The sequence below is a fragment of the Ranitomeya imitator genome, chromosome 1 (genome assembly GCF_032444005.1).
Source record: "Ranitomeya imitator isolate aRanImi1 chromosome 1, aRanImi1.pri, whole genome shotgun sequence".
NCBI lineage: Eukaryota > Metazoa > Chordata > Amphibia > Anura > Dendrobatidae > Ranitomeya > Ranitomeya imitator.
In genome coordinates, this window is record NC_091282.1 from 299,831,299 (window position 1) to 299,975,477 (window position 144,179).

The 144,179-nt window shown below is 45.9% G+C and overlaps 1 protein-coding gene across 1 annotated transcript; it reads left to right on the plus strand.

Annotated features, from left to right (window-relative positions):
* Nucleotides 1-36,097: 36,097 nt before the first annotated feature.
* LOC138670122 (glutathione S-transferase theta-3-like) lies at nucleotides 36,098-79,112 on the plus strand. The gene is made up of 5 exons (XM_069757174.1): nucleotides 36,098-36,478; nucleotides 59,771-59,858; nucleotides 67,587-67,737; nucleotides 77,942-78,118; nucleotides 78,736-79,112. The coding sequence occupies exons 1-5, from the start codon at nucleotides 36,364-36,366 to the stop codon at nucleotides 78,958-78,960; spliced, it is 756 nt and encodes a 251-aa protein (XP_069613275.1). The 5' UTR covers nucleotides 36,098-36,363; the 3' UTR covers nucleotides 78,961-79,112.
* The last annotated feature ends 65,067 nt before the right edge of the window (nucleotides 79,113-144,179 follow it).

Below are 144,179 nucleotides of genomic sequence, written 5' to 3' on the forward strand. Positions count from 1 at the left end.
TGGGGCAGGTTGCTGGAAACACTGGGGGTAATATGCTGGACACACTAGGGGTAATATGCTGGACACACTGGGGCAGATTGCTGAACACACTGGGGGCAATGCTGGACACACTGGGGCAATGCTGGACACTGGGGCAGATTGCTGGACACACTGTGGGCAATGCTGGACAATTGGACATACTGGGGCAGATTGCTGGACATACTGGGGCAGATTGCTGGACACACTGGGGGTAATATGCTGGACACACGGGCAGATTGCTGGACACACTGTCTGGGGGCAATGCTGGACACACTGGGGCAGATTGCTGGACACTGGGGCAATATGCTGGACATACTGGGGCAGGTTGCTGGACATACTGGGGCAGGTTGCTGGACACACTGGGGGTAATATGCTGGACACACTGGGGGTAATATGCTGGACACACTGGGGGTAATATGCTGGACACACTAGGGGTAATATGCTGGACACACTGGGGCAGATTGCTGGACACACTGGGGGCAGGACTGGAGGCATAGGCAGAATGTAGATACGGGGCATGATTGGAGACACGGGGCAGAATTAAAGACATGGGGCAGGATTGGATCATGGGGCAGGATGGATACGATGGAGACAGATGGGGCAGGATGGGGAGATCATATGGTGTAGAATGGATACTCATGAGGGCAGGATGCGAGAACATATGGCTGGAGCCAGGAATGAGATAAACGGGGCCAGGGTGGGGAATATTATTACCATAGGGGCTAATTAAGGGATGTTATTACTGCAGTGATGTATTTATTTTATTTTTTGAGTATACTGTTTTAAATGGGGGGGCGGTCCTGTTACTGTGCAGAGTGACACTATATCACCTTTTTTTCTTCATGTGGTGTAATGTAGAAGTTGTGAAAAATTAAGTAATGTGTTCTGCAAGCGGAGCTGGAGATAACTGTGTTATTTCCTGCAGAAACGAGTGCTGGCTGGGAGAAGTGATGGCGGTCTGTGCTGGATGAAAGATGAATGAAGGACTTCATCTAGAGACGTCACTGGTGAGTCAGTGTTACCTATACACTGACACTATACACTATATACTATATACAGCGGTCCTGTGTACAATGTCACCAATAATCACTGTATTACCTATACATTATATACAGAGCTCCTGTGTATAATACCACCAGCGATCTCTGTATTACCTCTACACAGACACTGCATACAAAGTACAGATCTCCTGTGAATACTGGCACTTAGGGTATGTGTCCACGTGCAGTAAACGCTGCGTGTCTGACGCTGCATAGAACCGCAGCGTCAGACACGCAGCGTCCAGATGTTACAGCATAGTGGAGGGGATTTAATGAAATCCCGTTTCCACTATGCGTGGTAACACGCACGCGGCGGCCCTGCGACTCCGGACATGCTGCGCGTCTTTTCAGATCGCAGCATGTCCGTATATCTGCAAGATATAGCACAGGGCCCTATAGTGGGGAGCGATGATCCCGGATGTGTGCTATGAACACATCCGTCATCATCGCGTCCCAGAAAGGGGGCGGGGCTTACCGCAGAGCGGCTAAGCCGCTCCGGCGATACCGCCGGCCATCCTGAACGTGGACACATACCCTAATGGTGATAGTATTGTGTTTTTTTTTCTTTATTACTGTATTGTAGTATTCAGTCACTATGTGGTGGTAATATGTGGTCTGGAAATGGTGTTGTGGTATTTGTCCCTTGTATGTGCTATTTGGTCACCAAGTGGTGGTAATATGTGATCTGGTCATGGTGAGGCGGTGTTTGTCCCTTGTATATAGTATTATTCGGTCACTATGTGGTCTGGTCATGGTGTGGTGGTGTTTCTTCCTGTATGTGATATTATTGGTCTTGGTATAGTGGATTCTGTTGTGTATGGCGGTCATTTGTTCTCTCTGATATTAATTAATTAAAAGTCACAGGTTTGGCATGTGGGGGTGACACCACTAGGCCCAGTTTAAGTTCTACAAAACAGGAAAACTATTTTTGGTAAACTTTGTGTGTATTGAGCGGGGGGGGGGGGTTTGCCAAACTCGGGAGCAGCCCCAGGCGGCAAAAGCTCTAGTTACGTCTCTGTGGACATGTAAGCTGTTTCTGCTCTGCAAAGACCTGAGACTATTACCCAGGCCTCCCTGGTTGAGCTAAGATATTATTTGAACTGCCTTATAAGCATAGCTATCTGTGTTTTGGACTAACAAGGACTTATTCGTGTCAAGTGTCCTCAAGAAGAATTATGCTTCATAGACTTTCTGCGTGATTGCATTTTCCTCTGAAGTTCCCTTATAGACTGCTACGCTGTGTTTAAAATTTACTCCAAGTGTTGTGGACTTGAGTTTCTCTCTGCACCTGTTTGAATCACCGTGTTATAATATAGACTTTACCACTATATATAAACCCAGACTCATACTGCAGAGTGTCCAAAAACCATGTCCTGGATACTACCAAATCCTGCTCCGAATGGCAATGATATCATTCAGGAGAACAAAGGAGCTTACAGATTACAAAATTTAAAAGATACAAAATTTTATTAAGATACTGAAAAAAACACACATACAAACACACATATAAAATAAGGACACTAAAGACCATCCCTTTAACCCACCCTGTCCTAGGAATAGTATAACATAATAGTAGTACAGAGGAATTACCATGTCCCTATATGGACAATGGATCAATTAAGCTGTACCCAAATAGTATTATCCTGTTAGCGATCCAAAGTCCAGGACACACTATAGGAGACCTGCCAAACTGCCGGTACCGTAAGTGCCCATAACGTAAAGAGCGCAGTAAGGATAGTCTCCAAATGTTCCTCTTACCCAGGTAAAGAGATGGATAAAGTTGGGCGACACCCCCGACGCGCGTTTCGCTCCAGCGTTCTATTAGCTTTCTCAAGGGGAAGTGTCCATACTCCACCAAACGAGCCTTATATCCACTGCTTCCGGTCACATGAATGACATGTGACCCGGAAGTCTACGAGGACTGCCTGTGAACGGCGCATGCGTCCATGGCCCCCGACGCCGCAACCAACCCGCCCGGCCAGGCTCCAAAGCCTGGTGTTACCATGACACCCAGTCACCGGCCAGGGACGCCAAACGGCCGGACCAAGGAGGGGCGGAGCCGGGAGCAAACGGGCACACGCGCACTGCAGACCAGGACAATACCACAGCAAAAAGGTACCATATGATGTATATGCTAATACAATGACAGTACAATAGCAAAAATTGCTCACATGAAACAATAAATATACATAGGCACAACGACCAACAATACAGAGAGCGCGTGTTGAATCTGTCTGGTACTTCAGCATGCCGGTGTGAGGTCCAAATGTTCAGAGGATACCAAGGACACCATATAGAGAACTATGATGAACAACGAAAAACATATAATTAGACAGAATACATTAAAAAGAATAAAAAGGTGAAGCAGACACCTTACAACAGAGGGGAGAAAGAGATCTTACTAAAGTCTACAAGAACGGGGCAAAATTGAGAGCTTCGTTAAGACCCCCGGGTCTAGTGGTACCCAGGGTCACGATCCATTTAAGTTCACGTTGGGCGAGGAGTTGTTTGATGTTGCCCCCTCGTATGCCCGTGTGGATGAGGTCTATCCCCCTTACCATAAATTCACTAGGGTTACTCTTAATTCACGTGATGTTAAACCAACATAGATAAGACGACAGCTGCAAGTAGCATAATAAATAACACTTCTGCTACTGCAGGATATAAAGTGTCTTATTTCAAAATTTATTTTGCCGTCTGCCGAGGAGAATGAGGAGCTGCGCAGGACATTGGCGCAGGCAACACAGTGTCCACACGTGTAACATCCCACAGTACGACGTACCGAACCAAAAAGAGGAGTCACAGGTGCCACATAATGACTCTTGACCAAGAGATCTTTTAAGTTCCTCGCCCTCCTTGGGGTCATCAGGGGACGGTCGGACAGGAAGGGACTCAGGGAGGGCTCAGTGCTAAGAATCCGCCAGTGTTTGCTCAGAATGGTACGTATACTATCCCATTCATGATTGAATTCGGATATGAATCGTATTGATTCATCCGTCCTCTTTTCCTTTTTGGAGTATAACAACCGATTACGTGACGTATTTTTGGCCCTGTTATACCCATGTCTCACACACTGATGGCTATATCCCCGCTGTACAAAGCGTTCTTTCAAATCGCTTGCCTGTCGTTCGAAAGTATGATCATCAGAGCAGATCCGCCTGACCCGGAGGAACTGTCCGACCGGGACGGCCCTAATTGTGGCTTGACTGTGCCCAGAAGTCGCATGGACCAAAGCATTTACGGCCGTAGTTTTTCGAAAGACCTCTGTCTCTATAAGTTGATCATCCCCTACCCTCAGTAATATATCCAGGAAGTCAATTTCACGGGGGTCAGACTTATAGGTTAGTCTAATGTTAAAAGTATTAGTGTTGAGCACAGTCATGTGCCTGTAGTCATGTGTCCTGTAGTTCTCTTGTTCCACGCAAAGGCAAAGAGTCTCCTTAGTTAACCCCTTATTATTACACCCCCAAGGAACTTATCTAGATGTGTTGTGAGAACTTTGAACCCCCAAGTATTTCACTACAGTTTATAACGCAGAGCCGTGAAAATAAAAAATCATTTTTTTCCTACACAAATGGTATTTTAGCCCCCCAAATTTTTATTTTCCCAAGGGTAACAAGAGAAATTGGACCCCAAAAGTTGTTGTCCAATTTGTGGGGGAACCACCGTTTGGGCGCATAGCAGAGCTCGGAAGGGAAGGAGCACTGTTTTACTTTTTCAACGCAGAATTGGCTGGAATTGAGATCGGACGCCATGTCACGTTTGGAGAGCCCTGATGTGCCTAAACAGTGGAAACCCCCAATTCTAGCTGAAACCCTAACCCAAGCACACCCCAACTCCAACACACCCCTAACCCTAATCCCAACCATAACCCTAACCACACCCCTAACCCTGACACACCCCTAATCCCAACCGCAAATGTAATCCAAACCCTAGCCCTAACCCTAATGGGAAAATAGAAATAAATACATTTTTTTCCCTAACTAAGGGGGTGATGAAGGGGGGTTTGATTTACTTTTATAGCGGGTTTTTTAGCGGATTTTTATTATTGGCAGCCGTCACACTCTAAAAGACGCTTTTTATTGCAAAAAATATTCTTTGGCGTTGCCACATTTTGAGAGCTATAATTTTTCCCACATTTTGGTCCACAGAGTCATGTGAGGTTTTTTTTTTTGTGGGACGAGTTGACGTTTTTATTGGTAACATTTTCGGGCATGTGACATTTTTTGATCGCTTTTTATTCCAATTTATGTGAGGCAGTATGACCAAAAAACAGCTATTCATGAATTTCTTTTGGGGGGGACGTTTATACCATTCCGCGTTTGGTAAAATGGATAAAGCAGTTTTATTCTTCGGGTCAGTACGATTACAGCGATACCTCATTTATATAATTTTTTATGTTTTGGCACTTTTATACGATAAAAACTTTTATAAAAAAAATAGTTTTTGCATCGCTTTATTCTGAGGACTATAACTTTTTTATTTTTTCGCTAATGATGCTTTATGGTGACTCCTTTTTTGCGCGACAAGATGACGTTTTCATCGGTACCATGGCTATTTATATCCGTCTTTTTGATCGCGTGCTATTCCACTTTTTGTTCGGCAGTATGATAATAAAGCGTTGTTTTTTGCCTCTTTTTTTTTACGGTGTTGACTGAAGGGGTTAACTAGTGGGGCAGTTTTCATAGGTCGGGTCGTTATGGATGCGGCGATACTAAATATGTGTACTTTTATGTTTTTTTTGTTTTTTTTAGATAATGGAATGTATTTATTGGAACAATATATATTTTTTTTTATTTAGGAATTTTTTTTTATTTCTTTTTTTACACATGTAATTTTTTTTTTTTACTTTGCCCCAGGGGGGGGACATAACAGTAAAGTGACAGATCGCTGCTCTGACACTTTGCTGTGCACTGTGTCTGATCAGCGATCTGACATGCACAGCATGGAGGCTTTCCAGCGCCTGCTCTGAGCAGGGGTTGGTAAGCCACCTCTCTGCTCCGAGGGTCTCAAGGAAGCCCGCAGGGAGCCCCCTCCCTGCGCAATGCTTCCCTATACCGCCGGAACACTGCGATCATGTTTGATCGTAGTGTGCCTGGGGTTAATGTGCCGGGGGCGGTCCGTGACCGCTCCTGGCACATAGTACCAGATGTCAGCTGCGATAGTCAGCTGGCACCCGGCCGCGATCGGCCGCGCTCCCCCCGTGAGTGCAGCTGATCGTGCTGGACATACTATCCCATCACTGGGAATTAAGTCCCAGGTCACCTTAACGGGATAGTACGTCCAATGGGATTAAGGGGTTAATGTCCAAATGTGATCTAGCCTTTGGCCGGAAAGTTCTCCAGGCTATTGTTCCCCCCTAGTGCAGAATTAGTTGGTACTCCTCCTATGCTGTTGTGGAAGGTGACTAGAGAAAATAGAATTAGACTTACCAGTAATTTGGCTTCTAGGAACCTTCCACGACAGTACTATTTCCCTCCCTATGTTCCTCGGTTAAATCCCTGGATCCTAAAGGTAAACCGATGCTATGGTGTCTGTTATAAGGCCCTCCATCCACTTGCCAGTGACTTTTAACCCCTTTGTGCTTCCTGTCCCCCATTAGGGCATGGAGACAACCTCCTATGCTGTCGTGGAAGGTTCCTAGAAACCGAATTACTGGTAAGTCTAATTCTATTTTCTCCAGTCACCTTCCATGACAACAGTATTGAAGGAGGTCTCCTCGCCCTAATAGGGGACAGGAATCAAAGAGGTTAAATACCCCTCCCCTTCCTGCAACCACCAGTGTTTTTCTGTTCCCTATGGGGCATGAAGAGGTTCCAGATAGTGCTGCTGTGGCTGGCGATCGGGAGCACTGGTTACCTATGTATACGGGGCAGTCGAGTCTCCGCTCTCCTGTTCCAGTGACTGCTCCCATCTCCACGTTCTCTGTGTGACTGGTGACAGACTGACCATATCGACAGCGACAAACCCTTACACTCTGCTTCTGCAGAGCCCAGCGTTCACCCTCCTACTGGATTTAGGTCCCTTGCTGTCCAGATATTTGTGGGGTGACTTAGCTTACCATTCTCATTTTTTAGGGAGACAAGGTCCCTGCCCCTAAAAAGGATAAGGTGCCCAGCCACAAGTGTGGTGTATGTGCTTCCAATCTTCCCTCCGCATATAGGAAGAAGCTTTGCCAACCGTGCACGGATAACGTGCTACGAAAGTGCAGCCCTCCCTCCTGGACAGCATCAGAACCCTCATCAAACAGAAGGTTCAATCCTCTATGGTGGCCCTGTTCCAGGCCCCGACACCACAACCCCCTCCTCCTAAGAAAAGGAAGATGGTACCTGTGAAATCAGACTCTGACTCAGGCAAGATCCATACCCCGGGTTTGGGGGACATTTGGGAGAATTAGGGTTCCACTTCCACCTCCAAACCAGACAATAAAAGATATCTTTTCTTTTCTGAAGATATGGAAGAGCTAATAAATATGGTGAGGGACACCATGGGGGTGGAGGAGAAGGAAGTGAGTCACTCCGTACAGGATGATATGTTTGGGGGGTTAAAACCCAAGATCCAAAAAGGTTTTCCCATGCATGAAAATATTGAAAACCTTGTCCTTCGTGAATGGGGCCTACCTGAAAAAGGTCTGAGTGTCCCTTCAGAGTTAAAGAATCGCTTCCCTCTTGAAGGGGACTGTTCTTTATGGGAAAACCCCAAGGTGGATGTACAGGTGTCCTTTCCTCCAAATCCAAACTCTGTGGTATTCGCTTTCAGGGACTTTATGTTCGGCCCGGACTGGAGCGCCCCCATGGGGCCGTGGGGTACTCGGTACCGGGTCCTTCAGTTCACAGGGGGATGTCATGGCGGCTGACCCGGCCCGTGGCCCTGGGACGTCTGTGTAAAAGGGAAAGGTCTTTAAATGGGAAATGTTCATGACGCCACCTCTGGTATTCGGTCAGGGTGACCAACACTGCTTTAAGGGGTCCGCTGGGGTGATGTTATGGCAGCTATATGGTATACCTTCCCACAGGTGAAGTGTATCCCCAGGGATTCCCAGTGTGTGGATGGTGAGAGACGCAGTGAGGAACGTGGACACAAGGTTGCAGTCTCTTTACCTTTACTGAAGACTTCAGCATCCACAGTCCAGAGCACCCGATCAGAGGGCTGGCAGAGTCCAGCCGGTTTAGAGGCAAGTCCAGAGTTCCCTTGTGCAAGTGGAAATCAGTAGCCTTCCTCTAGCGCTGCAGTGTTGTAGTCCCTTGCTGCTAAGATTCTCATAAGGTCCTCACAGATGTTGTAGATGTTATGTCTCTCTCTCTCTGTCCCCCGGATAGGATAGGACAAACCCGTATGACCGGTGGCTTGAGGCGTTTTACAGGGACTCTATCATGCCCCAGCCTCTAAGGGGTGCCACCTTGCCTCCTGTGTTATGACCTGGTGGTTAGGACAATAATGGACCAGGTGGTAAAGAGCACACGGAAAGACCTGATAGTAAATAATAATACAGGTCAAGCTCTGGGAGGTGGGAACTCTGCTGACCGCAATCCCTAATCCTATCACACTCATTAGAAATAGCCATGGATTGCTCCTAACGCTCCCTATGCAACTCGTCACAGCCTAAGGAACTAGCTAGCCCTAAAGATAGAAAAATAAGCCTACCTTGCCTCAGAGAAATTTCCCAAAGGAAAAGGCAGCCCCCCACATATAATGACTGTGAGTTAAGATGAAAATCACAAGCACAGAGATTAAATAGATTTAGCAAAGTGAGGCCCGACTTACTGAACAGACAGAGGATAGGAAAGGTGACTTTGCGGTCAGCACAAAAACTACAAAAAAAACACGCAGAGGGCGCAAAAGACCCTCCGCACCGACTCACGGTGCGGAGGCGCTCCCTCTGCGTCCCAGAGCTTCCAGCAAGCAAGACAAAAATCAAAATAGCAAGCTGGACAGAAAAATAGCAAACAAGAGAAAAACAAGCAGGAACTTAGCTTCTGCTGGAGAAGACAGGTCACAAGAACGATCCAGGAGCGAACAGACCAATACTGGAACATTGACAGGTGGCCTGGAGCAATGATCTAAGTGGAGTTAAATAGAGCAGCCAGCTAACGAATTAACCTCGTCACCTGTGGAAGGAAACTCAGAAGCCGCAGCCCCACTCACAACCACCAGAGGAAGCCCATGGACAGAACCAGCCGAAGTACCATTCACGACCACAGGAGGGAGCCCGACAACAGAATTCACAACAGTACCCCCCCCTTGAGGAGGGGTCACCGAACCCTCACCAGAGCCCCCAGGCCGACCAGGACGAGCCAAATGAAAGGCACGAACCAGATCGGCAGCATGAACATCAGAGGCAAAGACCCAGGAATTATCTTCCTGACCATAAACCTTCAACTTGACCAGGTACTGGAGTTTCCGTCTCGAAATACGAGAATCCAAAATCTTCTCCACCACATACTCCAACTCCCCCTCAACCAACACCGGGGCAGGAGGATCAAGGGATGGAACCACAGGCGCCACATATCTCCGCAACAACGACCTATGGAATACATTATGGATGGCAAAAGAAGCTGGAAGGGTCAAACGAAATGACACAGGATTGAGAACCTCAGAAATCTTATACGGACCAATGAAACGAGGCTTAAACTTAGGAGAGGAAACCTTCATAGGAACATAACGAGACGACAACCAAACCAAATCCCCAACACGAAGTCGGGGACCCACACAACGCCGGCGGTTAGCGAAACATTGAGCCTTCTCCTGGGACAATGTCAAATTATCCACCACATGAGTCCAAATCTGCTGCAACCTATCCACCACAGTATCTACACCAGGACAGTCCGAAGACTCAACCTGCCCTGAAGAGAAACGAGGATGGAAACCAGAATTGCAGAAAAACGGCGAAACCAAAGTAGCCGAGCTGGCCCGATTATTAAGGGCGAACTCAGCCAAAGGCAAAAAGGACACCCAATCATCCTGATCAGCAGAAACAAAGCATCTCAGATATGTTTCCAAAGTCTGATTAGTTCGTTCGGTTTGGCCATTTGTCTGAGGATGGAAAGCCGAGGAAAAAGACAAATCAATGCCCATCCTAGCACAAAAGGATCGCCAAAACCTCGAAACAAACTGGGAACCTCTGTCCGAATCGATGTTCTCCGGAATGCCATGTAAACGAACCACATGCTGGAAAAACAACGGCACCAAATCAGAGGAGGAAGGCAATTTAGACAAGGGTACCAAATGGACCATCTTAGAGAAGCGATCACAAAGCACCCAAATGACCGACATCTTTTGAGAGACAGGGAGATCCGAAATAAAATCCATAGAAATATGCGTCCAGGGCCTCTTCGGGACCGGCAAGGGCAAAAGCAACCCACTGGCACGAGAACAGCAGGGCTTAGCCCGAGCACAAGTCCCACAGGACTGCACAAAAGAACGCACATCCCATGACAAAGACGGCCACCGAAAGGATCTAGCCACCAAATCTCTGGTACCAAAGATTCCAGGATGACCAGCCAACACCGAACAATGAACCTCAGAGATAACTCTACTAGTCCATTTATCAGGGACAAACAGTTTCTCCGCTGGGCAACGGTCAGGTCTATCAGCCTGAAATTTTTGCAGCACCCGCCGCAAATCAGGGGAGATGGCAGACAAAATTACCCCTTCTCTGAGAATACCCGCCGGCTCAGGAACACCCGGAGAGTCGGGCACAAAACTCCTTGACAGGGCATCAGCCTTCACATTCTTAGAGCCCGGAAGGTACGAAACCACAAAATCAAAACGGGAGAAAAATAGCGACCAACGAGCCTGTCTAGGATTCAACCGTTTGGCAGACTCGAGATAAGTCAAATTCTTGTGATCCGTCAAGACCACCACGCGATGCTTGGCTCCTTCAAGCCAATGACGCCACTCCTCGAATGCCCACTTCATGGCCAACAACTCTCGATTGCCAACATCATAATTGCGCTCAGCAGGCGAAAACTTTCTAGAAAAGAAGGCACACGGTTTCATCACCGAGCCATCAGAACTTCTTTGCGACAAAACAGCCCCTGCTCCAATCTCAGAAGCATCAACCTCGACCTGAAACGGGAGCGAAACATCTGGCTGGCACAACACAGGGGCAGAAGAAAAACGACGCTTCAACTCCTGAAAAGCTTCCACAGCCGCAGAAGACCAATTGACCACATCAGCACCCTTCTTGGTCAAATCAGTCAATGGTTTAGCAACACTAGAAAAATTACTGATGAAGCGACGATAAAAATTAGCAAAGCCCAGGAACTTTTGCAGACTCTTCACAGATGTCTGCTGAGTCCAATCATAAATGGCCTGGACTTTAACAGGGTCCATCTTGATAGTAGAAGTGGAAAAAATGAAACCCAAAAATGAAACCTTCTGAACTCCAAAGAGACACTTTGACCCCTTCACAAACAAAGAATTAGCACGAAGGACCTGGAACACCATTCTGACCTGCTTCACGTGAGACTCCCAATCATCCGAGAAGACCAAAATATCATCCAAATATACAATCAGGAATTTATCCAGGTACTCTCGGAAGATGTCATGCATAAAGGACTGAAACACTGATGGAGCATTGGCAAGTCCATCAAATTCAGGGCAGCGCCTGAATCCACAAATGCCATGACAGAATACGACGACAAAGAGCAGATCAAGGTAACGGACAGAAGAAATTTTGACTGTACCGTACCAATGGTGGCAGACCTAGCGAACCGCTTAGTGCGCTTAGGACAATCAGAGATTGCATGAGTGGAATCACCACAGTAAAAACACAGCCCATTCCGACGTCTGTGTTCTTGCCGTTCAGCTTTGGTCAAAGTCCTATCACATTGCATAGGCTCAGGTCTATGCTCAGATGATAACGCCAAATGGTGCACAGCTTTACGCTCACGCAAGCGTTGATCGATCTGAATGGCCAAAGACATAGACTCACTCAGACCAGCAGGCACGGGAAATCCCACCATGACATCCTTAAGGGCTTCAGAGAGACCCTTTCTGAAAATTGCTGCCAGGGCACATTCATTCCACTGAGTGAGTACAGACCACTTCCTAAACTTCTGACAATATATCTCTACCTCATCCTGACCCTGACACAGAGCCAGCAAGATTTTCTCTGCCTGATCCACTGAATTTGGTTCATCATAAAGCAATCCAAGCGCCAGAAAAAACGCATCAACATCACGCAATGCCGGATCTCCTGACGCAAGGGAAAATGCCCAGTCTTGAGGGTCGCCACGTAACAAAGAAATAATGATTTTCACTTGTTGAACAGGGTCACCTGAGGAGCGAGGTTTCAAAGCAAGAAACAATTTACAATTATTTTTGAAACTCAGAAACTTAGATCTATCCCCAAAAAAATAAATCAAGAATTGGAATCCTAGGCTCTGACATCGGATTCTGAACCACAAAATCTTGAATGTTTTGCACCCTTGCAGTGAGATTATCCATCCAAGAGGACAGACATTGAATGTCCATATCCACACCTGTATCCTGAACCACCCAGAGGTCTAGGGGAAAAGAAAGGCAAAACACAGTGCAAAGAAAAAAAAAATGGTCTCAGAACTTCTCTTATCCCTCTATTGAGATGCATTAATACTTTGGGCCACCTGTACTGTTATGACCTGGTGGTTAGGACAATAATGGACCAGGTGGTAAAGAGCACACGGAAAGACCTGATAGTAAATAATAATACAGGACAAGCTCTGGGAGGTGGGAACTCTGCTGACCGCAATCCCTAATCCTATCACACACACTAGAAATAGCTGTGGATTGCTCCTAACGCTCCCTATGCAACTCGTCACAGCCTAAGGAACTAGCTAGCCCTAAAGATAGAAAAATAAGCCTACCTTGCCTCAGAGAAATTTCCCAAAGGAAAAGGCAGCCCCCCACATATAATGACTGTGAGTTAAGATGAAAATCACAAACACAGAGATGAAATAGATTTAGCAAAGTGAGGCCCGACTTACTGAACAGACAGAGGATAGGAAAGGTGACTTTGCGGTCAGCACAAAAACTACAAAAAAACCACGCAGAGGGCGCAAAAGACCCTGCGCACCGACTCACGGTGCGGAGGCGCTCCCTCTGCATCCCAGAGCTTCCAGCAAGCAAGACAAAAATCAAAATAGCAAGCTGGACAGAAAAATAGCAAACAAGAGAAAAACAAGCAGGAACTTAGCTTCTGCTGGAGAAGACAGGTCACAAGAACGATCCAGGAGCAAACAGACCAATACTGGAACATTGACAGGTGGCCTGGAGCAATGATCTAAGTGGAGTTAAATAGAGCAGCCAGCTAACGAATTAACCTCGTCACCTGTGGAAGGAAACTCAGAAGCCGCAGCCCCACTCACAACCACCAGAGGAAGCCTATGGACAGAACTAGCCGAAGTACCATTCACGACCACAGGAGGGAGCCCGACAACAGAATTCACAACACTCCTGGGTGTAGGGCGGACAGGTAACGTGAAATTAGCTGTCCTGCCGGTCTCTAGAGCAAGGCATAAAGGATCATTGCTCCCTCGGTGTTCCGGCTACCTGGATCCTGCGCCTCAGAAGGAGGCAGCCTGTATAGGGCTGATCCCCTTCTGGTATCCACTCCTTTGCTACGACTTTTTTCACCCTCACTGCAATACAGTTCTCCTTCAGTGTCTCTTTCTAGAAGCTGCAGCTCTCAGGGCATGCACAGCTCCGTGTCCTTCTGCTTCGATCTCTGACAGGATCCCACCCCTGCCAGGGACCAACTACCTGAGTGAAGCTCAGCCAGCAACTAACTAACTTTCCCTACAGGTCACCAGTTTTGCCAAAGTGTGGGGAGTGACCTAATAAATAGGAGCAGAGCTCCCCCTGGTGGCTTGGAGTGTGAAATGTGTTGCATGTTTGTGATACCTGGATGCAGTTGTCCTTCTTTGCCTCCAAACTTAACACCACCCTCCCCTAGAGGAGAATGATATTACTGCAACGACCATGACCCTGGTGCGCTGCACAGACCATGATGAAATTTTAGATAAGGCTACAGATAAGAAGTTCTTCTAGAGCAGAAAAGCTCTAGGAAATGTTTTTTTTTGTCCCTCCTGTGAGCCAGCTTTCCAGAGGGATTACAGAGATCATCAGCTTAACCTCGTCCAGAGGACTTCCAGATTCAGAAACCAGAGGACTCCAACCTTAAGAGACTCGATGTCAATCCTAGGCTCATTGATGTCATGCATCCAGACAGTCTCCTGGGCTCAGTCCCACACAAGGGTCCTTCAATCTCACGTCTTGCTACATTCAAAAGGACATCAGAATGCACTGACCAAGAGGATTCCCATTCCTGGCCATGTGAATTCCTCCCTTTCATGGTGGCTGAACTATCAAAACCTCCAACAGGGAGTCAGCTGGGATCTACTTCCTCTGAAGGTACTTACATGGGACGCCAGTCAGAGAGGCCGGGGCTCTGTAATGGAAGGATCTCATATCCAGGGGTTGTGGCACCCAAACCTCAGGTCCAGCTCCTCAAATCTGAGGGAACTGAAGGCCGTAGAGGAAGCGCTGAAAGCCGCATCTGTCCTCATTCAGGGTCACCATGTACATGTCTTCTCCGACAATACGACCACAGTGGCCTATATCTGACACCAGGGAGGCACAAAATACACCAGCCTGAAACTAACCGCTGCAAGGATTTTTTCCTGGGTGGAAAAACATTTGTCCATCACAGCAGTGCATATAAAGGAATCAGACAATACCCAAGCAGACTTCCTCAGCAGGAGGGACATCCACCTGGGGGAGTGGTGCCTAAACTAGGAGGTCTTCTTGTCCCTGGTTTTGAGGTGGGGAAGTCCCGACATAGACCTGCTTGCCAACAGCCAGAACACAAAGTCGATGACATTCTTCTCCCTCAATCCCACAAGCGGAGCACAGGGGTTGGATGCCTTCTCCCATCCTTGGAAGTTCGGTCTGGCATACGCCTTCCCGCCAATTCTTATGTTAGTGAGAACTCTGCAAAAGATTGTCAGACCGAGTCACAACGATTCTGGTAGCACCTATGTGGCTAGGAAGAAGCTGGTACAGCGCGTTGACGGACATGACTCAGGAAGGTCTGATACTTCTGACCCAGATGGTTGACCTTCTTCAGCAGGGTCCCCTGCTACACCCGGACTTACACAGATTGAATTTTGCAGCCTGGTTATTGAGGCCGGGATTCTGAAAGAAAGAGATCTCTCAGATGATGTAATACAGACTCTCCAGAACAGTAGGAAACCGGTAACAAACGCCATCTATGGCAAGGTTTGGAAAAAATTCTCATCCTGGTGTTTCCCAAATAAGCCCGATCCCTTCCATTCCAATATTGCACAAATTTTAGATTTTCTCCAGAGGGGATTGGATTTAGGCCTCTTGCCTAGTACACTGAAGGTTCAGGTGTCAGCTCGTAGTTCCTCCTTTGATCAGGATTTAGCGGGCAATCGCTGGGTTAAACGCTTCATGACATCTGCAACTAGGAACCATAACCTAGGCTCCATAGCCAAACCCCTCCTTGCAATTTGACACTAGTCCTAAATGGTCTAACCGGGGATCCGTTTGAACCTATATCAGCCACGAGTTTAAAATCCTGGCCCTTAAAACCGTTTTTCTAGTGGCAATCACTACCACTAGGCGTATAGGAGAGCTGCAGGCCCTATCAATGCAGGAGCCATATTTAACCATGACTATGGATAGTATAATCCTTAGGTTGGACACCTCCTTTATGCCTAAAGTAGTCTCAGACTTCCATAGAGGTCAGGATATCATTTTACCCTCATTCTGCCCAAATCCCTCTAATCCAAAGGAAGAAACTTTTCAGACCCTGGACGTCCGCAGGGTGGTTCTTTTAGCTCCAGCAGACTGAAGATTGGAGAATAGACCAAAACCTATTCGTCCAGTTTGCAGGATGGAAAAAAAGGCAAGAAGGCTGCTAAGAATACAATCGCTAACTGGATCAAAAAAGCCATTTGTCTAGCGTATTCATCACAGAATCTTTCAATAGGGACCTATCGTTTGGCAGACGTGTTCTGCAGGCAGTTGTCCCTCCCTAAGAAATTAGTTGTTGGCATTACTCTGATACTCCTGAAGCGATGGCTGGGGGACCACCACGGTGCAGGAAGACTACCGTACACAAGATGAGGTGCAAACAACAAAGGGTAGATTTATTGGAAGGCAAGGAATGAAGTGGATGAGGAAGATACAAACAGGGATATGCCATTTCAAAAGATAATTTACAAGAGTTACCGTATTTTCTGGTGTATAAGACTACTGGGCGTATAAGACGACCCCCAACTTTTCCATATAAAATATGGAATTTGGGATATACCCGCCGTATAAGACGGGGGTCATCTTGTACGCCCAGTCATCTTATACGGCGTGTGGTTCCCAGGGTCTGGAGGAGAGGAGACTCTCCTTCAGGCCCTGGGATCCATATTCATGTTAAAATAAAGAATAAAAATTAAAAAATATGGATTTACTCACCCCTCCGAAGGACCCTGGCTCTCACCGCTGCAAGCATCTGCCTCTGTTCCTAAGAATGCAGTGAGTGAAGGACCTTCGATGACGTCGCGGTTAGGGTTGAGCGAAACGGGTCGTTCATTTTGAAAAGTCGCCGACTTTTGGCAAAGTCGGGTTTCATGAAACCCGATCCGACCCTTGTGCGGGGTCGGCCATGCGGTACGCGACTTTCGCGCCAAAGTCGCATTTCAATGACGCGAAAAGCGCCATTTCTCAGCCAATGAAGGTGAACGCAGAGTGTGGGCAGCGTGATGACATAGGTCCTGGTCCCCACCATCTTAGAGAAGGGCATTGCAGTGATTGGCTTGCTGTCTGCGGCGTCACAGGGGCTATAAAGGGGCGTTCCCGCCGACCGCCATCTTACTGCTGCTGATCTGAGCTTAGGGAGAGGTTGCTGCCGCTTCGTCAGAAGCAGGGATAGCGTTAGGCAGGGTCCATTAACCACCAAACCGCTTGTGCTGTAGCGATTTCCACTGTCCAACACCACCTTCGGTGTGCAGGGACAGTGGAAGCTAGTTTTTTTTTTTTTTCTCAGCGCTGTAGCTCATTGGGCTGCCCTAGAAGGGAAGATAGCTGCATTGCTGTGTGTACGCCGCTGTGCAAACCAACTGCTTTTTTCAAAGCACAAATCCTCTTGTTCCTTCCTTTCTGCACAGCTATCTTTTTTGTTTGTCCACACTTTTTATTTAATTTGTGCATCAGTCCACTCCTTATTGCTGCCTGCCATACCTGGCTGAGATTACTGCAGGGAGATAGTAATTGTAGGACAGTCCCTGTTTTTTTTTTTTTTTTTGTGGGAGATTAAGATTGGCATTTCTGCTAGAGTGCCATCCCTGTGTGTGCCATCTCTCACTCAGTGGGCCATAGAAAGCCAATTTATTTTTTTGGTTGATTTGTGTTCTAAATTCTACCTGAAAAAATCACTAAATCAATCAGTGGGAGATAAATATTGGCCTCTGGGCTTGTGTGCCACTCCTGACTCCTGTGTGTGCCATCTCTCACTCAGTGGGCCATAGAAAGCCTATTTATTTTTTTGCTTGATTTGGGTTCTAAAATCCACCTGAAAAAATCACTACATCAATCAGTGGGAGATAAATATTGGCCTCTGGGCTTGTGTGCCACTCCTGACTCCTGTGTGTGCCATCTCTCACTCAGTGGGCCATAGAAAGCCTATTTATTTTTTTTGCTTGATTTGGGTTCTAAAATCCACCTGAAAAAATCACTACATCAATCAGTGGGAGATAAATATTGGCCTCTGGGCTTGTGTGCCACTCCTGACTCCTGTGTGTGCCATCTCTCACTCAGTGGGCCATAGAAAGCCTATTTATTTTTTTGCTTGATTTGGGTTCTAAAATCTACCTGAAAAAATCACTACATCAATCAGTGGGAGATAAATATTGGCCTCTGGGCTTGTGTGCCACTCCTGACTCCTGTGTGTGCCATCTCTCACTCAGTGGGCCATAGAAAGCCTATTAATTTTTTTGGTTGATTTGGGTTCTAAATTCTACCTGAAAAAATCACTAAATCAAGCAGTGGGAGATAAATATTGGCCTCTGGGCTTGTGTGCCACTCCTGACTCCTGTGTGTGCCATCTCTCACTCAGTGGGCCATAGAAAGCCTAATTTTTTTTTATTTGGTTTCTAAATTCTCCCTGAAAAAAATCATTTTATTTGGTTTCTAAATTCTTCCTGAAAAAATCATTTTATTTTATTTTGTTTCTAAAGTCTCCCTGAAAAAAAAAAAAAAAAAAAAAAACAGTGGGAGATTAATATTGCCCTTTCTGCTTGTGTGCCAGTCTTGACTCCTGGGTGTGCCATCTCTCTCCCTCTCTCTCTCTCTCAAATAGTGGGCCATAGAAAGCCTATTTATTTTTTTGCTTGATTTGGGTTCTAAATTCTACTTGAAAAAATCAATAAATCAATCAGTGGGAGATAAATATTGGCCTCTGGGCTTGTATGCCACTCCTGACTCCTGTGTGTGCCATCTCTCACTCAGTGGGCCATAGAAAGCCTATTTTTTTTTTTTTTTTTTGGTTTCTAAATTCTCCCTGAAAAAATAATTTTATTTTATTTGGTTTCTAAATTCTTCCTGAAAAAATCATTTTATTTTATTTTGTTTCTAAAGTCTCCCTGAAAAAAAAAAAAAAAAAAAAAACTGTGGGAGATTAATATTGCCCTTTCTGCTTGTGTACCAGTCTTGACTCCTGGGTGTGCCATCTCTCTCTCTCTCAAATTGTGGGCCATAGAAAGCCTATTTATTTTTTTGCTTGATTTGGGTTCTAAATTCTACCTGAAAAAATCAATAAATCAATCAGTGGGAGAAAAATATTGGCCTCTGGGCTTGTGTGCCACTCCTGACTCCTGTGTGTGCCATCTCTCACTCAGTGGGCCATAGAAAGCCTATTTATTTTTTTATTTGGTTTCTAAATTCTTCCTGAAAAAATCATTTTATTTTATTTGGTTTCTAAATTCTTCCTGAAAAAATCATTTTATTTTATTTTGTTTCTAAAGTCTCCCTGAAAAAAAAAAAAAAAAAAAACAGTGGGAGATTAATATTGCCCTTTCTGCTTGTGTGCCAGTCTTGACTCCTGGGTGTGCCATCTCTCTCTCTCTCTCAAATAGTGGGCCATAGAAAGCCTATTTCTTTTTTTGCTTGATTTGGGTTCTAAATTCTACCTGAAAAAATCAATAAATCAATCAGTGGGAGATAAATATTGACCTCTGGGCTTGTATGCCACTCCTGACTCCTGTGTGTGCCATCTCTCACTCAGTGGGCCATAGAAAGCCTATTTTTTTTTATTTGGTTTCTAAATTCTCCCTGAAAAAAATCATTTTATTTTATTTGGTTTCTAAATTCTTCCTGAAAAAATCATTTTATTTTATTTTGTTTCTAAAGTCTCCCTGAAAAAAAACAAAAAAAAAAACAGTGGGAGATTAATATTGACATTTGTGCTTGAGTGACAGTCCTGCGTGTGTGGCATCTCTGTGATTTGGTGCCACAGAAAACAGAGTGTGTAACATTGTGCCTGATTTTCCTTGTGGTCTCACCAACCTGTAAAGGGATATTGAAATCATACTGAAGTTATAGCTCACCGTGTAAGTTGTTTGACAGCAACAAATAAAGTTACTTTGGTTAATTTTTTAAAACAATGAGGAAGTCTGGTGCAAGAGGTTGTGGCCGTGGGCGTTCATTGTCAGCTGGTAATGATGGTAGTGGTAGTGGAGCATCAGGTGGTCGTGGGAAAAAAAATATTCCACCTAAGTCTGGAGCTGTGGAGCCAGGTTCGTCGTCTGGCTACACAAGGCCTCGAACGCTCTCTTTTCTGGGAGTAGGAAAACCGCTTTTAAAGCCAGAGCAGCAACAGCAAGTTTTGGCTTACCTTGCAGACTCAGCCTCTAGCTCTTTTGCCTCCTCTTCTGAAACTGGTAAATGTAAAAGCAGCGCGTCGTTTGTGGATGTTCACGGTCAGGGACAAGTCGCTTCCTTGTCCTCTTCAGCAAAAACAACAACAAGAGAGGATGCAGCAGGCGACACAACGGGTTACTCCATGGAGCTCTTTACACATACCGTCCCTGGCTTAGAAAGTGAAACAGTTAACAGGCCATGCCCATTACAAGTAGATTCTGACATGGAGTGCACTGATGCACAGCCACAGCCAGACTACTATGCTGGTCCTTTGACTCAGACTACAACATTGCCCTCTCATGGTACTGATCCACAATCAGACCCTGATGAGACTATGTTGCCCCGTCACGAACGCTATACCACCGACCGACACGGTGACACAGACGAAGTTGCACATGAGCTAGAAGAGGTGGTAATAGATGACCCAGTTGTTGACCCCGATTGGCAGCCATTGGGGGAACAGGGTGCAGGCGGCAGTAGTTCTGAAGCGGAGGTGGAGGAGGGGCCGCAGCAGGCATCAACATCACAACAGGTTCCATCTGCCGGGCCCGTATCTGGCCCAAAACGCGTGGCAAAGCCAAAACCTGTTGGAGGACAGCGTGGCCATCCGGTTAAAGCTCAGTCTGCAATCCCTGAAAAGGGATCCGATGCTAGGAAGAGTGCAGTCTGGCATTTTTTTAAACAACATCCAATTGATCAGCGCAAAGTCATCTGTCAAAAATGTTCAACTAGCTTAAGCAGAGGTCAGAATCTGAAAAGTCTCAATACAAGTTGCATGCATAGACATTTAACCACCATGCATTTTCAAGCTTGGACTAACTACCAAACGTCCCTTAAGGTTGTAGCACCCTCGGCCAATGAAGCTAGTCAGCAACGCAACATCCCTTCCGTCACTGTAAGGCCACCATTTTCCGCACCACCGGCAGTATCTGTGCAGGTTTCTTTGCCAGCCAAAAGCAGTCAGGGTCATGGAATCACCAGTTTTGTAGGAGGAAATATTGCATCTAGGGCACCGGCGGAAACAATACCGTCTCCAACCGTCTCTCAGTCTGCCATGTCCACCGGCACACCCGCTAGTTCCACGATCTCCAGCTCTCCAGTCCAGCTCACCCTACATGAGACTATGGTTAGAAAAAGGAAGTACTTATCCTCGCATCCGCGTACACAGGGTTTTAACGCCCACATAGCTAGACTAATCTCGTTAGAGATGATGCCCTACCGGTTAGTTGAAAGTGAAGCTTTCAAAGCCCTGATGGAGTACGCTGAACCACGCTACGAGCTACCCAGTCGACACTTTTTTTTCAGAAAAGCCATCCCAGCCCTGCACCAGCATGTTAAACAGCGCATCGTCCATGCACTCAGGCAATCTGTGAGTACAAAGGTGCACCTGACTACAGATGCATGGACCAGTAGGCATGGCCAGGGACGTTACGTGTCCATCACGGCACACTGGGTGAATGTGGTGGATGCAGGGTCCACAGGGGACATCAATTTCGGGACAGTTGTGCCTAGCCCACGGTCTAGGAAACAGTTGACTGTAGGCATTCGCACCCCCTCCTCCTCCTCGTCCTCCTGCAGAAGCGAGAGCTCTTCCACAGACCGCAGTCGCCCAACCACTCCATCGGCAGCAGACACTGTTGCACACCACTTGTCCCATTATGGGCCAGCTACTGGCAAGCGTCAGCAGGCTGTATTGGCTATGAAGTGTTTGGGCGACAACAGACACACCGCGGAAGTTCTGTCCGAGTTCTTGCAAGAAACGCAGTCGTGGCTGGGCACAGTAGATCTTGAGGCAGGCAAGGTAGTGAGTGATAACGGAAGGAATTTCATGGCTGCCATCTCCCTTTCCCAACTGAAACACATTCCTTGCCTGGCTCACACCTTAAACCTGGTGGTGCAGTGCTTATTGAAAACTTATCCTGGGTTCTCCGACCTGCTCCTCAAAGTGCGTGGACTTTGCTCACATATCCGCCGTTCGCCTGTACACTCCAGCCGTATGCAGACCTATCAGCGGTCTTTGAACCTTCCCCAGCATCGCCTAATCATAGACGTTGCAACAAGGTGGAACTCAACACTGCACATGCTTCAGAGACTGTGCGAACAGAGGCGGGCTGTTATGTTTTTGTGGGAGGATACACATACACGGGCAGGCAGTAGGATGGCAGACATGGAGTTGTCAGGTGTGCAGTGGTCGAAGATACAAGACATGTGTCAAGTCCTTCAGTGTTTTGAGGAATGCACACGGCTGGTTAGTGCAGACAACGCCATAATAAGCATGAGCATCCCCCTAATGTGTCTGCTGATGCAAAGTTTGACGCACATAAAGGATCAGGCGTCTGCACCAGAGGAAGAGGAAAGCCTTGATGACAGTCAGCCATTGTCTGGTCAGGGCAGTGTACAGGACGAGGTAGCGGGCGAAGAGGAGGTGGAGGACGAGGAGGATGATGGGGATGAGTATATTTTTAATGAGGAAGCTTTCCCGGGGGCACTGGAAATTGGTTGCGTGGCAAGGCCGGGTTCTGGTTTTTTGAGGGACACAAGTGACGTAGATTTGCCTGAAACTGCCCCTCAACCAATCACAACCGCAGATTTGACAACTGGAACTTTGGCCCACATGGTGGATTATGCCTTACGTATCCTCAAAAGGGACACACGCATTACTAAAATGATGAACGATGACGATTACCGGTTGGCCTGCCTCCTTGATCCTCGCTATAAAGGCAAATTGCAAAATATAATGCCACATGAGAACTTGGAACTAATATTAGCAACCAAACAATCAACTCTTGTTGACCGTTTGCTTCAGGCATTCCCAGCACACAGCGCCCGTGATCGTTCTCACACGAGCTCCAGGGGGCAGCAGACCAGGAGTGTTAGGGGTGCACACATCAGAAGTGACGTTTGACAGAGGGGTTTTCTGACCAGGTTGTGGAGTGATTTTGCTATGACCGCAGACAGGACAGGTACTGCTGCATCAATTGAAAGTGACAGGAGACAACATTTGTCCAGTATGGTTACAAACTATTTTTCATCCCTTATCGATGTTCTCCCTTAACCGTCATTCCCATTTGATTACTGGGCATCAAAATTAGACACCTGGCCAGAATTGGCAGAATATGCATTGCAGGAGCTTGCTTGCCCGGCAGCTAGTGTCCTATCAGAAAGAGTATTCAGTGCTGCAGGTTCAATATTAACCGACAAAAAGGACTCGTCTGGCTACCCAAAATGTTGATGATCTAACATTCATTAAAATGAACCACAACTGGATTTCAAATTCTTTTGCCCCACCTTGCCCGGCCGACACCTAGCTTTCCTATGAAAAGCTCTTGCCTGTGGACTACTGTGAATTACTTTTCTAACGTCTAATTTGCTGCAGCTGATTGTCCAGCATACGACATGTTTACACCTCCCTAAATGGCCAAACTCCCCACACGGGGCCGTGGTATCGCGACTTGGCGCAAGCACCCGTGAGAGTGCTGTTTGTCTGAAGAGGTGGGTGTGCCCGCTTTTGGTCGACAGCACTGCCACTGGGTCCCTCATAGTACAATAAAGTGTCTCTGGCGGTGGTGGTGCGCACCCAACGTCAGACACACTGTTGTAACATGAGGGGCCCTGGGCCTGTACCGCCGGCCACAAGAGAGTTCACCCACCCACAGGTCAAACATTGCTCTACCACTTCCACAGTTATCTCTCACACTTACACCAATGTTTAGTCTATGCTCTGACATCCTTCCATTCCTGCCACGGACAATACCATTGTGTTGACATGTATGATGGTACTTAACATAGTCAGGGGCAGTGTCCTTTATTTACCACAGTAAATACTTTGCGCTAAATGAGTAGGTCTGAAACTACGCAGAGGATCCCACCCCTGTACCTAATGATTGCACCCTTTAGTGTTTTCATTTTGTTTTAATGTGAAACATTCACATGTATTTATTGTTTTGGACTACTAACTGGCAGACACTCATTACAATCGTCCTCCACTGACCAGACCACTGCGTCCCGTGTACCCCTGGAACCAATTATAAAGGGCCTACAGCCAGCCCAATTTTATTATGTTAGGTCTTCGAAGCCTCTCTGCGGTCCCTCCTTCCACTAGGCCTCCACTGACCAGACCACTGCTGCCCGTGTACCCCTGGAACCAATTTTAAATTGCCTACAGCCAGCCCAATTTTATTATGTTAGGCCTTCGAAGCCTGTCTGCGGTCCCTCCTTCCACTAGGCCTCCACTGACCAGACCACTGCTGCCCGTGTACCCCTGGAACCAATTTTAAAGTGCCTACAGCCAGCCCAATTTTATTATGTTAGGCCTTCGAAGCCTGTCTGCGGCCCGTTCTTTCTACTACTACTACACTGACCAGTCTACTGCTGCCCGTGTACCCCTGGAACCAATGTTAAAGTGCCTACAGTCCAATATTTTTTTATGTTAGGCCTTCGAAGCCTGTCTGCGGTCCCTCCTTCCACTAGGCCTCCACTGACCAGACCACTGCTGCCCGTGTACCCCTGGAACCAATTTTAAAGTGCCTACAGCCAGCCCAATTTTATTATGTTAGGCCTTCGAAGCCTGTCTGCGGCCCGTTCTTTCTACTACTACTGCACTGACCAGTCTACTGCTGCCCGTGTACCCCTGGAACCAATGTTAAAGTGCCTACAGTCCAATTTTTTTTATGTTAGGCCTTCGAAGCCTGTCTGCGGCCCGTTCTTTCTACTACTACTACACTGACCAGTCTACTGCTGCCCGTGTACCCCTGGAACCAATGTTAAAGTGCCTACAGCCCAATATTTTTTTATGTTAGGCCTTCGAAGCCTGTCTGCGGCCCATTCTTTCTACTACTACTACACTGACCAGTCTACTGCTGCCCGTGTACCCCTGGAACCAATGTTAAAGTGCCTACAGTCCAATTTTTTTTATGTTAGGCCTTCTAAGCCTGTCTGCGGCCCGTTCTTTCTACTACTCCTACACTGACCAGACCACTGCTGCCCGTGTACCCCTGGAACCAATCATAAAGTGCCTACAGCCTGTCCAATTTTATTATGTTAGGCCTTCGAAGCCTGTCTGCGGTCCCTCCTTCCACTAGGCCTCCACTGACCAGACCACTGCTGCCCTTGTACCCCTGGAACCAATTTTAAATTGCCTACAGCCAGCCCAATTTTATTATGTTAGGCCTCCGAAGCCTGTCTGCGGCCCGTTCTTTCTACTACTACTACTACACTGACCAGTCTACTGCTGCCCGTGTACCCCTGGAACCAATGTTAAAGTGCCTACAGTCCAATATTTTTTTATGTTAGGCCTTCTAAGCCTGTCTGCGGCCCGTTCTTTCTACTACTCCTACACTGACCAGACCACTGCTGCCCGTGTACCCCTGGAACCAATCATAAAGTGCCTACAGCCTGTCCAATTTTATTATGTTAGGCCTTCGAAGCCTGTCTGCGGTCCCTCCTTCCACTAGGCCTCCACTGACCAGACCACTGCTGCCCGTGTACCCCTGGAACCAATTTTAAATTGCCTACAGCCAGCCCAATTTTATTATGTTAGGCCTTCGAAGCCTGTCTGCGGTCCCTCCTTCTACTAGGCCTCCACTGACCAGACCACTGCTGCCCGTGTACCCCTGGAACCAATTTTAAAGTGCCTACAGCCAGCCCAATTTTATTATGTTAGGCCTTCGAAGCCTGTCTGCGGCCCGTTCTTTCTACTACTCCTACACTGACCAGACCACTGCTGCCCGTGTACCCCTGGAACCAATCATAAAGTGCTTACAGCCTGTCCAATTTTATTATGTTAGGCCTTCGAAGCCTGTCTGCGGTCCCTCCTTCCACTAGGCCTCCACTGACCATACCACTGCTGCCCGTGTACCCCTGGAACCTATTTTTAATTGCATAGAGCATCCTTTTTTTAATAGTAGGCGTACAAAGTCTGTCTGCGGTCCACTATTGAAATTGTCCTCCACTGCCCAGAGCAATGCTGCCTGTGTACCCCTGTAACCTTTTTTAAGCTGCAGTGAGCCACATTTTTGGTTTAAGGCCTACTACCTGTGTCTGTCTGCGCCACTCAATACAGCTGCGTTCCTTTGAAAAAAGCTGAGCGTCAATATTCTTGTTTTCAGCCTCTAGGAATTTTAAAACTGCATTGGGGCTACAACTTTCGTAGGGCCTACTAACGGTGTCTGCCGCCACAAGGTGTGCCCCAGGTTAAGTCCACATTGCTTCGATCTTCCTACTCTCGTTTAGTAGTTGGTGAAAACTACACTGCATAAGGCCTACAAATTGGGCATGGGGTGTAGAGACGGTGTGTTCAACTCCAAGGTGTTCCCCAGGTTTCCTCTCCATTGCTTCAATCTAAATGCTCTCGTTTAGTACTTGTTGGAAACTACACTGCATTAGGCCTACACATTTGGTATGGGGTGTAGAGAGACGGTGTGTTCCACTCCAAGGTGTTCCCCAGGTTTCCTCTCCATTGCTTCAATCTTAATGCTCTCGTTTAGTAGTTGTTGGAAACTACACTGCATCAGGCCTACAAATTGGGTATGGGGTGTAGAGACGGTGTGTTCCACTCCAAGGTGTTCTCCAGGTTGCCTTTCCTGAGCTTCTATCTTCAGGCTCTCGTTTAGTAGTTGTTGGAAACTACACTGCATTAGGCCTACACATTTGGTATGGGGTGTAGAGACGGTGTGTTCCACTCCAAGGTGTTCTCCAGGTTGCCTTTCCTGAGCTTCTATCTTCAGGATCTCGTTTAGTAGTTGTTGGAAACTACACTGCATTAGGCCTACAAATTGGGTATGGGGTGTAGAGAGACGGTGTGTTCCACTCCAAGGTGTTCCCCAGGTTTCCTCTCCATTGCTTCGATCTTCCGACTCTCGTTTAGTAGTTGTTGGAAACTACACTGCATTAGGCCTACAAATTGGGTATGGGGTGTAGAGACGGTGTGTTCGACTCCAAGGTGTTCTCCAGGTTGCCTTTCCTGAGCTTCTATCTTCAGGCTCTCGTTTAGTAGTTGTTGGAAACTACACTGCATTAGGCCTACAAATTGGGTATGGGGTGTAGAGAGACGGTGTGTTCCACTCCAAGGTGTTCCCCAGGTTTCCTCTCCATTGCTTCAATCTTAATGCTCTCGTTTAGTAGTTGTTGGAAACTACACTGCATCAGGCCTACAAATTGGGTATGGGGTGTAGAGACGGTGTGTTCCACTCCAAGGTGTTCTCCAGGTTGCCTTTCCTGAGCTTCTATCTTCAGGCTCTCGTTTAGTAGTTGTTGGAAACTACACTGCATTAGGCCTACACATTTGGTATGGGGTGTAGAGACGGTGTGTTCCACTCCAAGGTGTTCTCCAGGTTGCCTTTCCTGAGCTTCTATCTTCAGGCTCTCGTTTAGTAGTTGTTGGAAACTACACTGCATTAGGCCTACACATTGGGTATGGGGTGTAGAGAGACGGTGTGTTCCACTCCAAGGTGTTCCCCAGGTTTCCTCTCCATTGCTTCGATCTTCTGGCTCTCGTTTAGTAGTTGTTGGAAACTACACTGCATTAGGACTACACATTTGGTATGGGGTGTAGAGAGACGGTGTGTTCAACTCCAAGGTGTTCCCCAGGTTTCCTCTCCATTGCTTCAATCTTAATACTCTCGTTTAGTAGTTGTTGGAAACTACACTGCATTAGGCCTACACATTTGGTATGGGGTGTAGAGAGACGGTGTGTTCCACTCCAAGGTGTTCTCCAGGTTGCCTTTCCTGAGCTTCTATCTTCAGGCTCTCGTTTAGTAGTTGTTGGAAACTACACTGCATTAGGCCTACAAATTGGGTATGGGGTATAGAGACGGTGTGTTCCACTCCAAGGTGTTCCCCAGGTTTCCTCTCTATTGCTTCGATCTTCCAACTCTCGTTTAGTAGTTGTTGGAAACTACACTGCATTAGGCCTACAAATTGGGTGTGGGGTGTAGAGACGGTGTGTTCCACTCCAAGGTGTTCTCCAGGTTGCCTTTCCTGAGCTTCTATCTTCAGGCTCTCGTTTAGTAGTTGTTGGAAACTACACTGCATTAGGCCTACAAATTGGGTATGGGGTGTAGAGAGACAGTGTGTTCCACTCCAAGGTGTTCTCCAGGTTGCCTTTCCTGAGCTTCTATCTTCAGGCTCTCGTTTAGTAGTTGTTGGAAACTACACAGCATTAGGCCTACAAATTGGGTATGGGGTGTAGAGACGGTGTGTTCCACTCCAAGGTGTTCTCCAGGTTGCCTTTCCTGAGCTTCTATCTTCAGGCTCTCGTTTAGTAGTTGTTGGAAACTACACTGCATTAGGCCTACAAATTGGGTATGGGGTGTAGAGAGACGGTGTGTTCCACTCCAAGGTGTTCCCCAGGTTTCCTCTCCATTGCTTCAATCTTAATGCTCTCGTTTAGTAGTTGTTGGAAACTACACTGCATCAGGCCTACAAATTGGGTATGGGGTGTAGAGACGGTGTGTTCCACTCCAAGGTGTTCTCCAGGTTGCCTTTCCTGAGCTTCTATCTTCAGGCTCTCGTTTAGTAGTTGTTGGAAACTACACTGCATTAGGCCTACACATTTGGTATGGGGTGTAGAGACGGTGTGTTCCACTCCAAGGTGTTCTCCAGGTTGCCTTTCCTGAGCTTCTATCTTCAGGCTCTCGTTTAGTAGTTGTTGGAAACTACACTGCATTAGGCCTACAAATTGGGTATGGGGTGTAGAGAGACGGTGTGTTCCACTCCAAGGTGTTCCCCAGGTTTCCTCTCCATTGCTTCGATCTTCTGGCTCTCGTTTAGTAGTTGTTGGAAACTACACTGCATTAGGCCTACAAATTGGGTATGGGGTGTAGAGACGGTGTGTTCGACTCCAAGGTGTTATCCAGGTTGCCTTTCCTGAGCTTCTATCTTCAGGCTCTCGTTTAGTAGTTGTTGGAAACTACACTGCATTAGGCCTACACATTGGGTATGGGGTGTAGAGAGACGGTGTGTTCCACTCCAAGGTGTTCCCCAGGTTTCCTCTCCATTGCTTCGATCTTCTGGCTCTCGTTTAGTAGTTGTTGGAAACTACACTGCATTAGGCCTACACATTTGGTATGGGGTGTAGAGAGACGGTGTGTTCAACTCCAAGGTGTTCCCCAGGTTTCCTCTCCATTGCTTCAATCTTAATGCTCTCGTTTAGTAGTTGTTGGAAACTACACTGCATTAGGCCTACACATTTGGTATGGGGTGTAGAGAGACGGTGTGTTCCACTCCAAGGTGTTCTCCAGGTTGCCTTTCCTGAGCTTCTATCTTCAGTCTCTCGTTTAGTAGTTGTTGGAAACTACAATGCACTAGGCCTACAAATTGGGTATGGGGTATAGAGACGGTGTGTTCCACTCCAAGGTGTTCCCCAGGTTTCGTCTACATTGCTTCGGTCTTCCGACTCTCGTTTAGTATTTGTTGAAAACTACACTGCATTAGGCCTACAAATTGGGTATGGGGTGTAGAGACGGTGTGTTCCACTCCAAGGTGTTCCCCAGGTTTCCTCTCCATTGCTTCGATCTTTCGACTCTCGTTTAGTAGTTGTTGAAAACTACACTGCATTAGGCCTACAAATTGGGTATGGGGTGTAGAGACGGTGTGTTCCACTCCAAGGTGTTCCCCAGGTTTCCTCTACATTGCTTCGATCTTCTGACTCTCGTTTAGTAGTTGTTGAAAACTACACTGCATTAGGCCTACAAATTGGGTATGGGGTGTAGAGACGGTGTGTTCCACTCCAAGGTGTTCCCCAGGTTTCCTCTCCATTGCTTCGGTCTTCCGACTCTCGTTTAGTAGTTGTTGAAAACTACACTGCATTAGGCCTACAAATTGGGTATGGGGTGTAGAGACGGTGTGTTCCACTCCAAGGTGTTCCCCAGGTTTCCTCTCCATTGCTTCGGTCTTCCGACTCTCGTTTAGTAGTTGTTGAAAACTACACTGCATTAGGCCTACAAATTGGGTATGGGGTGTAGAGACGGTGTGTTCCACTCCAAGGTGTTGCCCAGGTTTCCTCTCCATTGCTTCGATCTTCTGACTCTCGTTTAGTAGTTGTTGAAAACTACACTGCATTAGGCCTACAAATTGGGTATGGGGTGTAGAGACGGTGTGTTCCACTCCAAGGTGTTCCCCAGGTTTCCTCTCCATTGCTTCGGTCTTCCGACTCTCGTTTAGTAGTTGTTGAAAACTACACTGCATTAGGCCTACAAATTGGGTATGGGGTGTAGAGACGGTGTGTTCCACTCCAAGGTGTTGCCCAGGTTTCCTCTCCATTGCTTCGATCTTCTGACTCTCGTTTAGTAGTTGTTGAAAACTACACTGCATTAGGCCTACAAATTGGGTATGGGGTGTAGAGACGGTGTGTTCCACTCCAAGGTGTTCCCCAGGTTTCCTCTACATTGCTTCGATCTTCTGACTCTCGTTTAGTAGTTGTTGAAAACTACACTGCATTAGGCCTACAAATTGGGTATGGGGTGTAGAGACGGTGTGTTCCACTCCAAGGTGTTCCCCAGGTTTCCTCTCCATTGCTTCGATCTTCCGACTCTCGTTTAGTAGTTGTTGGAAACTACACTGCATTAGGCCTACACATTTGGTATGGGGTGTAGAGAGACGGTGTGTTCCACTCCAAGGTGTTCTCCAGGTTGCCTTTCCTGAGCTTCTATCTTCAGGCTCTCGTTTAGTAGTTGTTGGAAACTACACTGCATTAGGCCTACACATTTGGTATGGGGTGTAGAGAGACGGTGTGTTCAACTCCAAGGTGTTCCCCAGGTTTCCTCTCCATTGCTTCAATCTTAATGCTCTCGTTTAGTAGTTGTTGGAAACTACACTGCATTAGGCCTACACATTTGGTATGAGGTGTAGAGAGACGGTGTGTTCCACTCCAAGGTGTTCTCCAGGTTGCCTTTCCTGAGCTTCTATCTTCAGGCTCTCGTTTAGTAGTTGTTGGAAACTACACTGCATTAGGCCTACAAATTGGGTATGGGGTGTAGAGAGACGGTGTGTTCCACTCCAAGGTGTTCCCCAGGTTTCCTCTCCATTGCTTCAATCTTAATGCTCTCGTTTAGTAGTTGTTGGAAACTACACTGCATTAGGCCTACAAATTGGGTATGGGGTGTAGAGACGGTGTGTTCCACTCCAAGGTGTTCTCCAGGTTGCCTTTCCTGAGCTTCTATCTTCAGGCTCTCGTTTAGTAGTTGTTGGAAACTACACTGCATTAGGCCTACACATTTGGTATGGGGTGTAGAGAGAGACGGTGTGTTCAACTCCAAGGTGTTCCCCAGGTTTCCTCTCCATTGCTTCAATCTTAATGCTCTCGTTTAGTAGTTGTTGGAAACTACACTGCATTAGGCCTACACATTTGGTATGGGGTGTAGAGAGACGGTGTGTTCCACTCCAAGGTGTTCTCCAGGTTGCCATTCCTGAGCTTCTATCTTCAGGCTCTCGTTTAGTAGTTGTTGGAAACTACACTGCATTAGGCCTACAAATTGGGTATGGGGTGTAGAGAGACGGTGTGTTCCACTCCAAGGTGTTCCCCAGGTTTCCTCTCCATTGCTTCAATCTTCATGCTCGCGTTTAGTAGTTGTTGGAAACTACACTGCATTAGGCCTACAAATTGGGTATGGGGTGTAGAGACGGTGTGTTCCACTCCAAGGTGTTCTCCAGGTTGCCTTTCCTGAGCTTCTATCTTCAGGCTCTCGTTTAGTAGTTGTTGGAAACTACACTGCATTAGGCCTACACATTTGGTATGGGGTGTAGAGAGACGGTGTGTTCAACTCCAAGGTGTTCCCCAGGTTTCCTCTCCATTGCTTCAATCTTAATGCTCTCGTTTAGTAGTTGTTGGAAACTACACTGCATTAGGCCTACAAATTGGGTATGGGGTGTAGAGACGGTGTGTTCCAATCCAAGGTGTTCTCCAGGTTGCCTTTCCTGAGCTTCTATCTTCAGGCTCTTGTTAAATAGTGGTTAAATGGAACAACTGCATTTGGCGTACTAGTTGGTTTGGGGCCTACTAACAGTGTCTGCCGCTCCTTGCTGTTCTCCTGGTTTCCTGTCCTGAAATTCCATTTTCAGGCTCTCGTTAAGTAGTTGTTAATGTTAGACTGCATTTGGCCTACTAGTTGGGTTGGGGCCTACTATCGGTGTCTGACGCTCCTTGCTGTTCTCCTCCACTGAACAAAGCTGTGCCGCCTGTTTACTACGGTTGCCAATTTTGAACTGCATTTCGACTACTTACTGATTTGGGCCTACTCTCTGTGTCAGCCTCTCATTCCAGTTGTCCTCCACTGCAATGCCCCCTGGTTAGTCCTGTGTTACCAATTTTGAACTGCATTTAGCCAACTTTATTCTTTGGGCCTATATCTGTGTTTCCTCCTCATCCTGCCCATTGCCCAGCCAGTGATAGATGAGTCTGCTGGTACATTGACCCATAACGCAACATTCCCCGTGCACGCTACACAACAAGATTGTGACCCTGCTGAAAGTCAGGTTCCTCTTCCCGCATACCATACCACCTTACACGGGGACAAAGAGGAAGGTGCAGATAAAAGTGCAGGTTCCTTCATCAGGTGGGGGGAGGAATACTAGTTGGTGACGTCACTGGCACAGGGCCTCTCATAGTACGCAAAAGTGTTGCTGCCGGTGGGAGGCGCCCCTGCCGTGCAAACACACCGCTGTACTTTGAAGGGCCCTGTGCCAGTGCCAATGCCAACGAGTGGGCCCCCCCTGCTTGCTCAGGATCACAGCACTTGCAAAGTTGAAATACTTACCTCTCCCTGCTCCACTGCCGTGACGTGGTCCAGATTTCCTGGGCCCACTAATTACTTGAACCAGCCCTACCCTTCACAACTTTAGCCAAATGACCCCCAATTTCAAATGCCTTCCAATTATTATAAGGTAAATTACGATTGACAAGCTTCTGTAACAAGAATGGATGTTTTTGCCATTAAAATGGGCAGTGTAGGTGTTTTCCTGGCCTCCACTCACTGCCGACTATGCTCCCCCATTGACTTGCATTGGGTTTCGTGTTTCGGTCGATACCCGACTTTTCGCGATAATCGGCCGATTCCACTCGACTCGACTTCTAAGATAGTCGGGTTTCGCGAAACACGGCTCGACTCTAAAAAGGTCAAGGTCGCTCAACTCTAGTCGCGGTCACGTGAGCGGTCAGGTGATTGGAATGCATTGAAACGCTCACTTTACACATGTGGCTATGCCCACCATGCGTAAAGTGAGTGCTTCATGTGCGGTGGTACCTGGGTCTGGAGGAGAGGAGACTCTCCTCCATGCCCTTGGGAACCATGTTTCAGTTAAAAAAAAGAATTAAAATAAAAAATATTGATATACTTACGTTCCGGTGGCCCCCGGAGTCCTCCCACCTCTCAGCGGTGCACGCAGCGTCTTCCGTTCCCAGGGATGCATTGCGCGAAGGACCTGGGATGACGTCGTGATCATGTGACCGTGACATCACAAAGGTCCTTCGTGCAATGCATCCCTGGGAACACAAGCCGCCGGGAGCGCCGCTAAGGAGATCGGGGGCTGTCGGAAGGTGAGAATAACCATGTTTTAAAATTATTTTTAGCATTCTATCTTTTACTATTGATGCTACTTAGGCAACATCAATAGTAAAAAGTTGGTCACACTTGTCGAGCATTATGCTTGACAAATGTGACCAACCTGTCAATCACTTTTCAAAGCGATACTACAGATCGCTTGGAAAACGCTAGCATTCTGCAAGCTAATTACGCTTGCAAAACGCTAGTGTTTAGCGGGAAAATGCATGCCAATTCTGCATGCGTTATATCCATGGCAGAGAGTTGCAGAATTGCCACGGAAATTTCCGCGGCAATTCTGCAACGTGTGCCCATAGCCTTAGGGCGGGGAGACATCCTCCGATACTGCTGTCATGGAAGGTGCCTAGAAACCGAATTACCGGTAAGACTAATTCTATTTTCATTCCTCTCATGCCACTTTGTATTAATTCCTGAAAATCACCTCAAGGATAAATAAGCTACCTGACAGAAGTTTTCAATATGTCAGAGGGTGCTGTTTTTAAAATGTTCTGACTTTTGGAGGTTTTACATTTCACGATGACCCTAAATAGGACAGTCCTAACTTTTATATTAAGACCTTACCATCTGTCAAGTGATGTACATGTGGATAAGGGTTGAGAAGCACTGATCCCGGCTAGTAGACCCACAGCCATGTCCAGCTCAAACAAAAGGCAGGCCACACCTTTTATATGCAAACAAATTGGGAACAGGAACACGGAGACTGCTGTGTATACGGCCGGTTTCACACGTCAGTGGGTCCGGTACATCAGGTGACAGTTTCCTCACGTACCGGAGACACTGACTCACGTAGACACATTAAAATCAATGTGTCTCTGCACATGTCAGCGTGTTTTCACGGACCGTGTGTCCGTTTAAAAAACACGGAGACGTCAGTGTTCGTGGGAGCGCACGTATTACACGGACCCATTAAAGTCAATGGGTCCGTGTATAACACGTACCGCACACGGATGCTGTCCGTGTGCAGTCCGTGTGCCGTGCAGGAGACAGCGCTACAGTAAGCGCTGTCCCCCCAGCGTGGTGCTGAAGCCGCCATTCATTTCTTCTCTCCAGCAGTGTTCGCTGGAGAGAAGATATGAAAAATCTTTTTTTTTTGGTATTTAAAAAAAAGATCCCTGTCCCCAACCCCCTCCCACCCCCTGTGCGCCCCCCTGCTGTTAATAAAATACTTACCCGGCTCCCTCGCTGCTTCCTCTCCTCGCCGCAGCTTCTCCTGTATGAGCGGTCACGTGGTGCCGCCCATTACAGTGATGAATATGCGGCTCCACCTCCCATAGGGGTGGAGCCACATATTCATCACTGTAGTGAGCGGTACCACGTGACCGTTCATACAGGAGAAGCTGCGATGAGGAGAGGAAGCAGCGAGGGAGCCGGGTAAGTATTTTATTAACAGCGGGGGGGGGGGGGGCGCACAGGGGGTGGGAGGGGGTTGGGGACAGGGATCTTTTTTTAAGCACCAAAAACAACAAAAAGATTTTTCATATCTTCTCTCCAACGAATGCTGCTGGAGAGAAGAAATGAATGGCGGCTTCAGCACCACTTAGCTTAACTGTAGCGCTGTCTCCTGCACGGTGCGTGTGGTACCCAGTCGACACACGGGCGGCACACGGATGCTGCACGTGTGCCACACTGATGTGCCACGTGAGCACACGGACACACGGACACGGATAATTCCGGTACCGATTTTTCCGGTACCGGAATTATCTGGACGTTTGGGACAGGCCTACATCAGAATCACAGGAGACATGGGGCTGCAGCATATACACTTCAGGAGACATGGGGCTGCGGTATAGACATCGCAGGAGACATGGGGAAGGAGACGCTGGAGTTTCGACACAGACATCACAGGAGACATTTGGCAGTGGTACAGACATCGCAGGAGACGCCGGGGCAGCATCACAGACGACACCAGGGCTGTGGCACAGATCCCACAGGAGACGCCGGGGCTGCTGCTGTCTTTCTTTGTGGGATGGCAGCGCATAGTGTGCTAACTCCATCCACAAAGCACATCCTGACACTGGCACTGACAAGTATCAGGACGTAATCTCTTATTGCACACGCAAGGATAATTTAGGAGGCTGACAACCGTCAAAATGTAGCTGCTGCCCCGAGCACTGCCGACCCAGGGATTCTGCCCAGGGGCCAGAGAAAAGGTCATCGAGGCCTACGCCAGAGGTTCCCCACCCCTGCTGTTAGTCAATGAGAGCACTAAAAAAATAAAAGACCTGCCAAGGTTTTTTTCTGTGTGCGTGTGCTTTTTTTTACTGAAAATAAATGCTAGTGTTTTCTTAATTTCTTGATAAATATTTTTAAAAAAGTCTGCAACCCTCTGAAATAAAAACGCTGGCAACAGACACATCAGTACAAAACTTCAGAGAAAAGGAAGAATGCTGAGGCGTCTTTCGCTTGGAAAACAGACACGCTGTGTGAACATGCCCTAATGTTATGCTGCAGAAGCCAAGTGGAAAATCCACAGCTAATGAGCCCGACATGGGCTTTCTCTGAATGCCACCAGCAAGTGTTTCTCCACGTGGAGGAAATGATTGTAGAATCCTGACAGGAGTTTAGAACAAGATGTCAGTGACCAGGATGAATGAGGAACCTCGGCAGTGAGGAGCTTCGTCATGCACATTTGTTGCTGTCATCCTTGGACTTTCAGCCATGAAGCCACAATGTGACACCGTGCAATTAACCCTAATGGAGCCATAGGCAGCGCAATAGGTGAGAGCTTGGGGCGGGCGAGGCTCCGTGCCGTGGGCGTGGGCACTGCTGAGTAACCGGAGCCCCTTCCCGGAGCCTCTCACTGCCGAGTACCGGACTGGTGTGTCATCATCATGTCGGACCTGACCCTGTACCTGGACCTGTTCTCCCAGCCCTGCCGCGCGGTCTATATCTTCGCCAAGGCTAACAGCATCCCCTTTAAGCACCAGGAGGTGCTGCTGTTCAGAGGTCAGTCGGGGGTCTTGTGAAGTGAGTGTGGGGGGCAGTTCTTGGCATAAAACTTTTGAGACTTGCAGCTGCTGCAATGGTGGATAAGGCTACGTTCACACTAGCGTTGTGCGCCGCTGCGTCGGCGACGCGACGCACAACGCACCGAAAAACGCTGCGTTTTTCGACGCGTGCGTCGTTTTTTGACGAAAATCGGACGCAAGAAAAATGCAACTTGTTGCGTTTTCTTGATCCGACGCTAGCGTCAAAAAAGACGCACGTGTCGGAAAACGCAACAAGCAAAAACGCATGCGTCCCCCATGTTAAACATAGGGGCGCATGACGCGTGCGTCGCCGCTGCGTCGCCCGACGCTAGCGCGACGCACACTAGCCGAACGCTAGTGTGAACGTAGCCTTAGCTGTGTTCTCTGAATAGATGGTGTCAGAAGTGTGCGGGCTGATGGAAAGGATGCTCTGACTGCTTCAGTGCCGGACTAAGAGGCAGAGCATCCTTTACATCAGCAGTCAGGCAGGTAGCTGGGTCGGAGGTCACTGTCCTCCTGTGTGGCCCCCAGGGGCCCCCGCACTGCAGCCCTGTTAATCAGTGCCGTGGTAGATGATCTGTGCACCCAGGAGCTCATTGTGAGGCAGCGGCATAAGGCTACTTTCACACTAGCGTCGGCCCGACGTACCGACGCAAACTGCAAAAAATATGAACAGGGGCAGCGGATGCAGTTTTTCAACGCATCCGCTGCCCCATTGTAATGTCCGGGGAGGAGGGGGCGGAGTTCCGGCTGTGCATGCGCGGTCGGAAATGGCGGACTCGACACTCAAAAACACTACATGTAACTTTTTTGTGCCGACGGTGCGCCAAAACACGACGCATCCGTCGCACGACCGATGCGACGTGTGGCGATACGTAGCTAATGAAAGTCTATGGAGAAAAAAACGCATCCTGCGGGCAACTTTGCAGGATGCGTTTTTACTCCAAAATGACCCATTGCGACGTACGTAAAAAACACGCTAGTGTGAAAGTAGCCTATAAGGGGCACAGATCGCCCAAAGCCGCAATGGTGACTGATTCTGGGGGACTTTATCCCCTTAGTGACGGAGCCAAATTTTTAAAATCTGATCAATGTCACTTTATGTGGTAATAACTCTGGAACACTTCAACAAATCCCAGTGATTTTGAAATTGTTTTTTTTTTTCGTGCCACATTATAATTTAAGATAATGATAAATTTAGGTAGATATGTTTTGTGTTTGTTTATAAAAAATTCAGAAATTTGACAAAAATGTAAAAAAAAATAAATGCATTTTTCAAACTTTAACCCCTTAACGACCACTGATACCCCTTTTAACGGCGGTAGTTAAGGGTACTTAAACCACAGCGCTGTTAATTAACAGCGCTGTGGAAAAAATGTATAGCGCCCCCAGAGTCGGATTTTCTCCGGGGTCTCGGCTGCTGGGGGTAGAAGAGACCCCAGAGAACCTGGGTTGCGATCACTGGTATTAACCGTGTACCGGCGACCACGAAAAAACCCAAACTGATGTGCCACTTAATTTCTCTGTTTTCCGATGTGATCACACATCAGAGGAGAGAGAAATGGTCTCCAATCCCTCCCCGGAGCTCCTCGGCCCTCCTGCTTCCCCCCCCCCCATGGGTGCCGCCATCTTCTCCCGGGAAGAAAATGGCAGGCGCATGCACAGTGCACCCAGCAGATCTCGGGGTCTTGGCTTGTTTTTTACCTACCCCCGGGTTGCGATTGCCAGTACTAACCGTATATTGGCGACCGCAAAAAAGAAAAAAAGTCTGATGTGCCATGTAATTTCTCTGTCTTCCGATGTGATCGCACATCAGAGGACAGAGAAATAGGGGTCTCCAATGGCTCTCCGATACTCACCAGTGTCTCCAGCTGGTCCTCAGCCCTCCTGCTTCCCCCCCATGGGCGCCACCATCTTCTCCCGAGAAGAAAATGGCAGGCGCATGCGCAGTGCACCCGCCGAGATCTGCCAGCCGGCACCCGACAGATCTTGGGGTCTTGGCTGCCGGGGGTTGCCAAAAAAAGAAAAACAAAAGTCTGATGTGCCATTTAATTTCTGTACAACAAATTTTGTGGTTCATTTTCTTTTTTTGCACTTGTGAAATAAAAAAAAATTGGTTCTGAAGAAAAATGTAAAAAAAAAAGTTGAATGTTAATTTTTTCCTTCCACATTGCTTCAGTTCCTGTGAAGCACGTAAAGGGTTAATAAACTTCTTAAATGTGGTTTTGAGCACCTTGTGGAGTGCAGTTTTTAGAATGGTGTCACTTTTGGGTATTTTCTATCATGAACATCCCTCAAAGTGACTTTAAATGTGAGATGGTCCCTAAAAAAAATGGTTTTGTAAAATTTGTTGTAAAAATGAGAAATTTGTTGCTCAACTATTAACCCTTATAACTTCCTAACAAAAAAAAATGTTGTTTCCAAAATTGTGCTGATGTAAAGTAGACATGTGGGAAATGTTATTTATTAACTATTTTGTGTGACATATCTCTCTGATTTAAGGGCTTAAAAATTCAAAGTTTGAAAATTGCTAAATTTAAAACATTTTCATCATATATCCATTTTTTTCATAAATAAAAGCAAGTAATATCGAATAAATTTTACTGCTAACATGAAGTACAATATGTCACAAAAAACATTTTCAGAGTCAGCGGGATCTGTTAAAGCGTTCCAGAGTTATAACCTCATAAAGTGACAATGGTAAGAATTGTAAAAATTAGCCCGGTCATTAAGCTGCAAATTGGCTCAGTTACTAAGGGGTTAAATGATTATCTCTTTAAGAGCTCCTTTTCACTTGCGAGAAATATGGCCGAGTCTCGCAGGTGAAATCCCTCCTCTGGCGCCGGCACTCCAGAGCGGAGCGTGCGGCCGCACAGCAACACATGGAGCTGCACACTCCGCTCTGGAGTGCCGGCACCAGAGGAGGGATTTCACCTGTGAGACTCGGACGTATTTCTCGCAAGTGAAAAGGAGCCCTAATCAAAATGGTCACAGCACAGAAAACATTAATAAATAACATTTCCCTCATGCCTGCTTTATATCAGCACCATTTGTAACATTTTATTTTGTCAGCCTTTCAGGTTTAAAAATGTAGCAGCAATTTTTCCTTTTTATCAAGGAAATTTACAATTTATTTTTTTTGAGGGACCTATTCAGGTTTGAAGTGACTTTGGGGGTCCTATATATTGGAAAACCAGTAAATATACAATTTTAAAAACCACACCCCCCGACATTTTGAAAACTGCAGTCAGGCCAGTTTCACACGTCAGTGGCTCCGGTACGTGAGGTGACAGTTTCCTCACATACCGGAGCCACTGACACACGTAGACACATAAAAATCAATGCATCTGTTCAGATGTCATTGATTTTTTGCGGACCGTGTCTCCGTGTGCCAAACACGGAGACATGTCAGCGTTCGTGGGAGCGCACGTATTACACGGACCCATTAAAGTCAATGGGTCTGTGTAAAATACGTACCTGTTGTGAATTCTGTGGCAGAGCTCCCTCCTGTGGTCACAAGTGGTACTTCGGCTGATTCTCTCTGTGAGCTTCCGTTGGTGGAGGAAAGTGGTACTGCGGCTTCTGAGTTTCCTTCCTCAGGTGATGTGGTGAAGTCGTTAGGTGCTGCTCTATTTAACTCCACCTAGTGCTTTGATCCTGGCCTCCAGTCAATGTTCTAGTATTGGACCTGTTCCCTCCTGGATCGTTCCTGTGGCCTGCTGCTCTGCATAGCTAAGTTCTGCTTTGCTATTTTGTTTGCTGTTTTTTTCTGTCCAGCTTGTATATTTGTTTTTTCCTGCTTGCTGGAAGCTCTGGGACGCAGAGGGTGTACCTCCGTGCCGTTAGTTCGGTACGGAGGGTCTTTTTGCCCCCTTTGCGTGGTTTTTGTAGGGTTTTGTGTTGACCGCAAAGTTATCTTTCCTATCCTCGCTCTGTTCAGAAAGTCGGGCCTCACTTTGCTAAATCTATTTCGTCTCTATGTTTGTCTTTTCATCTTAACTCACAGTCATTATATGTGGGGGCTGCCTTTTCCTTTGGGGTATTTCTCTGAGGCAAGGTAGGCTTATTTTCTATCTTCAGGCTAGCTAGTTTCTCAGGCTGTGCCGAGTTGCATATGGAGCGTTAGGCGCAATCCACGGCTCCCTCTAGTGTGGTTGGAGAGGATTAGGGATTGTGGTCAGCAGAGTTCCCACGTCTCAGAGCTCGTTCAATGTTTTTGGGTTATTGTCAGGTCACTGTATGTGCTCTGACCTCTATGTCCATTGTGGTACTGAATTACCTTTTCATAACAGTACTGGAGGCCCAAAGTACTAATGATTCTCAATAGAGGGAAAAAAGAAGTTCTGAGACCATTTTTTTTTCTCTGCACTGTGTTTTGCCTTTTTTTTCCCCTAGACATTTGGGTGGTTCAGGACACAGGTGTAGCGATGGACATTAAAGGTCTGTCTTCATGTGTGGATCAGCTCACGGCAAGAGTACAAAATATTCAAGACTTTGTGGTTCAGAATTCTATGTTAGAACCGAGAATTCCTATTCCTGATTTGTTTTTTGGAGATAGAACTAAATTTCTGAGTTTCAAAAATAATTGTAAACTATTTCTGGCTTTGAAACCTCGCTCCTCTGGTGACCCAGTTCAACAAGTTAGGATCATTATTTCTTTTTTACGTGGCGACCCTCAGGACTGGGCATTTTCTCTTGCGTCAGGAGATCCTGCATTAAGTAATATCGATGCGTTTTTCCTGGCTCTCGGATTGCTGTACGATGAACCTAATTCAGTGGATCAGGCAGAGAAAATTTTCCGGCTCTGTGTCAGGGTCAGGATGAGATAGAGGTATATTGTCAGAAATTTAGAAAGTGGTCCGTACTCACTCAATGGAATGAAGGTGCGCTCGCAGCTATTTTCAGAAAGGGTCTCTCTGAAGCCCTTAAGGATGTCATGGTGGGATTTCCTATGCCTGCTGGTCTGAATGAGTCTATGTCTTTGGCCATTCAGATCGGTCGACGCTTGCGTGAGCGTAAATCTGTGCACCATTTGGCGGTATTACCTGAGCTAAAACCTGAGCCTATGCAGTGCGATGGGACTTTGACCAGAGTTGAACGGCAAGAACACAGACGTCTGAATGGGCTGTGTTTCTACTGTGGTGATTCCACTCATGCTATCTCTGATTGTCCTAAGCGCTCTAAGCGGTTCGCTATGTCTGCCACCATTGGTACGGTACAGTCAAAATTTCTTCTGTCCGTTACCTTGATCTGTTCTTTGTCGTCGTATTCTGTCATGGCATTTGTGGATTCAGGCGCTGCCCTGAATTTGATGGACTTGGAGTATGCTAGGCGTTGTGGGTTTTTCTTGGAGCCCTTGTAGTGTCCTATTCCATTGAGAGGAATTGATGCTACGCCTTTGGCCAAGAATAAACCTCAGTACTGGACCCAGCTGACCATGTGCATGGCTCCTGCACATCAGGAGGTTATTCGCTTTCTGGTGTTGCATAATCTGCATGATGTGGTCGTGTTGGGGTTGCCATGGCTACAAGTCCATAATCCAGTGTTAGATTGGAAATCCATGTCTGTGTCCAGCTGGGGTTGTCAGGGGGTACATGGTGATGTCCCATTTCTGACTATTTCGTCATCCACCCCTTCTGAGGTTCCAGAGTTCTTGTCTGATTACCGGGATGTATTTGATGAGCCCAAGTCCGATACCCTACCTCCGCATAGGGATTGTGATTGTGCTATCGATTTGATTCCTGGTAGTAAATTCCCAAAAGGTCGACTGTTTAATTTATCTGTGCCTGAGCACGCCGCTATGCGGAGTTATGTGAAAGAGTCCTTGGAGAAGGGGCATATTCGCCCGTCATCGTCGCCATTAGGAGCAGGGTCCTTTTTGTAGCCAAGAAGGATGGTTCGCTGAGACCTTGTATAGATTACCGCCTTCTAAATAAGATCACGGTTAAATTTCAGTACCCCTTGCCGTTGTTATCTGATTTGTTTGCTCGGATTAAGGGGGCTATTTGGTTCACCAAGATAGATCTTCGTGGTGCGTATAATCTTGTGCGTATTAAGCGAGGCGATTAATGGAAAACTGCATTTAATACGCCCGATGGCCATTTTGAGTATCTAGTAATGCCATTCGGACTTGCCAATGCTCCATCAGTGTTTCAGTCCTTTATGCATGACATCTTCCGAGAGTACCTGGATAAATTCCTGATTGTGTACTTGGATGACATTTTGATCTTCTCGGATGATTGGGAGTCTCACGTGAAGCAGGTCAGAATGGTGTTCCAGGTCCTTCGTGCTAATTCTTTGTTTGTGAAGGGGTCAAAGTGTCTCTTTGGAGTTCAGAAGGTTTCATTTTTGGGGTTCATCTTTTCCCCTTCTACTATCGAGATGGACCCTGTTAAGGTCCAAGCCGTCCATGATTGGACTCAGCCGACATCTCTGAAAAGTCTGCAAAAGTTCCTGGGCTTTGCTAATTTTTATCGTCGCTTCATCTGCAATTTTTCTAGTATTGCTAAACCATTGACCGATTTGACCAAGAAGGGTGCTGATATGGTCAATTGGTCTTCTGCTGCTGTGGAAGCTTTTCAAGAGTTGAAGTGTCGTTTTTCTTCTGCCCCTGTGTTGTGTCAACCAGATGTTTCGCTTCCATTCCAGGTCGAGGTTGATGCTTCTGAGATTGGAGCAGGGGCTGTTTTGTCGCAGAGAGGTTCTGATTGCTCGGTGATGAAACCATGCGCCTTCTTTTCCAGGAAGTTTTCGCCTGCTGAGCGAAATTATGATGTGGGCAATCGAGAGTTGCTGGCCATGAAGTGGGCATTCGAGGAGTGGCGTCATTGGCTTGAAGGAGCTAAGCATCGCGTGGTGGTATTGACTGATCATAAGAACTTGACTTATCTCGAGTCTGCCAAGCGGTTGAATCCTAGACAGGCTCGTTGGTCGCTGTTTTTTGCCCGTTTTGACTTTGTGATTTCGTACCTTCCGGGCTCTAAAAATGTGAAGGCGGATGCTCTGTCTAGGAGTTTTGTGCCCGACTCTCCGGGTTTATCTGAGTCGGCGGGTATCCTCAAAGAGGGAGTAATTGTTTCTGCCATCTCCCCTGATTTGTGGCGGGTGCTGCAAAAATTTCAGGCTAATAAACCTGATCGTTGCCCAGCGGAGAAACTGTTTGTCCCTGATAGGTGGACGAATAAAGTTATCTCTGAGGTTCATTGTTTGGTGTTGGCTGGTCATCCTGGAATCTTTGGTACCAGAGAGTTAGTGGCTAGATCCTTTTGGTGGCCATCTCTGTCGCGGGATGTGCGTTCTTTTGTGCAGTCCTGTGGGATTTGTGCTTGGGCTAAGCCCTGCTGTTCTCGTGCCAGTGGGTTGCTTTTTGTTATGTTTGCTAATGACAGGTGTTATGAAGGCAATCCAGAAACACAGTGTGCTTAGCGATCAGAGCGCACACAGTGATCTGACAAATACCCAAAAATACAAGAACGAGCTCTGAGACGTGGAAACTCTGTAGACTGCACACCTGATCCTATCCTAAACACAACTAAAAGCGGCTGTGGATTGCGCCTAACAACTACCTAGGCAACTCGGCACAGCCTAAGAAACTAGCTAGCCTGAAGATAGAAAAATAGGCCTGACTTGCCCCAGAGAAATTCCCCAAAGGAAAAGGCAGCCCCCCACATATAATGACTGTGAGTAAGATGAAAAGACAAAACGTAGGGATGAAATAGATTCAGCAAAGTGGGGCCCGATATTCTAGGACAGAGCGAGGACAGTAAAGCGAACTTTGCAGTCTACAAAAAACCCTAGAGCAAAACCACGCAAAGGGGGCAAAAAAACCCCACCGTGCCGAACTAACGGCACGGCGGTACACCCTTTGCGTCTCAGAGCTTCCAGCAAAACAAAAGACAAGCTGGACAGAAAAAAAAGCAACAAAAAAGCAAAAGGCACTTAGCTATACAGAGCAGCAGGTCACAGGAGCAATCAGGAGAAGCTCAGATCCAACACTGAAACATTGACAAGGAGCAAGGATAGCAGCATCAGGCGGAGTTAAGTAATGAAGCAGTTAACGAGCTCACCAGAACACCTGAGGGAGGAAGCTCAGAAGCTGCAGTACCACTTGTGACCACAGGAGTGAATTCAGCCACAGAATTCACAACAGTACCCCCCCCCCCTTGAGGAGGGGTCACCGAACCCTCACCAGAGCCCCCAGGCCGACCAGGATGAGCCGCATGAAAGGCACGAACAAGATCGGAAGCATTAACATCAGAGGCAAAAACCCAGGAATTATCTTCCTGAGCATAACCCTTCCATTTAACCAGATACTGGAGTTTCCGTCTAGAAACACGAGAATCCAAAATCTTCTCCACAATATACTCCAATTCCCCCTCCACCAAAACCGGGGCAGGAGGCTCAACAGATGGAACCATAGGTGCCACGTATCTCCGCAACAACGACCTATGGAATACATTATGTATGGAAAAGGAGTCTGGGAGGGTCAAACGAAAAGACACAGGATTGAGAACCTCAGAAATCCTATACGGACCAATAAAACGAGGTTTAAATTTAGGAGAGGAAACCTTCATAGGAATATGACGAGAAGATAACCAAACCAGATCCCCAACACGAAGTCGGGGACCCACACGGCGTCTGCGATTAGCGAAAAGTTGAGCTTTCTCCTGGGACAAGATCAAATTGTCCACTACCTGAGTCCAGATCTGCTGCAACCTATCCACCACAGAATCCACACCAGGACAGTCCGAAGACTCAACCTGTCCTGAAGAGAAACGAGGATGGAGCCCAGAATTGCAAAAAAATGGAGAAACCAAGGTAGCCGAGCTGGCCCGATTATTAAGGGCGAACTCAGCCAACGGCAAAAAGGACACCCAATCATCCTGGTCTGCAGAAACAAAACATCTCAGATATGTTTCCAAGGTCTGATTGGTTCGTTCGGTCTGGCCATTAGTCTGAGGATGGAAAGCCGAGGAAAAGGATAGGTCAATGCCCATCCTACCACAAAAGGCTCGCCAAAACCTTGAAACAAACTGGGAACCTCTGTCAGAAACAATATTCTCAGGAATGCCATGCAACCGAACCACATGCTGAAAAAAAAAGGTACCAAATCAGAGGAGGAAGGCAATTTAGCCAAGGGCACCAGATGGACCATTTTAGAAAAGCGATCACAGACCACCCAAATGACTGACATCTTTTGAGAAACGGGAAGGTCAGAAATGAAATCCATCGAAATATGTGTCCAAGGCCTCTTTGGGACCGGCAAGGGCAAAAGCAACCCACTGGCACGAGAACAGCAGGGCTTAGCCCTAGCACAAATCCCACAGGACTGCACAAAAGTACGTACATCCCGTGACAGAGATGGCCACCAGAAGGATCTAGCCACTAACTCTCTGGTACCAAAGATTCCAGGATGACCAGCCAACACCGAACAATGAAGTTCAGAGATAAGTTTATTAGTCCACCTATCAGGGACGAACAGTTTCTCTGCTGGACAACGATCAGGTTTATTCGCCTGAAATTTTTGCAGCACCCGCCGCAAATCAGGGGAGATGGCAGACACAATGACTCCTTCCTTGAGGATACCCGCTGGCTCAGATAAACCCGGAGAGTCGGGCACAAAACTCCTAGACAGAGCATCCGCCTTCACATTTTTAGAGCCCGGAAGGTACGAAATCACAAAGTCGAAGCGGGCAAAAAATAACGACCAACGGGCCTGTCTAGGATTCAAGCGCTTGGCAGACTCGAGATAAGTCAAGTTCTTATGATCAGTCAATACCACCACGCGATGCTTAGCTCCTTCAAGCCAATGACGCCACTCCTCGAATGCCCACTTCATGGCCAGCAACTCTCGATTGCCCACATCATAATTACGCTCAGCGGGTGAAAACTTCCTGGAAAAGAAAGCACATGGTTTCATCACTGAGCAATCAGAACCTCTCTGTGACAAAACCGCCCCTGCTCCAATCTCAGAAGCATCAACCTCGACCTGGAATGGAAGAGAAACATCTGGCTGACACAACACAGGGGCAGAACAAAAACGACGCTTCAACTCCTGAAAAGCTTCCACAGCAGCAGAAGACCAATTAACCAAATCAGCACCCTTCTTGGTCAAATCGGTCAATGGTTTGGCAATGCTAGAAAAATTACAGATGAAGCGACGATAAAAATTAGCAAAGCCCCGGAACTTTTGCAGACTTTTCAGAGATGTCGGCTGAATCCAATCCTGGATGGCTTGGACCTTAACTGGATCCATCTCGATAGTAGAAGGGGTAAAGATGAACCCCAAAAATGAAACTTTCTGCACACCGAAGAGACACTTTGATCCCTTCACAAACAAAGAGTTAGCACGCAGGACCTGAAAAACCATTCTGACCTGCTTCACATGAGACTCCCAATCATCTGAGAAGATCAAAATGTCATCCAAGTAAACAATCAGGAATTTATCCAGATACTCACGGAAGATGTCATGCATAAAAGACTGAAACACAGATGGAGCATTGGCAAGTCCGAACGGCATCACTAGATACTCAAAATGACCCTCGGGCGTATTGAATGCAGTTTTCCATTCATCTCCTTGCCTGATTCTCACCAGATTATACGCACCACGAAGATCTATCTTAGTGAACCAACTAGCCCCCTTAATCCGAGCAAACAAGTCAGATAACAATGGCAAGGGATACTGAAATTTAACAGTGATCTTATTAAGAAGGCGGTAATCAATACACGGTCTCAGCGAACCATCCTTCTTGGCTACAAAGAAGAACCCTGCTCCCAGTGGTGATGACGATGGGCGAATATGTCCCTTCTCCAGGGATTCCTTCACATAACTGCGCATAGCGGCGTGTTCGGGCACGGATAAATTAAATAATCGACCTTTAGGGAATTTACTACCAGGAATCAAATTGATAGCACAATCACAATCCCTATGCGGAGGTAGAGCATCGGACTTGGGCTCTTCAAATACATCCTGATAATCAGACAAGAACTCTGGGACCTCAGAAGGGGTGGATGACGAAATCGACAAAAATGGAACATCACCATGAACCCCCTGACAACCCCAGCTGGATACCGACATGGAATTCCAATCCAATACTGGATTATGGGTTTGTAGCCATGGCAACCCCAACACGACCACATCATGCAGATTATGCAACACCAGAAAGCGAATAACTTCCTGATGTGCAGGAGCCATGCACATGGTCAGCTGGGCCCAGTATTGAGGTTTATTCTTGGCCAAAGGTGTAGCATCAATTCCTCTCAATGGAATAGGACACCGCAAAGGCTCCAAGAAAAACCCACAACGTTTAGCATAATCCAAATCCATCAGATTCAGGGCAGCGCCCGAATCCACAAACGCCATGACAGAAAACGACGACAAAGAGCATATCAAGGTAATGGACAGAAGGAATTTGGACTGTACAGTACCAATGACGGCAGACCTAGCGGACCGCTTAGTGCGCTTAGGACAATCAGAAATAGCATGAGTGGAATCACCACAGTAGAAACACAGCCCATTCAGACGTCTGTGTTCTTGCCGTTCAACTCTAGTCATAGTCCTATCGCACTGCATAGGCTCAGGTTTAACCTCAGGCAGTACCGCCAAATGGTGCACAGATTTACGCTTGCGCAAGCGTCGACCGATCTGAATGGCCAAAGACAAAGACTCATTCAAACCAGCAGGCATAGGAAATCCCACCATGACATCCTTAAGAGCCTCAGAGAGACCCTTTCTGAACACAGCTGCCAGCGCAGATTCATTCCACTGAGTGAGTACTGACCATTTCCTAAATTTCTGACAATATACTTCTATATCATCCTGACCCTGGCACAAAGCCAGCAAATTTTTCTCAGCCTGATCCACTGAATTAGGCTCATCGTACAGCAATCCGAGCGCCAGGAAAAACGCATCGACACTACTCAATGCAGGGTCTCCTGGCGCAAGCGAAAATGCCCAGTCTTGAGGGTCGCCGCGCAAAAAAGAAATAATAATCAAAACCTGTTGAATAGGATTACCAGAAGAATGAGGTTTCAAGGCCAGAAATAGCTTACAATTATTTTTGAAACTTAGAAACTTAGTTCTATCTCCAAAAAACAAATCAGGAATAGGAATTCTTGGTTCTAACATAGATTTCTGATCAATAGTATCTTGAATTTTTTGTACATTTATAACGAGATTATCCATTGAAGAGCACAGACCCTGAATATCCATGTCCACACCTGTGTCCAGAATCACCCAAATGTCTAGGGGAAAAAAAAAAGTGAACACAGAGCAGAAAAAAAAAAAATGATGTCAGAACTTTTTCTTTCCCTCTATTGAGAATCATTAGTTTGTCTCCTTGTACTGTTATGTTTGCTAATGACAGGTGTTATGAAGGCAATCCAGAAACACAGTGTGCTTAGCGATCAGAGCGCACACAGTGATCTGACAAATACCCAAAAATACAAGAACGAGCTCTGAGACGTGGAAACTCTGTAGACTGCACACCTGATCCTATCCTAAACACAACTAAAAGCGGCTGTGGATTGCGCCTAACAACTACCTAGGCAACTCGGCACAGCCTAAGAAACTAGCTAGCCTGAAGATAGAAAAATAGGCCTGACTTGCCCCAGAGAAATTCCCCAAAGGAAAAGGCAGCCCCCCACATATAATGACTGTGAGTAAGATGAAAAGACAAAACGTAGGGATGAAATAGATTCAGCAAAGTGGGGCCCGATATTCTAGGACAGAGCGAGGACAGTAAAGCGAACTTTTGCAGTCTACAAAAAACCCTAAAGCAAAACCACGCAAAGGGGGCAAAAAAAAACCACCGTGCCGAACTAACGGCACGGCGGTACACCCTTTGCGTCTCAGAGCTTCCAGCAAAACAAAAGACAAGCTGGACAGAAAAAAAGCAACAAAAAAGCAAAAGGCACTTAGCTATACAGAGCAGCAGGTCACAGGAACAATCAGGAGAAGCTCAGATCCAACACTGAAACATTGACAAGGAGCAAGGATAGCAGCATCAGGCGGAGTTAAGTAATGAAGCAGTTAACGAGCTCACCAGAACACCTGAGGGAGGAAGCTCAGAAGCTGCAGTACCACTTGTGACCACAGGAGTGAATTCAGCCACAGAATTCACAACAGCTTTTGCCCTTGCCAGTCCCGAAGAGGCCTTGGACACATATCTCTATGGATCTTCCCGTCTCTCAAAAGATGTCAGTCATTTGGGTGGTCTGTGATCGCTTCTCTAAGATGGTCCATTTGGTACCCTTGTCTAAATTACCTTCCTCCTCTGATTTGGTGCCATTGTTCTTCCAGCATGTGGTTCGTTTACATGGCATTCCAGAGAATATCGTTTCTGACGGAGGTTCCCAGTTTGTTTCGAGGTTTTGGCGAGCTTTTTGTGGTACCCAATGTGGCTAAACAAAGAAGTAAGACAGGCAATTAACAGTAAAAAGAAATCATTTGCACTACTAAAGCAGGATGGCACCATTGAAGCTCTAAAAAACTATAGGGAGAAAAATACTTTATCTAAAAAACTAATTAAAGCTGCCAAAAAGGAAACAGAGAAGCACATTGCTAAGGAGAGTAAAACTAATCCCAAACTGTTCTTCAACTATATCAATAGTAAAAGAATAAAAACTGAAAATGTAGGCCCCTTAAAAAATAGTGAGGAAAGAATGGTTGTAGATGACGAGGAAAAAGCTAACATATTAAACACCTTCTTCTCCACGGTATTCACGGTGGAAAATGAAATGCTAGGTGAAATCCCAAGAAACAATGAAAACCCTATATTAAGGGTCACCAATCTAACCCAAGAAGAGGTGCGAAACCGGCTAAATAAGATTAAAATAGATAAATCTCCGGGTCCGGATGGCATACACCCACGAGTACTAAGAGAACTAAGTAATGTAATAGATAAACCATTATTTCTTATTTTTAGGGACTCTATAGCGACAGGGTCTGTTCCGCATGATTGGCGCATAGCAAATGTGGTGCCAATATTCAAAAAGGGCTCTAAAAGTGAACCTGGAAATTATAGGTCAGTAAGTCTAACCTCTATTGTTGGTAAAATATTTGAAGGGTTTCTGAAGGATGTTATTCTGGATTATCTCAATGAGAATAACTGTTTAACTCCATATCAGCATGGGTTTATGAGAAATCGCTCCTGTCAAACCAATCTAATCAGTTTTTATGAAGAGGTAAGCTATAGGCTGGACCACGGTGAGTCATTGGACGTGGTATATCTCGATTTTTCCAAAGCGTTTGATACCGTGCCGCACAAGAGGTTGGTACACAAAATGAGAATGCTTGGTCTGGGGGAAAATGTGTGTAAATGGGTTAGTAACTGGCTTAGTGATAGAAAGCAGACGGTGGTTATAAATGGTATAGTCTCTAACTGGGTCGCTGTGACCAGTGGGGTACCGCAGGGGTCAGTATTGGGACCTGTTCTCTTCAACATATTCATTAATGATCTGGTAGAAGGTTTACACAGTAAAATATCGATATTTGCAGATGATACAAAACTATGTAAAGCAGTTAATACAAGAGAAGATAGTATTCTGCTACAGATGGATCTGGATAAGTTGGAAACTTGGGCTGAAAGGTGGCAGATGAGGTTTAACAATGATAAATGTAAGGTTATACACATGGGAAGAAGGAATCAATATCACCATTACACACTGAATGGGAAACCACTGGGTAAATCTGACAGGGAGAAGGACTTGGGGATCCTAGTTAATGATAAACTTACCTGGAGCAGCCAGTGCCAGGCAGCAGCTGCCAAGGCAAACAGGATCATGGGGTGCATTAAAAGAGGTCTGGATACACATGATGAGAGCATTATACTGCCTCTGTACAAATCCCTAGTTAGACCGCACATGGAGTACTGTGTCCAGTTTTGGGCACCGGTGCTCAGGAAGGATATAATGGAACTAGAGAGAGTACAAAGGAGGGCAACAAAATTAATAAAGGGGATGGGAGAACTACAATACCCAGATAGATTAGCGAAATTAGGATTATTTAGTCTAGAAAAAAGACGACTGAGGGGCGATCTAATAACCATGTATAAGTATATAAGGGGACAATACAAATATCTCGCTGAGGATCTGTTTATACCAAGGAAGGTGACGGGCACAAGGGGGCATTCTTTGCGTCTGGAGGAGAGAAGGTTTTTCCACCAACATAGAAGAGGATTCTTTACTGTTAGGGCAGTGAGAATCTGGAATTGCTTGCCTGAGGAGGTGGTGATGGCGAACTCAGTCGAGGGGTTCAAGAGAGGCCTGGATGTCTTCCTGGAGCAGAACAATATTGTATCATACAATTAGGTTCTGTAGAAGGACGTAGATCTGGGGATTTATTATGATGGAATATAGGCTGAACTGGATGGACAAATGTCTTTTTTTCGGCCTTACTAACTATGTTAGGATGGGCATTGACTTGTCTTTTTCCTCGGCTTTCCATCCTCAGACTAATGGCCAGACCGAACGAACCAATCAGACCTTGGAAACTTATCTGAGATGCTTTGTTTCTGCTGATCAGGATGACTGGGTGTCCTTTTTGCCTTTGGCTGAGTTCGCCCTTAATAATCGGGCCAGCTCGGCTACCTTGGTTTCGCCGTTTTTCTGCAACTCTGGGTTCCATCCTCGTTTCTCTTCAGGGCAGGTTGAGTCTTCGGACTGTCCTGGTGTGGATACTGTGGTGGACAGGTTGCAGCAGATTTGGACTCATGTAGTGGACAATTTGACCTTGTCCCAGGAGAAGGCTCAACGTTTCGCTAATCGCAGACGCTGTGTGGGTCCCCGACTTCGTGTTGGGGATTTGGTTTGGTTATCTTCTCGTCATATTCCTATGAAGGTTTCCTCTCCTAAGTTTAAACCTCGTTTCATTGGTCCGTATAGGATTTCTGAGGTTCTTAATCCTGTGTCTTTTCGTCTGACCCTTCCAGATTCTTTTTCCATACATAACATATTCCATAGGTCATTGTTGCGGAGATACGTGGCACCTATGGTTCCATCTGTTGATCCTCCTGCCCCGGTTTTGGTGGAGGGGGAGTTGGAGTATATTGTGGAGAAGATTTTGGATTCTCGTGTTTCAAGACGGAAACTCCAGTATCTGGTTAAGTGGAAGGGTTATGCTCAGGAAGATAATTCCTGGGTCTTTGCCTCTGATGTCCATGCTCCCGATCTTGTTCGTGCCTTTCATATGGCTCATCCTGGTCGTCCTGGGGGCTCTGGTGAGGGTTCGGTGACCCCTCCTCAAGGGGGGGGTACTGTTGTGAATTCTGTGGCAGAGCTCCCTCCTGTGGTCACAAGTGGTACTTCGGCTGATTCTCTCTGTGAGCTTCCGTTGGTGGAGGAAAGTGGTACTGCAGCTTCTGAGTTTCCTTCCTCAGGTGTTGTGGTGAAGTCGTTAGGTGCTGCTCTATTTAACTCCACCTAGTGCTTTGATCCTGGCCTCCAGTCAATGTTCTAGTATTGGACCTGTTCCCTCCTGGATCGTTCCTGTGGCCTGCTGCTCTGCATAGCTAAGTTCTGCTTTGCTATTTTGTTTGCTGTTTTTTTCTGTCCAGCTTGTATATTTGTTTTTTCCTGCTTGCTGGAAGCTCTGGGACGCAGAGGGTGTACCTCCGTGCCGTTAGTTCGGTACGGAGGGTCTTTTTACCCCTTTGCGTGGTTTTTGTAGGGTTTTGTGTTGACCGCAAAGTTATCTTTCCTATCCTCGCTCTGTTCAGAAAGTCGGGCCTCACTTTGCTAAATCTATTTCATCTCTACGTTTGTCTTTTCATCTTAACTCACAGTCATTATATGTGGGGGCTGCCTTTTCCTTTGGGGTATTTCTCTGAGGCAAGGTAGGCTTATTTTCTATCTTCAGGCTAGCTAGTTTCTCAGGCTGTGCCGAGTTGCATAGGGAGCGTTAGGCGCAATCCACGGCTGCCTCTAGTGTGGTTGGAGAGGATTAGGGATTGCGGTCAGCAGAGTTCCCACGTCTCAGAGCTCGTTCAATGTTTTTGGGTTATTGTCAGGTCACTGTATGTGCTCTGACCTCTATGTCCATTGTGGTACTGAATTACCTTTTCATAACACGTACCGCACACGGACGTTGTCCGTGTGCCGTGCAGGAGACAGCGCTACATTAAGCGCTGTCCCCCCCCCCCCCACTGGTGCTGAAGCCGCGATTCATATCTTCCCTGCAGCAGCGTTTGCTTCAGAGAAGATATGAATAAGTGTGTTTAAAATAAAGATCTATGTGCCCACCCCCTCCCCCCCGCTGTTCTGAAAATACTCACCCAGCTCGCTCCCTCGTCGACGCTGCTTCCTCTCCTGGCCGCATCTTCTCCTGTATGCGGTCATGTGGGGCCGCTCATTTACAGTAATGAATATGCGGCTCCAACTCCCATAGGGGTGGAGCCGCACATTCATGACTGTAATCGGCGGCCCCACGTGACCGCATACAGGAGAAGATGCGGCCAGAACAGGAAGAAGTGACAGCCAATGAGGGAGCTGGGTGAGTATTTTCAGAACAGCGTGGGGTGGGGGGGTGCACAGGGGGTGGGGGGGCGCACAGGGGGTGGGAGGGCGGGGGGAAGATAGATCTTTATTTTAAACATTATTATTCATATCTTCTCTGCAGCAAACGCTGCTGCATGGAAGATATGAATGGGGCTTCAGCACCAGATGCTGGTACGTGTGCCGCACGTGTGCCACACTGATGTGCCACAAAAACGTAGGGGCACACGGAGACGGATAATTCCGGTACCGATTTTTTTTTTTTTTTTCCGGTACCGGAATTATCTGGACGTGTGAGACAGGCCTCAGGTAGTTTATTTGCCCTCCAGGTGCTTTGCAGGAATGAATGCAATGTGACATGACAGGAATTAAAAAGTGTATTCTGAACAGGTTACTGTAGCCGGCAGACTCTAAGGCCCCTATTTGGTTGTGAATTGCCATGGCAAATATCGGGACCACCCAATCATGATCTCAGGGTGCCAATGGGGTTAAAGAGGGAGCCCCCACACTCTTTTAACCATTTATATGTTGTAGTCACAGCAGCATCTAAGGGGTTAACCCCTTAGTGACAGAGCCAATTTTTTAAAATCCGACCAGTGCCAATTTATGAAGTAAGGCTGCCGTCACGCTAGCAGTATTTTTTCAGTATTTTACATCAGTATTTGTAAGCCAAAACCAGGAGTGGAACAAATTGAAGAAAAATATAATAGAAACATATGCACCACTTCTGTATTTATCACCCACTCCTGGTTTTGGCTTGCAAATACTGATGTAAAATACTGACCAAATACTTCTAGTGTGATGGCAGCCTAAGATTTTGAGACTGTTTTTTCGTGACACATCATACTTTATGATAATGGTAAATTTAGGTTGATAAATTTTGAGATTATTTCTAAAAATATCAGAAATTTTGACAAAAAAATGTAAAAAATTAGCAATTTTCAAGCTTTGAATGATTATATTTTTAAGGCTGGAGTCACACTAGACCGTAATGCGGACAAGTGCAATGCGATAAAAATCGCATAGCACTCGGCCCAATGTTAATCTATGGGGCAGCTCCTATTATCCGTTGTTTTCTTGGCCGTATTCAGGATCCAAGCATGCTGCGATTGTCAGCGTATCTCAGCTGAGCATAGCCAATGCAAGTCTATGGGTGCGAGAAAAAAACGGATTACACACGGACCATCAGAGTGACTTGCGGTGTTGTATAGAAAAGCCAGCAATACAGTGCGGTGTACAGTAAAATCACACTGACAGGTTAGAATAGAACAGATAAAATCAATGTCTACACATAGAATCGAAACCTTCAAAAAGAGCCTGAAGACCCACCTCTTCCGAAAAGCCTACAACCTGCAGTAACCACCGATCGACCAAACCGCTGCATGACCAGCTCAATCTTCGCCTACTGTATTCTCACCCATCCCTTGTAGATTGTGAGCCTTCGTGGGCAGGGTCCTCTCTCCTCCTGTACCAGTTATGACTTGTATTGTTTAAGATTATTGTACTTGTTTTTATTATGTATACCCCTCCTCACATGTAAAGGGCCATGTAATAAATGGCGCTATAGCAATAAATAATATATCATGTCAGTGACACATATGTATGTGTGTATATATATATATATATATATATATATATATATATATATACAGTGGGGCAAAAAAGTATTTAGTCAGTCAGCAATAGTGCAAGTTCCACCACTTAAAAAGATGAGAGGCGTCTGTAATTTACATCATAGGTAGACCTCAACTATGGGAGACAAACTGAGAAAAAAAATCCAGAAAATCACATTGTCTGTTTTTTTAACAATTTATTTGCATATTATGGTGGAAAATAAGTATTTGGTCAGAAGCAAACAATCAAGATTTCTGGCTCTCACAGACCTGTAACTTCTTCTTTAAGAGTCTCCTCTTTCCTCCACTCATTATCTGTAGTAATGGCACCTGTTTAAACTTGTTATCAGTATAAAAAGACACCTGTGCACACCCTCAAACAGTCTGACTCCAAACTCCACTATGGTGAAGACCAAAGAGCTGTCAAAGGACACCAGAAACAAAATTGTAGCCCTGCACCAGGCTGGGAAGACTGAATCTGCAATAGCCAACCAGCTTGGAGTGAAGAAATCAACAGTGGGAGCAATAATTAGAAAATGGAAGACATACAAGACCAATGATAATCTCCCTCGATCTGGGGCTCCACGCAAAATCCCACCCCGTGGGGTCAGAATGATCACAAGAACGGTGAGCAAAAATCCCAGAACCATGCGGGGGGACCTAGTGAATGAACTGCAGAGAGCTGGGACCAATGTAACAAGGCCTACCATAAGTAACACACTACACCACCATGGACTCAGATCCTGCAGTGCCAGACGTGTCCCACTGCTTAAGCCAATACATGTCCGGGCCCGTCTGAAGTTTGCTAGAGAGCATTTGGATGATCCAGAGGAGTTTTGGGAGAATGTCCTATGGTCTGATGAAACCAAACTGGAACTGTTTGGAAGAAACACAACTTGTCGTGTTTGGAGGAAAAAGAATACTGAGTTGCATCCATCAAACACCATACCTACTGTAAAGCATGGTGGTGGAAACATCATGCTTTGGGGCTGTTTCTCTGCAAAGGGGCCAGGACGACTGATCCGGGTACATGAAAGAATGAATGGGGCCATGTATCGTGAGATTTTGAGTGCAAACCTCCTTCCATCAGCAAGGGCATTGAAGATGAAACGTGGCTGGGTCTTTCAACATGACAATGATCCAAAGCACACCGCCAGGGCAATGAAGGAGTGGCTTCGTAAGAAGCATTTCAAGGTCCTGGAGTGGCCTAGCCAGTCTCCAGATCTCAACCCTATAGAAAACCTTTGGAGGGAGTCAAAAGTCCGTGTTGCCAAGGGAAAAGCCAAAAACATTACTGCTCTAGAGGAGATCTGCATGGAGGAATGGGCCAACATACCAACAACAGTGTGTGGCAACCTTGTGAAGACTTACAGAAAACGTTTGACCTCTGTCATTGCCAACAAAGGATATATTACAAAGTATTGAGATGAAATTTTGTTTCTGACCAAATACTTATTTTCCACCATAATATGCAAATAAAATGTTAAAAAAACAGACAATGTGATTTTCTGGATTTTTTTTTCTCAGTTTGTCTCCCATAGTTGAGGTCTACCTACGATGTAAATTACAGACGCCTCTCATCTTTTTAAGTGGTGGAACTTGCACTATTGCTGACTGACTAAATACTTTTTTGCCCCACTATATATATATATATATATATATATATATATATATATATATATATATATATATATATATAGCGCTAGATAGCAGAAAAGCCGTAATTCAATTGACGGCTTTTCCTATCTCCTTCCCAAACACGACAGGATATGAGACATGGTTTACATACTGTAAACCATTTCATATCCCTTATTTTTTTTTTACATATTCTTCACTAATAATGTTAGAAGTGTCTGTGTGCAAAATTTGGGGGCTCTAGCTGTTAAAATAAAGGGTTAAATCACGGAAAAAACTGGTGTGGGCTCCCGCGCAAGCCTGCTAATGCAGCTGTGCTCCTGCCTGTAAAAAGTGGGAAATGAATGGAATGCAGGGGAACTAGCTACCTAGACTTACGATGCTGCGCCGCCTGCTGGCATAAACTCATATGAACTCGAGCATGAGAAAATATTCTGAAAAATTCCCATGCTCGAGTTCATATGAGGTCCGTAAAAAGACATATTGGCGTCCATTAAGGGGTTATCTATAAATCCGCTCTATCTGAATTGGATTGTTGCAGAGAAGTGAGGTGGTTACAGAGCTTTCTGCAACCAAATATGCAGTGTGTGAATTCAGCTTTCAGTAAACTTATCTTGCCGTTTATTTGGTTCAAATATAGATTTAAATTAGGGTTTTGGCAACAAAGTTTAACATTTGTCCAGGACTTTTATTTTGATCTGTGAGGGTATGACCCCACTGACCCTCCACTGTTCAGACATTGATGACTTATACCTGACGATAGGACATCAATGTAAATGTCACAGGTAAGGCTACACCACACAGTACTCGGCAATCTCCGGTAGTCCCATGAAGAATGAAAGGAGCTGAGATTAATAGGCTCCACCACCACTTCATTGGGTTGGTGTCAGGACTCCAGTCAAGTTCTTACACATTCTGCCCAACCATGAAGACACAAAAAGAGCACAGCGAGGTCAACAATACTGTTGTAAAGAAGTCACAGTAAATGAGCAAGTGCTAGTCAAAAAATGAAAAAAATACAGGGTATTTAGTTAATACGTTTTTTTGCAAAAAAATGTATATTAAGCTGCTCCACCAATCGCCAAGGTATACCCATAATAGAGCAGTCCTATCTAATGTATATAATCCCTATCAGATGTATTAAAAACCTGATCATCTGTATAGTACCTGTATAAGCAGGGTTCAGAGAGAAAAAATCCATGTGGACATGCAGGATGCAACAGCTTTAGTGCAAGTGACCCACAGAGGAGTGGTGGACTCCCCAGTCTTGTAGAAACAAGAGAACAATTATAGAACCAAAAACACACGGGCTACTTGCAAAGTGAACAAGTCTGTAGAAACCTGTTCACACCTGTTATTTTTCTCTCTGAACCCTGCTTATACAGGTACTATACAGATGATCAGGTTTTTAATACATCAGATAGGGATTATATACATTAGATAGGACTGCTCTATTATGGGTATACCTTGGCGATTGGTGGAGCAGCTTAATATACATTTTTTTGCAAAAAAAGTATTAACTAAATACCCTGTGTTTTTTTTTCATTTTTTGACTAGCACTTGCTCATTTACTGTGACTTCTTTACAACAGAGTATTTTTGACCTCGCTGTGCTCTTTTTGTGTCTTCAAGTTTTTTGGTGGTGTGAACAGGTTTCTACAGACTTGTTCACTGTGCAAGTAGCCCATGTGTTTTTGGTTCTATAATCTGCCCAACCATGCTGGACCTTGCTTTGTGTAGTGTGCACAGTCATCCTTGGACTCTAAATTGCCAAGGCCTAAAAAATTAACTCCATGGCAGTATCCCTCATCTACTAAGCTTCAAAATTAGCACACTACAGTAGAGCAGGTAACATTCTCTTGGCTTTCCTTAAATCCAGACTCTTCCACCAGAGACAGCAGTGTGATTTGTCACTCCACAAAATATGTTTCCAGTGCTTCAGATTCCAGTGTTTCAGATTCCAGTGTCCGAGTGCTGTACGTTATTCCATCTTGGTGTTGTGCTTGGTGATATAAGGCTTGTATCTGCTGCTCAGCCATGGAAATCCGGTTAACCCCATATCTGCAGGTTAATAGCTTTCTTTGACATGACAGGTTCCCCTTAAAGGGGTTGTCTGGCCTTGGGGTACAAGTCTGCATGGTGTGACACACTTGCAAATCCTCACATCACATTCACTGCGCACTGTGAGGATTCTCCGATGGCGGGTACGTAACCACAAGTATCTGATTTGTATCCACACAGTCACGTGCCGACTAGATGGTTGCGGCCTTAGAATTACTCTAGACTTGTACCCTAAGGCCGGACAATCCCTTTTAGTATTTGCTGCAGACATTTCTGCACCAATAAGTGTCTCTTGTCAGAAATAATGCAGCGTAAAATATTGTGTTTTTCCGTGTTTATGTTACTGCATTTGAATGATGTGGGGAAAAATCTCTCTCTGCGTGTCTCTCTCTCTGTCTCTCTCTCTTTTTTTCATTTCTGGAAATGTCCTGATATGGATACAGATTACAATACTTGAATCCTTTTTTTTAGGAGAACAGAGGAAAGAAGATTTTGGCAAGGTGAATCCACTTCGTAAGTTGCCGGCTCTCAAAGATGGAGACTTCACAATGGGGGAGAGGTAAAGAATCATATGTTAAAGCACATTTATCAAACTTAATTCTAAAGAATATATATATATATATATACAGTGGGGCAAAAAAGTATTTAGTCAGTCAGCAATAGTGCAAGTTCCACCACTTAAAAAGATGAGAGGCGTCTGTAATTTACATCATAGGTAGACCTCAACTATGGGAGACAAACTGAGGAAAAAAAATCCCGAAAATCACATTGTCTATTTTTTTAACATTTTATTTGCATATTATGGTGGAAAATAAGTATTTGGTCAGAAACAAAATTTCATCTCAATACTTTGTAATATATCCTTTGTTGGCAATGACAGAGGTCAAACGTTTTCTGTAAGTCTTCACAAGGTTGCCACACACTGTTGGTATGTTGGCCCATTCCTCCATGCAGATCTCCTCTAGAGCAGTGATGTTTTTGGCTTTTCGCTTGGCAACACGGACTTTCAACTCCCTCCAAAGGTTTTCTATAGGGTTGAGATCTGGAAACTGGCTAGGCCACTCCAGGACCTTGAAATGCTTCTTACGAAGCCACTCCTTCATTGCCCTGGCGGTGTGCTTTGGATCATTGTCATGTTGAAAGACCCAGCCACGTTTCATCTTCAATGCCCTTGCTGATGGAAGGAGGTTTGCACTCAAAATCTCACTATACATGGCCCCATTCATTCTTTCATGTACCCGGATCAGTCGTCCTGGCCCCTTTGCAGAGAAACAGCCCCAAAGCATGAGGTTTCCACCACCATGCTTTACAGTAGGTATGGTGTTTGATGGATGCAACTCAGTATTCTTTTTCCTCCAAACACGACAAGTTGTGTTTCTACCAAACAGTTCCAGTTTGGTTTCATCAGACCATAGGACATTCTCCCAAAACTCCTCTGGATCATCCAAATGCTCTCTAGCAAACTTCAGATGGGCCTGGACATGTACTGGCTTAAGCAGTGGGACACATCTGGCACTGCAGGATCTGAGTCCATGGTGGTGTAGTGTGTTACTTATGGTAGGCCTTGTTACATTGGTCCCAGCTCTCTGCAGTTCATTCACTAGGTCCCCCCGCATGGTTCTGGGATTTTTGCTCACCATTCTTGTGATCATTCTGACCCCACGGGGTGGGATTTTGCGTGGAGCCCCAGATCGAGGGAGATTATCAGTGGTCTTGTATGTCTTCCATTTTCTAATTATTGCTCCCACTGTTGATTTCTTCACTCCAAGCTGGTTGGCTATTGCAGATTCAGTCTTCCCAGCCTGGTGCAGGGCTACAATTTTGTTTCTGGTGTCCTTTGACAGCTCTTTGGTCTTCACCATAGTGGAGTTTGGAGTCAGACTGTTTGAGGGTGTGCACAGGTGTCTTTTTATACTGATAACAAGTTTAAACAGGTGCCGTTACTACAGGTAATGAGTGGAGGAAAGAGGAGACTCTTAAAGAGGAAGTTACAGGTCTGTGAGAGCCAGAAATCTTGATTGTTTGTTTCTGACCAAATACTTATTTTCCACCATAATATGCAAAAAAAATGATAAAAAAACAGACAATGTGATTTTCTGGATTTTTTTTTCTCAGTTTGTCTCCCATAGTTGAGGTCTACCTATGATGTAAATTACAGATGCCGCTCATCTTTTTAACTGGTGGAACTTGCACTATTGCTGACTGACTAAATACTTTTTTGCCCCACTGTATTTTCTTTAACTGTAGATTTTCTTTTTTTTACGTGAAAAACTGATGCAACATGGTTTGATCTGCACAGACGTAATTATGAAGGAAGGGAGAAGAGGTGATGTTAGATACATTTTTTTTTTATGAAGATGATGATATAGAAAATAAAAATAAAACAAAATAAAACATACCATCCTTCTCCGTCCCTCCCAATATAAAGTCTATTTCCTGATGACCTGTCCCCTGTTGTATAGCCTAGATATGTTTAAAGACAGTTATCAGTTCTAATTCCACCATTAATATATACATTAAGTAGTTATGTACATTAAGTATGTGAATAGTTTCCAGAGCGCATATATCAGGAATAAAAAATAAAGGTATTTTACATAAAAAATAAAATAATCGCTCGGATTGGATTTTTTTTCTCTCAGAAGGCAGTTCTCACTCATTATTACTACAAAGCGGAGTAACAGTATATTACATTTAGAACATTGGGATTGCATAGCAGATGCTACAAATCCATGTTTAGATCACTTCCTAACCCTTATAATCTTGGGTTAAGTTGCTGTTACATTTTCATTTATGAATTGATTTACTGACTGCACATTATAATTACTGTGTATTTTAGAACGGGAATACAGCAGAAGATAACCCCTAATGCTCCAGAAAAAATTTGGTTTTTAATTTACTCTTAAGGAAAGTTTACCCACAACAGAATTGTTGCAGAAATATCTGAATCATATTTCTGAAAGGTGGCAGGTGAAATTCATGCTCTTGTTGCAGAAACCTCACCATTCAAAGAACCTGAAGACCCACCTCTTCCGACAAGCCTAAAACCTGCAGTGACCACCGATCGACCAAACCACTGCACGACCAGCTCTACCCTCACCTACTGTATCCTCACCCATCCCTTGTAGATTGTGAACCTTCGCGGGCAGGGTCCTCTCTCCTCCTGTACCAATTGTGACTTGTATTGATTAAGATTATTCTTGTTTTTATTATGTATACCCCTCCTCACATGTAAAGCGCCATGGAATAAATGGTGCTATAATAATACATAATAATAATAATTCACATCTATGGAATAGAGTCTCAGTTGTCACAATAATAGTGTGTGAACAATGTTTAACCCCTCTGTGACATTAGACGTACTATCCCGTCGAGGTGCCCTGGGCTTATCTGACCCTGGACGGGATAGTACGTCATAGCCGATCGGCCGCGCTCACGGGGGGAGCGCGGCCGATCGCGGCCGGGTGTCAGCTGCTTATCGCAGCTGACATCCGGCACTATGTGCCAGGAGCGGTCACGGACCGCCCCCGGCACATTAACCCCTGGCACACCGCGATCAAAGATGATCGCGATGTGCCGGCGGTGCAGGGAAGCACCGCGCAGGGAGGGGGCTCCCTGCGGGCTTCCCTGAGCCCCCCGCAGCAACGCGATGTGATCGCGTTGCTGCGAGGGTCTCCTCACCTCCCTCCCTGCTCGAGCCCCGGATCCAAGATGGCCGCGGATCCGGGTCCTGCAGGGAGGGAGGTGGCTTCACAGAGCCTGCTTAGAGCAGGCACTGTGAAGGCTGCAGCGCTGCATGTCAGATCAGTGATCTGACAGAGTGCTGTGCAAACTGTCAGATCACTGATCTGTGATGTCCCCCCCTGGGACAAAGTAAAAAAGTAAAAAAAAAATTTTCCAAATGTGTAAAAAAAATAAAAAAAAATATTCCAAAATAATGAAAAAAAAAAAAAAATATTATTCCCATAAATACATTTCTTCATCTAAATAAAAAAAAAAAACCAATAAAAGTACACATATTTAGTATCGCCGCGTCCGTAACGACCCGACCTATAAAACTGTCCCACTAGTTAACCCCTTCAGTAAACACCGTAAGAAAAAAAAAAAAAAAACGAGGCAAAAAACAACGCTTTATTATCATACCGCCGAACAAAAAGTGGAATAACACGCGATCAAAAGGACAGATATAAATAACCATGGTACCGCTGAAAGCGTCATATTGTCCCGCAAAAAAAGAGCCGCCATACAGCATCATCAGCAAAAAAATAAAAAAGTTATAGTCCTGAGAATAAAGCGATGCAAAAATAATTATTTTTTCTGTAAAATAGTTTTTATCGTATAAAAGCACCAAACCATAAAAAAATGATATAAATGAGGTATCGCTGTAATCGTACTGACCCGAAGAATAAAACTGATTTATCAATTTTACCAAACGCGGAACGGTATAAACGCCTCCCCCAATAGAAATTCATGAATAGCTGGCTTTTGGTCATTCTTCCTCACAAAAATCGGAATAAAAAGCGATAAAAAAATGTCACGTGCCCAAAAATGTTTTCAATAAAAACGTCAACTCGTCCCGCAAAAAACAAGACCTCACATGACTCTGTGGACCAAAATATGGAAAAATTATAGCTCTCAAAATGTGGTATTGCAAAAAATATTTTTTGCAATAAAAAGGGTCTTTCAGTGTGTGACGGCTGCCAATCATAAAAATCCGCTAAAAAACTCGCTATAAAAGTAAATCAAACCCCCCTTCATCACCCCCTTAGTTAGGGAAAAATAAAAAAAAATGTATTTATTTCCATTTTCCCATTAGGGCTAGGGTTAGGGCTAGGGTTAGGGCTAGGGCTAGGGTTAGGGCTAGGGTTAGGGCTAGGGTTAGGGCTAGGGTTAGGGCTAGGGCTAGGGCTAGGGTTAGGGTTAGGGCTAGGGTTAGGGCTAGGGTTAGGGCTAGGGCTAGGGTTAGGGCTAGGGTTAGGGCTAGGGCTAGGGTTAGGGTTAGGGCTAGGGTTAGGGCTAGGGCTAGGGTTAGGGTTAGGGCTAGGGTTAGGGCTAGGGTTAGGGCTAGGGTTAGGGTTAGGGCTAGGGTTAGGGTTAGGGCTAGGGTTAGGGCTAGGGTTAGGGTTAGGGTTGGGGCTACAGTTAGGGTTGGGGCTAAAGTTAGGGTTAGGGTTTAGATTACATTTACAGTTGGGAATAGGGTTGGGATTAGGGTTAGGGGTGTGTCAGGGTTAGAGGTGTGGTTAGGGTTACCGTTGGAATTAGGGTTAGGGGTGTGTTTAGATTAGGGTTTCAGTTATAATTGGGGGGTTTCCACTGTTTCGGCACATCAGGGGCTCTCCAAACACGACATGGCGTCCGATCTCAATTCCAGCCAATTCTGCGTTGAAAAAGTAAAACAGTGCTCCTTCCCTTCCGAGCTCTCCTGTGTGCCCAAACAGGGGTTTACCCCAACATATGGGGTATCAGCGTACTCAGGACAAATTGGACAACAACTTTTGTGGACCAATTTCTCCTGTTACCCTTGGGAAAATACAAAACTGGGGGCTAAAAAATAATTTTTGTGGGAAAACAAAAAGATTTTTTATTTTCACGGCTCTGCGTTATAAACTGTAGTGAAACACTTGGGGGTTCAAAGTTCTCACAACACATCTAGATAAGTTCATTGAGGGGTCTAGTTTCCAATATGGGGTCACTTGTGGGGGGTTTCTACTGTTTAGGTACATTAGGGGCTCTGCAAACGCAATGTGACGCCTGCAGACCAATCCATCTAAGTCTGCATTCCAAATGATGCTCCTTCCCTTCCGAGCCCTCCCATGCGCCCAAACGGTGGTTCCCCCCCACATATCGGGTATCAGCGTACTCAGGACAAATTGGACAACAACATTTAGGGTCCAATTTCTCCTGCTAACCTTGGAAAAATACAAAACTGGGGGCTAAAATATAATTTTTGTGGAAAAAAAAATATTTTTTATTTGCATGGCTCTGCGTTATAAACTGTAGTGAAATACTTGGGGGTTCAAAGCTCTCACAACACATCAAGATGAGTTCCTTAGGGGGTCTACTTTCCAAAATGGTGTCACTTGTGGGGGGTTTCTACTGTTTAGGTACATTAGGGGCTCTGCAAACGCAATGTGACGCCTGCAGACCATTCCATCTAAGTCTGCATTCCAAATGGCGCTCCTTCCCTTCCGAACACTCCCATGCGCCCAAACGGTGGTTCCCCCCCACATATGGGGTATCAGCGTACTCAGGACAAATTGGACAACAACTTTTGGGGTCCAATTTCTCCTGTTACCCTAGGGAAAATACAAAACTGGGGGCTAAAAAATAATTTTTGTGGGAAAAAAATTTTGTTTTATTTTTATGGCTCTGCATTATAAACTTCTGTGAAGCCCTTGGTGGGTCAAAGTGCTCACCACACATCCAGATAAGTTCCTTAGGGGGTCTACTTTCCAAAATGGTGTCACTTGTGGGGGGTTTCAATGTTTAGGCACATCAGTGGCTCTCCAAACGCAACATGGCGTCCCATCTCAATTCCTGTCAATTTTGCATTGAAAAGTCAAACGGCGCTCCTTCCCTTCCGAGCTCTCCCATGCGCCCAAACAGTGGTTTACTGCCACATATGGGGTATCAGCGTACTCGGGACAAATTGGACAACAACTTTTGAGGTCCAATTTCTTCTCTTACCCTTGGAAAAATAAAAAATTGGGGGCAAAAATATAATTTTTGTGAAAAAATATGATTTTTTATTTTTACGGTTCTGCATTATAAACTTCTGTGAAGCACTTGGTGGGTCAAAGTGCTCACCACACCTCTAGATAAGTTCCTTAGGGGGTCTACTTTCCAAAATGGTGTCACTTGTGGGGGGTTTCAATGTTTAGGCACATCAGTGGCTCTCCAAACGCAACATGGCGTCCCATCTCAATTTCTGTCAATTTTGCATTGAAAAGTCAAACTGCGCTCCTTCCCTTCCGAGCTCTCCCATGCGCCCAAACAGTGGTTTACTGCCACATATGGGGTATCAGCGTACTCAGGACAAATTGGACAACAACTTTTGAGGTCCAATTTCTTCTCTTACCCTTGGAAAAATAAAAAATTGGGGGCAAAAATATAATTTTTGTGAAAAAATATGATTTTTTATTTTTACGGTTCTGCATTATAAACTTCTGTGAAGCACTTGGTGGGTCAAAGTGCTCACCACACATCCAGATAAGTTCCTTAGGGGGTCTACTTTCCAAAATGGTGTCACTTGTGGGGGGGTTTCAATGTTTAGGCACATCAGTGGCTCTCCAAACGCAACATGGCGTCCCATCTCAATTCCTGTCAATTTTGCATTGAAAAGTCAAATAGCGCTCCTTCCCTTCCGAGCTCTCCCATGCGCCCAAACAGTGGTTTACTGCCACATATGGGGTATCAGCGTACTCAGGACAAATTGGACAACAACTTTTTGGGTCCAATTTCTCCTGTTACCCTTGGTAAAATAAAACAAATTGGAGCTGAAGTAAATTTTTTATGTAAAAAAGTTAAATGTTCATTTTTATTTAAACATTCCAAAAATTCCTATTAAACACCAGAAGGGTTAATAAACTTCTTGAATGTGGTTTTGAGAACCTTGAGGGGTGCAGTTTTTAGAATGGTGTCACACTTGGGCATTTTCTATCATATAGACCCCTCAAAATGACTTCAAATGAGACGTGGTCCCTAAAAAAAATGGTGTTGTAAAAATGAGAAATTGCTGGTCAACTTTTAACCCTTATAACTCCCTAACAAAAAAAAAAATTGGTTCCAAAATTATGCTGATGTAAAGGAGACATGTGGGAAATGTTACTTATTAAGTATTTTGTGTGACATATCTCTGTGATTTAATTGCATAAAAATTCAAAGTTTGAAAATTGCGAAATTTTCAAAATTTTCGCCAAATTTCCGTTTTTTTCACAAATAAACTCAGGTACTATCAAAGAAATTTTACCACTATCATGAAGTACAATATGTCACGAGAAAACAATGTCAGAATCACCAGGATCCGTTGAAGCGTTTCGGAGTTATAACCTCATAAAGGGACAGTGGTCAGAATTGTAAAAATTGGCCTGGTCATTAACGTGCAAACCACCCTTGGGGGTAAAGGGGTTAATATTGTTTTTGTATTCCTCGTGGCCTTCGTACGTTTTTAACAACTGCCTAGTAATCCAGAACATGTGATGATCCAGCAACTATCATTAATGTTGTGTACATAATTATATATTTACCCTAATAGTTTGTGCTTACTCGGCTTTCATTCTCTTTCCAGCACTGCAATCCTGCAATATCTAGCTAACAAGTATAAGACCCCTGATCACTGGTACCCATCAGACCTCCAGAAACGTGCTCATGTAGATGAGTACCTGTCTTGGCATCATACAAATACACGTCCCAACGGTGGCAGAGTGTTTTGGGTCAAGGTATGGTTTTTGGAATATGGATAGGAGTTTGGGTGGCCCAGTGTTCAGTCTCTTCTGGTGGATTGTTTGCATTGTGTGGCATATGAAGAAATGGAGGCCACACTCTGAAGTGCATTATTTGGAGTGATGGCTGCCACAGCTTCTTTATCTTTTCTTTACAACTTGCATAGTTGGCCTAAGGCCGGGGTCAGACTTGCGTGTGCAATGCGAGATTCCCGCGAATCAATACCCGGCCGGCACTGCTGCCAGCAATCGGGACCAGTGTATGAGGCTGCATGTATTTCTAGTCTGACCCCGGCCAAATGCTGTACTCTGCTCCAGCAGTACAAGAGTGAGACTGGAGCAGTGGTGCATATGCACAGCCATCTTTAAATTAAAAGAGTTTTTACACAAACAAAGTACATTTTAACCCCTTCCCGACCTTTGACGCATACGCTGCGTCATGAAAGTCGGTGCCATTCCGACCCATGACGCAGCATATGCGTCATGGAAAGATCGCGTCCCTGCAGATCCGGTGAAAGGGTTAACTCCCATTTCACCCGATCTGCAGGGACAGGGGGAGTGGTAGTTTAGCCCAGGGGGGGTGGCTTCACCCCCTCGTGGCTATGATCGCTCTGATTGGCTGTTGAAAGTGAAACTGCCAATCAGAGCGATTTGTAATATTTCACCTAAAAAAATGGTGAAATATTACAATCCAGCCATGGCCGATGTTGCAATATCATCGGCCATGGCTGGACACACTAATGTGCACCCACCCCACTCCTCCGATCGCCCCCCCAGCCCCCCGATCTGTGGTCCGCTCCCCTCGGTCCTGTGCTCCGCTCCCCCGTCCTCCTGCCCGCTCCCCCCGTACTCCAATCACACCCCCCGTGCTCCAATCAAACCCCCCCGCACTCCGATCCCCCCCCCGCACAGCGATTCCCCCCCCCGCACAGCGATTCCCCCCCCCCGTGCTCCGATCCACCCGCCCGCACAGCGATCCCCACCCGGCCGGCAGATTCGTTCCAGAGTGAATTTTGATCACTGAGGTAGGTTATATCTCAGTGATCAAAATAAAAAAAAAAAGTAAATGACCCCCCCCCTTTGTCACCCCCATAGGTAGGGACAATAAAAAAAATAAAAAATTTTTTCCCACTAAGGTTGGGGTAAGAACTAGGGTTAGGGGTAGGGTTAGGGTTAGGGTTAGGGGTAGGGTTAGGGTTAGGGTTTCGGTATGTGCACACGTATTCTGGTCCTCTGCGGATTTTTCCGCTGCGGATTTGATAAATCCGCAGTGCTAAACCGCTGCGGATTTATGGCGGATTTACCATGTTTTTTCTGCACATTTCAATGCGGTTTTACAACAGCGATTTTCTATTTGAGCAGTTGTAAAACCGCTGCGGAATCCGCAGAAAGAAGTGACATGCTGCGGAATGTAAACCGCTGCGTTTCCGTGCAGTTTTTCTGCAGCATGTGTACAGCGATTTTTGTTTTCCATAGGTTTGCATTGAACTGTAAACTCATGGGAAACTGCTGCGGATCCGCAGCGTTTTCCGCAGCGTGTGCACATACCTTTAGAATTAGGCTATGTGCACACGGTGCGGATTGGCCGCTGCGGATCCGCAGCAGAGTTCCATCAGGTTTACAGTACCATGTAAACATATGGAAAGCCAAATCCGCTGTGCCCATGGTGCGGAAAATACCGCGCGGGAACGCTGCGTTGTATTTTCCGCAGCATGTCAATTCTTTGTGCGGATTCCGCAGCGTTTTACAGCTGTTCCTCAATAGGAATCCGCAGGTGAAATCCGGACAAAAAACACTGGAAATCCGCGGTAAATCCGCAGGTAAAACGCAGTGCCTTTTACCCGCGGATTTTTCAAAAATGGTGCTGAAAAATCTCATACGAATCCGCAACGTTGGCACATAGCCTTAGGGCTGGGATTGGGTTGGAATTAGGGTTGTGGTTAGGGTTAGGGGTGTGTTGGGGTTACGGGTGTGTTGGGGTTAGGGTTGTGATTAGGGTTACGGCTACAGTTGGGATAAGGGTTAGAGGTGTGTTGGAGTTAGAATTGAGGGGTTTCCACTGTTTAGGCACATCAGGGGGTCTCCAAACGCAACATGGCGCCACCATTGATTCCAGCCAATCTTGTATTCAAAAAGTCAAATGGTGCTCCCTCACTTCCGAGCCCCGACGTGTGCCCAAACAGTGGTTTACCCCCACACATGGGGTATCAGTGTACTCAGGAGAAACTGGACAACAACTATTGGGGTCCAATTTCTCCTGTAACCCTTGGGAAAATAAAAAATTCTGGGCTAAATAATTATTTTTGAGGAAAGAAAACGTATTTATTATTTTCACGGCTCTGCATTATAAACTTCTATGAAGCACTTGGGGGTTCAAAGTGCTCACCACACATCTAGATAAGTTCCTTTCGGGGTCTAGTTTCCAAAATGGGGTCACTTGTGGGGGGTTTCTACTGTTTAGGCACATCAGGGGCTCTGCAAACGCAATGTGACGCCCGCAGAGCATTCCATCAAAGTCTGCATTTCAAAACGTCACTACTTCAATTCCGAGCCCCGGCATGTGCCCAAACAGTAGTTTACCCCCACATATGGGGTATCACCGTACTCAGGAGAAACTGGACAACAAATATTGGGGTCAAATTTCTCCTGTTACCCTTGGGAAAATTAAAAAATTCTGGGCTAAATAATTATTTTTGAGGAAAGAAAACGTATTTATTATTTTCACGGCTCTGCATTATAAACTTCTGTGAAGCACTTGCGGGTTCAAAGTGCTCACCACACATCTAGATAAGTTCCTTTCGGGGTCTAGTTTCCAAAATGGGGTCACTTGTGGGGGGTTTCTACTGTGAAGCCACATCAGGGGCTCTGCAAACGCAACGTGACGCCCACTGAGCATTCCATCAAAGTCTGCATTTCAAAATGTCACTACTTCACTTCCAAGCCCCGGCATGTGCCCAAACAGTGGTTTACCCCCACATATGGGGTATCAGCGTACTCAGGAGAAACTGGACAACAACTTTTGGGGTCAAATTTCTCCTGTTACCCTTTGTAAAATAAAAAATTGCAGGCTAAAAGATCATTTTTGAGAAAATATTTTTTTTTTTTTATTTTCATGGCTCTGCGTTATAAACTTCTGTGAAGCACTTGGGGGTTCAAAGTCCTCACCACACATCTAGATTAGTTCCTTTGGGGGTCTAGTTTCCAAAATGGGGTCATTTCTGGGGGATCTCCAATGTTTAGGCACACAGGGGCTCTCCAAACGTGACATGGTGTCCGCTAATGATTGGAGCTAATTTTCCATTTAAAAAGCCAAATGGCGTGCCATCCCTTCCGAGCCCTGCCGTGCGCCCAAACAGTGGTTTACCCCCACATATGGGGTATCAGCGTACTCAGGACAAACTGGACAACAATATTTGGGGTCCAATTTCTTCTATTATCCTTGGCAAAATAGGAAATTCCAGGCTAAAAAATCATTTTTGAGGAAAGAAAAATTATTTTTTATTTTCATGGCTCTGCGTTATAAACTTCTGTGAAGCACCTGGGGGTTTAAAGTGCTCAATATGCATCTAGATAAGTTCCTTGGGGGGTCTAGTTTCCAAAATGGGGTCACTTGTGGGGGAGCTCCAATGCATAGGCACACAGGGGCTCTCCAAACGCGACATGGTGTCCGCTAACAATTGGAGCTAATTTTCCATTCAAAAAGTCAAATGGCGCGCCTTCCCTTCCGAGCCCTGCCGTGTGCCCAAACAGTGGTTTACCCCCACATATGAGGTATCGGCGTACTCGGGAGAAATTGCCCAACAAATTTTATGATCCATTTTATCCTACTGCCCATGTGAAAATGAAAAACTTGAGGCGAAAATTTTTTTTTGTGAAAAAAAAGTACTTTTTCATTTTTACAGATCAATTTGTGAAGCACCTGAGGGTTTAAAGTGCTCACTAGGCATCTAAAAAAGTTCCTTGGGGGGTCTAGTTTCCAAAATGGGGTCACTTGTGGGGGAGCGCCAATGTTTAGGCACACAGGAGCTCTCCAAACGCGACATGGTGTCCGCTAACGATGGAAATAATTTTTCATTCAAAAAGTCAAATGGCGCTCCTTCCCTTCCGAGCCTTACCATGTGCCCAAACAGTGGTTTACCCCCACATATGAGGTATCGGCGTACTCAGGAGAAATTGCCCAACACATTTTAGGATCCATTTTATCCTGTTGCCCATGTGAAAATGAAAAAATTGAGGCTAAAAGAATTTTTTTGTGAAAACAAAAAAGTACTTTTTCATTTTTACGGATCAATTTGTGAAGCACCTGGGGGTTCAAAGTGCTCATTATGCATCTAGATAAGTTCCTTGGGGCGTCTAGTTTCCAAAATGGGGTCACTTGTGGGGGAGCTCCAATTTTTAGGCACGCGGGGGCTCTCCAAACGTGACATGGTGTCCGCTAAAGAGTGGAGCCAATTTTTGATTCAAAAAGTCAAATGGCGCTCCTTCCCTTCCAAGCCCTGCCGTGCGCCCAAACAGTGGTTTACCCCCACATATGAGGTATCAGCGTACTCAGGACAAATTGGACAACAACTTTCGTGGTTCAGTTTCTCCTTTTACCATTGGGAAAATAAAAAAATTGTTGCTAAAAGATAATTTTTGTGACTAAAAAGTTAAATGTTCATTTTTTCCTTCCATGTTGCTTCTGCTGCTGTGAAGCACCTGAAGGGTTAATAAACTTCTTGAATGTGGTTTTGAGTACCTTGAGGGGTGCAGTTTTTAGAATGGTGTCACTTTTGGGTATTTTCAGCCATATAGACCCCTCAAACTGACTTCAAATGTGAGGTGGTCCCTAAAAAAAATGGTTTTGTAAATTTCGTTGTAAAAATGACAAATCGCTGGTCAAATTTTAACCCTTATAACTTCCTAACAAAAAAAAATTTTGTTTCCAAAATTGTGCTGATGTAAAGTAAACATGTGGGAAATGTTATTTATTAACTATTTTGTGTCACATATCTCTCTGGTTTAACAGAATAAAAATTCAAAATGTGAAAATTGCGAAATTTTCAAAATTTTCGCCAAATTTCCGTTTTTATCACAAATAAACGCAGAATTTATTGACCTAAATTTACCACTAACATGAAGCCCAATATGTCACGAAAAAACAATCTCAGAACCGCTAGGATCCGTTGAAGCGTTCCTGAGTTATTACCTCATAAAGGGACACTGGTCAGAATTGCAAAAAACGGCAAGGTCTTTAAGGTCAAAATAGGCTGGGTCATGAAGGGGTTAATCAATAGATCTTGGAATAATAATAATTTCCACAACTGGATCTTTTAAAATATAATGGCCCTGTGCTGAGATAATCTTATAAATGTGCCCCTGCTGTGTACTGTGTAACTATTATTAATATTATTGTTATACATTTTTTATAGCGCCATTTATTCCATGGCGCTTTACATGTGAAAAAGGGGGAATAAAAATATACAAATACAATAAACATGAGCAAAAAAACAAGGCACTAACAGGTACAGAAGGAGGGAGGACCCTGCCCGCGAGGGCTCAGTCTGGAGGGGATGGGTGAGGATACACGAGGAGAGGGTAGAGCTGGTTCTGCGGCGGTTCAGTAGGTCGAGGATCACTGCAGGCTGTAGGTTTGTCGGAAGAGGTGAGTCTTCAGATTGTTTTTGAAGGTTTCTATGGTAGGTGAGAGTCTGATGTGTTGGGGTAGAGTGTTCCAGAGTATGGGAGAAGTCTTGGATGCGGTTGTGGGAAGAAGAGATAAGAGGGGAGTAGAGAAGGAGATCTTGTGAGGATCGAAGGTTGCATGTAGGTAAGTACCCTGAGATCATGCCACAGATGTGTGAAGGAGACTGGTTGTGGATGGCTTTGTATGTCATAGTAAGGGCTTTGAACTAGAATCTCTGGATGATAGGAAGCCAGTGAAGGGCTTGGCACAGGGGAGAGGCTCGGGAATAGCGGGGAGACAGCTAGATTAGTTGGGCAGCAGAGTGTAGGATGGATTGGAGTGGTACCAGAGTGCTAGAGGGAAGGCCAGAGAGTAGGAAGTTGCAGTAGTCAAGGCGGGAGATAAGTGCGTGCACTAGTGTTTTTGTGGTGAAGGAATGCGCGGATCCGGGAAATATTTTTGAGTTTGAGACGACAGGAGTAGGCAGGGGCTTGGATATGTGGCTTGAAGGAGAGGGCAGAGTCGAGGATCACCCCGAGGCACCGAGCATGTGGGATTGAGGAAAGTGAGCAACCATTGATGGATAGGTCTGATGGAGGGGTAAAGTGAGATGGGGGAAAGATGATGAATTCTGTTTTGTCCATGTTCAGTTTTAGAAAGCGAGCAGAAAAGAAGGCCGAGATAGCAGACAGACAGTGTGCGATTTTGGTGAGTAAGGAGGAGAGGTCAGGTCCGGATAGGTAGATCTCCGTGTCATCGGCGTAGAGATGATACTGCAAACCATGGGATTCTATGAGCTGTCCCAGGCCGAAGGTGTAGATGGAGAAGAGTAGGGGTGAGGAGGTGGTTTGGGAGAGGGAGACACTGAATGTTCGGTCTGTTAGATATGACAAGATCCAGGATAGGGCCAAGTCTGTGATGCCAAGAGATGGTAGAATCTGTAGGGAGGGAGTGGTCCACAGTGTCAAAGGCAGAAGACGAACTTAGGTATAAAATACATCATTTGCTGCTCTTCTATGTAATGGGGGGAGTGGAAGGGAGGGAGGGAATTTCTGAAACTAATGACCATTGTTAATGCTGTTCTCATTGCGATTTTTGTCTTATTGCTTTGTACCTTGAGTTTGGTTAAATAAAAATGTATCTGATTTAAAAAAAAGGCAGAAGACAGGTCCAGGAGAAGGAGGACAGAGTAGTGTCGCTTGCTCTTGGCAGTTAGTAGGTCATTGGTGACTTTAGTTAGTGTAGTTTCAGTTGAGTGATGGGGTCAGAAGCCAGATTGTAACCAGTCAAAGAGGGAGCAGAAGGAGAGGTGGGAGGACAGTTCAAGGTGGACATGCTGTTCCAGTTTTGAGGCATAAGGGAGAAGAGATATACGGCGATAGCTAGACACAGAGGATGGGTCGAGGAAGGGCTTTTTGAGGATGGTTGTGATCTTGCCATGACTGAAGGATGAGGGGAAGACACCAGTTGTGAGAGGTTGAAGAGGTGTGTTAGGGTTGGGATGAAAACTATGGTGAGGTTAGGGATGAGGTGGGACGGGAGCGGATCAAGCGTGCAAGTGGTGAGGTGTGATCTTGACAGGTGGATGGAGAGCTGATCTTTTGTCATGGTGGAGAAGCTGGTTTTGGAGGAACAGGGTTGAGCAGCTAACAGGGGCATTGGGCTCTGTGGGCCAAAGCTTTCTCTGATAGTATCGATCGTCTGTTTAAAGAAAGAGGCAAAGTCATCAGCAGAAATGAGAGGGGAGGGAGGAGGTGCTGGGGGACGGAGTAGCGAATTGGAAGTGTTGAAAAGCTGTTTGGGGTTGTGAGAGAGGGAGAATATGAGAGATGAGAAGTAAGTTTGTTTTGCAGCAGTGAGCGTGGACTTGAAGCTGGCGAGGGACTGCTTGTATGCAATGAAGTGCTCGGCAGAGTGGGATCTCTTCCATCTCCGCTCAGCGACCCTGGAAGCCCATCTCAATTCTTTGGTCAGGCTGGTCAGCAAGGGCGGTCTGTTGATTGTACAAGTTTTGCTATGCATGAGGGGGCGGCATGAAGGGAAGCTATGTCTGTAAGAGGGAGAAGGGACTCAGAGAGTGATTGTAAATTGAGGTGTGAGATTTGTGCGAGGGTGAGTGAGTTTGTGGAGTGGGGGTTGCGCACTAGGAGAGGAGAGGGAAGAGAATGTCAGTAGGTTGTGGTCAGACAGGGTGAGGCGTGAGTTAGTAAGGGAACAGAAGCGGGCAAAGATAAGGTCTAGTGTGTGACCATCTTTGTGAGTGGCCGCAGAAGACAATTGAGTAAGGCTGAAGGAGGCAGTGAGCGATAAAAGTTTAGAGGCAGCTGAGGTGGAAGTGTCAATGGGGATATTGAAGTCACCCATGATGATAGTGGGGATGTCAGCAGAGAGGAAATGAAGTAGCCAGGTGGTGAAGTGGTCGAGAAAGGTGGCTAGTTCTGGTGGACGGTAGATGACAGCCAGCTGGAAGTTGGAGGGGGAATAGATGCGGACGGAGTGCCCCTAAAACGAGGTAAGAGTAGCGGAGGGTGGTAGCGGGATTGGAGTAAAGAAGCAGGTGTTGGACAGGAGCAAGCCAACTCCTCCACCACGTTTGGTGCTGAGGTGAGGGGTGAGAAAGGTGGAATCCGCCATAGGAAAGTGCAGCTGGAGAGGCTGAGTCAGAGGGGGTGAGCCAGGTTTCAGTGATGCCGAGGAACGAGAGTTTGTTTGTGATGAAGAGGTCATGGATAAATGGCAGTTTGTTGCAGACACAGCGTTCGTTCCATAGTGCTCCAGGTAGGGGGACCGGTGGAGTGGGGGCTGGATGAATGGGTATGAGGTTATCATGATTGGGAAAACATGTAGAAGATCGTGTCAGGGGGTTAGAAATGAGTGTGGGGATGTGTTGAGGAGGGCCAGGATTTGGGGATACATCACCAGCAATGAGTAGCAGACATAGCGTTAGAAGGTTGGAGCAGGATAGGACATGACGCGGCCGTATGTGTCTGGCGAAAAAGGATTGTATGTGGAGAAACAGCTGTGAGGAGGTGACATGGCTGGGGACAATGAAGGGTGAAATTACTAGTTCCTTACTAGGTGGGGGGATTTCGGGAGGTAGGGAAAAATAGAGTAGTATGGGTGTGAAAGAGAAATGAAACTGAAACATTGTAATGGGTTTGCTGTGTCTGACCATACAGGGACATGGTGTGATCATACCACATCTCCTGGGCAGGGGAGGAAGGAAAAGAGTATATAGACAGGACCGCATGGGATCACAGCTGATTCTTTCTGTGAGGTAATACATTTCACTGCCTGTTTTTATGTTTTTAAACATGTTTTACTTCACAGAAAGAATCAGCTGCGATCTTGTGCTGTCCTGTCTGCATACTGTCTTGCCAGGAGCTGTGGTATGATCAGACCTTGTTTCTGTACGGTCAGACACAGCCATTACACAATACACAGCAGGGGCACATGTATAAGATTATCTCAGCACAGGAAAAACATTTATCTAAACACGTTCAATTGTATTATTATTCCAAGATCTATTGATTAAAGTGACTAAAATTAACTTTATTTGTGGGGAAAACGCCTTTAAAAGGGCACTTGAAAACCCCAGTGTCAGGATAACGGGACTCCCAGTGGAGGGCCCCCTAAGCAATCACCAAGTTGTGGTGGTGCAAGGTTGTTTCAGTAATTCTATGGGCATCCTGCCTTTTATATGTGAAATGCATACTGTCAATTTATGATTGTAAATTGATGTTAATTACCGTATATACTCATGTATAAGCCGAGTTTTTCAGGACACTTTTTTTGTGCTGAAAACGCCCCCCTCGGGTTATACACGAGTCATTGTCCCAGAAAGATGGCAGGGGAGGGGGAGCGGCGGCGAAGCTGGTCACAGAGGCAGGAGCCGGCGGATGCGGCTAAAGCCTGTGCCCGCTTCTAAAGAGAAATTAATATTCACTGTACTGGCAGTGAATATTTATTTCTCTTATAGCGGGCACAGTTACAGCCACAGCCGCCGGCTTCCAGCACACATCCTACTTACCTTCCCTGCATACAAGGATAGGGGATAAGGAGCCATGCAAACAGGGACGGGGAGCCATGCATACAGGACAGGGACGGGGAGCCATGCATACAAGGTCAGGGACGGGGAGCCATGCATACAAGGTCAGGGACGGGGAGCCATGCATACAAGGTCAGGGACGGGGAGCCATGCATACAAGTTCAGGGACGGGGAGCCATGCATACAAGGACAGGGACGGGGAGCCATGCATACAAGTTCAGGGACGGGGAGCCATGCATACAAGGACAGGGACGGGGAGCCATGCATACAAGGTCAGGGATGGGGAACCATGCATACCAGGATAGGGATGAGGGGACAATGCATACCCAGCTTATACTCGAGTCAATAAATGTTCCCAGTTTTTCGTGGCAAAATTAGGTGCCTCGGCTTATACTTGGGTCGACTTATACATGAGTATATACGGTAATATTTGTTACAGTAGGATGTAGTTGTAATAAATTCTAAGTACTCCTTCCTTTTTGTTCCAGGGCATGACTCCATATGTCCTTGGTCATGAAGCTGCACCTGAAAATGTAAATCCTGCTCTATCCGAGCTTAATGGGACTTTGACAGCCATAGAAACTAAATTCCTGCAGGACAAACCATTCTTTGCAGGGGATGAGATCTCCATTGCGGATTTGGTTGCTATTGTAGAAATTATGCAGGTGAGTAAATACTGTTTTCTCTATTTTGTTTTCCCGCTAAAATCTCTATTAGACAACCACTGCTCAATCATTTCGGGCCCCATTTAAAATAAAACAGTGGATAATCGCCACCTGAAGTGGTGCCCTTCCATTCATGTTGGTATTGCTATTGCCAGTGGGTCATGTGACGGTCAGTCCCGTGATACAACAATCGCCATCATCCCTGGAAGAATGCAGCTGTGGTAGGAGCGTAGTATTCATTCTTTTTTTCTTATGGGGCCCAGAAGTGATATTAGTATAAGTTGTCCAGTAGTAGACAACCACCTTTTAAAAGGCTACCTTATTTTATTTTTATTTTTTTTAGTAAGGGCGGGCTGCCCTTTTTAATTAATAAAAGAATGGGCAGCCCCAGACTGGTGATTTTTCTAACTATGAATTGTCAGAAGTCTGCAGAACAGACCCTAATGCCCCAGGTCTCAACTTTCTAAAAAGTTGATCTTGAACATCCGGGTTTGTGGGATCCCCGCATGCAGAGTGGGTCCCATGGCACCTGTCTCACATTGAAAGCTTGATTTGTGCAGCTGGAATTGAATGTTCCCTTTAATATCTAGTGTATTATCACAAGTCTTTATTTACAGGCAATAGCATTTGGGGTTGATGTTTTTGAGGACAAGCCCAAGTTGTCAGCCTGGAAGCAAAGAGTGGAGGAAGCAATCGGAGCAGATCTGTTCAAAGAAACACATGAGTCAATAATAATGTGCATGAAGGAGTATCAGTCACTCCCTCCTGAGCTCAAAGAGGGATATAAAACCAGATTAGATTGGCATATCAGAGGGCTCCCAGCTCCTGTACAACAAGTGTAATAAATGAGCAGGGAAGCGATCTGACTACATGTAGATACATTTCATAAGTGAGCAGAATTATTAAATTAAAAAAGTATGTTCAAAGGACTTTTGCATTGCATATAAAGTGTTATGATTCCAGCTACATGCATCTATAAATTGGGATTTGGTTATTTTCTGCTACACTACATTATTTTGTTGCAGTTTTCTTATTTCATCATCATTGTATGTCCGTCTTAGTTTCCCCAAGTGCTACATGCTGGGGCATTATACCAGCTGCTGACCTAATTCCACAGGAAAAGGGGCTAACTGTCTACTCAACGTTTACATATAGATCTTATAAAAATAAAGTCTATTGTGAAAATTTACGTTTGTTCTTCTCTTCTTCTGACACTTTGGTTCCTTGCGCTGTGGGGCTCTTATTGAGTCCACCTTCTGACCTTTTTCCCATTGGACTGAATGCTAACTGGAGTGGAGAAAAGACTCACCCTGAAACCCTCCTTCTGTGTGTTACACACTATGTTTCTATGAAATCAGCAGTCGCTACTACCTCACCTCTGTAAGATTACCAAAATCTAGCTAAAAAAGTGAATTGCTGAAACTGAGCCCCATTTGCTTGATTGTGGTATCATAATGACCTAGACAGCAGTGGTGTACCAGAGAGAACATGGCACAGAGGCCTTGTCCCCTTCATGACTGATGGCAGTCTTTGTGATTGGAGCAAGTAGTGATAGCATATTCTAGAAATATCCTGTCACTTGCAAAGACTACATTTTAAGTACATATATATCTGCATTTTGAGAAAATGTTAATGTATTCTTCACAATAATATACAGAGTTAAAGAAAGACCTTAAAATACTAATGTAGAGAAATGATGTAATGGAAAAAAATAGCTTTTATATCTTCTTTATATTTTAGAACAACCATTTAAATCTGTCTTCAAATTTTATTGCATCTGTAGGAAGACTGTCCTTGGGCATCATCTTTACTTTGGTTCTTTTTCTAGTTCTGTGACTCAAGTGTAGTTCAATCTGTGGATTGTTTGAAGAATATCTGGTGAGAAATCAGGGAGAATCTGACAAAAGTTCAAGTTAACCAATGTTCTGCCAATAAAAGATGAGTGGTTGCACCCAGTGGGAGACAGTGCGGTTAGCCGCTATAAACAGCAACATTAAAATACTTTCTCTATGGCCGGGGTCACACAACAATAGAATACAGTTGTGGCCCAAAGTATTGACAACCCTGCAATTCTGTCAGATAATACTCATATTCTGCCACCGATATACGTGGATGAGATGTGTCTGAGGGATGTGATCACAAATCGCTATATAAACAATGGCAGGTAGCGTTACTCGCCAACCTGTGCCACCAGTCTCTATCAGCCGCGCGTGGTGATCCGGAAGGATGATGCAGTGATACATTCAACAGGTTTTATTTAGAGTACCTTGGTGAGATGAGGACTGTAGGTTAGAGCTGTTACAGAATCACCAGACAGAGATAATAGAAGCTTCAGGTTAGAGGTAACAAGAGAATCCTTCTCCAGCTCTGCAGCACATGTGTATTCCAAGATGGCACGGAGTACAAAACAGGAAGAGAAGGAAAAAGATAGTAGGAGCTAAAGACAGAAAGGTGTTGTGGGAAAAATGCCATAACAAATATTACAGTGATATAGCAAACGGCCAGTAGATGGCAGCAAAGTATAACAAATACAATAAATGATAGAACTGAGCATATTAGCACTACATAAATGTCCATGTATGACTGAAAGTCTATCAGAATAAACTGAGCAGCACAACTCAATTTCTTCCAGAAAATGATTTCAAACACAAATTCTTTGTTATTATTATCTTCATTTAATTTGTCTTAAATGAAAAAACACAAAAAGAATTGTCCTAAAGCCAAATTGGATATAATTCCACACCAAACATAAAAAAGGGGGTGGACAAAAGTATTGGCACTGGTCAAAAAATCATGTGATGCTTCTCTAATTTGTGTAATTAACAGCACTTGTAAGTTACCTGTGGCACCTGACAGGTGTTGGCAATAACTAAATCACACTTGCAGCCAGTTGACATGGATTAAAGTTGACTCAACCTCTGTCCTGTGTCCTTGTGTGTACCACATTGAGCATGGAGAAAAGAAAGAAGACCAAAGAACTGTCTGAGGCCTTGGGAAACCAAATTGTGAGGAAGCATGAGCAATCTCAAGGCTGCAAGTCCATCTCCAAAGACCTGAATGTTCCTGTGTCTACCGTGCGCAGTGTCATCAAGAAGTTTAAAGCCCATGGCACTGTGGCTAACCTCCCTAGATGTGGACGGAAAAGAAAAATTGACAAGAGATTTCAGCACAAGATTGTGCGGATGTTGGATAAAGAACCTCGACTAACATCCAAACAAGTTCAAGCTGCCCTGCAGTCCGAGGGTACAACAGTGTCAACCCGTACTATCCGTCGGCATCTGAATGAAAAGGGACTGTATGGTAGGAGACCCAGGAAGACCCCACTTCTTACCCCGAGACATAAAAAAGCCAGGCTGGAGTTTGCCAAAACTTACCTGAAAAAGCCAAAAAAGTTTTGGAAGAATGTTCTCTGGTCAGATAAGACAAAAGTAGAGCTTTTTGGGCAAAGGCATCAACATAGAGTTTATAGGAGAAAAAAAGAGGCATTCAAAGAAAAGAACACGGTCCCTACAGTCAAACATGGCGGAGGTTCCCTGATGTTTTAGGGTTGCTTTGCTGCCTCTGGCACTGGACTGCTTGACCATGTGCATGGCATTATGAAGTCTGAAGACTACCGACAAATTTTGCAGCATAATGTAGGACCCAGTGTGAGAAAGCTGGGTCTCCCTCAGAGGTCATGGGTCTTCCAGCAGGACAATGACCCAAAACACATTTCAAAAAGCACTAGAAAATGGTTTGAGAAAAAGCACTGGAGACTTCTAAGGTGGCCAGCAATGAGTCTAGACCTGAATCCCATAGAACACCTGTGGAGAGATCTAAAAATGGCAGTTTGGAGAAGGCACCCTTCAAATATCAGGGACCTGGAGCAGTTTGCCAATGAAGAATGGTCTAAAATTCCAGAGCATTGTAAGAAACTCATTGATGGTTATCAGAAGCGGTTGGTCGCAGTTATTTTGGCTAAAGGTTGTGCAACCAAGTATTAGGCTGAGGGTGCCAATACTTTTGTCTGGCCCATTTTTGGAGTTTTGTGTGAAATGATCAATGTTTTGCTTTTTGCTTCATTGTCTTTTGTGTTTTTTCATTTAAGACAAACTAAATGAAGATAATAATACCAAAGAATTTGTGATTGCAATCATTTTCAGGAAGAAACTGAGTATTATATGACAGAATTGCAGGGGTGTCAATACTTTTGGCCACAACTGTATGGACAAGTGCTATGCGAGAAAACATCGCTTAGCACTCGGACCAGTGCTAACCTATAGGGCAGCTCCCATCACTGTATTTTTCCTCAGGCGTATTTGACATGTGTGTAAAATCACAGCATGCTACGATTGGGCGCGTATATTGTCCGAGACTCGCCTATGGGTGCGAGAAAAAATCTGACACCACACGGACCATCAGTGTAGCTTGCGACAAATACGCACACATTTTCCTCATTTCAGCCCATTAAGCCATTAAATTCAACGTGGAAAAACAGTAAGAAATGTAAAGCCATACGGATGTCATACAGATACTTACTGTAGGTGCGAGAAAATTGCATTGCAAAAGCATTGCACAAGGATTACCATACGAAGAACACTTGTGCAACTCTCGGCATGGAGACTTTTACCATTTTTTTTTTTCATACATTAAGTGGGACCCCAACCTAAAGTTTTGTCTCATGTATACAGTATAAGTTGATATAACTCACCAAGCGATGCGTTTAAAAGTCCTTCTATTCTCCCACTTAGTGGGGTGAGGACATACCTCTAGGGCGGCGGGTGTACACGAAGGTGCAAGGAGCAAACAGGACGAAGGCCGTTTCGCGCCAACTGCGCTTCAACGGGTCCAGGTGACACCCACTAAGTGGGAGAATAAAAGGACTTTTAAACGCATCGCTTGGTGAGTGCCACTCAGGGCCGGACTGGCCATGGGGCAGTTCTGGCAAATGCCAGAAGGGCCAGTGCCAGTAGTGGGCCGCTGCACACTGCGCCGTTGTCAGCGGGACCAGCGCCGACTCGCACCCCCCGCCAGCGACGTTCCCTCTCCCATCATTCCCCGCTCTGCCTCTGACACTGCGGGTGCGCAATGACGTCATCGCGCACTCACTGTGTGCCAGGCAGTGTAGCGGCAGCCACCGAGACTGGAGCAGGGAGCAGCATGGGCACGAGGAGAGTGGTGTGTGTTTTTTTTTTTTTTTTAACTGGACTGTGGGGCCGTTCTCGGGGAAAGGGGGGCTGTGCAGTATACTACTCCGTGGGCTGTGTGTTCTGTATACTACTGTGTGGGTTGTGTGTGCTGTATACTACTGTGTGGGCTGTGCTGTATACTACTGTGTGGGCTGTGCTGTATACTTCTATGTGGGCTGTGTTATATACTACGTGTGCTGTGTTATATACTACGTGGGCTGTGTTATGTACTATGTGGGCTGTGTTTTATACTGTGTGGGCTGTGCTATATACTACGTGGGCTGTGTTTTCTACTACGTGAGCTGTGCTATATTATGCAGGCTGTGCTATATACTATGTGGGTTGTGCTATATCCCAGGGGGGTATATTATTTTCTATGTGGGAGGTTGTGTTATATACTATGGGGGGCTGCATCATATTCTATGGGGGGCTACATTATGTATTATGGGGAGTTGGGCTGTATTATATTCTGTGGGGGGCTTATTAGATTTTATGAGGGATGATTGCATCAAACTCTTTGATGGGGCTGCATTATAGTCTATGGGGAAGTGGGCTGTATTATATTCTATTCGGGGCTACATTATATTCTGTGGGGGGCTGTATTATATTTATGTTCTATGAGGGTTGATTGCATCATACTCTGAGGGGGGCTGCATTATATTCTATGGGGATTACGTTATACTCTGTGGGGTGGTTGCATTATACTCTGGGGTGGCTGCATTATACTCTGTAGGGTGGTGGCTGCATTATACTATATGTGGGCTGTATTATACTGTATTGAGGACTATGGGGAATACGTTATACTATATGAAGAACTATGGGGTGCATTATACTATGGGAAGTGAATTGTACTACTTGAATGACAAAGGCGGTGCATTATACTATATGGAGCGCTATGAGGAGTGTATTATGCTATATGGAGGACTATGAGGAGTGTATTATACTACAGTTAGGGCCAGAAATATTTGGACAGTGACACAAGTTTTGTTATTTTAGCTGTTTACAAAAACATGTTCAGAAATACAATTATATATATATAATATGGGCTGAAAGTGCACACTCCCAGCTGCAATATGATAGTTTCCACATCCAAATCGGAGAAAGGGTTTAGGAATCATAGCTCTGTAATGCATAGCGTCCTCTTTTTCAAGGGACCAAAAGTAATTGGACAATGGACTCTAAGGGCTGCAATTAACTCTGAAGGCGTCTCCCTCGTTAACCTGTAATCAATGAAGTAGTTAAAAGGTCAGGGGTGGATTCCAGGTGTGTGGTTTTGCATTTGGAAGCTGTTGCTGTGAGCAGACAACATGCAGTCAAAGGAACTCTCAATTGATGTGAAGCAGAACATCCTGAGGCTGAAAAAAAAGAAAAAATCCATCAGAGAGATAGCAGACATGCTTGGAGTAGCAAAATCAACAGTTGGGTACATTCTGAGAAAAAAGGAATTGACTGGTGAGCTTGGGAACTCAAAAAGGCCTGGGCGTCCACGGATGACAACAGTGGTGGATGATCGCCGCATACTTAATTTGGTGAAGAAGAACCCGTTCACAACATCAACTGAAGTCCAGAACACTCTCAGTGAAGTAGGTGTATCTGTCTCTAAGTCAACAGTAAAGAGAAGACTCCATGACAGTAAATACAAAGGGTTCACATCTAGATGTAAACCATTCATCAATACCAAAAATAGACAGGCCAGAGTTAAATTTGCAGAAAAACACCTCAAGAAGCCAGCTCAGTTCTGGAAAAGTATTCTATGGACAGATGAGACAAAGATCAACCTGTACCAGAATGATGGGAAGAAAAAAGTTTGGAGAAGAAAGGGAACGGCACATGATCCAAGGCACACCACATCCTCTGTAAAACATGGTGGAGGCAACGTGATGGCATGGGCATGCATGGCTTTCAATGGCACTGGGTCACTTGTGTTTATTGATGACATAAGAGCAGACAAGAGTAGCCGGATGAATTCTGAAGTGTACCGGGATATACTTTCAGCCCAGATTCAGCCAAATGCTGCAAAGTTGATTGGACGGCGCTTCATAGTACAGATGGACAATGACCCCAAGCATACAGCCAAAGCTACCCAGGAGTTCATGAGTGCCAAAAAGTGGAACATTCTGCAATGGCCAAGTCAATCTCCAGATCTAAACCCAATTGAGCATGCATTTCACTTGCTCAAATCCAGACTTAAGACGGAAAGACCCACAAACAAGCAAGACCTGAAGGCTGCGGCTGTAAAGGCCTGGCAAAGCATTAAGAAGGAGGAAACCCAGCGTTTGGTGATGTCCATGGGTTCCAGACTTAAGGCAGTGATTGCCTCCAAAGGATTTGCAACAAAATATTGAAAATAAAAATATTTTGTTTGGGTTATGTTTATTTGTCCAATTACTTTTGACTTCCTAAAATGTGGAGTGTTTGTAAAGAAATGTGTACAATTCCTACATTTTCTATCAGATATTTTTGTTCAACCCTTCAAATTAAACGTTACAATCTGCACTTGAATTCTGTTGTAGAGGTTTCATTTCAAATCCAATGTGGTGGCATGCAGAGCCCAACTCGCGAAAATTGTGTCACTGTCCAAATATTTCTGGCCCTAACTGTATGTGGAAGACTGAGCAGTGTATTTTAATATATGGAGGACTATAGGGAGTGTATTATACTATATGGAGGACTGTGGTGCACATTATAATATATGGAGGACTATGGGGTGTATTTTACTAAACAAGTAAAATGCTGCATATTCAGATTTTTTTTGCCGGAACAAAAATTATTGTTCTCAGCAGCACATTGCCGACGTAAACTGTAGATGTGCTGCTGATGGCACGATACTGTATGGTGATCTGTTTGTGATCCATTAGTGATCATTCTGTCCCATCATTATTCCTCAGCTGGTAGAAAGAGGCCGGGAAACAAGCGTTGAACAACTTCAGAATTGTCGATCAAACTCATTTAGCGGCCTGAACTCAGCGCATGTAAATACAACCGAAATGCTTTTGTGTGATGTGCAATATGTTAGCATTTGGGACCCATTATAAACTTTGCCTAGGGCCCCACTTTGCCTAAAACCAGCCCTGCCTACAAGTGTACAAAGATATTATATAGTCCTCATGTGGCAAGTGGGCCTGTGTAACTTCAAATGCCATGGCTGAATTTTAGTCTCAGTCCGGCCCTGGTGCCACTATTTCTTTTTCTTCATATTTCTCATTATGAATTACTTTTTGGTTGAGCACCGCAGTGCGAGTTGAAACCACCACCGCTTCATAGTCACATGAGATATTGGCTTGTGCAGCATTTTGTCCTACCATCCATCGAATATCGCCTTACCTAGTGCCGGTCTATTTTTTTTCTTTTTTTTTTTTGTGGACTTCTTATATAATATCTAGTGAATTTCACAAATCGCTGCTTAAAGGGATTGTCCCAGAATTTTTTCTTCTTTTTCTCTTAATACCAGATTGCAGGCACAGACAATAATATACACCAATACTTAGGCTATGTGCACACGTTGCAGATTTAGATGCGGATCCGCGGTGTTTTTGGCCACACGAATTTGCATCAAATCCGCAGTGTAGTGCACAGCTAGTGTTAATCTATGGGAAATGGAGATTTGTTGTGCACATGCTGCGGAAAAATCTGCACAAACGCAGGGGCTTTTTTTCAGCAGCTTGTTAATTCTTTTTGTGGATCTACAGCGTTTCTGCACCCATTAACTTCCATTGAATCAGGCACATCCGCAGCAAAGCCGCAGGTCTAAAAAAGATTTGTGGATTTGCTGAGGATGTGGGTGCTAGAAACTCTGCAGATCGGGAGGAGGGAAGAGTGTGGGCGGAGCTATGTGCTTGTATGTGTGTGCGGTGTCTGTGTGAATCTGTGTGCGGGGCTGTGTGTGTCTGTGTGTAGGCAGGCATCGTCCGATGGCACGACTAATCCCACCTGACTATGCCTGCTACAGTGACACCATTATCCAATGATGGGAAAGTAGTCCCTTCATCCGGCTAATGTGTTGAAAGTTTAAAAAAAAAAAACACATACAGCAGGCATGTCAAACACGCGTCCCGCGGGCCGCATGCGGCCCTTTACAGGCATATCTGCGGCCCGCACAAAAGTCTCAAACTTTGTCTTTAAACACAAAGTTTGAGATTTTTGTGCGGGCCACAGATGCTCAAAACTTCACGATCAGCACTTTCGGCTCTTCATTCATTTGGGCGATATCCCTGCATATGACCTGCTTACGTGATCAGCAGCCGACCAACTAGCTCCGTGTCAATCCATGACGTGTGTACTTTGGTCGGCTGCTGATCACGTAAGCAGGTCATATGCAGGGATGTGGGCCAATGAATGACGGCCCGGAAGTGCTGATCGCGCGTTTTGTACTGCTGCGGCTCGCGTTGCTGCTGATCACCGTCAGGAAGGCTGAGAGTGACGGATACTGTGACCGAGCAAGAAGGGACAAAAGTCCAAGTAAGTGAGTGGCGCTCCTGTACACAGGCTTTCCCAGCTCATGTGTGCGTGTCTGTAAGCTCCTCTCCTTGTATAAGAGGGTTAACATTTATCCTATTACCGGTAATATTAGTGTTATTTAACCGTTAACCCCTTCCCGACCTTTGACGCCACGTAGGCGTCATGAAAGTCGGTGCCAATCCGACCCATGACGCCTATGTGGCGTCATGGAAAGATCGCGTCCCTGCAGATCGGGTGAAAGGGTTAACTCCCATTTCACCCGATCTACAGGAACAGGGGGAGTGGTAGTTTAGCCCAGGAGGGGGGGGGGGCTTCACCTCCCCCCCCGTGACTACGATCGCTCTGATTGGCGGTTTCACTTTCAACAGCCAATCAGAGCGATTTGTAATATTTCACCTATTAAAACTGGTGAAATATTACAATCCAGCCATGGCCGATGCTGCAATATCATCGGCCATGGCTGGAAACACTGGTCTGCACCCCCCACCCCACCGATCGCCCCCCCCCCAGTCCTCCGATCGGTGCTATCCGTCCTGTGCTCTGCTCCGTCCTGTGCTCCGCTCCCCCTGTGCTCTTGTCCGTTCCCCCGTGCTCCAATCCCACCCCCCGTGCTCCAATCACCCCCCCGCACTACGATCCACCCCCCCGTGCTCCAATCCACCCCCCCATGCTCCGTTCCACCAACCCCCCATGCTCCGATCCCCCCCCCGTGCTCCCCCCCACCCCATCATACTTACCGATCCTGCCGGGGTCCGTCCGTCTTCTCCCTGGGCGCCGCCATCTTCCAAAATGGCGGGCGCATGCGCAGTGCACCCGCCGAATCTGCCGGCCGGCAGGTTCGTTCCAAAGTGCATTTTGATCACTGAGATATAATCTATCACAGTGATCAAAATGAAAAAAATAATAAATGACCTGTTGTGAATTCTGTGGCTGAGTTCACTTCTGTGGTCACAAGTGGTATTGCAGTCTCTGGGCTTCCTCCCTCAGGTGTTTTGGTGAGCTCGTTGGCTGCCTTGCTATTTAGCTCCACCTGAGTCTGTCTTCCTTGCTCCTTGTCAATGTTCCAGTGTTGGATCTGAGCTACTGCATCTTTCCTTGGGCCTGCTGCTCTGCTAGATAAGTGCTTCTAGTTTGTTTTCTGTTTTTTTTCTGTCCAGCTTGCTATTGTCTTTTGCTGGAAGCTCTGAGAAGCAGAGGGGTGCACCGCCGTGCTGTTAGTTCGGCACGGTGGGTCTTTTTGCCCCTTTGCGTGGTTTTCGTTTTAGGGTTTTTTGTAGACTGCATAGTTCTCTTTGCTATCCTCGCTCTGTCTAGAATATCGGGCCTCACTTTGCTGAATCTATTTCATTCCTACGTTTGTCTTTTCATCTTGCTAACAGTCATTATATGTGGGGGGCTGCCTATTCCTTTGGGGTATTTCTCTGAGGTAAGTCAGGCTTGTATTTCTATCTTCAGGCTAGTCAGCTCCTCAGGCAGTGCCGAGTTGCATAGGTAGTTGTTAGGCGCAATCCACTGCTGCTTATAGTTGTGTGAGGATAGATCAGGTACTGCAGTCTACAGAGATTCCACGTCTCAGAGCTCGTCCTATTGTTTTTGGTTATTGCCAGATCTCTGTATGTGCGCTGATTACTGCACGCTGTGTTGCCTGATTGCCAGCCATAACAGTACAAGGAGCCACACCAATGATTCCCAATAGAGGGAAAAAAGAAATCCTGACATCATTTTTTTTTCTTAGCTCTGTCTTCAGTCTTTTTTTTCCCCTAGACATTAGAGTGCTTCAGGACACAGCTGTGGACATGGATATTCAGGCTCTGTGCTCCTCAATGGATAATCTCGTTGTAAATGTACAAAAGATTCAAGATACTATTGATCAGAAATCGATGCTAGAACCAAGAATTCCGATTCCTGATTTGTTTTTTGGTGACAGAACTAAGTTCCTGAGCTTCAGAAATAATTGTAAGCTATTTTTGGCCTTGAAACCTCATTCTTCTGGTAATCCTATTCAACAGGTTTTGATTATTATTTCTTTTTTGCGCGGCGACCCACAGGACTGGGCGTTTTCTCTTGCACCAGGAGATTCTGCATTGAGTAATGTTGATGCATTTTTCCTGGCGCTCGGATTGCTTTACGATGAGCCTAATTCAGTGGATCAGGCTGAGCAAAATCTGCTGGCTTTATGCCAGGGTCAGGATGATGTAGAAGTATATTGTCAGAAATTTAGGAAATGGTCAGTACTCACTCTGTGGAATGAATCTGCACTAGCGGCTTTGTTCAGAAAGGGTCTCTCTGAAGCTCTTAAGGATGTAATGGTGGGATTTCCTATGCCTGCTGGTTTGAATGAGTCTATGTCCTTGGCCATTCAGATCGGTCGTCGCTTGCGCGAGCGTAAATCTGTGCACCATCTGGCGGTACTGCCTGAGAGTAAACCTGAGCCTATGCAGTGCGACAGGACTATGACTAAAGTAGAACGGCAAGAACACAGACGTCTGAACAGACTGTGTTTCTATTGTGGTGATTCTACTCATGCTATTTCTAATTGTCCTAAACGCACTAGGCGGTTCGATAGCTCTGCCGTTATTGGTACTGTACAGTCCAAATTCCTTTTGTCCATTACCTTAATGTGCTCTTTGTCATCGTATTCTGTCATGGCGTTTGTGGATTCAGGCGCTGCCCTGAATCTGATGGATTTGGATTATGCTAAACGTTGTGGATTTTTCTTGGAGCCTTTGCGGTGTCCTATTCCGTTGAGAGGAATTGATGCTACACCTTTGGCCAAGAATAAGCCTCAGTACTGGGCCCAGCTGACCATGTGCATGGCTCCTGCACATCAGGAAGTTATTCGCTTTCTGGTACTGCATAATTTGCATGATGTGGTCGTGTTGGGGTTGCCATGGCTACAAACCCATAATCCAGTATTGGATTGGAACTCTATGTCGGTAACCAGCTGGGGTTGTCAGGGAGTACATGGTGATGTTCCATTTTTGTCTATTTCGTCATCCATTCCTTCTGACATCCCAGAGTTCTTGTCGGACTTTCAGGATGTATTTGAAGAGTCCAAGTCTGATGCCCTACCTCCGCATAGGAATTGTGATTGTGCTATCGATTTGATTCCTGGTAGTAAATTCCCTAAGGGTCGTTTATTTAATTTGTCCGTACCTGAACACACCGCTATGCGCAGTTATGTGAAGGAGTCCCTGGAGAAGGGACATATTCGCCCATCGTCGTCACCATTGGGAGCAGGGTTCTTTTTTGTAGCCAAGAAGGATGGTTCGCTAAGACCGTGTATTGATTACCGCCTTCTTAATAAGATCACTGTTAAGTTTCAGTATCCCTTGCCATTGATTTCTGACTTGTTTGCTCGGATTAAGGGGGCTAGTTGGTTTACTAAGATTGATCTTCGTGGTGCGTATAATCTGGTGAGAATCAGGCAGGGAGATGAATGGAAAACGGCATTTAATACGCCCGAGGGTCATTTTGAGTATCTGGTGATGCCGTTCGGACTTGCCAATGCTCCATCTGTTTTTCAGTCTTTTATGCATGACATTTTCCGTGAGTATCTGGATAAATTCTTGATTGTTTACTTGGATGACATTTTGATCTTCTCAGATGATTGGGAGTCTCATGTGAAGCAAGTCAGAATGGTTTTCCAGGTACTGCGTGCTAATTCCTTGTTCGTGAAGGGATCAAAGTGTCTCTTCGGTGTGCAGAAAGTTTCATTTTTGGGGTTCATCTTTTCCCCTTCTACTATCGAGATGGATCCGGTTAAGGTTCAGGCCATCCAGGATTGGACTCAGCCGACATCTCTAAAAAGTCTGCAGAAATTCCTGGGCTTTGCTAATTTTTATCGTCGCTTCATCTGTAATTTTTCTAGCATTGCCAGACCATTGACCGATTTGACCAAGAAGGGTGCTGATTTGGTTAATTGGTCTTCTGCTGCCGTGGAAGCTTTTCAGGAGTTGAAGCGTCGTTTTTGCTGTGCCCCTGTGTTGTGTCAACCTGATGTTTCTCTTCCGTTCCAGGTCGAGGTTGATGCTTCTGAGATTGGTGCAGGGGCGGTTTTGTCACAGAGAGGTTCTGGTTGCTCAGTGTTCAAACCATGTGCTTTCTTTTCCAGGAAATTTTCTGCTGCTGAGCGTAATTATGATGTGGGCAACCGAGAGTTGCTGGCCATGAAGTGGGCATTCGAGGAGTGGCGTCATTGGCTTGAGGGTGCTAAGCATCGCGTGGTGGTATTGACTGATCATAAGAACTTGACTTATCTCGAGTCTGCCAAGCGCTTGAATCCTAGACAGGCCCGTTGGTCGTTATTTTTTGCTCGTTTTGATTTTGTGATTTCATACCTTCCGGGCTCTAAAAATGTGAAGGCGGATGCTCTGTCTAGGAGTTTTGTGCCCGACTCTCCGGGGTTATCTGAGCCGGTGAGTATCCTCAAGGAAGGAGTCATTGTGTCTGCCATCTCCCCTGATTTGCGGAGAGTGTTGCAGAAATTTCAGGCTAATAAACCTGATCGTTGTCCGGCCGAGAAACTGTTCGTCCCTGATAGGTGGACTAGTAAAGTTATCTCTGAACTTCATTGTTCGGTGCTGGCCGGTCATCCAGGAATCTTTGGTACCAGGGAGTTGGTTGCTAGATCCTTCTGGTGGCCATCTCTGTCACGGGATGTGCGTGCTTTTGTGCAGTCCTGTGGAATTTGTGCTAGGGCTAAGCCCTGCTGTTCACGTGCCAGTGGGTTGCTTTTGCCCTTGCCGGTCCCGAAGAGGCCTTGGACACATATTTCGATGGATTTCATTTCTGACCTTCCCGTTTCTCAAAAAATGTCGGTCATTTGGGTGGTCTGTGATCGCTTTTCTAAAATGGTCCATCTGGTGCCCTTGGTTAAATTGCCTTCCTCCTCTGATTTGGTGCCTTTGTTCTTCCAGCATGTGGTTCGTTTACATGGCATTCCTGAGAATATTGTTTCTGACAGAGGTTCCCAGTTTGTCTCGAGGTTCTGGCGAGCCTTTTGTGGTAGGATGGGCATTGACCTATCTTTCTCCTCGGCCTTCCATCCTCAGACTAATGGCCAGACCGAACGAACCAATCAGACCTTGGAAACATATCTGAGATGTTTTGTTTCCGCTGACCAGGATGATTGGGTGTCATTTTTGCCGTTGGCTGAGTTCGCCCTTAATAATCGGGCCAGCTCGGCTACCTTGGTCTCTCCATTTTTCTGCAATTCTGGGTTCCATCCTCGTTTCTCTTCAGGACAGGTTGAGTCTTCGGACTGTCCTGGTGTGGATTCTGTGGTGGACAGGTTGCAGCAGATCTGGACTCAGGTGGTGGACAATTTGACCTTGTCCCAGGAGAAGGCTCAGCTTTTCGCTAATCGCAGACGCCGTGTGGGACCCCGACTTCGTGTTGGGGATTTGGTTTGGTTGTCTTCTCGTCATGTTCCTATGAAGGTTTCCTCTCCTAAATTTAAACCTCGTTTTATTGGTCCGTATAGGATTTCTGAGATTCTCAATCCGGTGTCTTTTCGTCTGACCCTCCCAGACTCCTTTTCCATACATAATGTATTCCATAGGTCGTTGTTGAGGAGATACGTGGCACCTATGGTTCCATCTGTGGAGCCTCCTGCCCCTGTTTTGGTGGAGGGGGAATTGGAGTATATTGTGGAGAAGATTTTGGATTCTCGTGTCTCTAGACGGAAACTCCAGTATCTGGTCAAATGGAAGGGTTATGCTCAGGAAGATAATTCCTGGGTTTTTGCCTCTGATGTCCATGCCCCAGATCTTGTTCGTGCCTTTCATGTGGCTCATCCTGGTCGGCCTGGGGGTTCTGGTGAGGGTTCGGTGACCCCTCCTCAAGGGGGGGGTACTGTTGTGAATTCTGTGGCTGAGTTCACTTCTGTGGTCACAAGTGGTATTGCAGTCTCTGGGCTTCCTCCCTCAGGTGTTTTGGTGAGCTCGTTGGCTGCCTTGCTATTTAGCTCCACCTGAGTCTGTCTTCCTTGCTCCTTGTCAATGTTCCAGTGTTGGATCTGAGCTACTGCATCTTTCCTTGGGCCTGCTGCTCTGCTAGATAAGTGCTTCTAGTTTGTTTTCTGTTTTTTTTCTGTCCAGCTTGCTATTGTCTTTTGCTGGAAGCTCTGAGAAGCAGAGGGGTGCACCGCCGTGCTGTTAGTTCGGCACGGTGGGTCTTTTTGCCCCTTTGCGTGGTTTTCGTTTTAGGGTTTTTTGTAGACTGCATAGTTCTCTTTGCTATCCTCGCTCTGTCTAGAATATCGGGCCTCACTTTGCTGAATCTATTTCATTCCTACGTTTGTCTTTTCATCTTGCTAACAGTCATTATATGTGGGGGGCTGCCTATTCCTTTGGGGTATTTCTCTGAGGTAAGTCAGGCTTGTATTTCTATCTTCAGGCTAGTCAGCTCCTCAGGCAGTGCCGAGTTGCATAGGTAGTTGTTAGGCGCAATCCACTGCTGCTTATAGTTGTGTGAGGATAGATCAGGTACTGCAGTCTACAGAGATTCCACGTCTCAGAGCTCGTCCTATTGTTTTTGGTTATTGCCAGATCTCTGTATGTGCGCTGATTACTGCACGCTGTGTTGCCTGATTGCCAGCCATAACAATGACCCCCCCCCCTTGTCACCCCCATAGGTAGGGACAATAAAAAAATAAAGAATTTTTTTTTTCCACTAAGGTTAGAATAGGGTTAGGGTTAGGGTTTCGGTATATGTGCAGACGTATTCTGTTCCTCTGCGGATTTTTCCGCTGCGGATTTGATAAATCTTCAGTGCTAAACCGCATTTCACAGCGGTTTTACAACTGCGATTTTCTATTGGAGCAGTTGTAAAACCGCTGCGGAATCCGAAGAAAGAAGTGACATGCTGCAGAATGTAAACCGCTGCGTTTCCGTGCAGTTTTTCTGCAGCATGTGTACAGCGATTTTTGTTTCCGATAGGTTTACATTGAACTGTAAACTCATGGGAAACTGCTGCGGATCCGTTTTTAATTGCTGTATTTTTGTTGAATATAATAGTTGCTGTTGTTCACTGCAAATATATGTTGCTGTTACATTCATATCTTGTTTTCATTGACTGCTGTTAAAATACGTGTGCGGCCCTCGCAACAACCTCTTGTTACTCATGTGGCCCTGGGGGTACCCCGAGTTTGACATGCCTGACATACAGTACACATATAGTACATACTTACCATATACACCTAATCCCCAAAGCCATCGATCATCTGCAAATAAAATTAAAATAATAAACAATATACTCCCTGTGTCCGACGTAATCCAATTAATAACGATTGTCCCACAACAATATCCTGTGGAGAGCTGTCACATCAGCTGATGCGACAGCTCTCCTGGAGTTTCGGGATACAATGACGGAGATAATCCTCCACACTGTATCACTCTGCCTCCTACAGGTCACCTGAGTTCACCTGTCACTTGCGGCACTACAGCATGAGAATTTTCTCACGGCTGTAGTGCCATAAAGTGAACTCCGATGATAACCCTCCCGCAGTGTATCTCCAGTTAGTGTGTCATCGGAGGCCCTAGAGAGCGGTCACATCTGCTGATGTGACCACTCTATAGGGGAGATCGTCGTGGGACACTTGTTATTAAAGAGAGACTGCCAGGGATTTTTGTGTTTGTTTGCTTTTTTTAAATTTTTTTGCAGGTGATTGATGGCTTCGATTGGATTAGGCATGGAATAAAAATGATGAAAAAAGGTATAGTGTCTTATTTCATTAAAATACTTTTTTCTGGCTGTCTTTTTTTTTTTTACCCATTAATAATTTAATTAAGAGAGAGGCTAAGTGCCAGAATTGGCACATCGTACAGATGCGCCAATTCTCGGGTGGCTGAGTGCTGGTATTTGTAGCCGTGGGGGCCAATATCCATGGCCCCACTCTAGGCTATGAATATCAGCCCGCAGCTGTCTGCGTAGCCTTTTCTGGCTCTAAATTATAAGGGGACCCCACGTCATTTTTTTTTGGGGGGGGGGGTTGGGGTTCCCCCCTATTTTAATAGCCAGTAAAGGCTAAATCAGTTGCGGGCTGATATTCATAGCCTGGGAAGCTCCATGAGTATTAACCCCTTCTCGGGCTAGAAATATTGGCCATCGGCTTTCCCTCTCTGGCGCACAAAATTTGCGCGGGAGCCCACACCATTCTTTTTTTTAATTAAAGATATTGTGTGCAGATTTTTTGAGTGTGTGTGTCTTTAACTATTTATGTACCATTTTTTTATCTATCATCTGTCTATATCTATCTATGTTTCATCTATCTATATCTGTCTGCACAGCTCAACAAAATAAAGGGAACACGTAAACAACAGAATATAACTCCAAGTAAATCAAACTTCTGTGAAATCAAACTATCCACTTAGGAAGCAACACAGTTTAACAATCAATTTCACATGCTGTTGTGCAAATGGAATAGACAACAGATGGAAATTATTGGCAATTATCAAGACACACTCAATAAAGGAGTGGTTCTGCAGGTGGGGACCACAGACCACATTTCTGTACAGCTTTCTGGCTGATGTTTTGGTCACTTTTGAATGTTGGTTGTGCTTTCACACTTGTGGTAGCATGAGACGGACTGTACAACCCACACAAGTGGCTCAGGTAGTGCAGCTCATCCAGGATGGCACATCATTGCTAGCTGTGACAAGATGGTTTGCTGTGTCTGTCAGCGTAGTCTCCAGAGGCTGGAGGCGCTACCAGGAGACAGGCCAGTACTCCAGGAGATGTGGAGGGGGCCGTAGGAGAGCAACAACCCAGCAGCCGGACCGCTACCTCAGCGAAGGAACAGGAGGAGCCCTGCAAAATTACTTCTAGCAGGCCAAAAATGTGCATGTGTCTGCACAAACTGTTAGAAACCGACTCCATGAGGATGGTCTGAGTGCCCGACATCCACAGATGGGGGTTGTGCTCACAGCCCAACACGTGCAGGACGCTTGGCATTTGCCACAGAACACCAGGAATGGCAAATTCGCCACTGGCGCCCTGTGCTCTTCACAGATGAAAACCGGTTCACACTGAGCACATATGACAGGTGAGACAGAGTCTGGAGATGCCGTGGAGAGTGATTTCCTGCCTGCAACATCTTTCAGCATGACCGGTTTGGCAGTGGGTCAGTAATGGTGTGGGATGGCATTTCCTTGGAGGGCCGCAGATCCCTCTATGTGCTCGCCAGAGGTAGCCTGACTGCCATTAGGTACCGACATGAGATACTCAGACCCCTTGTGAGACCATATGCTGGTGCGGTTGGCCCTGGGTTCCTCCTAATGCAGGACAATGCTAGACCTCATTTGGCTGGAGTGTGTCAGCAGTTCCTGCAAGATGAAGGCATTGAAGCTATGGTCTTGCCCACCCGTTCCCCAGACCTGAATCCGATTGAACACATCTGGGACATCATGCCTCGCACCATCTACCAATGCCACGTTGCACAACAGACTGTCCATGAGTTGGCAGATGCTTTAGTCGAGGTCTGGGAGGAGATCCCTCAGGAGACAATCTGCCGCCTCATCAGGAGCATGCCCAGGAATTGTAGGGAGGTCATACAGTCACGTGGAGGCCACACACGCAACAGAACATCATTTCTACTGAAGTTGGACCAGCCTGTAATTTGATTTTCCACTTTGATTTTGAGTATCATTCCAAATCCAGACCTCCATGGGATATTAATTTTGACTTACATTGATCATTTTTATGTTTTATTGTTCTCAACACATTCCAATATGTAATGAATAAACATTTGCAACTGAAATATTTAATTCAGTGATATCTAGGATGTGGTATTTTAGTGTTACCTTTATTTTTTTGAGCAGTGTATATTTGTCTATCTATCTATCTATCTATCTATCTGTCTGTCTGTCTGTCTGTGTGTAAACACTATTCTTCCATGGAGTAGGTAAAATAAGAGGTTGGACAAAGAAAAGACATCACAATTCTTTTTTTTCTTTTTTTAATAATAGTTCTTTTTTTAGGTTGCAAAAACACATACAAATCCACATGAAAAAACATCAAATCTGCATCAAAAACGTGCGGATTTTTACCTGCGTTTTCTGCCAAGAGGTGCAGATTCTGTGCAGAAAATTCTGCAAGCAAATCTGCAACGTGTGCACATACCATTATCCTCCCTACGTCCAGCATGGCTGCTCCGCTATGTTTTCGCCAACATTGAGGTCATGAGCTGCTAAAATCCTCTGAAGTTGTGACATCATCATTGCAGCTTATCAACAATGACAATAAGCACAGAGGTGTCGATGGATCTGGGGACGGGAGTATTTTAATTTTCTATGTTTGAACCAGGGGCGTAACAACTGCGGTCGCAGGGGTCGCAGTTGCGACCGGGCCCAGAGTGCTTAGGGGCCCGCTGTTGTGAATTCTGCTTGTGGGTTCCCTCCGGTGGTTGTAGGTGGTAATGCAGTTGTCCCTGGGTTGCAGTCCTGGTCAGGTGTGTCTACTGATTGCAGTTCTGACTGGGGTATTTAGGTGTGCAGGATTCATTAGTCCTTGCCAGTTGTCCATGGTTTTGGGAGGATTTGGATCTCTGTCTTTTTCCTCCTGCCTTGCTGCTAAATCAGCTAAAGATAAGTGGTTGGTTTTTGTTTCTTGGGCACACATGCTGTGTGCTTTATAATTCTGTGCTATTCATTTGTTTTTTCTTGTCCAGCTTAGATTGTGTCAGTATTTTCTCAGTCTTGTTGGATTCTCAGGAGTTGCAGATATACGTTCCACGTCTTTAGTTAGATTGTGGAAATTTTTGTATTATCTGCTGTGGATATTTTTGGAAGGGTTTTAATACTGACCGCTTAGTATTCTGTCCTATCCTTTCCTATTTAGCTAGAGTGGCCTCTTTTGCTAAATCCTGTTTTCTGCCTGCGTGTGTCTTTCCTCTACTACTCACAGTCAATATTCGTGGGGGGCTGCCTATCCTTTGGGGTTCTGCTCTGAGGCAAGGTAGAATTCCTATTTCCATCTATAGGGGTATTTAGTCCTCCGGCTGCGTCGAGGTGTCTAGGATTTGCGGTTGCGGTGTCAGTTCAGGATTTGCGGTCAGTATAGTTTCCACCACCTACTCCAGAGAAAGTTTCATGCGGCTCCAAGGTCACCGGATCATAACAGTACAACTGGCCTATAATGAGTTAAATACATATCAGAAGAAGGGAAGAAAGGTGTTGAGCCATTTTTTTTTCTGCAGTCTGTTTTTTTTTTTGTTTTTTCTTCCCTCTTTTTCTCTGGGTGACTGAGGAGTCTTGTGCTAGCATGAATGTTCAGGAATTAGCTTCTCGTGTAGACCAGCTTGCTGCTAGTGTACAGGGTATTTCTGATTATATTGCTCAGACTCCTGTTTTAGAGCCGAAGATTCCTACTCCTGATTTGTTTTTTTGGTGACAGGTCCAAATTTTTGAGTTTTAAAAACAACTGTAAACTGTTTTTTGCTCTGAGACCTCGATCCTCCGGTGATTCCATTCAGCAGGTTAAAATCATCATCTCCCTGCTGCGTGGCGATCCACAGAATTGGGCATTTTCCCTGGAATCTGGGAATCCGGCTTTGCTTAATGTAGACTCCTTTTTTCAGGCTTTAAGATTATTATATGATGAACCGAATTCTGTGGATCAAGCGGAGAAGACCTTGTTGGCCCTGTCTCAGGGTCAAGAGGCGGCAGAATTGTATTGTCAGAAATTTAGAAAATGGTCTATGTTGACTAAATGGAATGATGATGCTTTGGCGGCTATTTTCAGAAAGGGTCTTTCTGAATCCGTTAAAGATGTTATAGTGGGGTTTCCCACGCCTTTCGGTCTGAGTGATTCTATGTCTCTGGCCATTCAGATTGACCGGCGCTTGTGGGAGCGCAGAACCGTGCGTGCCGTGGCGTTGTCCTCATAGCAAATTCCTGAGCCAATACAGTGTGATAGGATTCTGTCTAGAACGGAACGACAAGGATTCAGACGTCAGAATAGGTTGTGTTATTATTGTGGCGACGCTTCTCATGTCATTTCAGTCTGCCCTAAATGGACAAAGAGAATCGCTAGTTCATTTACTATCAGTACTGTACAACCTAAATTTCTGCTATCTGTGTCCTTGATCTGCTCATTGTCATCATTTTTTGTTATGGCGTTTGTGGATTCAGGCGCCGCCTTGAACTTAATGGACTTTGAGTTTGCCAGGCGTTGTGGTTTTCCCTTGCAGCCTTTGCAGAACCCTATTCCTTTAAGGGGCATTGAAGCTACACCTTTGGCTAAAAATAAGCCCCAGTTTTGGACACAGGTGACCATGCGCATGGCGCCAGCCCATCAGGAAGATTGTCGATTTCTGGTGTTGCATAATTTGCATGATGCTGTCGTGCTGGGTTTTCCGTGGTTGCAGATACATAATCCTGTGTTGGATTGGAAGTCTATGTCTGTGACTAGTTGGGGTTGTCAGGGGGTTCATAATGATGTTCCTTTGATGTCAATCTCCTCTTCTTCCTCTTCTGAAATTCCAGAGTTTTTATCTGATTTTCAGGATGTATTCGATGAGCCCAAGTCCAGTTCCCTTCCACCGCATAGGGACTGTGATTGTGCTATTGACTTGATTCCAGGCTGTAAGTTAGCTAAGGGCCGACTTTTCAACCTGTCTGTGCCTGAACATACCGCCATGCGGAATTATATTAAGGAGTCTTTGGAGAAGGGGCATATTCGGACATCTTCTTCACCGTTGGGAGCGGGACTTTTTTTGTTGCTAAGAAGGATGGCTCCTTGAGACCCTGTATTGATTATCGCCTCTTGAATAAGATCACGGTCAAGTATCAATACCCTTTACCTTTGCTTTCCCATTTGTTTGCTAGGATTAAGGGGGCTAGTTGGTTTACGAAGATTGACCTTCGGGGGGCATATAATCTTGTTCGTATTAAGCAGGGTGATGAATGGAAAACTGCGTTTAATACGCCCGAAGGCCATTTTGAATACCTTGTGATGCCATTCGGGCTCACTAATGCTCCATCTGTTTTTCAGTCCTTCATGCATGATATCTTCCGGACTTATCTTGATAAGTTCTTGATTGTATATTTGGACGATATTTTGATTTTTTCCGATGATTGGGAGTCTCATGTGGAACAGGTCAGGATGGTATTTCAGATCCTTCATGACAATGCTTTGTTTTTGAAGGGGTCTAAGTGTCTTTTTGGGGTGCAGAAGGTTTCTTTTTTGGGCTTCATTTTTTCTCCATCATCTATGGAGATGGATCCGGTTAAGGTTCAGGCCATTCATGATTGGATTCAACCCACATCCGTGAAGAGCCTTCAGAAATTTTTGGGTTTTGCAAATTTTTATTGCCGTTTCATTGCTAACTTCTCCAGCGTGGTTAAACCCTTGACCGATTTGACGAAGAAAGGCGCTGATGTGGCGAATTGGTCCTCTGCGCCTGTCGCTGCCTTTCAGGAGCTTAAGTGCCGATTTACTTCTGCTCCGGTGTTGCGCCAACCGGATGTTTCTCTTCTGTTTCAGGTTGAGATTGACGCTTCTGAGATTGGGGCAGGGGCCGTTTTGTCTCAGAGGGATTCTGTTGGTACCTTGATGAAACCGTGTGCCTTCTTTTCCCGTAAGTTTTCGCCTGCTGAACGCAATTATGATGTCGGCAATCGGGAGTTGTTGGCTATGAAGTGGGCATTTGAGGAGTGGCGACATTGGCTTGAGGGAGCTAAGCACCGTATTGTGGTCTTGACTGATCATAAGAATCTGATTTACCTCGAGTCTGCCAAACGGCTGAATCCTAGACAGGCTCGTTGGTCCTTGTTTTTTTCCCGTTTTGATTTCATGGTTTCGTATCTTCCGGGTTCTAAGAATATTAAGGCTGATGCCCTCTCTAGGAGTTTTTTGCCTGATTCTCCTGAGGTCCTTTAACCGGTCGGCATTCTGAAAGAAGGGGTGGTCCTTTCTGCCATTTCCCCTGATTTACGACGGGTTCTTCAGGAATTTCAGGCTGATAGACCTGACCGCTGTCCAGTGGGGAAACTGTTTGTTCCTGACAGATGGACTAGTAGAGTGATTTCTGAGGTTCACTGTCCTGTGTTGGCTGGTCATCCTGGTATTTTTGGTACCAGAGATTTGGTTGGTAGGTGCTTTTGGTGGCCTTCTTTGTCACGTGATGCGCGTTCTTTTGTGCAGTCCTGTGGGACTTGTGCACGGGCCAAGCCTTGTTGTTCCCGTGCTAGTGGGTTGCTTTTGCCATTGCCGGTCCCTGAGAGGCCCTGGACGCATATTTCTATGGATTTTATTTCAGATCTTCCGGTTTCCCAGAGGATGTCGGTTATCTGGGTTGTTTGTGACCGGTTCTCTAAGATGGTTCATTTGGTGCCTTTGCCTAAATTGCCTTCCTCTTCAGATTTGGTTCCGTTGTTTTTTCAGCATGTGGTTCGTTTGCATGGTATTCCGGAGAATATTGTGTCCGACAGAGGTTCCCAGTTTGTTTCTAGGTTTTGGCGGGCCTTTTGTGCTAGGCTGGGCATTGATTTGTCTTTTTCTTCTGCATTTCATCCTCAGACAAATGGCCAGACCGAGCAAACTAATCAGACTTTGGAGACTTATTTGAGATGCTTTGTGTCTGCTGATCAGGATGATTGGGTGGCCTTTTTGCCATTGGCCGAGTTTGCCCTTAACAATCGGGCTAGTTCAGCTACTTTGGTTTCGCCTTTCTTTTGTAATTTTGGTTTTCATCCTCGTTTTTCTTCTGGGCAGGTTGAGCCTTCTGACTGTCCTGGTGTGGATTCTGTGGTTGACAGGTTGCAGCAGATTTGGGCTCATGTGGAAATTGACATCAAAGGAACGTGACCATGAACCCCCTGACAACCCCAACTAGTCACAGACATAGATTTCCAATCTAACACCGGATTATGTAGCTGTAACCATGGAAAACCCAGCACAATATCATGCAAATTATGCAACACCAGAAAACGACAATCTTCCTGATGGGCTGGCGCCATGCGCATGGTCAGCTGTGTCCAAAACTGAGGTTTATTTATAGCCAACGCTGTAGCATCAATCCCCCTTAAAGGAATAGGGTTCTGCAAAGGCTGCAAGGGGAAACCACAATGTCTGGCAAATTCTAAGACCATTAAGTTCAGAGCGGCGCCTGATGTTATGATACGGTGGTCTAGGAGCAACATGGAACGAGCTCTGAAGGAAGTGGTAACTGTACTGACCGCAGTCCCTAAGCTCAACACAACACTAGAAGTAGCCGTGGAATGCTCCTAACTCTCCCTAGGCATCTTGTCACAGCCTAAGAGCTAACTACCCCTAAAGACAGAAGCAGGAAAACTATCTTGCCTCAGAGAAAATCCCCAAAGGATAGATTAGCCCCCCACAAATAATGACTGTGAGTGGAGAGGGAAAAGACATACACAGAATGAAATCAGGATGAGCACAGGAGGCCAGTCTAACTAAATAGATAGGACAGGATGGAATACTGTGCGGTCAGTATAAAACACTACAAAAATCCACGCAGAGTTTACAAAAAATCTCCACACCTGACTAAAGGTGTGGAGGGCAAATCTGCCTCCCAGAGCTTCCAGCAAGACAGAATTAATTCACACTGATAAGCTGGACAAACATAGAAAGCACAGAATGGATAAGTCCACAATCTATGGACAGAAAAGGGCAAGCAAAAACTTAGCTTAGCTGAACTGGTCAGGATAACAGGGAACTCCAAAGAGATGTGAATCCAACCAGGAACCATTTACAAGTGGCACTGGCTGAAGATAGAGCCAGACTTAAATAGCCGAGCAGAAGAGACGATAAGTGGAGGCAGCTGATGACAGCTTACTCCAAGGAGCAGCCATACCACTAGAAACCACAAGAGGGAGCCCAAGAGCAGAACTCACAAAAGTGCCACTTACAACCACCGGAGGGAGCCCAAGAGCGGAATTAACAACAGTACCCCCCCCCCTTGAGGAGGGGTCACTGAACCCTCACCAGAGCCCCCAGGCCGATCAGGACGAGCCAAGTGAAAAGCACGAACCAAATCGGTGGCATGGACATCGGAGGCAACAACCCAAGAATTATCCTCCTGGCCATAACCCTTCCACTTGACAAGATACTGAAGCCTCCGCCTCGAAAAACGAGAATCCAAAATCTTCTCAACCTCATATTCCAACTCTCCCTCAACCAACACCGGGGCAGGAGGGTCAACCGAGGGAACAACGGGAACCACATATCTCCGCAACAAAGATCTATGGAAAACATTATGAATGCCAAAGAGGCAGGAAGAGCCAAACGAAAAGACACCGGATTAATAATTTCAGAAATTTTATAAGGACCAATAAACCGAGGCTTAAACTTAGGTGAAGAAACCTTCATAGGAACATGACGAGAAGACAACCAAACCAAATCCCCCACACGAAGCCGGGGACCAACACACCGACGGCGGTTGGCAAAACGTTGAGCCCTTTCCTGAGACAACGTCAAATTGTCCACCACATGAGTCCAAATCTGCTGCAGCCTGTCCACCACAGAATCAACACCAGGACAATCAGAAGGCTCAACCTGCCCAGAAGAAAAACGAGGAAGAAAACCAAAATTACAAAAGAAAGGTGAAACCAAAGTAGCCGAACTAGCCCGATTATTAAGGGCAAACTCGGCCAACGGCAAGAAAGACATCTAATCATCCTGATCAGCAGACACAAAGCAACTCAAATAGGTCTCCAAGGTCTGATTAGTTTGCTCAGTTTGGCCATTAGTCTGAGGATGAAACGCCGAAGAAAAAGACAAATCAATGCCCATCCTAGCACAAAAGGCCCGCCAAAATCTAGAGACAAACTGAGAACCTCTGTCAGACACAATATTCTCCGGAATGCCATGCAAACGAACCACATGCTGAAAAAATAATGTAACCAGATCTGAGGAGGAAGGCAACTTAGGCAAAGGTACCAGATGGACCATTTTAGAGAACCGGTCACAAACAACCCAGATAACAGACATCTTCTGGGAAACAGGAAGATCAGAAATAAAATCCATGGAAATATGTGTCCAGGGCCTCTCAGGGACCGGCAAAGGCAAAAGCAACCCACTAGCGTTGGAACAGCAAGGCTTGGCCCGGGCGCAAGTCCCACAGGACTGCACAAAAGCACGCACATCGCGCGACAAGGAAGGCCACCAAAAGGACCTAGCAACCAAATCTCTGGTACCAAAAATCCCAGGATGACCAGCCAACACTGAACAATGAACCTCAGAAATTACCTTACTTGTCCATCTATCAGGAACAAACAGCTTCCCCACTGGACAGCGGTCAGGCCTATCAGCCTGAAATTCCTGAAGCACCCGCCGCAAATCAGGGGAGATAGCAGAAAGAATCAACCCCTCCTTAAGAATGCCAACCGACTCAAGGACTCCAGGAGAATCAGGCGAAAAACTCCTAGAGAGGGCATCAGCCTTAACATTCTTAGATCCTGGAAGATACGAGACCACAAAATCAAAACGGGAGAAAAACAGGGACCATCGAGCCTGTCTAGGATTCAACCGCTTGGCAGACTCGAGATAAGTCAAGTTCTTATGATCAGTCAAGACCACCACGCGATGCTTAGCTCCTTCAAGCCAATGACGCCACTCCTCGAATGCCCACTTCATGGCCAGCAACTCTCGGTTGCCCACATCATAATTTCGCTCAGCAGGCGAAAACTTCCTGGAAAAGAAAGCGCATGGTTTCATCACTGAGCAACCAGAACCTCTCTGTGACAAAACAGCCCCTGCTCCAATCTCAGAAGCATCAACCTCGACCTGGAACGGAAGAGAAACATCAGGTTGACACAACACAGGGGCAGAAGAAAAACGACGCTTGAACTCTTGAAAAGCTTCCACAGCAGCAGAAGACCAATTGACCAAATCAGCACCCTTCTTGGTCAAATCGGTCAATGGTTTGGCAACACTAGAAAAATTGCAGATGAAGCGACGATAAAAATTAGCAAAGCCCAGGAACTTTTGCAGACTTTTCAAAGATGTCGGCTGAGTCCAATCATGGATGGCTTGGACCTTAACCGGATCCATCTCGATAGTAGAAGGGGAAAAGATGAACCCCAAAAATGAAACCTTCTGCACACCAAAGAGACACTTTGATCCCTTCACAAACAAAGAATTAGCACGCAAGACCTGAAAAACCGTTCTGACCTGCTTCACATGAGACTCCCAATCATCCGAGAAGATCAAAATGTCATCCAAGTCCACAATCAGGAATTTATCCAGGTACTCACGGAAGATGTCATGCATAAAGGATTGAAACACTGATGGAGCATTGGCAAGTCCGAACAGCATCACTAGATACTCAAAATGACCCTCGGGCGTATTAAATGGAGTTTTCCATTCATCGCCTTGCCTGATTCTCACCAGATTATACGCACCACGAAGATCTATCTTAGTGAACCAACTAGCCCCCTTAATCCGAGCAAACAAATCAGATAACAATGGCAAGGGGTACTGAAATTTAACAGTGATCTTATTAAGAAGGTGGTAATCTATACACGGTCTCAGCGAACCATCCTTCTTGGCTACAAAAAAGAACCCTGCTCCTAATGGCGACGATGACGGGCGAATATGCCCCTTCTCCAGGGATTCCTTCACATAACTGCGCATAGCGGTGTGCTCAGGCACGGATAAATTAAACAGTCGACCTTTTGGGAATTTACTACCAGGAATCAAATTGATAGCACAATCACAATCCCTATGCGGAGGCAGGGCATCGGACTTGGGCTCATCAAATACATCCCGGTAATCAGACAAGAACTCTGGAACCTCAGAAGGGGTGGATGACGAAATTGACAGAAATGGAACATCACCATGTACCCCCTGACAACCCCAGCTGGACACCAACATGGAATTCCAATCCAATACTGGATTATGGGCTTGTAGCCATGGCAACCCCAACACGACCACATCATGCAGATTATGCAACACCAGAAAGCGAATAACCTCCTGATGTGCAGGAGCCATGCACATGGTCAGCTGGGTCCAGTATTGAGGCTCATTCTTGGCCAAAGGTGTAGCATCAATTCCTCTCAATGGAATAGGACACTGCAAGGGCTCCAATAAAAATCCACAACGTTTAGCATAATCCAAGTCCATCAAATTCAGGGCAGCGCCTGAATCCACAAACGCCATGACAGAATACGACGACAAGGAGCATATCAAGGTAACGGACAGAAGAAATTTTGACTGTACAGTACCAATGGCGGCAGACCTAGCGAACCGCTTAGTGCACTTAGGACAATCAGAGATAGCATGAGTGGAATCACCACAGTAGAAACACAGCCCATTCAGACGTCTGTGTTCTTGCCGTTCAACTCTGGTCATAGTCCTATCGCACTGCATAGGCTCAGGTTTAATCTCAGGTAATACTGCCAAATGGTACACAGATTTACGCTCACGCAAGCGTCGACCGATCTGAATGGCCAAAGACATAGACTCATTCAAACCAGCGGGCATAGGAAATCCCACCATGACATCCTTAATGGCTTCAGAGAGACCCTTTCTGAAAATGGCTGCAAGCGCAGATTCATTCCATTGAGTGAGCACGGACCACTTTCTAAATTTCTGGCAATATAGCTCTATCTCATCCTGAGCCTGACCAAGAGCCAGCAAAGTTTTTTCTGCCTGATCTACTGAATTAGGCTCATCGTACAGCAATCCAAGCGCCAGGAAAAACGCATCGATATCACTCAATGCAGGATCTCCTGACGCAAGAGAAAATGCCCAGTCCTGAGGGTCGCCATGCAAAAAAGAAATGACGATCCTAACCTGTTGCGCTGAGTCACCAGAGGAGCGAGGTTTCAAAGCCAGAAACAGTTTACAATTATTCTTGAAACTCAGAAATTTAGTTCTATCTCCAAAAAACAAATCTGGAATAGGAATTCTCGGTTCTAACAAAGAATTCTGAACCACAAAATTTTGAATATCTTGAACTCTTGCCGTGAGCTGATCTACACATGAAGTCAAACCTTTAATGTCCATTGTAACACCTGTGTCCTGAACCACCCAAATGTCTAGGGGAAAAAAAAGACAAATCACAGTGCAAAGGAAAAAAAATGGTCTCAGAACTTCTTTTTTCCCTCTATTGAGAATCATTAGTACTTTTGGCTTCCTGTACTGTTATGAAAGGCAATTCAGTAACACAATGTACATAGCGATCAGAGCACATACAGTGATCTGACAATAACCCAAAATAATAGAACGAGCTCTGAGACGTGGAAACTCTGTAGACCGCATTTCCTGATCCTCTTCAAACACAACTAGAGGCAGCTGTGGATTGCGCCTAACGCTCCCTATGCAACTCGGCACAGCCTGAGAAACTAACTAGCCTGAAGATAGAAAAATAAGCCTACCTTGCCTCAGAGAAATACCCCAAAGGAAAAGGCAGCCCCCCACATATAATGACTATGAGTAAGATGAAAAGACAAACGTAGGGATGAAATAGATTCAGCAAAGTGAGGCCCGATATTCTAGACAGAACGAGGATAGGAAAGATAACTTTGCGGTCTACACAAAACCCTAAAGAAAACCACGCAAAGGGGGCAAAAAGACCCTCCGTACCGAACTAACGGCACGGAGGTACACCCTTTGCGTCCCAGAGCTTCCAGCAAAACAAATAGGCAAGCTGGACAGAAAAAATAGCAACAAATAGCAGAGAAGCACTTAGCTATGCAGAGCAGCAGGCCACAGGAATGATCCAGAGAAACACAAGTCCAACACTGGAACATTGACAGGAAGCATGGATCAAAGCATCAGGTGGAGTTAAGTAGAGAAGCAGCTAACGACCTCCCCAGATCACCAGAGGGAGGAAACTCAGAAGCTGCAGTACCACTTTCCTCCACAAACGGAAGCTCCCAGAGAGAATCAGCCGAACTACCACTTGTGACCACAGGAGTGAACTCTGCCACAGAATTCACAACACAGAAGTAAATCAGTGTTTAAGCTCCTGAAAGGCCTCAACAGCCTCAGAGGACCAATTCGTCACATCAGCGCCTTTCTTCGTCAAATCAGTAAGGGGCTTAACCACACTGGAAAAGTTGGCAATGAAACGGCGATAGAAATTAGCAAAACCCAAAAATTTTTGAAGACCCTTCACAGATGTGGGTTGGATCCAGTCATGAATAGCTTGGACCTTAACAGGATCCACTTCTATAGACGAGGGAGAAAAAATAAAACCCAAAAAAGAGACCTTCTGAACTCCGAATAGGCACTTAGACCCCTTCACAAATAAAGCATTATCACGAAGGATCTGGAACACCATCCTGACCTGCTTCACATAAGACTCCCAATCATCGGAAAAAATCAAAATATCATCCAAATATACGACCATGAATTTATCAAGATAATTGCGGAAAATATCATGCATGAAAGACTGGAACACAGAGCATTAGAGAGCCCAAATGGCATCACAAGGTATTCAAAATGGCCTTCGGGCGTATTAAATGCAGTTTTCCTTTCGTCACCCTGTTTAATACGAACAAGATTATATGCCCCTCAGAGGTCAATCTTAGTAAACCAACTAGCCCCCTTAATCTGAGCAAACAAATCAGTAAGCAAAGGCAAGGGGTATTGGAATTTGACCGTGATCTTATTAAGAAGACGATAATCAATACAGGGTCTCAAGGAGCCATCCTTCTTAGCAACAAAAAAGAAACCCGCTCCCAATGGTGACGAAGAGGGCTGAATATGCCCTTTCTCCAAAGATTCCTTAACATAGCTCCGCATGGCGGCATGCTCTGGCACAGACAGATTGAAAAGTCGGCCCTTAGGGAACTTACAACCAGGAATCAAGTCAATAGCACAATCACAGTCCCTGTGCGGAGGAAGGGAACTGGACTTGGGCTCATCAAATACATCCTGGAAATCCGACAAAAACTCAGGGACCTCAGAAGAGGGGGAAGAGGAAATTGACATCAAAGGAACGTCACTATGTACTCCTCGACAACCCCAACTAGTCACCGACATAGTTTTCCAATCCAGCACCGGATTATGTTCCTGTAACCATGGAAATCCCAGTACAACAACATCATGCAGGTTATGCAACACCAGAAAACGGCAATCTTCCTGATGTGCAGGAGCCATGTACATAGTCATCTGTGTCCAGTACTGAGGTTTATCCTTTGCCAAGGGTGTAGCATCAATGCCCCTCAAAGGAATAGGGCTCTGCAAAGGCTGCAAGGAAAAACCACAGCGCCTGGCGAATTCTAAGTCCATTAAGTTCAGGGCAGCGCCTGAATCCACAAATGCCATGACAGAAAAGGACGACAATGAGCAAATCAGGGTCACAGATAAGAGAAATTTAGGCTGTATAGTACTAATGGTAACAGATCTAGCGACTCTCTTAGTACGCTTAGGGCAATCAGAGATAACATGAGCCGAATCACCACAGTAAAAACACAGCCTATTCTGACGTCTGAATTCCCGCCATTCTATTCTAGTCAAAATCCTATCACATTGCATAGGTTCAGGACTTTGCTCAGAGGATACTGCCATATGGTGCACAGCTTTGCGCTCGCGCAGACGCCGACCAGTCTGAATGGCTAGAGACATAGATTCGCTCAAACCGGCAGGCGTAGGAAAGCCCACCATAACATCTTTAAGGGTTTCAGAAAGACCTTTTCTGAAAATAGCAGCCAGAGCCTCTTCATTCCATATAGTGAGGATAGACCATTTTCTAAATTTCTGGCAGTATAACTCTGCCGCTTCCTGACCTTGACACAAGGCCAACAGGGTTTTTTCCACATGATCCACAGAATTAGGTTCGTCATACAATAATCTGAGCGCTTGAAAAAATGCATCTACATTCAATAATGCCGGATCCCCTGTTTCAAGAGAAAAAGCCCAGTCTTGAGGGTCAGCACGCAGCAAGGATATGATGATTGTTACTTGCTGAATGTGATCACCAGAAGAACGGGGTTTCAAAGCAAAAAACAATTTGCAGTTATTTTTAAAGTTCAAAAACTTGGATCTGTCCCCAAAAAACAAATCAGGAGTAGGAATTCTGGGCTCTAAAGCCTGAGTCTGGACAACATAGTCCTGGATACTCTGTACTCTTGCAGCAAGTTGATCCACATGAGAAAACAAACCCTGAACATCCATGCAAATTATATATCCTGAACCACCCAGATATCAAGAGGAAAAGAAAAAAAACAACTTTCTTTTCCTTCTTTTGAGATGCATTTAATACATTTTTGGCCACTTGTACTGTTATGATACGGTGGTCTAGGAGCAACATGGAACGAGCTCTGAAGGAAGTGGTAACTGTACTGACCGCAGTCCCTAAGCTCAACACAACACTAGAAATAGCCGTGGAATGCTCCTAACTCTCCCTACGCATCTCGTCACAGCCTAAGAGCTAACTACCCCTAAAGACAGAAGCAGGAAAACTATCTTGCCTCAGAGAAAATCCCCAAAGGATAGATTAGCCCCCCACAAATAATGACTGTGAGTGGAGAGGGAAAAGACATACACAGAATGAAATCAGGATGAGCACAGGAGGCCAGTCTAACTAAATAGATAGGACAGGATGGAATACTGTGCGGTCAGTATAAAACACTACAAAAATCCACGCAGAGTTTACAAAAAATCTCCACACCTGACTAAAGGTGTGGAGGGCAAATCTGCCCCCCAGAGCTTCCAGCAAGACAGAATTAATTCACACTGATAAGCTGGACAAACATAGAAAGCACAGAATGGATAAGTCCACAATCTATGGACAGAAAAGGGCAAGCAAAAACTTAGCTTAGCTGAACTGGTCAGGATAACAGGGAACTCCAAAGAGATGTGAATCCAACCAGGAACCATTTACAAGTGGCACTGGCTGAAGATAGAGCCAGACTTAAATAGCCGAGCAGAAGAGACGATAAGTGGAGGCAGCTGATGACGGCTAACTCCAAGGAGCAGCCATACCACTAGAAACCACAAGAGGGAGCCCAAGAGCAGAACTCACAAAATTGCCACTTACAACCACCGGAGGGAACCCAAGAGCGGAATTCACAACAGCCTGAATCCACAAATGCCATGACAGAAAATGACGATAATGAGCAGATCAAGGTCACAGATAACAGAAATTTAGGTTGTACAGTACTGATGGTAACAGAACTAGCGATTCTCTTAGTACGCTTAGGGCAATCAGAAATAACATGAGCAGAATCGCCGCAGTAAAAACACAACCTATTCTGACGCCTGAATCCTTGTCGTTCAGCTCTAGACAAAATCTTATCACACTGCAAAGGCTCAGGGCTCCGCTCGGAGGACAACGCCACAGTGTGCACAACTCTGCGCTCGCGCAAGCGCCGATCAATCTAAATGGCCAGAGACATAGAATCACTCAGACCAGCAGGCGTGGGGAACCCCACCATAACATCTTTAACGGATTCAGAAAGACCCTTTCTGAAAATTGCCGCCAAGGCATCCTCATTCCATTTAGTCAGTACAGACCATTTTCTAAATTTCTGGCAATACGATTCTGCCGCTTCTTGACCCTGACACAGGGCCAACAAGATCTTCTCAGCTTGATCCACAGAATTAGGCTCATCATACAATAACCCTAATGCTTGAAAGAAAGAATCAACATCAAGCAAAGCAGGATTGCCAGATTTCAGGGAAAATGCCCAATCCTGTGGGTCACCACGCAGCAGGGATATGATGATTTTAACCTGCTGAATGGGATCACCAGAGGACCGGGGTGTCAATGCAAAAAAACAGTTTACAGTTATTTTTGAAACTCAAAAATTTGGATCTGTCACCAAAAAACAAATCAGGAGTGGGAATCTGAGGCTCTAAGGCAGGAGTCTGAATAATATAATCTGAAATACCCTGTACCCTAGCAGCAAGCTGATCCACCCGAGAAACTAACTCCTAAACATTCATGTTATTACTAGGTTCCGTAGCCACCCAGAGATTAAGAGGGAGGAAAAGACAAAACAGGCTAAGGAAAAAAAAATGGCTCAAAACCTTTCCTCCCTTCTTCTGAGATGCAATTAACTCATTGTTGGCCAGTTGTACTGTTATGATCTGGTGGCCGAGGAGCAGCATGAGACGTACTCTGGAGAAGGTGGTACCTGTACTGACCGCAAACCCTGAACTTAGCACCGCAAATAGAAGTAGCCGTGGGGAGTACCTAACACTCCCTAGACCCCTTGACACAGCCTAAAAACTAACTACCCCTAAAGACAGAAACGGGAAAACTATCTTGCCTCAGAGAAAATCCCCAAAGGATAGACAGCCCCCCACAAATATTGACTGTGAGAGGAGAGGGAAATAACATACGCAGACATGAAATCAGGATTTAGCATAGGAGGCCATACTAGCTAAAAAGAAAGAATAGGACAGAGTACTATGCGGTCAGTATTAAAACACTAGAAAATATCCACCACAGAAAATACAAATCTCCACATCTGACTAAAGACATGGAGGGTGTATCTGCATCTCCAGAGACACAGCTTGGCTGCAAAAAATCCTTCACAGACAAAGCTGGACAAAACAAAACATGAAAATGCACTGAACAATAAGGTCCACAGCATGTGGACAGCAAAAACCAAGCCAGAACTTATCTTTGTAGAAAATGAACAGCGAAACAGGAGAGACCAGGAATGGATGTGAATCCTCCAAAAACAATGGACAACTGGCACTGACTAAAGGATCAAGCAAGACTATATAGCCCAGCCCAAATTGCAAAAAATTAACATACCAGATAAATGCTGTGATCCAGAGACAGCAGCACTACCACTCATAACCACCGGAGGGAGCCCAAGCAGAATTCACAACAGTGTTGGTTCCCGGCTTCGGGTTGGAGATCTGGTCTGGTTGTCTTCCCGTCATGTTCCTATGTAGATTTCATCCCGTAAGTTTAAGCCTCGGTTTATTGGTCTTTATAGGATTTCTGAGATTATTAATCCGGTGTCTTTTCGATTGGCACTTCCTGCCTCTTTTGCTATCCATAATGTCTTCCATAGATCTTTATTGCGGAAATATGTGGTACCCGTTGTTCCCTCTGTTGATCCTCCGGCCCCTGTGTTGGTTGATGAGGAGTTGGAGTATGTGGTTGAGAAGATTTTGGATTCTCGTTTTTCGAGGCGGAGGCTTCAGTACCTTGTCAAATGGAAGGGTTATGGCCAGGAGGATAATTCTTGGGTTTTTGCCTCTGATGTCCATGCTGCTGATTTGGTCCATGCCTTTCATCTGGCTCGTCCTGATCGGCCTGGGGGCTCTGGTGAGGGTTCGGTGACCCCTCCTCAAGGGGGGGGTACTGTTGTGAATTCTGCTTGTGGGTTCCCTCCGGTGGTTGTAGGTGGTAATGCAGATGTCCCTGGGTTGCAGTCCTGGTCAGGTGTGTCTACTGATTGCAGTTCTGACTGGGGTATTTAGGTGTGCAGGATTCATTAGTCCTTGCCAGTTGTCCATGGTTTTGGGAGGATTTGGATCTCTGTCTTTTTCCTCCTGCCTTGCTGCTAAATAAGATAAGTGGTTGGTTTTTGTTTCTTGGGCACACATGCTGTGTGCTTTATAATTCTGTGCTATTCATTTGTTTTTTCTTGTCCAGCTTAGATTGTGTCAGTATTTTCTCAGTCTTGTTGGATTCTCAGGAGTTGCAGATATACGTTCCACGTCTTTAGTTAGATTGTGGAAATTTTTGTATTATCTGCTGTGGATATTTTTGGAAGGGTTTTAATACTGACCGCTTAGTATTCTGTCCTATCCTTTCCTATTTAGCTAGAGTGGCCTCTTTTGCTAAATCCTGTTTTCTGCCTGCGTGTGTCTTTCCTCTACTACTCACAGTCAATATTCGTGGGGGGCTGCCTATCCTTTGGGGTTCTGCTCTGAGGCAAGGTAGAATTCCTATTTCCATCTATAGGGGTATTTAGTCCTCCGGCTGTGTCGAGGTGTCTAGGATTTGTTAGGCACACCCCACAGCTACTTCTAGTTGCGGTGTCAGTTCAGGATTTGCGGTCAGTATAGTTTCCACCTACTCCAGAGAAAGTTTCATGCGGCTCCAAGGTCACCGGATCATAACAGCCCGCCCAGTCCAACAAACAAGTAGCACTAGCCGGGAAACTCGGCAGACAAGTCACGCACCATGCTGGCCACGCCCACGACGGCCAGCTTCCCCAGACTTCCAGGGGTGTGAGGCGAGTGGGCGTGGACATCTGACCTAGCAGAAGGGCTGGGCGTGTCACTGAAGATTGACAGAGATGGAGGGGGAAACAACAAACCTGAGGAGCCTGCAGCAGCTGTCACAGAGTCCGGGTGAGGCGCATAGGCAGTAGCTGGTGAGTCAAGTGCAGTCGCGGCTGTAAAGTGCTGATGTGCGGCTAGTGTGCTGCTTACACCTGTCATTCTCCTACCTCCACCTGCAGAGCCACACAACACACACACACGCACGCATGCACACACACCTGTTCTGTGCGTACAGGACCTGTGATGAGGTCACAGTAGGGGAGGAGTCAGGGTCACATGATCAGTGGCCTCAGTGTATGCAGGACTCTGCTGTGCTGATTGTCATGGTGCTGAATTAGGGGAAGTTTATGTGTGGGGTAAGGAGGGGTTTACAGTGTGGATGTAGCAGAGCCGTGTGTGTACAAGGTGTACAGAGCGGAGCCGTGTATGTGTGTAGTGGAGCAATGTGTACGAGGTGTACGGAGCAGAGTCAGGTGTGTACAAAGTGTACAAAGCTGAGCCGAGTGTGAAAGAGGTGAGCGGAGTCGTGCATGTATGGATTGGTGCTGCGTGTTCATGAGGTGTACGAAGCAGAGCCCGTGTGTATGGAGTGTACGAAGTAGAGCCGCGTGTGTATGGAGTGTGCGTAGCGGAGCTGTGTGTGTGAGGTGTACGGAGTGGATCCACGTGTGTATGAGGTGTATGGAGCAGATCCGCGGGTGTAAGGAGCGGAGCCGTGTGTGTACAAGGTATACGGAGCAGAGCCGTGTGTGTACGGGGTTCACGGAGCTAAGCCGCGTGTGTACGGGCTGCAAATTTCCGAGTCGGGAAGAATGGTACACGGCTGTGGGCAGAGCCCAGCATGTGCACTGTGGGGGAGTATTGCGTGTACTCGCCAGCGTCAGAAGGTGCAGTGCGTATGCTCCGGAGCCAATCAGTACACCCAATACACCCCCACACTGCACAGGTCCGGAAATGACGCACTGCAGCGTCATACCAGGAAGAAACAGCACACAGATTTCAAACGCCGGGAGTGCGCTTGGAATTAGAGCGAGGGAGGACATGAACGTCCAGTGTCTGTGGAGCGCCCCCAGACGCAGGGCCGCGGGTTACTCAGTACCGATCCTCTCTGTCTCAGTTCTGGGGTTGTCACGGTGGCTGGACCTGGTCCGTGACCCTGCTAAGGGGCGTCCAATGAAAGATGATGAATAAAGTCGGCTAAGGTTTCGTAACGCCACCTGTGGTATTCCGTCAGGTCGACCGACGCTGCTTGGGGTCCACTGGGGTGATGGAATGGCAGCTAGATGGTATACCTTCCCACAGGTGAAGTATGTCCCCAGGGCTTCCCGGTAGTGTAGGTGGCAATGGTGTGAGGCGCAGTCAATAACGAGGACACAGGGTTGCAGTCTCTTTACCTTTTACTGAAGGCTTTGGGATTCTCAATCCAGAGCACTGTCAACTGGGCTGTCTGAGAACGGCCGGTCCGAAGGCACATCCAGAGTTCCCTTTGCAGGTGGAAATCGTTGCCTACCACTAGCGCCTGTGTGTTGTAGTTCTTCCCTGCTGAGCATTCGGGATAGTCTTCACAACTTCTGTTCTCGTTCTTTCTCGTTCTCTCTCTCTCTCCGTCCTCCAAGTATATCTGGATAGGACGCACCCGTTTGACGGGAAGGCTCGGAGCTATTCTGGGACCCTATCCTTTCTTAGGATACCGCCGCAAGATAGTGCAGGCGCGGTTCCGTTGCTTTCTAATCGTTCTGCTAGGCCCCTGTCAGGAACCCACCCCTGACAGGTCCTCCCTGGACTCTCCCCAGGCTGCGCCCTGTTCTAACTTCCTATCCGACCCCTAGTTTTACCAGTGTGAGGAGTGGCCTAATACATAGTGCATTTTGCTCCCCCTAGTGGCCGGAGTGTGAAGTGTATTGTGTGCTTGTGATACCTGGTCAGATGAACTCCTTTAGTGCAATCAGACATAACATCACCCTCCTTAGCGGCAGAGCGACTTTACTGCAACGACCAGGTCTCTGGGGCGCTGCATCTGCACTTCCGAAGACATCGCCCTAATTAGTATAGGGACATGTTAGTTATAAAATCATTTTTCTCAGCGATTACAGGGCAGTATTAGGTCAGACTATACAACATTGCAACAAAACTATAGTGTGCGAAATGAATAGGGAAAATGTGAATTTCGGTGGGAAATATTTTGGCGTGGGGGGGAGCCCCATTTGAAAGTTCGCACCGGGGCCCCTCACTTTGTAGTTATGCCACTGGTTTGAACCCTCATTATAATAAAAAAAAATCCAGGACAACCTCTTCAAAGTGTGACAAGACTGTATGGCACCAATTTGACATTTAGTCATTGTATAATGCAGATCAGAAGTATTATATCTTAGTCACCACAGCAGAACAAACACAAGTATCATTGTGAAACTCTTAGGCCAGGTTCACACGTTCAGTATTTATTTGGTCAGTATTTTACCTCAGTATTTGTAAGCCAAAACCAGGAGTGGGTGATAAATACATAAGTGGTGATGTGTTTCTATTATACTTTTCCTCTGACTGTCCCTCTCCTGGTACAGTTACAAAGACTGAGGTAAAATACTGACCAAATACTGAATGTGTGCAGGAGGCCTTACAGCAGGAACCAGAGCAGCAGCATTGAGATCTCATCAGGATAGATCCCAGTATGCAGTCACCGCAGTGGAACCCAGACCAGCACCATGGGGACATCATTCCAGTTGAGCCAAGACTAAAACTATTGTGACATCATTATAGTAGAATCCAGGATGGCATCTTTGTCATCACAGTTTGAATTTAGATGTAAAAATGTGGAGTACAACCTTTATGATATCATCTAAGTTTATCTCCTTCCCGTCAAAGCCCATTTTCACCTTTGACAAGGCCAAATTTTTCAACTGTGACCAGTGTCACTTTATGAGGCAATAACTCTATGGCATCAGCATATTCCAGATTGTTTTTTGTGATATTGTACTTTTCGGTAGTGGTAAATTTAGGTTTATTATATACGTTGCATTTATTTATGAAAATAATAATTTGACGACAAAAATTAGCAGTTTTCGAACTTTGAATGTTTGCGAATTTAAACCATAGTCATACCACACAATATATAATAAATAACCTTTATTACATATCTATCTTACATCTACATCATTCTTGAAAAGACTTGTTAAGGTACCGTCACACTAAGCGACGCTGCAGCGATACCGACAACGATCCGGATCGCTACAGCATCGCTGTTTGGTCGCTGGGGAGCTGTCACACCTGTGTAAGCACAGCGGCCGGAAAGCAGAGCGGTGACGTCACCGCTCTGCTTTCCGGCCACTGTGCTTACACAGGGCAGAGAAGCACAGCGCCGAGGGACAGACACCGGAATGTAAGTATGTGGTGTTTTTTTTTTTTACTTTTACGCTGGTAACCAGGGTAAACATCGGGTTACTAAGCGCGGCCCTGCGCTTAGTAACCCGATGTTTACCCTGGTTACCAGCGAAGACATCGCTGAATCGGCGTCACACATGCCGATTCAGCGATGTCAGCAGGAAGTCCAGCGACGAAATAAAGTGCTGGACTTTCTGCAGCGACCAACGACATCACAGCAGGATTCTGATCGCTGCTGCGTGTCAAACTGAACGATATCGCTAGCCAGGACGCTGCAACGTCACGGATCGCTAGCGATATCGTTTAGTGTGACGGTACCTTTAGATGTTAAAAGGGTTAAAATTTTAGTAGCAATTTTTCATTTCTTTCAATGCAATTTACAAAAAAAACCTATATTTTTAAAGGGACTCTGTCGCCTCAATTTGGCGGGATATTAAAATGAGTTGTTACCGGTAAGATGGGCAGCGTATCCTTGTAATTTCTCCACCCCGTCCGTCCTTTTTTTCCGCAATAGTTTAGTGCATAAGAGTATGCGTGTGCCATAGTTGGCGCGTGCGCCTGCTCACTATGTTCCGGAAGTATTTCACTGTGTTCTGGGACATAGTACACGGGCTTCACTTTTTGTTTAACAATATCTTTTTATTTGGCTTTAACAAAATTAACAACAGACCATGTATACAATATTGACAAACATTGAAGTCTACAAAGGGATTAAACGTGCAGAAAATAAAATACAACATAACATACAGGGCTATATTCAACAGATTTCAAGGATTACAATTTTTAATGACTACTATTAAATTAGAATAATATTTTCTGGATTATTCAACCAACTCTTCCAATTAACATGGAAAACTTGTAACTTATTATTTTTGGGAGCTATTTTTTCAAAAGCACAAGTTTTATTTATCAATTGTATTATCTCTTCGTTGGCAGGAATTCCTGGGGACTTCCAATATCTTGTAATAGATACTTTTGTAGATAGAAGAATTTGTGAGGCAATTACTCTGCCATTGGAGAGGATAGAATGTATAGCTAATAGTGATGAGAGAGTGTACTCGTTGCTCGGGTTTTTTCCCGAGCACGCTCGGGTGATCTCCGAGTATTTGTTAGTGTTCGGAGATTTAGTTTTCATCACCATTGCTGAATAATTTACAGCTACTACCCAGCCTGAGTACATGTGGGGGTTGCCTGGTTGCTAGGGAATCCCCACATGTAATCAAGCTGGCTAGTAGCTGTAAATCATTCAGCTGCCGCTATGAAAACTAAATCTCCGAGCACTAACAAATACTCGGAGGACACCCGAACGTACCCAGGAAAACCCGAGCAACGAGTACACTCGCTCATCACTAATAGCTAACAAAAGTAATGCTAAAGAAGGAGATGGTTTTATTTTTTGGTGGAGTAGAGAAGAGATCAGATGAAAAGTGAACAACCAGGTGGAAGTGATTACTGGACAGCTCTAAAATGTGTGGATTAAAGAACCTTTTTGGCCACAGTTACGCCAGCAGTGTTGAGTAGAAGAGGGGAACAGAGAGTGAAGCCTCGTTGGGGTTTAATACCATCTTAAAACTGTTTTCATTTAGGACTCAAGATAAGAAGCACATTTGAAGGTGTGAGCTGAAAAAAACAAGTGAGCTTGTCCATTCACTGCTCGAGAATGTCTTATTCACTTCTTTTTCCCACGATAAAAAGGGAGTCGACTTTATAATAACATTTTTCATGTTTATTAAATTATATATAGGTTTTAGGCCCACTTTATTGGATGCAACATTTGAAAAAGTCAATATCAATCCTGAGTTAATCGTTCCTCTGATATCGGAAAATGTTGTAATGTGTGCTCAATTTGGAGATATTTATAAAACTTTATTGGGAATTTTGAAATGATAATGTAAAGAAGCAAAAGACAGGAGGTTAGGGCCTTCATACGAATCTTTCACTAGTACGATGCCTTGTTTTGTCCAAGCTATAATATTAAGATCTGGTATTAAGAGGTCTAAGGTTTCCAATGGAGTTATGGACATAACAGGGGCTGAGATGTTAGAACCTTTCTTATGGAATGCTTTCCAGCTGGAGATGGAGGACACCGTCAGAGGAAGAGCATCTATCTTTTTAGTTGTTTTTTGTTGGAGCAATCAAAGATTCACTAAATAGAGCTTTTAGATTTTTAGAGGCCGCACAGTATGATTCAATTTGAACCCAATTACAAGTTTTATTTCCATTCCACCATGCCCTAACTTGATCTAACTGGGTAGCTAGATAGTAATCATGGATATTAAGGAGGTTGAGCCCTCCAAATTTCTTAGGTCCTTTCAAAAGATAATTAGACAAGCGAGGTTTTTTGTTCATCCACACAAAAGTGTTTAAGATTCTGTTTATCTGATAGAAAAAAGTTTTTGGGAGGGAGATTGGAACAGTGCAAAACACGTATAATAATTTGGGTAATGATGACATCTGAAAGGCTGTAACACATCCCACCCATGAAATCTCGTATTGGTGTATTTTATTTAGGACAGATTATAGAGTCTGTAATAAAGGAAGATAATTTGATTTATATGAAGTTGATGTATATATAATTGACGTTCCTAAATATTGTGAGGGGTTGACACGCTTCGCTACTTCTACAGGTAGACACAGGAACACTTGGATAGTGAAACACCTGCTAGTTTATTAAGGTCAGAATAAACCAAGGCATGGTCAACGAAAACAAAAACAGCCTTCCTGGCTTAAAGGGAAGGTGCCATCAAAAAAATTTTTTTTTCAGAAATTGTAAAAATGTAAAGAATTAATGATTACATTTTCTTAAAAAATATTATCATTTGTTTATAATTTAGTAAAATTATAATTTAGTAAAATATGAAAAACAATTTGAAAAGTTTTGGAATTTCCACTTTTAAACACTAGGGGGAGCAGCTGCTGAAATTTCAGAAAAACCTAGTGCACAAATAGCTCACATTACTGCACTGCAGTAATTATGGGCGGAGTCTGCTGACGTGTGTGATGTCTCCTCTCCTCCCCTTCTGGGTGTTTGCTAAGGGATTAGAGAGGATGATATTCAGGAATCCAGTGAGCAGCCATTTTGTTGGTGACTCCAGAGTATGGCTGCCGTCACACTATCAGTATTTGGTCAGTATTTTACATCAGTATTTGTAAGCCAAAACCAGCAGTGGAACAAATAGAGGAAAAGTATAATAGAAACATATGCACCACTTCTGTATTTATCACCCACTCCTGGTTTTGGCTTACAAATACTGAGGTAAAATACTGACCAAATACTGAATGTGGATGGCAGCCTTAGGCTACTTTCACACTAGCGTTGTTGGCTGTACATTGCAATGCGTCGTTCAGGAGAAAAAACACATCCTGCAAAGTTGTCTGCAGGATGCGTTTTTTCCCCATAGACTAACATTACCGACGCATTGCGACGTATTGCCTCACGTCGCAACTGTCATGCGACGGTTGCGTCATGCTTTGGTGGGCCGCCGCCACAAAAAGTTACATGTAACGTTTGTTTGTGTGTCGAGTCCGCCATTTTCGACCGCGCATGCATGGCCGAAACTCCGCCCCATCCTCCCCAGACCTTACAATGGGGCAGCAGAAGCGTCGTAAGACTGCTTCCGCTGCCCACGTCGGACATTTCTTTGACAGCATGCGTCGGTACGTCGGCCCGACGCACTGCGACGGGCCCGTACCGACGCTAGTGTGAAAGCAGCCCTATACTGACAAGTAGACAGTCACCGAGGATGGCAGGCAGCAAGGATTCTGGGAGATATGTGGTGGAGGGAGCAGGGTGACAGCAGCACAGAGTATTTCAGGAGAGCAGTGTGCTGGTCTATAGGGGCACCCTGTTTGGTGCGCGGAGCAGCCAGGGATTGTACATAGAGCGCTGTCTTTTATACACATGGATGGACCGTCTGCTCCACAGAAATCCAGGAAACATTTCTGCGGATTGATGGCCTGTTCTGATCCAGATTTTGCATGCAGACCCCATTCCCCTCCTCAGATCCTGTCTTCCCCATCCTGTCCTGGCGATGTGTGAAAGCGAGGTGACAGGCGCAGTCCGGGGTGATGCTGGGAAGGAAAAGAGCAGGCCGGAGCGAGCCGTCCCATCCCCCCGCAGACGGCGTACGTGCAGGCCGTCATGACAGGGGTTTGGGAGGGAGAATTAGGAGAGGAAGGGGTCAATTTGGGGAGGAGGGAGTATATGCATGAGGCAGGGGTTATAAGGATAGGGTGGGGTGGGGCTTACCAGTTCCCGCTCTTGAGCAGCAAGAAGATAGCCATGTCCGGGATAGATGGTGTCCTGCAGCAGCTGCGGGCGGCAGCAGAGAGCCAGCCTCCAGGCTGGTTAGAGGCCCAGGTCGCCAGTATACTGGGCACCGGCAGCGGAGGTAGCGGTAGCGGCAGCGGCGGAGCCCAGACGGTGGCCAGCGGTGAGCGGCGCTCCCGGCGCGTGCGGCCTCCTCAACGGCTGTCCCCGGATCCGATTCGGCCTCAGCGACGGCAAAGGAGCCCCTCCAGGGACCCTCCGGACCGGGTGCCCGCCGGTAAGCGTCCCAGCAGGGCCCGGTCCGGGAGGAATACACAGGCGGCGACAGGGCCTGCGGCGGTGGTGAGGCCAGCTTCCTCAGCTCAGGGGGCGGGGCCTTCATGAGCTGGAGCGCCGATGGTCAGTGACGTCACGGGGGGGCGCCGCAGTGTAGCCGCTGCTGGGCGCTCTGCTCCTGCTGCTGCAACGAGACAGCGAGGGAGAGCCGGTTCGGCAGCGGCCGGCAGCGCCGCTTCGTCCCCTGTGCGGCTGGGCCCGTCCAGGTCGCAAGGTGCGTCAGCCGGATCACAAGTGGGATCCAGATGGAGTAGTGGCCGGGCGTCCCCAGGGCCTGGATCGGACGGTGGTCCAGTGCCGGGCAGTCCTTCCTATCGGGCCGCATCGGGATCTTCAGCGTCGGGCCGAGACGGGGCCGCATCCTCTCGTTCATCATCCCGCGGTGAGACGCAGCGTCGCGGGCAGAGTGGACCAGGAGCCGAGGACAACAGGACAAGGACGACGCCTGCGGCTGGGGGGACTTCAGTTCCTCTGCAGCTTGGTGAGCAAGACTCTGTGTCTGTTTTGTCAGCAACACGATTGTTTTCCCCGGTGGTGGGGGCTAGTCAGACAAGTGGCTATGGGGGAGCAGGCGGGGAGTTCAGGGAACGAAGGGGTTGGTGAGTTACTGTCTAGCGTACGTGAGTTGCTCGCGAGGTTGGGTGGGGTTAGGTCGGTGCCGTCCCCGTTGGCCGCGTGGGTTGGGTCTACGGATTTGGGCGTCGGGGCATCTGGGGAGGGCGTATTGGCACCCAGAGGTTCGAGTGTTCCGGTGTCGGTGTCGGTACAAACTGAGAAGGAGAAGGAAGGCGGGATCCGTTTAGACGATAAAGCGCGGGGGGAGGTTTACGTCTGTTTTGAGGGGCCGCTTGGGGCCCATTTGAAGAAGGAAGTAAGGGAGAAGATATGGAAAGATGAATACGTGGAAATTTTTTCGCTTCTGCCTTTAGAAAAGTTCAATTTAGATAAGAGCAAAAAAGAGGACAGTAAGAAAGAGGACGAGGAAAAAAGGAGGTGGCGCCTTATTCCGCAGACGTTTGTGAACTGGTTGCAAGCGTTTGCAATTTTAGCGAGCGTAGTCGGTGAGAAGGCTCCTGAAAATTGTTTGGCGCTTTTCTGTTATATGGATTCGATAGGGGAGGCGCACAGAGCGTACGGGGGCCAGGCCTGGCTCCGGTACGATGAGCAGTTTAGGCAGCGGAAGGTGGTTCGTCCGGAGATCCGGTGGGATCAGAAGGACATTGGCTTGTGGTTGCGAGTGATGGCGCCCACAAAGTTTGGTCACTCCTTTCAAGGGGGGGCCGGAAATGCCGGCCAGACCGCAGCACAAGGCAGTTCAGGAGCGGGAAGTCAGTCTGGCCAAGCGAGCCAGAAGCACGGCTTGTGCTGGCAGTTTAACGACGGCCAGTGTAAATTTGGGGCCACCTGTAAATTCAAGCACGCGTGCTCGCATTGCAGTGGATCCTCCTATGGGGCTGCAAAGTGCTTCAAAAAGAAGGCTAAGCCTGACGGTAATTCAAAAGGGGGCGACGCCGGTGAGGTTGGACGAGATGGCCCCCTTTCTAGATAGGTTTCCAGATAGGCCGAAAGCGGAGTTGTTGTTTTTGGGCTTTCGGGATGGTTTTCGGATACCTGCCCCTACTTTTAGTATTCCGCAGGTTGTAAGGAATCTGAAGTCGGCAGTGTTACACGCGGCGGTAGTGTCGGAAAAGTTGAGCAAGGAAGTGGCGTTGGGTAGGATGTCTGGCCCTTTCACCGATCCGCCCATTGAGGATTTGGTTATTTCCCCATTGGGTGTGGTTCCAAAGAAAGAGCCTAACAAGTTTAGGCTAATTCATCATTTGTCTTAACCTAAGGGGCGGTCGGTGAATGACGGAATAGATCCGGAGCTTTGCTCCGTGGTTTATACGTCTTTTGATGAGGCTACACGTTTGGTGCGTAGATGCGGCAGGGGAGCACTATTGGCCAAGACGGATATTGAGTCGGCGTTCCGGTTACTGCCTGTCCATCCGGACAGCGTTAGATTGTTGGGTTGTTATTGGGACCAGGGGTTTTATGTTGACAGATGTTTGCCGATGGGCTGTTCTTTGTCTTGCGCATATTTTGAGGCTTTCAGTTCGTTTCTAGAGTGGGTCGTTCGGGATGTGTCTGGTTTGGATTACATCATCCATTATTTGGATGATTTTTTGTGCATCGGGCCTGCTCAATCTGGTTGTTGCGAAATGGTTTTGCAAACAATGATTTGGGTGGCAAGGCGGTTGGTGTTCCGTTGGCGCCAGGAAAAACCGAAGGGCCCAGTACGTGTATTTCATTCCTGGGCATCGTCATTGATACGGTCGCATGGGAGTTTCGGTTACCCGAGGAGAAGGTGGTCGGTTTGAGAAGCGAGGTGGCTCGTGCGCGTCGCTTGAAGAAGTTGCCTCTGCGGGAAGTTCAGTCTCTTCTTGGCAAGTTGAACTTTGCGTGCAGAATTATCCCCATGGGGAGAGTGTTTTCTCGGAGGCTCGCAGGTGCTACAGCGGGGGTGAAGGCCCCCCATCATTTCGTGCGCTTATCTAGTGAGCACAAAGCCAATTTGGAGGTTTGGGATAGTTTTTTGGCACGGTACAATGGCCGATCGCTTCTGATGGAGGAAGTGGTGGGCAATCATGACTTGGATTTGTTCACGGACGCGTCGGGTGGGATTGGTTTTGGCGCCTTTTTTTGGGGGTCGGTGGTGTGCCTCAAGGTGGCCGGACGACTGGTTCGGTTCCGGGCTGGTAAAAAACGTAACTTTATTGGAGATTTTTCCTATTTTGGTGGCGGTTTATCTGTGGAAGGAGGATTTCCGCAATCGCAAGGTACGGTTTAATTGTGATAACATTGCGGTTGTTTGTGTTATCAACAGTTTGACGGCATCGTCCCCCCCAGTTATTCGGGTTTTGCGTCAGTTAGTGTTGTTCTGCATGTCTATCAATGCGTATGTTTCGGCAACTCATGTGCCCGGTGTTGAGAATTCCATCGCTGACTCTTTGTCTCGGTTTCAGTGGGAGCGTTTCCGTGCTTTGGCTCCGGAGGCGGAGGAGACGGGTCGGGACTGCCCGCAGGAACTCTGGATCGTGGTATCCGGGCTGCAGGACCTTTGATTCAGGCGTCTTTGGCACCCAGCACTTGGGCAGCATACCGGTCGGTGTGGAGTGATTGGGAGGCCTGGTTGGTGTCTTGTGGGGTGGGTAACATGGGGGATGATTATGTGGGGGCCCTGTTGTTGTGGTTGAGACGGGGTGCTGATGACGGATGGTCGGCGTCTAAAGTGGAGAGGATTCGGTCGGCCTTGGCTTTTGGTTTTCAGCTTAGAGGTTTACGGGATTTAACGAAGTTGTTTTTAGTAAGGCAGGCGGTGAAGGGATTTAGAAGGAGGGCGGGAAAGGGCGATCTTAGGCGCCCGATTTCCTTTAGCTTGTTGGAACGAGTAGGTGTGAAGCTCAGTGAGATTTGCACATCTGACTTTGAGGTGGCTCTTTTTCGTCTGGCATTTTCCTTGGCATTTTTTGGCGCGCTGCGGGTGAGTGAGATCGTGTCGCCTAATACGTATGTGCAGGGGGGGCTTTGGGCCAGGGATGTGGTGCTTACCGAAAGGGGGTTACAATTTTGGTTGCGTAGATCAAAGACTGATCAGGAGGGTAGAGGAAAACGTGTGGTTTTGGGCGCTGTTGTGGGTTCGCTTATGTGTCCCGTTAGTTGTTGGGAGGCTTTTAGTTGTTTTCAGCCCCCAAAAGAGGGTCCTTTGTTGTGTCACGAAAATGGGTCCTTTTTGTCCAAGTTTCAGTTTGTGGCAGTGCTTAGACGAGCCCTGGGGGAGTTGGGTTTGGATGCTTCCCTTTTTGCCTCTCACTCCTTCCGAATTGGGGCTGCGACTGAGGCGGCGTTGGGTGGTTTAGCACCGGAAGTGGTGCAACGGATTGGGAGATGGGAGTCGAAGCGTTACAGGAGTTACGTGAGACCTTAAGTAAGGATGAAAGGGAGGATGGGGGTGTTTTGTTATGTTGTTTGTATTTGTAGTACGGTTGTGGATTTTAGTTGTTATGTATTTTCAGGTTCCAATCCCCTGTTGATCTGGATCGTCGGTCACTCGTACGTGTACTGGGGCGCGAGACGGGCGGACGTTCGGCGGGACGGTCGGCAGCTCGGGTTCTCCAAAGAGGTGGCCGTGGTCAGATGGTTGGGTTTTCGGGGATTGGGCTGGAACGGGGTTTTGAAGGAAGTGCATAACAATGCTTGTTTAGACAAATTCCCGGACATTCTGGTCTTGCACGTTGGAGGGAACGATTTGGGGATTCGCCCTTGTAGGGAACTGATCCGAAATATAAAGCATGACCTTCGCAGATTATGGGCGTCCTTTGGGAATGTGTTGGTTGTATGGTCGGACATTGTTCCGAGGAGGTGTTGGAGGCACGCCAGATCGGCGGACAAGGTCAACAAGGCCAGGATTAAGGTTAATCGGACGGTCGCCAAGTTTGTGGTGAAGAATGGAGGTTTGTTTGTCCGTCATCTGGAGCTGGAACAGGGTGGGGGGGATTTCCTCCTGGGTGATGGTGTTCACTTGAACGCTGTGGGCACTGACTTGTGGGCTTTGGGTCTACAGACCGGTATTGAAAGGGCAATAGCGGTGAAGTGTGGTGGGGTCTCGGGTATTTAAGGTTTTCAAATACCCTCGTTGTGGCGGTGGGAGGGGTCCTTGGAGTTGGTGATAAATTGGCCTGGGGGATCCGTCGGGGTACGGATCCTTCAGTGGGTGTAAACTTGGTTTTCGGGTCTGGTGGTTCGGGGGGGGGATCTTGGCAACGGTGGGCCGGATCCCCAGGTTAAAAGTGGACATGGTTAACCCTTCGGGGTATTTTGGTGCTTCCGAGCCTGGATGGTTACGGCTGGGAGTAAATACATGGTTTGTTTCTGTCCACTCCCTGTTATGGTTGACCACCAGTTTGGAGCTTCAAGGACTCCTCCCTACGTTATTATTCTTGTTGTATGTTTATAATAAAGGCCACTGTGGCCATTTATAATCCAAGCTCAGAGTCTGTCGTTATTTGGGGGAGTTAGAATACCTAAAGTTAAGGTATAGAAAAGGGGTGTCATCCCTTCGAAGGATCGACCAATAGCAATGTCAAGAGCAGGCCGGAGCGAGCCGTCCCATCCCCCCGCAGACGGCGTACGTGCAGGCCGTCATGACAGGGGTTTGGGAGGGAGAATTAGGAGAGGAAGGGGTTAATTTGGGGAGGAGGGAGTATATGCATGAGGCAGGGGTTATAAGGATAGGGTGGGGTGGGGCTTACCAGTTCCCGCTCTGGAGCAGCAAGAAGATCCCGCCCGCCCGCCCGCCCCTTTTTTCGTGTTTGGGTATTGTTGCGTTTCGGGTAATTGTTGGGTCATGGTGGCCTGAGGCGGTGGGAGGGGTCCTTGGAGTTGGTGATAAATTGGCCTGGGGGATCCGTCGGGGTACGGATCCTTCAGTGGGTGTAAACTTGGTTTTCGGGTCTGGTGGTTCGGGGGGGGATCTTGGCAACGGTGGGCCGGATCCCCAGGTGAAAAGTGGACATGGTTAACCCTTCGGGGTATCTTGGTGCTTCCGAGCCTGGATGGTTACGGCTGGGAGTAAATACATGGTTTGTTTCTGTCCACTCCCTGTTATGGTTGACCACCAGTTTGGAGCTTCAAGGACTCCTCCCTACGTTATTATTCTTGTTGTATGTTTATAATAAAGGCCACTGTGGCCATTTATAATCCAAGCTCAGAGTCTGTCGTTATTTGGGGGAGTTAGAATACCTAAAGTTAAGGTATAGAAATGGGGTGTCATCCCTTCGAAGGATCGACCAATAGCAATGTCATGTAGCCATATAGTAACGATAAAAATGAGACCCCTCTCTTCAGCTACCTCACCAGCCTTCCCCTGGCTACACCTAACTGGAGGTCATGCTGCCCCCTCTATTACCCCAGACCCGCGTGCAGGTGCTCAGCCAGTACCACCATAGAATGCGTCCGCTTTCTGAAGATAATACTGCCATAGTGTTCTCACATAATACCGCCATATAGATCACACACAATACTATCAAATAGATCACACAATACTGTCATACAGTTCTCACATAATACCACCATATAGATCACACATAATACCGCCAGTGTTCTCACATACCGCCATATAGATCAAACAGAATACTGCCATAGTGTTCTCACATAATACCACCATATAGATCACACATAATACTGCCATAGTGTTCTCACATAATACCGCCATATAGATCACACATAATACTGCCATAGTGTTCTCACATAATACCGCCATATAGATCACACATAATACCGCCAGTGTTCTCACATAATACCGCCATATAGATCACACATAATACTGCCATAGTGTTCTCACATAATACCGCCATATAGATCACACAATACCGCCAGTGTTCTCACATACCGCCATATAGATCACACATAATACTGCCATAGGGTTCTCACATAATACCGCCATATAGATCACACATAATGCTGCCAGTGTTCTCACATAATACCGCCATATAGATCACACATAATGCTGCCAGTGTTCTCACATAATACCGCCATATAGATCACACACAATACCACCATATAATTCTCACAATACTGATCAAGCATAATACCACCGTACAGATCACATAATACCGTCATATAGATCTCACATAATGCCATAATACAGCATGACGCCCGCAGCTCCTGTTATCGCACGCATTGAGTTGTGTGTGCAATGGGGAAAGATATGCAGGGGGGAGAGGAGTGCATAGGAGAGGATTAGATACACGGTTCACCAGACAGTATCACACAAGAGGATTAGATACACGGCTCAGCAGAACGTATCACACAGGAGAGGATTAGATACACGGCTCAGCATAATATCACACAGTACAGGATTAGATGCATGGCTCAGCATAGTATCACACAAGAGATGATTAGATGCATGACTCAGCATAGTATCACACAGGAGAGGATTAGATGCATGGCTCAGCATAGTATTACACAGGAGAGGATTAGATGCATGGCTCAGCATAGTATCACACAGGAGAGCATTAGATACATGGCTCAGCATAGTATCACACAGGAGAGGATTAGATACACGGGCCAGCAGACAGTATTACACAGGAGAGGATTAGATACATGGCTCAGCACAGTATAGTGATAGATACACGGTCTGAAGTCCTGTGAGGAGCTACAGTGAGAGGCAGGGTCGGAGCAGCACAGAGCCTCCCCCATCCCCCCTCTGTTACCTCTCTGCAGCTCCTGATAGAGGACATCAGATCGCAGCACTTCACCCTCTCTAGCGATTCTAGAGATTAGAGCCACACACCAGGCAGCAGAGGACAGGGAACGGCCGCTGACAGTGTGAGGGGAGACAGATGTAGCTGCCCCTCCAACAGCACAGCTCTCAGTCACAGTGGAGCTCACAGGTACACTCCACTGTAGGCTGAAGCAAGATGGCGCCGATCTCCTGCCTCTGCTGTGATGTGGAGACAGCCCAGGGGATGTGGCCACATCAGAGCAGAGAGCAGCTTATAATGCTAGCTATGGGGTCGGCTCCCGACCGCAACCTCCTATGCCCAGGGCTGCCGTATTCGCAGAGTGTAAGTGTCGTGCTGGTACTCTGACACTTCTGCAAAGCAAAATGGTGGCGCCAAGTGGCTGCAAAAATAATTAATAATAAAAAAGATATTAAAGTTAAAAAAAATAATTTCGTATTAACCCCTTAGTGACAGAGCCAATTTGGTACTTAATGACCGAGCCAATTTTTGCAATTCTGACCACTGTCACTTTATGAGGTTATAACTCTGGAACGCTTCAACGGATCCCGCTGATTCTGAGATTGTTTTTTCGTGACATATTGTACTTCATGTTAGTGGTAACATTTCTTCGATACTACTTGCGATTATTTATGAAAAAAACGGAAATATGGCAAAAAAATTTAAAATTTAGCAATTTTCAAACTTTGTATTTTTATGCCCTTAAATCAGAGAGATATGTCACAAAAAATAGTTAATAAATAACATTTCCCACATGTCTACTTTACATCAGCACAATTTTGGAAACAAAATTTTTTTTTGTTAGGGAGTTATAAGGGTTAAAAGTTGACCAGCAATTTCTCATTTTTACAACACCTTTATTTTTAGGGACCACATCACATTTGAAGTCATTTTGAGGGGTCTATATGATAGAAAATAACGAAGTGTGACATCATTCTAAAAACTACACCCCTCAAGGTTCTCAAAACCACATTCAAGAAGTTTATTAACCCTTTACGTGCTTCACAGGAACCGAAACAATGTGGAAGGCAAAAAATGAACATTTAACTTTTTTTTTGCAAACATTTTAATTCAGAACAATTTTTTTTATTTTCACAAGTGTAAAAACAGAAATGTAACCATTAATTTTGTTGTGCAATTTCTCCTGAATACGCCAATACCCCATATGTGGGGGTAAACCACTGTTTGGGCGCACCGCAGAACTTGGAAGTGAAGGAGCGCTGTTTGACTTTTACAATGCAGAATTGGCTGCAATTGAGATCGGACGCCATGTCACGTTTAGAGAGCCCCTGATGTGCCTAAACAGTGGAAACCCCCCACAAGTGATACCATTTTGTAAACTAGACCCCTTAAGGAACTTATCTAGATGTGTGGTGAGCACTTTGAACCCCAAAGAGCTTGACAGAAGTTTATAACGTAGAGCCGTGAAAATAAAAAATCGCATTTGTTTACGCAAAAATGATCTTTTCGCCCACAAATTCTTATTTTCACAAGGGTAACAGGAGAAATTAGAACACAAAAGTTGTTGTGCGATTTCTTCTGAATACGTCGATACCCCATATGTGAGGGTAAACCACTGTTTGGGCGCACCGCAGAGCTTGGAAGTGAAGGAGCGCCGTTTTACTTTTTCAATGTAGAATTGGCAGGAATTGAGATTGGACGCCATGTCGCGTTTGGAGAGCCCCTGATGTGCCTAAACAGTGGAAACCCCCCCACAAGTAACACCATTTTGGAAACTAGACCCCTTAAGGAACTTATCTAGATGTGTAGTGAGCACTTTGAACCCCCATGTGCTTCACAGAAGTTTATAACGTTGAGCAGTGAAAATAAAAAATCGCATTTTTTGTACAAAAATTATCTTTTTGCCCCCAAATTTTTATTTTCACAAGGGTAACAGGAGAAATTAGACCACAAAAGTTGTAGTGCAATTTCTCCTGAGTACGTCGATACCCAATATGTGGGGGTAAACCACTGTTTGGGCGCACCGCAGAGCTTGGAAGAGAAGGAGTGCCGTTTTACTTTTTCAATGTAGAATTGTCTGGAATTGAGATTGGACGCCATGTCGCGTTTGGAGAGCCCCTGATGTGCCTAAACAGTGGAAACCCCCCACAAGTGACCCCATTTTGGAAACTAGACCCCCCATGGAACTTATCTAGATGTGTGGTGAGAACTTTGAATGCCCAAGTGCTTCACAGAAGTTTAGAATGCAGCGTCGTGAAAATAAAAAATATATTTTTTTTCCACAAAAAAGATTTTTTAGCCCCCAAGTTTTTATTTTCACAAGGGTAACAAGAGAAATCGGACCCCAAAAGTTGTTGTCCAATTTGTCCTGAGTATGCTGGTACCCCATATGTGGCGGTAAACCACTGTTTGGGCACACGGCAGAGCTCGGAAGGAAGGAGCGCCGTTTTGGAATGCAGACTTTGATAGAATGGTCTGCGGGCATTATGTTGCATTTGCAGAGCCCCTGATGTACCTAAACAGTAGAAACCCTCCACAAGTGACCCCATTTTGGAAACTAGACCCCCCAAGGAACTTATCTAGATGTGTGGTGAGAATTTTGAATGCCCAAGTGCTTCACAGAAGTTTAGAATGCAGAGTCGTGAAAATAAAAATATTTTTTTTCCACAAAAAAGATATTGTAGCTCCCAAGTTTTTATTTTCACAAGGGTAACAGGAGAAATTGGACCACAATAGTTGTTGTCCAATTTATCCCGAGTACACTGATGTGCCATATGTGGGGGTAAACCACTGTTTGGGCGCACGGCAGAGCTTGGAAGGGAAGGAGCACCGTTTTGGAATGCAGACTTAGATAGAATGGTCTGTGGGCGTTATGTTGCGTTTGCAGAGCCCCTGATGTACCTAAACAGTAGTAACCCCCCACAAGTGACCCCATTTTGGAAACTAGACCCCCCCAAGGAACTTATCTAGATGTGTGGTGAGAACTTTGAATGCCCAAGTGCTTCACAGAAGTTTAGAATGCAGAGTCGTGAAAATAAAAAAAAAATTTTTTTTCCACAAAAAAGATTTTGTAGCCCCCAAGTTTTTTTTCACAAGGGTAACAGGAGAAATTGGACCCCAAAAGTTGTTGTCCAATTTATCCCGAGTACGCTGATGCCCCATATGTGGGGGTAACCCACTGTTTGGGCGCACGGCAGAGCTCAGAAGGGAGGGAGCACCATTTGACTTTTTGAGCGCAAAATTGGCTGTCGTGTTTGGAGACCCCTTGATGTAACTAAACAGTGGAAACCCCCCAATTCTAGCTCCAACCCTAACCCCAACACACCCCTAACCCTAATCCCAACCCGATCCATAATCCTAATCACTAACCCTAACGATAATCACAACCCTTACCCCAAAACAACCCTAATGTCAACCATAACCCTATTCAAAACCCTAAATCCAACACACCCCTAATCCTAATCTCAACCCTAACCTCAAACCTAACCCTAATCCCAATACACCCCTAATCACAACCCTAACCTTAACCCTAATCCCAAACCTAACCCTAATCCCAAGCGTAACCCTAATGCCAACCCTAACCCTAATACCAACTCTAATCCAAACCCTAACCCCAAATCTAACCCTAACTTTAGCCCCAAACCTAGCCCTAACTTTAGCCCCAACCCTAACCCTAGCCCTAAGGCTACTTTCACACTTGCGTCGTTTGGCATCCGTCGCAATCCGTCATTTTGGACAAAAAACGCATCCTCCAAATGTGCCCGCAGGATGCGTTTTTTTGCCCATAGACTTGTATTGCCGACGGATCGTGACGGATGGCCGCGCGTCGCGTCCGTCGTGCACTGGATCAGTTGTGTTTTGGCGGACCGTCGGCACAAAAAAGTTCAATGTAACGTTTTTTTGTACGTCGCGTTCGCAATTTCTGACCGCACGTGCGATCACATCGGAGGACAGAGAAATTAAAAAGAAATTGCGTTTTGTTTTTTTTTGCGATCGCCGATAAACGGTTAATTACCGGCGATCGCAAATGTGGGGTCGGTAAAAACCCCCCCGAATCATGTTCTCTGGGGTCTCGGCTACCCCCGGCAGCCGAGACCCCGGAGAAAATCTGACTCTGGGGGGCGCTATTTACTTTTTCCACAGCGCCGTTAATTAACGGCGCTGTGGTTTAAGTACCCTTAGCGGTCGCCGTTAAAAGGCGTATCGGCGGTCGCTAAGGGGATAAAAATAATTGTTTATATAAACAATCATTTTTAATACAAAAACAAAATTGCGGCACCTTCCCTTTAAAGGAAAAACAAAACAAAGTGCAACAGAGCCCTTGCTCTGCAGGTTCCACCTGCAGACACCAAGCAGTGTTCTCCACTCCTCCTGGAGCCACGTGGGAGTGTTCCCTCTCCCAACACACACACAGACTGTCTCTCTTAGCCAGGTATTTAACCAGGACCATGTGATGATCACATGATCATGACATCACCGCAGGTCCTGCTAGTACACATGTCGGTGTCGGCTCTGCAAGATGGGTGCTCACATAAAACCAGCCCATTGTAACTTTTAAGATTAACCCTCTCAGCACTTAGTGTGCTGGAGGCAAAAATAGTCTGGTTCTACATCACTGACTGTAGTATACACAATGACACGTATCTCCCTTCATACACTGTGCCAGTGACCCTGTCACAATATGTAATATGTTCCTGATGCCAATCTAGACGAATATTCTTTTGTTAATGCAGTAGAACCTCATCTGAGGTGTTTAAAGGCAGTATCTGGGATTTGTTTTCATTTATTTTATATGCATGAAACATATAAAAATATGTATGACATGTTTCCGAAATGTTCGATTGTCTCTAGGGCTTCCCTTAGTGAATTCTCAGGCTCCACTAAGGTTAAAATCACATCATCAGCATATAATGAAATGCTATATGAACTTCCAGAAATCTCTACCCCCTTTATTCTTTAATTTTGCTTAATAGCCTGTGCCAAAGGTTAAATAGTGAGCACAAACACAAGGGGACACAGGGGCATCCCTGTCTTGTTCCATTTGTTATTAAAAATTCTTCCAATAAGGTGCCATTACCATATAATTTTTGCTGAGGGTGTGGAGTAAAATGCTGTAATTGCATTTAGTGTTGAGCCCCCGTACCCCATTTGATCCAACACTGAGAAGGCAAACGACCAGTTAACCCGGTCTAACGCCTTCTCGGTATCCAAAGCCACCAGGACCATCGGAGCCCTCTTTTTGTTTATGACATCAATCAAGTCTATGATCCTCCTTGTGTTATCTGCTGCCTGTCTCCCATTTATAAAGCCAGTTTGATCCAATGATATTAATGATGGTAGAATGGGGGCTAGGCGTGTTGCTAGGCATTTAGTGTAGATCTTAATGTCAGTATTTAATAAGGATATGGGTCTAAAATTTTGTGGGATGTCCGGCTGCTTGCCGGGTTTTGGTAATGTTATTAGAGTGGCGAGTGGCTGATAACATCTCTTTGGGAAATGAACCCTGAAAAACCTCATACTGAAGGGTCTCTGTCAGATATTGAGTTAACTGATCTATAAAGACTTTATAATACATGTTTGAAAAGCCATCAGGGCCCGGCGCTTTATGTGATGAAGAGATGAGATGGTTTTCTTTATTTCTGCATTAGTAAGAGGGGCACTCAACTGTTCCAACTGATCCTTAGAGAGAGAAGGAAGACTAAGAGTAGATAGGAAGAACTCAATGTCCAACAAATTGGGAGGAATATGGTCAGGATAAGTTATATAGTGAGGAATAATATTCCTTAAATTTATTTGCAATATTTTTAGGGCGGAATAATTTCTGTTGTTGAGTGCCATTTTTGAGATAGGGGATTTTTGCTTTAATTTCTCTGGATTTTAGTCTATTCTCCAAGAATTTCCCAGCTTTATTGTCTTGAGAATAATAATGTGCTTTTATTTTTTGAAGATTTCTTTCATATTTATATAATAAACATTCTCTCAATTGAATTTGAAGATTACATAGTTTACCAGCTTTATCTCTACTGAAGGAATTCATTGATTTTTTTATCCCTTTCTCTTTTCATTTTAAGGCCTAGTTTAATAAGAGTCCCTCACATGTATGCCTTGTGTGAGCTCCAAAGGAGGAAAGGGCTAGCTACTGAATTGACGTTAATTTGAAAAAAATTCATGTAGATTCTTTTTGAGGTACTCTACATTTTGTGGAGAGGATAAAAGATATGAATTAGCTTTCCAAAGATAAATGGGAGGGGATGAGTATCTCTCCTCCACATGTAACATTAACGGGGCATGATCCGACCATGTAATGAGGCCTATGGACGAGAGTACAATATCATCTAGAAGCGATCTGCTCAACAAAAATAAATCTGTGCGTGAGTATGTGTTATGGACAGATTAAAAGAAGGAATAATCTTGGAGAGCCCCATAGCACCATGGGGTACTCGGAACCGGGTCGGCACAGTTCTTAAAGGGGATGTGTCACAGCAGCAATGACCCGGTCCGTGGTCCTGGGCGTCCAATTAAAGGGGATGAAGTGTAGTGGAAAATAAAGTCTATGGGGAATTGTTTGTGACGCCACTTGTGGTACTTGGCCAGGGATGGCCGACGCTGTTTAAAGGGGACCACTGGGGCTGATGGTGTTTCAGCAGTGATGGTTCTGCTTCCCACAGGTAGAGCTTAGTCCCCAGGGCAGTTAAAGATATTTTGTAGAGTTCTGATGGTGGTAGTGGCGGTTCAAGGCTGAGGGTGCAGGAAATAATTGGAGGACACAAGGTTTTCAGTATCCTTTACCCTTAACTGGTGAACCTCAGGTGCAGTCCGGGGCACAAGTTACAGGTGTAGATGGGGTCTGGGCGGCCTGGGAGTAACTTGGGATCCACTTTGCCAGGTGGATTCGGAGGCCTTCCTTCTGCGCTGCATTCTCTGTCTCTTGCTGCCTGAAGCTTTACACAGGTTCCTCTAAGTGTCTCTTACTCCTAACCCATATGGTTAACAGTAGAGTTGAGCGACCTTGACCTTTTTAGAGTCGAGCCGGGTTTTGCGAAACCCGACTATGTCCAAAGTCGGGTCGAGTGAAATCGGCCGATTATGACGTAAAGTCGGGATCGACCGAAACACGAAACCCAATGCAAGTCAATGGGGCAGCATAGTCGGCAGTGAGTGGGGGCCAGGAAAACACCTAGAGTACACATTTTAATGTCAATACCATCCATTCTTCTTAATGAAGCTTGTCAAGCGTAATTTACCTTATAATAATTGGAAGGCATTTGAAATTGGGGGTCATTTGGCTAAAGTTGTGGGGGGTAGGGCTGGTTCAAGTAATTAGTGGGCCCAGGAAATCTGGACCACGTCACGGCAGTGGAGCAGGGAGAGGTAAGTATTTCAACTTTGCAAGTGCTGTGAACCTGAGCAAGCAGGGGGGGCCCACTCTTTGGCATTGGCACTGGCACAGGGCCCCTCAAAGTACAGCGGTGTGTTTGCACGGCGGGGGCGCCTCCCACCGGCAGCAACACTTTTGCGTACTATGAGAGGCCCTGTGCCAGTGACGTCGCCAACTAGTATTCCTCCCCCCACCTGATGAAGGAACCTGCACTTTCATCTGCACCTTCCTCTTTGTCCCCGTGTAAGGTGGTATGGTATGCGGGAAGAGCAACCTGACTTTCAGCAGGGTCACAATGTTGTTGTGTAGCGTGCACGGGGAATGTTGCGTTATGGGTCAATGTACCAGCAGACTCATCTATCACTGGCTGGGCAATGGGCACGATGAAGTGGAAACACAGATATAGGCCCAAAGAAGAAAGTGGGCTAAATGCAGTTCAAAATTGGTAACACAGGAATAACCAGGGGGCATTGCAGTGGAGGACAACTGGAATGAGAGGCTGACACAGAGAGTAGGGCCAAATCAGTAAGTAGTCGAAATGCAGTTCAAAATTGGCAACCGTAGTAAACAGGCGGCACAGCTTTGTTCAGTGGAGGAGAACAGCAAGGAGTGGCAGACACCGATAGTAGGCCCCAACCCAACAAGTAGGCCAAATGCAGTCTAACATTAACAACTACTTAACGAGAGGCTGAAAATGGAATTTCAGGACAGGAAACCAGGAGAACAGCAAGGAGTGGCAGACACCGATAGTAGGCCCCAAACCAACTAGTACGCCAAATGCAGTTGTTCCATTTAACCACAATTTAATGAGAGCCTGAAGATAGAAGCTCAGGAAAGGCAACCTGGGGAACACCTTGGAGTGTAACACACCATCTCTCTCCACCCCATACCCATTTTTTAGGCCTAATGCAGTGTACTTTTCTACAACTACTAAACGAGAGTCGGAAGACCGAAGCAATGGCAAGGAAACCTGGGGAACACCTTGGAGTGTAACACACCATCTCTCTCCACCCCATTCCCCATTTTTTAGGCCTAATGCAGCCTACTTTCCGACACCTACTAAACGAGAGCATGAAGATCGAAGCTCAGGAAAGGCAACCTGGGGAACACCTTGGAGTGTAACACACCATCTCTCTCCACCCCATACCCATTTTGTAGGCCTAATGCAGCGTACTTTTCTACAACTACTAAACGAGAGCATGAAGATCGAAGCTCAGGAAAGGCAACCTGGTGAAAACCTTGGAGTGTAACACAACCTGTCTCTACACCCCATACCAAATTTGTAGGCCTAATGCAGCGTAGTTTCCACCAACTACTAAACGAGAGCCGGAAGATCGAAGCTCATGAAAGGCAACCCGGGGAACACCTTAGTGTAACACAACCTCTCTCTACACCACGAAAGGGCTGATTCTTAGGAAGGAAGGCTGTTGTAAATAAGCATTGCGCGTCCGAGGGTGATTATATTCTTATTCGGTATCTACTCACCCTTGGACGCGCCATGCTTCTTGATTTGTAATTAATGTTTATTTGCAATGTGCTTTTGACTTACTCAATTAATTTTTTAATTATTGATTTTATTAAATTAATAGTTTAACATCTTATTGGAAATAATTTAAAGGAGATGCGACAGGACAACACTCGGTGGATGCCATATCTGTGTTAACAACTCCAAAAAACTTTCAGTTAACTTCTTGCAGGAGAAAGAAATTGTAGCTGTTGGACCTTTGTAGTACAGTTCCAGATATTTGTTGTGTGTTTGTTTTGATTGTTAAAATGTCTGCATTTGAGATCTCAACACGATCTTATTTTTTATAATCAAATTAATTTTTAAAATATTTTATTAGGTTGGTTCAAGGGGTACACGGGCCGCAGTAGACAGGTCAGAGGAGGCCTAGTGGAAGGAGGGACCGCAGATGCGCCACTGTTTCACCCATACACAATTAGTAGGCCTAATGCAGCGTAGTTTCCAACAGCTACTAAACGAGAGCCGGAAGATCGAAGCTCAGGAAAGGCAACCTGGGGAACACCTTGGAGTGTAACACAACCTCTCTCTACACCACGGAAGGGCTGATTCTTAGGAAGGAAGGCTGTTTTAAATAAGCATTGCGCGTCCGAGGGTGATTATATTCTTATTCGGTATCTACTCACCCTTGGACGCGCCATGCTTCTTGATTTGTAATTAATGTTTATTTGCAATGTGCTTTTGACTTACTCAATTAATTTTTTAATTATTGATTTTATTAAATTAATAGTTTAACATCTTATTGGAAATAATTTAAAGGAGACGCGACAGGACAACACTCGGTGGATGCCATATCTGTGTTAACAACTCCAAAAAACTTTCAGTTAACTTCTTGCAGGAGAAAGAAATTGTAGCTGTTGGACCTTTGTAGTACAGTTCCAGATATTTGTTGTGTGTTTGTTTTGATTGTTAAAATGTCTGCATTTGAGATCTCAACACGATCTTATTTTTTATAATCAAATTAATTTTTAAAATATTTTATTAGGTTGGTTCAAGGGGTACACGGGCCGCAGTAGACAGGTCAGTGGAGGCCTAGTGGAAGGAGGGACCGCAGATGCGCCACTGTTTCACCCATACACAATTAGTAGGCCTAATGCAGCGTAGTTTCCAACAGCTACTAAACGAGAGCCGGAAGATCGAAGCTCAGGAAAGGCAACCTGGGGAACACCTTGGAGTGTAACACAACCTCTCTCTACACCACGGAAGGGCTGATTCTTAGGAAGGAAGGCTGTTTTAAATAAGCATTGCGCGTCCGAGGGTGATTATATTCTTATTCGGTATCTACTCACCCTCGGACGCGCCATGCTTCTTGATTTGTAATTAATGTTTATTTGCAATGTGCTTTTGACTTACTCAATTAATTTTTTAATTATTGATTTTATTAAATTAATAGTTTAACATCTTATTGGAAATAATTTAAAGGAGACGCGACAGGACAACACTCGGTGGATGCCATATCTGTGTTAACAACTCCAAAAAACTTTCAGTTAACTTCTTGCAGGAGAAAGAAATTGTAGCTGTTGGACCTTTGTAGTACAGTTCCAGATATTTGTTGTGTGTTTGTTTTGATTGTTAAAATGTCTGCATTTGAGATCTCAACACGATCTTATTTTTCCTATCGCCACGACAGCACCCATACGAGAGAGGGGATCCGCCCACCATCTGGACAGGAACCTACAGGATTTAAAGGGGCGGTCCCCCTCACCACTCCAGTTTGGGTTCCTGTCCGGATGGTAGGACCCTGCAGGATGTCTCTTACCCAGGTCCACCAGGCCTCTGCGCGGTATCCTTGAGAACGGCAGAATCGGGGATTCTGGAAGCAGCGTCGGGGGTGTTCTTTTTCAGACCCCTCCTCGTCTGGCCGTACGGATGCGATCCCAGGGGTCGGGCAGTGCCGCCCTGGGTCGCGTGAGCGCGCTCAGCGTCCCTTCATACCGATGACCCGGAAGTGGAAGGTAGGACTTCCGGGGGAGGCTGGGGGAGGAGGCGCGGCTGCTGGTATTAAGCGGCAGAGGCTGCAGAGCAACGTGCGGCAAAGAAATGTCCTCGGTTGCGGACACAGAGCACCTTCAGGTGGAGGTGCCTGACCAGCGCAAGAAGAGCGACAGCAGCCGCTCCAAAAGCAGCAGCAGTGTGGTACGGGGGCAGCAGCATGCGGGTGCCTCAACGTCACATACGGATTCCCCTCAGAGACCGGTACTGCGCAGTTCAGCCTTGGTGAGTGTCATGACGAAAATCACCTGGTAGCTGATATAGTCTGTCTGTCATTGTGCTTTGTTTTAGGCAAAGAAATCAGCCAAATCTAAGCACAGGCAATGTGCCCTATGTACAGTTCCCTTACCTGATAGTTATCAGAAAAGGCTCTGCCAAACTTGTATTTGCCAGACCTTAGAAGAAGAGGCTCCCCTTCGTGCATCAGATCTCAGAGCAGTTATAAGGGAGGAAATTGATTGTTCCCTTAGAAGCAGTCGGCATGAGAGATCCAGGGAAGTATCACCAGGATCCAGTCCGTTGTTGCAGGAAGGTGAATGCTCACGTTCATCATCACCGTCCTCTTCGGACGAAGAAGGGAGACCTTGTTTTTCAGTAGATGGAATGGACGTACTGGTTAAGGCAGTTCGCACAACCATGGGGGTTGTAGAGAACAAGGAGCCAAGGTCAACCCAGGACTTAATGTTTGCAGGGTTGTGCCAGAGAAGCCGTAAATCGTTTCCTGTGGTAGATACTGTGAAGGACCTTATTAAGCGTGAGTGGGACAAACAGGATAAGGGTTTCCTACCATCATCAGCAAAGAGAAGGTACCCTTTTGATGATAAAGTCCTAGCAGAGTGGGTGAAAATACCTAAAGTGGATGCGGCTGTGGCCTCCACATCTAAATCAGGCACCTTACCACTGGAGGATGTAGGTCTTCTGAAAGACCCTTCGGATAGGAAAGCAGACATGTTTCTTAAAAAAGTTTGGGAAGCATCGTCAGGTGCTTTTAAACCAGCAATCGCAGGTACCTGCACAGCCAGATCAGTTATGGTCTGGGTAGCCCAGCTGGAGGAGCAGCTTAAAACTAAAATACCTCGTGATAAGTTGCTGGATTCACTGTCCCAGATTCGGGATGGTGTGGCGTATTTGGCGGATGCCTCGGTGGATTCCTTGAAACTGGCGGCCAGATCAGCAGGACTTTCAAATGCTGCCCGGCGGGCTTTATGGCTTAAAACCTGGAAAGGAGACGCACAGGCTAGAGCTAAACTATGTACCATTCCATGCAGGGGTGAGTACTTATTTGGCCCGGTGCTAGATGACATCCTAGCTAAGGCTGAGGATAGGAATAGAGGTTTTCCTAAAGTGTTCAATCCCACCTTTAGGAATACCTTCAAGAGACGCTTCCCGTACCGGAGACCCTACTCAGCCCGAAATTGGGAGGCGCCAGAGCCGAAGAAGAGAAGCTCAGACTTCAATACATCATCTTCCTCAAGACGTAGGCGAAACTATCGTTAATTCAAATCTTCCTGTAGGGGGCAGACTAAAACATTTCTATACTCAGTGGGCCAGGATAACTTCCAGTAATTGGATCCTGGGTATAATTAGGTCAGGATTGAGATTAGAGTTCCGGGAAAAACCTTCAAATTATTATATATTGACTGCCCCTGGTTCCTTAGACCAACAGAAGGCCCTGGAAAAAGAGATTCAGACACTGAGACAGAAAGAAGTTATTGTAGAGGTTCCAAAAGAGCAGGAGGGGGAAGGATTCTATTCCCCTTTATTTTTAATCTCCAAACCTGATGGTTCCTTTCGAACCATCATAAATTTACGGAAACTGAACAAATTCCTACAATACCATGCTTTTAAGATGGAATCAATTAAATCAGCGACTAAACTTCTTTTTCCCAGGTGTTATATGACAGTCCTGGATCTAAAAGATGCGTACTACCATCTGCCCATTCACGAAGATCACCAACGGTTCCTCAGAATGGCGGTGTGCTTAAACAATCAGGTCAGGCACTTTCAGTTTACGGCAATGCCATTTGGATTATCTATGGCGCCAAGAGTGTTTACTAAAGTCATTGCGGAAGTAATGGCTCATATCAGAGAACAGGATACATTAGTTATACCCTACTTGGATGACTTCCTAGTAGTGGGTAATTCGTTTGTTCAGTGTAAAGATCGCCTAAACTGTATAATATCTTCCCTACAGGACCTAGGTTGGCTGGTCAACTTAGAGAAGTCAAAACTAAACCCATCAACAAATCAGATTTTCCTGGGTATTTTGCTAAATTCAGAACATCAGCTGTGTTTTCTTCCAGAGGAAAAGAAGCAGAAGATTATACACAAAGTCAGGACTGTGATAAAGAAACCGGATCTGACCTTAAGAGACGCAATGTCCCTATTGGGATCGTTAACATCATGCATACCGGCTGTTCAGTGGGCTCAATTCCACACTCGGATATTGCAAGCCCAGGTCCTGGATACAGAGAGGAGTCTTCAAGGTCACTTAAGCGGAAGACTCAAGCTATCTACCACCACTCTAAAGAGTCTAGAATGGTGGCTAAATATGGAACATCTGGCAAAAGGGGTACATTGGGAAATAGTTCCAGACAACACGGTCACAACCGATGCCAGTCCAATAGGATGGGGAGCTCACATAGGAGAGGTTTGGGCTCAAGGACAATGGTCTCGCTTAGAGGCCCAAAGATCCTCAAATTGGAAAGAGCTTATGGCAGTAAAAAATACCCTGCTCAGATGGCTACCGTTCCTGCGGGGCTCGCATGTAAGAGTTCAGTCGGACAACACGACAGTGGTCGCATATCTCAACCATCAGGGAGGAACGAGGTCAAAGTCTCTGATGATCACCACCGCAGACATATTCAACATAGCCGAAGCTCATTTTCATTCTCTTTCAGCGGTTCACATACGAGGAGAACACAACATAGAGGCAGATTACCTCAGCCGTCATTCTCTGCGTCAGGGAGAGTGGGTCCTAAATCGGCTAGTTTTCAAACAGATAGTGGGTCTCTGGGGGTTACCTGTTATAGATCTGTTTGCTACGAGGGAAAACAGACAAACCAAGAAGTTTGCATCCCTTCGGGTAGCGGACAAACCTTCTGTAGTAGACTCCCTTCAGATTCATTGGGATTTCCCTCTAGCCTACGC

Bases quoted from the DNA above. Each gene is read 5' to 3' on its own strand.
- LOC138670122 (XM_069757174.1), top strand. From the start codon at position 36,364: ATGTCGGACCTGACCCTGTACCTGGACCTGTTCTCCCAGCCCTGCCGC. The intron at 67,738-77,941 runs GTATGGTTTTTG...TTTTTGTTCCAG, and splicing joins GCAGAGTGTTTTGGGTCAAG to GGCATGACTCCATATGTCCT. The intron at 78,119-78,735 runs GTGAGTAAATAC...CTTTATTTACAG, and splicing joins CTATTGTAGAAATTATGCAG to GCAATAGCATTTGGGGTTGA.